The 144,179-nt window shown below is 45.6% G+C and overlaps 2 protein-coding genes across 2 annotated transcripts; one reads left to right on the top strand and one right to left on the bottom strand.

Annotated features, from left to right (window-relative positions):
• Positions 1-20,611: 20,611 nt before the first annotated feature.
• Positions 20,612-20,989, bottom strand: LOC144500878 (histone H2B 1.2-like). The gene has a single exon (XM_078224352.1). It carries the CDS (start codon positions 20,987-20,989, stop codon positions 20,612-20,614), a length of 378 nt encoding a protein of 125 aa, XP_078080478.1.
• A 25,791-nt stretch (positions 20,990-46,780) lies between these two features.
• kcnk18 (potassium channel, subfamily K, member 18) lies at positions 46,781-116,248 on the top strand. The gene is made up of 4 exons (XM_078224327.1): positions 46,781-46,997; positions 47,252-47,407; positions 103,711-104,495; positions 116,195-116,248. The coding sequence occupies exons 1-4, from the start codon at positions 46,781-46,783 to the stop codon at positions 116,246-116,248; spliced, it is 1,212 nt and encodes a 403-aa protein (XP_078080453.1).
• Positions 116,249-144,179: the final 27,931 nt, after the last annotated feature.

The following is a 144,179-nucleotide window of genomic DNA, read 5'->3' as shown; positions in this document are numbered from 1 at the left end:
ACTGCTGCCTCACAGCATCAGGGACGCAGGTTCGATTCCGGCCTTGGATGGAGTTTGCAAGTTCCCCCTGTGTCTGTGTGGGTTTCTTCCAAGTGTTCCAATTTTCTCGCACAGTCCAAAGATGTGCAGCTTAGGTGGATTAGCCATGCAAAATAACTCCTTAGTGTTCAAAGATGTGTAGGTTAGGGAGATCAGCAGAGCAAATTCATGTCAGGTTATGGGAATAAGGCAGGAAGCTGGGCCTGGGTAAGATGTTCTGGTGGAGAGTTGGCACAGACTCGATGGGCCAAATAGCTTCCTTCTGCACTGTAGGAATTCTATGATTAATTAGGCTAAAAATGTAAGTTGATTGACTAATAAAATGGCTCTTCCCCCAGTTAAAAAACTTCTTGATATGCTCATTCTCAGTAAGTATCAATTGACCACTTGACTGCGATACAAAAAGGCAGCTCGCACATTGGAACATTTCTTTGGGCCAGAAAATGAAGGGAAAAGTCTGGGGAGGAGACGGATATTTCTCTCAATGAAAATCTCTCTTTTGCAGATCTTTGTAAATTGGATTACAGTTTATCAAGAATATATAACCAAGAGTGAGATTAAGGATCTCAGTGAGATTAAGGATTAAGAATATATAACCGGTAAGATTAAGGATCTGAAAGAGATTAGTATTAGTAAAAAAAAGTAGCGCTGCAGGAATTAATGGGCCTGAAAGTTGATCAGTCCCCTGGAGCCGATGGTCTACATCCCAGAGTGTTGGAAGAGGTGGCTGTGGAGATAATGGATGCATCGGTGGTCATCTTTCAAAATGATAGATTCTGGAACGGTGCCTGCAAATGTGACCCTATTTATGTAAGAAAGGAGACAGAGAATAGAGAACAACAAGCCTGTTAGAGCTGTAATAAGGAAAATGCTAGGATCTATGCTAAAGGATGTGATAACTGCACACTCAGAAAATAATGGTGAGATTGCGAAAGGATTTATGAAAGGGAAATCATATTTGACCAACATGTTGGAGCTTTTTGATGATGTTACTAGCGGAATACACAAGGGAGAACCACTACAAGCGGTGTATTTAGATTTTCAGAAGGCTCTCGATCCCACACTGGAGGTCAGAAAGTAAAATTTGAGCTCATGGGATTGGGGAAAATATACTAGCATGGATTTAGGATAGGTTAACAAGACAGAAAGCAGAGAGAAGGGATAAACAAATCATTCTCAGGTTGACAGGCTGTGACTTGTGGGATATGGCAAGGATCAGTGCTTGGGTCTCAAGCTATTCACAATCTGTGGGCCATAACTTCCCCAAGAGTGGCAATCAGTGGCAGATGGCCACCCCATGCTGGCTTACCTGCATTAAAGTTCTTAAGTGCCTGTCCTACTCAAACTTCCTGACTCAGGGCAAGGCAGTGGGTCCTTGGCTCCTGTTTAAAGCGTAAAAAAGTGGAGCAAAAGGAGAACATGCCCACATTTTTACAGCACTAGGTGCTGTAAAGCAGGTGAGTTTAAATGTCCCATTGAAACCAACAGGTCAGGAAGAAGCTAAGTGTCTAAGGAAAGTTAATGAGATGCAGAGGATGGGGATTGGGACATGGGTGTGGAGTCGGACATGGGGGGGAAGCTGGAGTTAGCCATAGTTTGAGGCTGGGTCAGGTCAATGGAAAGGGTTGGGATGGTGGAGGGGTGGGGGTCAGGTCAGGTCAGGTCGAGTTGGGTTGAAGTAGGGGGGATGGAGGTCGGGTCAGGTCATTTTGGGTCAGGTTGAGGTAGGGGAGGGGTGGTGGGGGGGGTGTTGGGTCCAGTTGGGTCGGGGCCTCAGATCGAGGTGGGTGAAGTCAAGGGGTGGGGAATAGTTTGGGGGATGTGCTACTTAGCTGGGGGGAGTGTGGGGGACTCCCTTGGGCATTCAGAAGTGTGGGGTCTGTCCTGTGTGGGGCTCTGTCTGGGTGTTTAAAATGGTTGCATTGAATTTAGAAGTGCTTTTATTTCTTCTTTTTCAGAGTAACAATTAGCATATCACTAGCAGAAACATCTGAAGTTAGTGATTTATATCGCTTTGTCGGCTGGTTCCCAGCACAGCACCATTGTTCCAGGGGAAGTTTCTGGACAATTAAATTTTATTTGGGAACCTCCAAGTCGGCTTCCCCAGTACATCTTTGGGGTACCTCCTCCCAGATCTAACACCGGGAGACAGGAAGTGATGGCCCTATATTCATGATTTTGATGTGGGGACCAAATGTAATACTTCCAAGTTTGCTGATGCACAGAAATTGGTGGGAATGTGAGTTGTGAGGAGGATGCAAAGAGGCTTCAAGGAGATTTGGACAGGCTAAGTGAGTGGGCAAGAACATGGCAGATTGGATATGATGTTGAAAAATGTGAAGTTATCCACTTTGGTAGGAAAAACAGAAATGCACAGTATTTCTTAAATGAGGAGAGATTGGGAAATGTTGATATCCAAAGAGACCTGGATGTTCTCGTTCATAAATTGTGAAAGCTAACATGCAAATGCAACAAGCAATTAGGAAAGCAAATGGTACATTGGCCTTTATTGCAAAGAGATTTGAATGCAAGAGTAAGGAAGCTTTTCTGTGGTTGCATAAATCCTTGGTGTGACCACACCTCAAGCATTATTTGCAGTTTTGACCTTTTTACTTAAGGAAGGATATACAAGCCATAGAGGGAGTGCAGCGAAGGTTCATCAGACTGATTCCTGGGATGGCAGGACTGCCCTATGAGGAAAGATTGAGGAGAATTGAGGAGTATTCTTTAGCGTGTAGAAGAATGAGAGGTGATCTCATTCAAATGTACAAAATTCTTACAGGGCTCAACAGGGTAGGTGCAGGAAGGATATCTCCCTTGGTTAGGGGGAATGTCTAGAACCAGGGGATACAGTCTCACAATAAGGTGCAGGCCAATTAGGGCCAATGAGATGAGGAGGAGTTTCTTGAGTCCAAGGATGGTGAATTGTTGGAATTTTTTACCCCAGAGGGCTGTGGAGGCTCAGTTGTTGAGTATGTCAATAGGTTACAAGATGAAGGCATGTAGAATTGCCGGCAACAATGCACCCCTCCCCGATGAGCTCAATGCATTCTATGCCCGGTTTGAGCAAGAGGTCAGCGAGACCCTCCGCTCCGGGAGCCTCGGCTGAGCCCATATCCGAGGTCACCATCGCAGACGTCAGGTCAGCCTTCTTGAAAATCAACCCACGGAAACTAAAGTACATTCTATGGTAGAGAATTCCACACATTCATCACTCTCTGGGTGAAGAAATTTCTCCTCACCTCAGTTCCAAAGGTTTACCCCTTATCGTCAAACTATGACCCTAGTTCTGGACTCCCCCATCATTGAGACCATGCTTTCTGAATCTACCCTGTCTAACCCTGTTAGAATTTTATAAGTTTCCATGAGGTCTCCTCTCGCTCTCCAAAACTCCAGCGAATATAATCCTAAGAAGTATAAGTTGCATAGTGCAAAATACTGTACCACCAGCAAAGTGTGATTGTCAGACATAAAGAATTAGTCTGCAGCAGTTAAATCCTAAGGGTTGTTACATGCTTTTAGCAAGCATTACTGCTTACCGTTGCGGCAATTAGGTCATATAATACGATTAACATATTTGTTAATGTGAGATAAGATGTCTCCTGATTCATTGCAGAGTATATGGCCACTCCAATCTGAGGTTGCAACACTATCCTTGCTTGTGGTACAGCAGCCAATATACATAACCTCTGAGATCTTACCAGAGACATTTGTTGATTGTCTCTCCCAGCCGTATTTTTATATAAAATGGGAAAGGGGAGCAGGGTCTTGCTAAGATAAGACCTTCCATTCATGTCAAGACTTAATTAATGTCCCATTATTTCATATGAGGTAATAATTAGCTCTTGCACAAATTGCCTGGAATTACTCCAATGGAAATTACAATCATAAAAGCTCAAATTTAAAAGATCAAATATGGCATTAGAGAAGGGATTACAAATTGGCCCAATGAAATCATTATTCTAGCAACTTCATAAAACATTTATGGTTATTTCTACAAATCATTGAATACTGGATAAGGGAGCTGAATGGGATGTTATTATTACCGCAAAGTATCTAATATTCAGCACACAATGGAAAGCAATTCCAATAACCAAACTAACAGTTGAAATACAATTACGCTATGATAATGGGCTGTAAAAGCTGGGTTGGTTTGTGCTGAATCAAATACTCTAAACATTGGTTCCGAGTTTATATATTTGAGGTGATTATCTCTGTAAGAGCAACACAGCATAAAAAGGTGACCTGGCTTGAGTGACCAATTGGGACTCAGAGTGAGTAATTACACCAGGGGGTGGAGTCCTCCCTTAGGCAGGAGACATGTAGGGTACTAAGTGCAGCTATGTGCCTGTTGTACCTCTGTGCAGTTCTTCTTATTAATAAATCCTTTTGTGTTTCTAATGAAGCCTGTGAAAGTGCATCATGACACTGTTGAAGGGATCAGTCAGGAATGTTTGTTCTCATTGTTTAATTGGAGACTACGGAACAGATTTAATGCCTGGCAAGTTTAACTGTGCACACACCCGCTCCTCCAACCTTGGTTGCTCAAAAGTCTCCCTAATAAGTTTTTTTTTTTAACTGGTCGGTGCAACATCGTGGGCCGAAGGGCCTGTTCTGCGCTGTAATGTTCTATGTTCTATGTTTTAAACAGATTACTAAACCAATTTTGAAAGCCACTTGTTTTAAATTTCCGGTATTTGGGGATATTGTTCTCGATGAACAAAGTAAAATGTTAAGAGGGTAAACTTAAATTCAATACTTGTCTCTTTAAACAATAATACCACAGTCATATGAGGTTTGACTGGTCATAATCCAACAGGTTTATTTGAAATCACAAGCTTTTGGAGCGCTGCTCCTTCATCAGGTGAAGTAGACAGAAGCACGCAGGCACAGAATACATAGGCGGAGTGACACTCAGCCTGACATTCACAGGTAATCAAGAGTGTGAAAAGATAAGTACAGCAATGTAGGCCGGCTGAATAACAAGTCTTTACAGGTAATCTAGAGTGCTAATAGATAAATGCAAGCAGTTAAGTATAATCAGTATATGTAAAGTGTCGACAGGCTGTATACCAAGTGAAGGGATGACCTAAGAACCGATAGTTTAAGGCAGAGAGATAATTACAAATAATCAAAGAGTAAGATAGTGCTAAACACAGTGCAAACAAACTTAGGCAAAGAGATCATCACACAGAATCAACATGGGCATGGTGTCAAAACAGGACAGTTAGGAACAGTATAGTGGGGTTACATGTAGCATGACATGAACCTGAGAACTCGGTTAAGGCCATCCTCACGAATGCGGAACTTAGTTTCTGCTCGGTGAAAACCTCTCATCTTGTCCACCCCAGTCCAACACTGGCATCTCTACATCATGGCCACAGTCATAATGGCAGCAGTCTGGGCCTACATGGCTTCAAGCATGGATCAAATGTCCGAAGTTCCCTTTTATTCTGTTATTGTAGGTGATTGGCTTTTTGCATTGTATGGTTCCTTTGACATTGATGCGAGTGCATGTGCCCACCATGATTGAATAGCTGGTGGTGCATGCAAGCTGTGAGATGTGACTACTGCAGCTTGTAGTGGTGTTGCTGTAGTTTGAATTGTGGGTGACATAGATTGTTAGAATGTATGTTGAATGGACTAATGTGTGTAGTGCTTGTGATGCATTTGGTACGTTTCAATATGTGCAACATTGTGCTTGTGCCCACTACAATTGAATAGCTGGCAGTATATGCAAACTGAGATATGTGAGTGTGAAGCTGACAGTAGTGCTAGTGAAGGTTGAGTGGCGGGTGACAAAGATGGTTGGTATGTGTGTTGAATGGAGTCATGTGTGTAGGGCTAGTTGGTAGAACTTGGAATGCAAAGCATTCACTGAACTTGACCACTTGTCAATGGACACATTGCAGCACTGCATCAATATTCCCAACGACGGACTGTTAGCATTGATTGTTGTTTCACCATATGTTCGGAGACTCAATTGTATGAGTGGCTGAGTGACCTTGAGATGTAGTAAACTGGTCTACATTTCTTTACATGAAATAATACAAACAAATAAAATAGGAACAGAAGTAGGCCATTCATTCCCTTGAGCTTGCTCCGCCATTTGGTAAGGTCAAAACAGATCTGTTTGTATTTCAAGTTCTACATTCCCATCTACCCTGATAACTATTGATTCCCTTGCCAACAAGAATTTATCTACCTCCTCCTTAAAAAAATTCTCCACCTCCACTGCTTTCTGAGGCAGAAAATTCCAAAGTTGTGCAATCCTCGGAGAGAAAAACATTTTCCTCATCTGCATCCTAAAAAGGTAGCCATAATTTTAAAACAGTGACTTCTTAGTTCTGGACTCACCCACAAGAGGAAACATCTTTTCCACGTCCACTTTATCAAGTCCATTCAGGATCTTATATACTTCAACCAAATCCCCTCTCACTCTTCTAAACTCCAGTGGAAACAAGTCCAGTCTGTCTAATCGTCCTTCATAAGACAACCTAGTCATTTCCAGTATCAATCTAGTAAACCACCTCCAATGCATTTACATCCTTCCTTAAATAAGGAGACCAAAACTGCACACAGTATTCGAGACGTGGTCTTACCAATGCCCTGTATAACTGAGGCATAACATCCTTACTTTTATGTTCAATTCCTCTCGTAATAAAGGGTGGCATTCCATTAGTCTTCTTAATTTCTTGTTGTACATGCATACGACTTTTTGCGACTCATGTACTAGAACACCTGCACATCGGAATTCTGCAGTTGTTCTCCATTTATGTAATATTCTATATTAATTGTTCATTGTAAGTGTGCCACATTTACCTTGTTATAAGTGCTATGCACATTCAGATTCAGGGCCTTTAGTTTTGTCATCTTTGTAACATCTAGTCTTGACTATTGGTATATTCTTAGATTTTCTCTCTCTGTCCTTTCCTGCTATTCAATGACCCTGCTATTCTATGGTCTCCTGCATTGAATCTACCCTTTGATTTGTTACATCTACCCAAGTTTGATCCCTCAAGCCTATGTTTTGTTTAAAGTCTTCTCTACTTTTTTAGTTATCAGATTGAAAAGAATGCTTGTCCCAGCACGGTTCAGAAGTAGACCATCCCAATGGTACAGCCCCACATTCCCCAATACTGGTGCCAGTGCCCCACAAACCAGAACACTAGTTTTTGAGCCACACATTAATTTCTCTAATCTTATTTGACCTATACAAATTTGCGCGTAGCTCGGGTAATAATCCAGAGTGACTTTTGAGATTCTGCTTCTTAATTTGGTATCGAACTCCTTACACTGACAATGCAGACCCTTTTTCCCTGTCCTGCCTATGTCGTTGATACCTACATGTACCATGGCAACTGGATCTTCCCCCTCCCATTGCAAGTTATTTTCCAGCCCTGAGCAGATGTGCTGAATCCTGGCACTGGGCAGGCAACAGAGGCCTTTGCCTCTCGCTCTTTGTTGCAGTATTTATCCCCCTCAGTATACTGCCCTCTCCTACTACTACATTCCTGTTTGTTTCCTCCACATGAACAGCTTCCTGTGCCGTGGCCAGTCTGCTCCTCCACCTTGCAGACCTCACCTTCATCCACACAGGCTGTGAGCACCTCAAACCTTTTAGACAATTTCAAGGTCTGCGGCTCCTCCGCTACTGTCTGCTTGATCACTTTACCTGCCTCAGTCACATCCTCCTGTCTCCATTTCACATCTCTCACCGCTGACCAAAACAGACAACCCTATTCTGAGAGATGTGACCATCTTCTGGAACAAAGTGTCCGGGTACCTTTCCCCCTCCCTCGTGTTGTGCAGGATCTGCAGTTCAGCTTCCAGATCAATAATCCTGATCAGAATTCCTCCAGCTGCTCACACTTTCTGCACACGTGTTTGTCCTGGGTCACCTTGGGCACCCACACTCCACAGCTGCAACATAACACCTGCCCTGCCATTGTTACTTATGTCATTTAGTTAACTTAATTTAATTGCACACTTAACTTACTTAGAAAAATTCCTGTGTATAATACATCTCTTTCCCCCATGCACCGAATTCCCATGTGAAGCTAATTCACTACTCATAATGCCCAATTCTTCCAATCGCTTTAATTCAGTATCTACTTTCTCTTGTCAGCATCTACTGATCCCACCCTAAAGAATTAAGGGGTTGCCTCTGGGTCCACATAGATCTTTGCTTGCCTAATTCATCCTTGAAAATGCTCTCACATTTCTTCATCAGTTCGAGCAGTCCTCCTTCCCGCACTTGGAAAACGTCAGGCCAATTAAACTTGATTCTTTAAGCCAATCGCGGCTGAGAAGGTTTGGTCCTTCACCTGTGACTATGATCTCTGAGAGTTAGGCAGACTGTTACTCATAGCCTACAGGTACCATTGCAGTGCCCACTATTTTTATCGCTTCTCCAGTAAAAGTTGTTAACGTGGTCGCAGTGCTCCTCAAATTCAACAGTTGAATTCCTTCTTTCAAGTACCGATATGTATGCTCACCTATCACAGTAGCTGATGGCCCTGTATCAACTTCCATCTTAAGAGACTTCCCATTTATCCAGATAATCAGGGCTATCTTGCCCACTTATGTGTTAAACAGTGAGTGAATATTTCAATTGTTGGTGCTAGACTCTTACACATTGTATACTGGTGATGCATTACTTGATCAGCTACTCAGTAGACTTCACTTGGCTCTGCATCTGTGCCTTAAATGGCCTCTCCTCTGACAAAAAAACACTCAGCCGCCTTATTCCTACAGGATTCCGGGGTAGTGGTTATCTCCACATCGGTAACATTCCGCTTCAAACTTTGCTGATTGACTGTTTCTTCTAAATCTTCTTGTCTTATTTGTGGCTGAACTCATTTCCTGTCTTGCGGCTACTTCTTTGGTTTTGGCGCCACTGCTGACTGCAGTTCCTTCCCTAATTGGTGAACGGTGCCATTCTGGGCGCTCTGTAACTCTTGTGCACCTTTTTCAGTGCTTTCCATTGCCTGCACTATCTTGTTTAAAATATACATTGACCTCTGCAAGTAATCTCCATTGAATCGCCTCATTATTTACCCCGCAGACTTATCTATCCCATAACATATGGTTCAAGGTGTCTCCAAAATCACAATACACTGATATCGGTTTTAAATTAATGACAGAAGTCACAATTGTTTCACCTGGGGCTCTCTCCCTTGAATTAAACTTGAATCTCTAGAGTATGACTGATAATTTAGGCTAGAAATGTGACTTCACCAATTGCATGAGCTCACTGAATGATTTGGAATCGGCCATGCTTGGGGCTCTGAGAATGCGAATCAGATTATAAGTCTGGGTTCCACATGTACTCAGGAGAATTGCCTTGCACTTTGCCTCTTCCCCTATCTTGTTTGCTTAGAATTAATACCCAAGGCATTCCACGTATTGTGTCCAGTCCTTTACGGAGGAGTCAAATAGATCTATCTGTCTAAAGAGGGCCATCCTAGTAAGTACTCTTCTTTGGAAGGCACAGCGGCACAGTGGTTAGCACTGCTGCCTCACAACGCCAGGGCCCGGGTTCGATTCCGGCCTTGGGTCACTGACTGTGCAGAGTCTGCATGTTCTCCCCATGCCTGTGTGGGTTTCCTCCGGGTGCTCCGGTTTTCCCCCCACAGTCCAAAGATGTGCAGGTTAGGTTGATTGGCCATGGCTTAATTGACCCTTAGTGTCAAGGGGATTAGCAGGGTAAATACATGGGATTATGGGGATAGGGTCTGGGTGGGAATGTGGTCGGTGCAGACTCGATGGGCCGAATGGCCTCCTTCTGTACTGTAGGGATTCTATAATTTTCTTAACTTCACTGTAAACTAGATGCTCACAGTCTTGAGGGTTTTTTTAACCTCTGTCACTGATGCGCGATTAAATCACTCGGGAGGTTAGATTGTACCCGGGAAATAAAAGCTTTTATTACTAACAAGAATGGAGCACACTATATACAATACAATCCCAGACTAAAGGGTCATCAGGCAGTGCAGTGACCTTTATACTTCTCCAGGTAGGCGGAGCCAACTGGAGTGTACCACAGAACAATATCAACAGGTAGAACAGCCCAACCCTAACCCCAACAGTGACAACAGTAACATATCTACAAATACCCATAGTGCTGACCATCTATGGTTCAGTACTCATAGTGGTAACCAACTATGGTTCACCACATTCACCCCTCCTTTAAAACAAAGGCCGGCGGGGCAAAAAAAAACAGAACAACTGTTCATATATATTCATAAGTTCAGTCATATTGGAGGACCGCACCGTCTCTGCGACCTCCTCAACACTGGCGGTAACGCCGGCTCTGGTGACCGTGGTGACCTTCTCTCCAGTGACTCCTCCAGTTCCTCATGGACGGGTGGACTACGAGGTGGCGACAATCTACTGGACTCGAGCACGCCTCGAGGTGGCGACAATCTCCTGGACTCAGGCAAGCTGTACACGGGAGTAAGAGGATTAAGTGGTGGTCCCGATACTGCCCGCGCCGTGTCAGGAGGGGAGATAAAGGTCAAGGGGTCCCTAACTAGGGGTGTGGGAGCGACTGGGGTTTCCAAGTCCCCTGCAGGCGCCAGATCTCTAATAGAGACCGTGTCCTCTCGCCCGTCAGGATATGCCACATAGGCATATTGAGGGTTGGCGTGGAGGAGATGGACCTGTTCAACCAAAGGGTCGGACTTGCGGGTCCTAACATGCCGCCGCAGGAGGACAGGTCCTGAGTACATCAACCAAGACGGTAATGAAGTCCCAGAGGAAGACTTCCTAGGGAAGGTAAACATCCGCTCATTGCGTTGATTGCCGTACACAGGAGGGAGCGGATGGAATGGAGCACATCAGAGAGTACCTCTTGCCAACGGGAGACTGGAAGACCTTTAGACCTCAACGCCAGTAAGACAGCCTTCCAGACTGTAGCATTTTCTCGTTCAACCTGTCCGTTACCCCTAGGGTTGTAACTCGTAGTTCTACTTGAGGCAATCCCTTTTGAGAGCAGGTATTGCCTCAAGTCGTCACTCATAAATGACGAGCCCCTATCACTGTGGATATAGCTGGGGTAACCGAACAGGGTGAAAAGATCCCATAATGCTTTGATAACCGTGGCAGCGTCATATCTGAACAGGGGATGGCAAAAGGGAATCGTGAGTACTCGTCAATCACGTTGAGCAAGTACACGTTCCGATCTGTCGAAGGGAGGGGGCCCTTGAAGTCCACACTCAGTCTTTCAAAAGGGCGAGTGGCCTTAATGAGGTGTGCCCTGTCAGGTCGGTAGAAGTGCGGTTTGCATTCAGCACATACCTGGCAGTTTCGGGTTATGGACCTGACATCATCCACTGAGTGGGGTAGATTCCGGGCCTTTACGAAATGGAAGAGCCAAGTGATCCCCGGATGGTAGAGATCATTGTGGAGGGCCTGTAATCGATTCTCCTGCACACTTGCACAAGTTCCATGCGACAGGGCGTCTGAGGGCTCACTGAGCTTCCCTGGACAGTACATGATATCATAGTTGTAGGTGGAGAGTTCGATTCTCCACCTCAAGATTTTATCATTTTTGATCTTACCCCGTAACATGTTGTTGAACATGAACGCCACGGACCGCTGGTCCGTGAGCAGGGTGAATCGTTTTCCCGCCAAGTAATGGCGCCAATGCCGAACGGCCTCCACAATGGTCTGGGCCTCTTTTTCCACCGCGGAGTGCCGAATTTCAGGGCCTTGGAGGGTGCGAGAGAAAAAGGCGATGGGCCTGCCCGCCTGGTTAAGTGTGGCGGCCAGGGCGAAATCAGATGCATCACTCTCCACCTGAAAGGGGATGGACTCATCAACAGCGTGCATCGTGGCTTTCGCGATGTCGGCTTTTATCCCTTCAAAGGCTAAGCGAGCCTCTGCTGCTAGGGGAAAAGAGGTAGACTTGATGAGCGGACGGGCTTTGTCCGCATAATTGGGAACCCACTGTGCATAGTATGAAAAGAAACCTAAGCATCTTCTCAGTGCTTTGATACTAGTGGGCAGGGGAAGTTCAAGGAGGGGACGCATACGGTCTGGATCAGGGCCAAGGACGCTGTTTTCCACCACGTATCCGAGAATTGCTAGGCGGCGCTTGCGAAATACGCACTTCTCCCTGTTGTAGGTCAGATTCAGGCGAGACGCAGTGCGTAAAAATCTAAGGAGGTTGGCATCGTGGTCCTGCTGGTCATGGCCGCAGATAGTGACGTTATCCAGGTACGGGAAGGTAGCCCGCATCCTGTTCTGGTCCACCATTCGGTCCATTGCACACTGGAAGACCGAGACCCCATTTGTGAAGCCAAAGGGAACCCTTAAAAAGTGGTAAAGACGACCATCTGCCTCAAAGGCCGTGTATTTTCGGTCCTCTGGGCGAATGGGGAGCTGGTGGTAAGCTGACTTCAAGTCAATGGTGGAGAACACCCGGTACTGCGCAATCTGGTTGACCATGTCAGATATGCGCGGGAGAGGATACGCATCCAGCTGCGTGTATCTATTAATGGTCTGACTATAGTCTATGACCATCCGGGGTTTGTTTCCAGTTTTAACCACCACGACTTGCGCTCTCCATGGACTAGTGCTAGGTTGAATGATCCCTTCCCTGAGGAGCCGCTGAGCTTCAGATCGAATAAAGATCTGATCCTCAGCGCTGTAACGCCTGCTCTTGGTTGCGATGGGCTTGCAGCCTGGCACAAGATTCTTGAATAAGGTGGGGTGATTCTGAGTGTCGAGAGGCTACACGTGGAGCACGCTGGGCAATTTGGAGGCTGCTGTGCTCCCACTGAAAGTGGAGGGAGTGGCCCATCGTACTGCAGGGTTACACTCCTCAGGTGGACCATAAAGTCTAGTCCCAGGAGTATCGGAGCGCAAAGGTGCGGTAACACGAGGAGCCTGAAGTTCTCGTAAACTGTGCCCCGCACCGTTAGGTTGACCACGCAGCTCCCTAGCACAGTAACAGACCGGGACCTCGACGCCATCGAAATTGTCTGTCTGACAGTCCGTACTCGGGGACCGCACCGTTTCACGGTGTCAGGGTGAATGAAACTCTCCGTGCTCCCGCTGTCAAACAAACAATGAATTTGGCGTCCATTTACCTCTATGCCCACCATGGACTTGTCGAGTCTGTGAGGCTTGGCCTGGTCCAGGATGATTGACGCCACCGTTGGGTCTTGGGTGCAACTGCAGGCAGCTGAGATGGTTGATGATGATGACCCCTGCTGGTCGTCTGCGGTCGGTGCCGACCAAAATGGCTGCGTCCATGGATCGCACGTGGTCGGTGGCGCTAAAAGTGGCGGCCCCTGCAGGTCGTACGTATCTTGCGTCTTCGTCGTCAGGAATGGCGGCGCTCTGGAATCCCACGTGGTGGAAGACCTCGAAGAAGCTGGAGACAAGGAGACAGGCTCTGGAGAATCACACGCCGCACTGCTATGCTTGGAGGGTGGTTTGGTCCTGCAGACTTTGGCATAATGCCCTTTCTTTCCACACGCGGAGCAAAATACCGTTCTAGCTGGACATCGCTGCCGAGGGTGTTTCACCAATCCACAGAAGTAACACCGCGGGCCTCCTGGAGCTGCCGCCGTCGTCAGGTCCGAGGTTGAATGCACAATCGCGCAGTTTTTCGGAGCCGCTGGGTAAAGTTGAGTCGGTGGCTGTACTTGCCACGATGTTCCCACGTGGTCGGTGGGGTACGTTTCTAGACTTCTGGAGGCCATTTCCATAGTGTCAGCCAATTCTACCGTCTTAGCGAGGTCTAGGTTACCTTGCTCTAGCAGCCGAAGGCGAATATACGATGAGCCGATTCCCGCCACAAACGCATCTCGGATCAAGTCGTTTGTGTACTGGGCCGCCGACACTGACTTGCAGTTGCAGGCTCTGGCTAGCTGCTGAAGTTCGCGCAGGTACTGTCCTGTCGTTTCACCGGGCTGCCGCCGTCGAGTGGCTAGAAGGTGTCGAGCATGGATCTCGTTTGGCGGTTTGTTGTACAGTTTCTTAAGTAGTTCGATGGCCCCTTTGTAGTCTTGGGCATCGCGGATTGATGAGTATACGGTGTCGCTTACCCTCGCGTGGAGGACCCGCAGTCTATCGGCGTCGTTTTGAATGGCTGTTGAGGCATCGATGTAGTCTTGAAAACACTTTAACCAATGGTCGAAAGTGTTCGACGCTCCTGCCGCACATGGATCTAAAGTAAGCCGATCGGGTTTCAACATTTGCTCCATGGTTTTTTTTTTAACCAAAATTTTGTTAGTAATAAAATTGATGTGCGATTAAATCACTCGGGAGGCTAGATTGTACCCGGGAAATAAAGGCTTTTATTACTAACAAGAATGGAGCACACTATATACAGTACAATCCCAGACTAAAGGGTCACCAGGCAGTGCAGTGACCTTTATACTTCTCCAGGTAGGCGGAGCCAACTGGAGTTTACCACAGAACAATATCAAAAGGTAGAACAGCCCAACCCTAACCCCAACAGTGACAACAGTAACATATCTACAAATACCCATAGTGCTGACCATCTATGGTTCAGTACTCATAGTGGTAACCAACTATGGTTCACCACAGTCACCAAAGTAAAGATGCTCATTCAGCAGGTTAGGGAAAACACAACTTGTTTATTTACAGGTTAAAACTATACAGAGGCCGACAACCTCGTGCCTGCAATCAGTTCCCGAAATGACTCTGAGTACAGAAGCTGGCATTTAATCAGGGTGATCCCCATCCTGCCGAGTGATTGGTTCCCTGGGTCATGTGACCCTTACTCTGCGGATTGATCCTTAAAGGGACATACCAATGCCAGCATCTTAAAAAAAGGGTTAGAGTTCTTCATCCAGATGTAGAGCAGGCTGTTAAAAAAAATGGCATTTTGTGAATCAGATAGAACATTGAACATAGAATATTACAGCGCAGTACAGGCCCTTCGGCCCTCGATGTTGCGCCGAGCGGTGAAACCAATCTAAAGCCCCTCTAATCTACACTATTCCAATATCATCCATATGTTTATCCAATAATAATAGTTTAATATTTATTGTCATCGTTGACAATATTTGAGTGAATCATAAGCAACTAGAAAATAAAATACAAGTTTTGCCTGGTACTTCAAGATTTGGCTCTTGCTACATGAGATGTGGCCACCCCTGGTCTAAGTAGCCAAATGATTCATCACATTTAATACCATTATTTAATTTAACATTAACAATGTTAAACTGTGTGATGTTAGGATCAGATATTCCCTACATTTAGATGCAGCTAATGGTAAATGCCATTATCATCCATTTGCTGATGCCTTCTTGTTTAATGTGAATAATTATTTTCAATTTGAGAAAAAAATAGGAAATTACTTTCCGTTATTCAGCTTTTTAAGATGAAAGTGACAAAAAGAAACACAGAGTTTCAAAAGGGGTCATCACCATTTCACAAGAGTGGCTGAAAATGACCCATTCATAACACTGAAGTTTTTGATTGCCTTGTCGTCTTTTCTAAAGTTAGGCACCCAAAATTGGGCCTAATACATGTGTGGCCTAACTAATGATACGTGAAACATTAGCGTTACCTCTTTGCTTTTGTGCTCAATGCTTTTAATTGTAAAAACAAGGCCCCCATTTGCTTTCTTTCAACATTTTACCAGTTTGATATCCCACTTTCAGAGATTAGTCTGTCCTGAGCATATGTTCCAAAAGCCTTCTTGCTGTGCGAATATAGGATGTCTCTTTATCTCTTTACCTCTTGCACCAAGGTCTTCAGTGCATTATCATACATTGTTGTTGCTCACTCTAATGCATGATCAGTCATTTCTCAGAGCATCAGATTCAGTTTTCAAATGACCCCTGTTATGGTTCAGGTCAGAAACTACACTGTTTTATGGAGCCCGCCTGAATCAATAAGTTTTGCGCCTTGAATTCGGCTAGGATAAGCATGATGTGTTTCACCTCAGGTATGATTGAGATGACCCACTGAGGAAGCTTGTATCAAACAAAGATTATTTAAGAATATTGTTAACATGTATGGAACGAAAACTAGCAACAACTGTTACCAATTACAAACAAAAACAAAAGAGCCAAGGAGGCTTAAGGGTGATCTTATAGAGATCTATAAAATAATGAAAGGCATAGATAAGGTCAACATCTTTTCCCAATGGTAGGGGAGTCTAAAACTAGAGAGCATAGGTTTAGATGAGAGGGGAGAGATACAAAAGGGTCCACAGGGGCAATTTATTTCACTCAGAGGGTGATGAGTGTTTGAAACGAGCTGCCAGAGGTAGTAGTAGATGTGGGTAAAATTTTGTCTTTTGAAAAACATTTAGATAGTTACAAGGGTAAGATTGGTATCGAGGGATATGGACCAAATGCAGGCAATTAGGACTAGCTTAGTGGTAAAAACTGGGCAGCATGGACAAGTTGGGCCAAAGGGCCTATTCCCATGCTGTAAACCTCTATGACTCTAACCATGATAATGTATAACTCTTAACAAATATAAGATGTTCCAATCAAAACCAAACTTCCATAGTCAAAACCCTTTAAAACAACACAGCAGAGTCTAATGCTCATGTGATACTGGAATTGAGTCGTTTGGATGAATTCTGCAGTTCTGTTGATAGACTCAGAGCAGGTTGAAGTCAGAACAGCTTCCCGGACCATGGGGACTCTCTGGTCAAGCCACCAACAGCAGATTTTCTACTCCAGGAAGGCTGTCAGCTAAACCAGCAGAACCTCCCAAAACCAGGGCGAGAGAGAGACAGAGACATTGCTTTCAGTCTGATGTCCACTCCCTTCTAAAACTCAAACCTGCAGCTCCTGAAAATGAAAGTGCCCCTGTCACCTGACTTGCAGTCATTCTTCCTCCTGACAATGCAGGGGCATAAACATCCCAGTAAAAGTAAACAATGCCCCTCCCCCAACCATTTAAGCAGCAATAAAAGGGCATCTCCAGACAAGCCGGCAACCATGACATCAGATAAGGCTGTGAGCATGATTTAAAAGGAAACATCTCTTAAAGGTACACTAGTGTTATACCCCTGCCACTTCTTGCCCTTACCCCCCTCACCACCACCCCCCCCCCCCCCCCCCCCCGACCCACCCCCTCCCCTTAAGTGATACAGGCTGTCTTTAAGCACCGCTAACTACTCGCAATATTGGGTACCCAGCAGCCAATGAATACTGCAGGTAGAGATGGTTGCAGAAGCATTCATGGATAATCGCAGCAGGAGGTAAATTATGGGGCAGGGTTGTACCACAGTCCCAAAGTTTCTTTTTGGGAATTAACCTATTTAACATTCCCAAAGTCTCTCTGCTCCTCCACTTTTAAAGTTTCACTTGGAGGATGAAGTGGAGTAGTGGTATTGTCACTGGACTAGTCATCCAGAGACTCAGGGCAATGCTCTGGGTGCCTGGGTTCAAATCCCACAGCAGATGGTGGAATTTGAATTCAATAAAAATCTGGAATTAAAAGTCGAATGATGATGAAACCATTGTTGATAGTCAGAAAAATCCACCTGATTAACGTCCCTTAGGGAAGAAATCTGCCATCCTTACCTGATCTGGCCTACTAGGGGAGTTTTACAGTAACTTCATTGCAGTGTTAATGTAAGCCTACTTAGAATCATAGAATCCCTACAGTACAGAAGAAGGCCATTCGGCCCATCGAGTCTGCACCAACAACAATCCCACCCAGGCCCTTTTCCCATAACCCCATTTATGCTGCTAATCCCCCTGACACTAGGGTCAATTGATCATGGCCAATCAACCTAACCCTGTAATCCGAAGTGTGTGAGGAAACCAGAGCACCCGGCGGAAACCCATGCAGACATGGGGAGAAAGTGCAAACTTCACACAGACAGTGATCGAGACTGGAATTGAACCAGGGCCCCTGGCATTGTGAGGCAGCAGTGCTAACCACTGTGCTACCGCGCTGCTTTTGTCACAAATACTTATACTTAAACTTACAGATCCACAACAATGTGGCTGACTCCTGAATGGCCTCTGAAATGGTCTAGGAAGCCATTTGGTTGTATCAAACTGCTACAAAGTTTAAAAGGAATGAAACCAGAAAGACTACCTGGGATTGACCTAGGCACTGGAAACAACAATGGCAAACCTAGCCCTGTGAACCCTGAAACGTCCTCCTTACTAACATCTGGAGGCTTGTGTTAAAATTGAGAGAGCTATCTCACAGACTAGCCAAGCAACAGCCTGACATAGTCATACTCACAGTATCATTCATGACAGATATTATCCCAGACACCACCATCATCATTCCTTGGTATGACCTTTCCCACTGAAATGACAGACTCATCAGAGGTGGCAGAACAATAGTATATAGTCAGGGCGGAGTTTCTATGGGAGTCCTCAACATCGACTCTGGACCCCATGAAGTCCCCAGGTCAAACTTGTGCAAGGAAATCTCCTGTTGATCACCATATACCATTTCCCTCTCAGCTGATGAATCAGTACTCCTCCATGTTGAATGCCACTTGGAGGAAGCGCTAAGGGTGGCAAGGGCACAGAATGTACTCTGGGTGGGGGACTTCAATGTTCATCACTAAAAGTGTCTCAGTAGCACCTGTGCAGGATGAGTTGTCCGAGTCCTAAAGAATATAGCTGTTATACTGGGTCTGCGGCAGGTGGTGAGGGAACAAATAAGAAGGGAAAACATACTTGACCTCATCCTCGCCAACATGCCTACTGCAGATGCAGCTGTCCATTACAGTATCAGTAGGATTGACCGTCATACAGACCTTGTGGAGACAAAGTCCCATCGTTACACTGAGAATATCCTCTATCGTGTTATGTGGCACTTCCAGCAAGCTAAATGGGATAGATTACAAACAGATCTAGGAACTCAAGACTGAGCATCCAGGAGGTGCTGTGGGCCATCAGCAGCAGCAGGATTGTATTCAACCATAATCAGTAACCTAAAGCCCTGGCATAATCCCACTCAACCATTACCACCAAGCCAGGGGATCAACCCTTGCTTTACCATTGCTGAAACCCCACTATCAATATCCTGGGGGTTACCATTGGCCAGAAGCTGAACTGGACTAGACATAGAAATACTGTTGCTGCAAGAGTAGGTCAGAGGCTAGGAATCCTGCGGAGAGTAACTGGCTTCCTGACTCCCAAAGACTGTCCACCATCTACAAGGCACAAGTCAGGGGTGTGATGGCATATTCTCAACTTGCCTAGATGGGTGCAGCTCCAACAACACTCAAGAAGTTTGACACCATCCAGAACAAAGCAGACCGTTTGATTGGCGCCACAATATTCATTACCCCCATCAGTGACTCACAGTGGCAGCAGTGTCTACCATCAAGAAGATACCTTGCAGGTCTTCTTAGGCAGCACCTTCCAAATCCAAAACCACTGCCATCGAGATGGACAAGGGCAACTGAAACATGGGAACACCACCAAGCCACTCACCATCCTGACACGGATATATATTGTCATTTCTTCACTGCTGCTTGGTCAAAATCCTAGAACACCCTCCCTAACGGCACTGTGGGTGTACCTACACCACATGGACTGCAGCGGTTCAAGAAGGCAGCTCACCACCACCTTCTCAAGGGCAATTAGAAATGGGCAATAAATGCTGGTCTAGCTAACGATGCCCACACCCCATGAATGAATTTTTAAAAATTAGTATGGATATCCTCTGATTTTCTTCCTCCTGAATTTGTCAGCTCACGGTGATGTGTGTTGCATTTCAGCATTCTGAAGGATCCAGTGTAACACGTGGCATACATACATGCTCATTGGGGCAGCACTGCTGCCTCACAGCACCAGGGACCTGGATTCAATTCTGGCCTCGGAAGACTGTCTGTGTGAAGTTTGCACATTCTGCCCGTGTCTATGTGGGTTTCCTCCGGTGCTCCGGTTTCCTCCCACAGTCCAAAGATGTGAGGGTGAGGTTGATTGACCATGCTAAATTGCCTCTAGTGTCAGGGGGATTAGCAGGGTAAATATGTTACAGGAATAGGGCCTGGGTAGTTAGCACTGCTGTCCCTGGTGCTGAGAGGCAACAGTGCTAACCTTGTGGTCGGTGCAGACTTGATGGGCCGACTAGCCTATGATAGAATCATAGAATCCCTACACTGCAGAAGGAGGCCATTTGGCCCAATGAGACTGCACCAATCACAATCCCACCCAGGCCACATCCCCATAACCCCATGCATTTACCCTAGCTGGTCTCCTTGACACTTAGGGGCAATTTAGCATGGCCAATCACCTAACCTGCACATCTTTGGACTGTGGGAGGAAACCAGATCACCTGGAGGAAACTCACGCGGACACGGGGAGAATGTGCAAACTCCACACAGACAGTGACCCGAGGCCAGGGATTGAACCCAAGTCCCTGGCACTGTGAGGCAGCAGTGCTAACCACTGTGCCACCGTGCTGCCTCCGTGCTGGATTCTATGACTTCGTTCCATACCAGGAGCACGCCATGCCAAATTGTTCAGGGTCCCCAATGTTATCCAGGACACATGCCTGAAACCAGCATTGGACCCTTCTCTGTACAGCAGTTCAACAACTTTGATGATCATTCTTCATGGTGAATTTTTCAGTGCATTGTGCAGTTTCACTTGAAGCTGGTGTATTTGGTCACCACCTTTCTCCCCTCTGACATGATGTGCTTGGCCAGTTCCCCGGGCAGCAGCAGGCGCACGGCGGTCCGTATCTCCCAGGAGCTGATGGTTTGCCATCTGTTGTAATGGACTAGGCAGGAAGCCCCGTCTGCGATGTGCCCGAAGATGTTATTGACGAATGAGTTCATGATGCTCATGGCCTTGGAGGGGATGCTGGTGTCAGGATGAACTTTTTTCATCACCTTGTAGATGTAGATGGAGTAACTCTCCTTCCTGGACCTCCTCCTCTTCTTGCCGTTCTTCATTGGTGGCTTCTTCTGGGCTTTCTTGGTGCCCTTCTTGGAAGCTTGTACTTTATTTTCTTCAGGCATGCTGCATGCAGACTGCAGACACAGAATAGGTGGTGCTTGCCAAATAATCAGATTGATTGAATTCAATATTGTAACTTGCCATAGTGGGATTTGAATTGAAAATCTCTGGGTTGCAAGTCCTATGCCATAACCATTACACTGCCAGGCAGCAGAACAACTCAATGTGCATTACACCCTGGACCATGTTATGAATTGAAAAAGAGTGAAAGTTTACTGAGCAGATATGAAGCTATTATCTCAGGAGCCTTTGAGGAATGGCTGAACGCGAAAATAAAAATGAAAATAATCTTGAAACTTTCTGTGATTTTGTATTGATGTGGATTCGAAGGTCCTTAAGAACATCTCCAAAAATTGCTGTAGAATTCAAATTAAATAAATCGGAACAATGGACATTGATCATGTAAAGCATTGTGTTCTTCATAATGGAATACAGTTTCCAGTCTAGAATAACCTTTCAAATGATTCATTTCTACATTAATCAGATGCTGGAGTGTTATTTGATATTTTTTACTGATCATTAACTGATACATAAGGAATGAAAGTATTCTGAATTGCAATTATGTTCACTCCCAAAATTAATCAGTATATGGGAGGTTGTCTCTTAAAACCATTGACATTTGAAAGTTTTTACACACATTAAGTTAAAATACTGTTCCTCGTATTTGCAGTTACATGCCATATTTTTATTCTGAGCTTGGATTACAATGCTGCAATCATTGTTTTAGCTTGTAAAGGGAATTTTATGTTATATCTTTTTATGCTGCATCGAATATGGGTGTGATTAATGCTCCATGTTCCTTTGTTTATTTATTCGTGTCACAAGTAGGCTTACATTAACACTGCAATGACGTTACGGTGAAAATCCCCTAGTCTCCACACTCCAGCGCCTGTTCGGGTACACTGAAGGTCTGAATGGGAATGGAGGGATACAAACGATTGGTCTAGTTGGACCAAGGAGCGGCACAGGCTTGGTGGGACGAAGGGCCTGTTTCCTGTGCTGTACTGTTCTTTGTTCTTTGTTCTTTGTCAATGTAGCATAGCCAATGCACCTAACCAGCGCGTCTTTCGCACTGTCGGAGGAAACCAGAGCTCTCGGAAGAAACCCATGCAGACAAGGGGAGAACGTGCAGATTCTGCACAGACAAGGCGGGAATCGAACCCAGGTCCCTGGAGCTGTGAAGCAGCAGTGCTAACCACTGTGCTATCGTGCCGCCCATGAGAATGGGCAGCACGTGGTCACATGAGAATGTGATGATGCAGCTACAAAAGAGGTCACATGGTGGGAGTGCGGGAGTTTTCCCGGAAGTGAGGGCAGAGCACAAGTATGGTATGTAGCTATTGAGCTCAACAATAAACTAGTTTTGTTGGAAGTCCTTGATGTCAGTAATTTAAAGAACACATAATGTTCTACATGGTGTCAGAAGTTGGCAATATGGCACAAGGACTTGACTGCATTGGCCCATTCGTCTTTGATGAAAATATTGTGGATATTTGGGAAAAGCTCCAGATGGAGTGGCCTATTTACTGCAGTGCTGCATTCTCTGACAAGTCAAAAAGGTACAGACTTATACCCTGTTAAACCTCGCGGGCCCCAAGGTCATCAAAAAATTCAAGTTGTTTGTTTTCCAGAAGAGGAGAAGAAAGAAGATCCTGAAATAATCTTGAAACAGTTTGAGAACCTCTGTCTTCCAATAAAAGACGTAATCATTGATAGACATGGATTCAATGAACCAAAAAGCAGATGGGTGAATACAATCTTACACAACCACCCTAAAAATATTGGCAAAGAAATGTGCATTCTGAACTCTCACTGAAGACCTAATCAGGGATCGAGTAGTTTTTGGAATATGTAGCAATTTAGTCTACAAGCCAACAGCCTTGAGAAAATAACTTAAGGGCCAGGATTTTACCACCTCGCTGGTCCTGAAACCGTAATATCCCACCCGAGGTCAACAGACGTTTCCATATTCCGCCCCTCGCCCGCTCCGATTCCCGTGGCGGCGGGGTGGTAAAATTCCGGCCAATGTTACAAGGAGCCATCAACAAGTGTATGTTAAACAATTAGAGAAACAAAGCAGAGATTTTAATTGGGAAATTGAGGTATTCGCAGTACCAACTGCAGTGGCCAGCATCCACTGAACAGTGTTGTTCAGCATATGGGAAAAAGATGCAACAAATGTGAGAAATGGAACCACTTTGCTCGTCGTTGCAGATCCAAATCACAGCAACCATCAGCAACATAGCAGCAGCTCGATACTCCAGGGGTAGGGGAGTCAGGAAGGTGAATCAACCAAAGCAGTGAAGCTACCCAGCCTCCAGTAATGCTCTATTGTGGCAGTGTTGACAACGTTACAGGAAAGGGTGAGATCTTCACCACCCTCAACATAATTAGCAGTAACGCAAGTTTTAAAGTCAAGACTGACAACAGGAGCAAATGATAATGTACTATCCAGCCAAAGATTAAGGGAAATAGATCCATATGCAGCACCCCTGATCCCAGCACCCAGACGTACCGTGTGGCTTGTGGCAGACAGATAATCCACACCAAATGTGTAGCAGCCCTCCACTGCACACAGGGAAATTTAACATTTCATACAGTTGACTAGAATGTAAAGCCAATAATAGGGTTTTGGGATAACATTATATTGGGGCTCATTCAACTTGGTCCAGAAGTGCATGCTCTACAACTCCAAACCCCAGAGATGACAACGTGTAGAAACCTCTTCATCTGCGACATCATTTGTAATCTATCAGTTGCATGCCACATGAGACTAGATGATTCACTACCATCAAGTCTGCAATCCGAGAAGAGTACCATGAAGCAGAAAGCAGTTAATGAGCTGCATCGGATGATAACACTAGGTGTCATAAACCCTATAGATGAGGCCACAGAATAGGGTTTGTCAATGGTGGTCTCAGTACTAAGAAAGATTGTATGGTCAGGATACGCATTGACCGAGTGCACTTGAGCAAAGCACTGCTCAGATCACATTACCCAAGAAGACAGTGGAATATGTGATTGCAGACATGCCAAATGTCAAGCTGTTCAGAATTCTCAATGTGAAACAGGTTTTGGGCAGACCCCATTAGATGAGGAATCTTCGAAACTAACCATATTCGTGTCCCGTTAAGTAGACATCAGTTTCTTTGTTTGCCCTATAGGGTCTCTTTGGGCAGTTAAGTTTTCCAGCGGTGCTTGGAGCAACTCTTTGTAGGCCAACCTTGTGAGATCATTGTTGATGACATCCATGTTTGGGATTGTACTATGCAAGAATGTGATGCTCGTTTTTCTCTTGTCCTTGGCAGAATCAGAACCATCCAATAAAGTTTAACCCAGTGAAATGCAGATTTGGGGAACAACCAGCTTGCTTATGTGGGCCATCTACTCACAGCCATTGAATCACAATCTCTTAGAGGTTTACAGCATAAAAAGAGGCCCTTTGGCACCGGCCATCAAGCCCTATCTATTCTAATCCCATTTTCCAGCACTTGATCTGTAGCTTTCTATGCTATGACATTTCAATTGCTCATCTAAATGCTTCTTAAATGTGGTGAGGGTTCCTGCCTCTACCATCCTTTCAGGCAGTGAGCTCCAGATTCCCACCACCATTCGCTGAAAAGGTTTGTCCTCAAACCCCCTCTAAATTTCCTGCTCCTTATCTTAGATCTATACCACCTGGTTATTGATCCCTCTGCTAAGGGGAAAAGTTTCTTTCCATCCACCCTATCTATGTCCCTCATAATTTTGTACACCTCAATCAGATCCATCCTCGGCTTTCTCTGCTCTAAGGAGAACAACCCCAGCCAATCTTCATAGTTGAAACACTCCAGCCCAGGCACCATCCTGGTGACTTTCCTCTGCACCCTTTCTAGTACAATCATGTCCTTCCTGTAGTGTAGGACCAGAATTGCACACAGTTCTCTAGCTGTGGCCCAACAATACAATTCCATCATAACCTCCCTATTCTTATATTCTATGCCTTGGCTAATAAAGGCAAGTATCTCATATGCTTTCTTAACCACCTTAGCTCCTATTCTGCTGCCTTCAGGAATCTTTGGAGATGCACACCAAAGTCCCTCTTGTCTTCTGTACTTCCTAGCATCCTACTGTTCATTGTGTATTTCTGTGCTTTATTCGTCCTCCCAAAATGCACAATCTCACACTTTTCAGGGTTAAATTCCAGTTGCCACTGTTCTTCCCATCTGACAAGCCCGTCTATATTGTCCTGTAATCTCAGGCTTTCCTCCTCATTTTTTACCACACCACTAATTTTCGTGTCATCTGCGAACTTACTGATCATACACCACACATTCACATGTAGATCATTAATGTACACTGCAAATAGCAAGGGAACCAGCACTGATCCCTGAGTACATCACTGGATACATGTTTCCAGTCACAAAAAAGCAATCTTCGACCATCATCCTCTGCCTCCTGCCACTCAGCCAATTTTGGAACCAATTTGCCAACTATATTTGCCCTACTATACTCCTATGACGGTGTGGCCAAATTCCCCTCCAATTTGACTTTCAAGTTTGCTGACGACACCACCGTAGTGGGTCGGATCTCAACCAATGACGAGACAGGAATGAGATAGAGAATCTGGTGAACTGGTGCAGCAACAATAATCTCTCCCTCAATGTCAACAAAACGAAGGAGATTGTCATCAACTTCAGGAAGCATAAAGGAGAACATGCCCCATCTACATCAATGGGGACGAAGTAGAAAGGGTCGAGAGCTTCAAGTTTTTAGGTGTTCAGATCACCAACAAACTGTCCTAGTTCCCCCAAGCCGACAATATAGTTAAGAAAGTCCACTAATGCCTCTACTTTCTCAGAAGATTAAGGAAATTTGGCATGTCAGATACGACTCTCACCAACATTTACAGATGCACCATAGAAAGCCTTCTTTCTGGTTGTATCACATCTTGGTATGGCTCCTGCTCTGCCCAAGACCACAAGGAACTACAAAAGGTCATGAATGTAGCCCAATCCATCACGCAAACAAGCCTCCCGTCCATTGACTCTGTCTACACTTCCCACTGCCTCGGTAAAGCAGCCAGCAAATGAAGGACCCCACGCAACCCGGACATTCTCTCTTCCAGCTTCTTCCATCAGGAAAAAGATACAGAAGTCTGAGGTCATGTACCAACCGACTCAAGAACAGCTTCTTCCCTGCTGCTTTCAGAATTCTGAATGGACCTACCTTGCATTAAGTTGATCTTTCTCTGCACCCTAGCTATGACTGTAACATTACATTCTGCACGCTCTCATTTCCTTCTCCATGAACGGTATGCTTTGTCTGTATAGCACGCAAGAAACAATACTTTTCACTATATGTTAATACATGTGACAATAATAAATCAAATCAAATCAAATCAAAATCAAATCAAAAATCAAATTGCCCTGGATCCCACGGGTCCTTACCTTCATGATCTCTCTCCCATGTGGGACCTTGTCAAAAGCCTTACTCAAGTCCATGTAGACTACATCAGCTGCACCACCCTCATTTACAAGTAGTTGCTCCCAGTCTGTTATGGCCATATGTTGTCTTATCATATTGAAATTGGCCATCCTCCAATTCAGAACTTTTATTTCCAGTCCATCTTTGTCCTTTTCCATAACTACCTTAAATCTTACCAGGCAAAGAACAGGAGTGAATCTGACAGTTGGATGGGTGCACAGACATGGGGCTTCGAAGGATAAGCTTGCATGACGGGCCGTGTGGAAAAGTAATTTTCTTTAAGCTCAAGAACTAGAACATGGATCAAAAGGGCAACTGTGAAATACTAGAGGGAAATAGGTGGTTGGCACAGTGGCACAGCGATTCGCACAGCTGCCTCACAGTGCTGGGTACCCAGGTTCAACCCTGGCCTCGGGTGACTATCTGCGTGGAGTTTGACGTTCTCCCTGTGACTGCGTGGGCTTCCTTCCACAGTCCAAAGATGTGCAGGTTAGGTTAATTAGCCATGTTAAATTGCCCCTTAGTGTCAGAGGGCTGGCAGGGCAAATATAGGGGGTTGTAGGGATTGGGGCTGGGTGCGATTGTTGTTGGTGCAGGCTTGATGGGCAGAATGGCCTCCTTCTGCACTGTAGGGATTCTATGATTCTGTGAATAACTGAAGGTGGAGGGTGGTGCCTTGTTACTGATCATTTCATGAAGTAGCCAGCCGCTGCTGCCATTTAAGATCATTTTCTATCTCCCTTTGTTAGTAAGGTGTGCAGCAGGGAAGGAGGATGTCATTCACAGCCACTGCCACTGCCTCACACATTACATGGGCAGCTCTATGAGCTATTTTATCCCTCAGCCACCTTGATAATTATATCCCCCTTTGGTTGAATCTCATTTAAAGTGACCTCCCCATAACTTTCAGAAATATTTATTGTCCTTCTTTCAAATTATTTTGCAGGTGTTAAGCGTTTAGGCGGCATGGTGGCACAGCAGACAGCACGCTGGCACAGTGGTTTGCAGTGCTGCCTCGGGAGCCAGGGACCTGGGTTCAATTCTGGCCTTGGGTAACTGGGTGTGTAGAGTTTGACATTATCCCCATATCTGTGTGCGTTTCCTCCGGATGCTCCAGTTTCCTCCCACAGTCCAAAGGTGGATCGGCCATGATTAATTGCCCTTTAGTGTCCCAAGATGTGTAGGTTAAGGGGATTAGTGGGAGTAAATATATGGACTTACAGGGATAGGGTCGAGGTAAAATGCTCTTTTGGAGAGTCAGTGCAGTCACAATGGGCCGAATGGCCTGCTTCTGCACTGTTGGGATTCAATATTCTACTCAATTGATATTAATAGTTTAAATGAATGTAGGTCTTTATTTCCAGCAGTTACACTGTTACTTTGCAATGAACAGTATTAGAATGCTGCTCCTGTGCAGAATGAGGTCCAGGAGTTTCAGAACTTCAGTCTTTAACACTCAGGCCAGAATTCTACCACCTCGTTTTGGGGGGGCGACACTCGCAAAACTGCATTCTCCGTTGGCCTCGGGTAGGATCTTACGAGCCTCGGGTGGGCGAGGCCGTTAAATTCCAGCATCAACGTCTGCAATACACCTTACCACAAGTCTTTGGCACTAAACAGTGTGCCAATTATGATCGGTATTCAAAAAGCATAGCTGTATCACAGCATCAGACAGCTGACTAACATAAGGTGACAGGCTTTAAACTAATATCCATTCACAATTTTATCGCTGTATTCTAGTTAAAAAAAATGGTGGTAAAACCTAAAATGCTATTCCAATCTTCAAGAGAGGACAAAGTGTTTTGGAAGTGAGAAACAGAAGAAAATCAAAGCAAGTAACATTAGCCAAAATAAACATCTTGAAGGAAAATGCTGGGCAATTAAGGAAAAGGGCAAGCACTGATTAAAGAGCAAAGATGGGATTGAATCATTGGCCTGGCTTTTAATGTTCAGAGGTGCTGGCAGCAGAGAGGTAACAAGAACATGTAGGAAACCCGTAAATGCATCTGTCAGTGGCTTTCTAATGCAATCACAGCAATAACACATAATTTCCTGCTTTCCTGACCACTTAGTGCCAGCGGCTGTGATTTCAACACAAGTATTTAAAGGGAAACTCCAAGCACACAATATGAAGGAGTATGGACTTAGAAGCCAAGGGAAAGAAATATCACAGAATCATAGAATCCTACAGTGCAGAAGGAGGCCATTCGGCCCATCGAGTCTGCACCAACCACAATCCCACCCAGCCCTATCCCCATAACCCTATGTATGTACCCTAGCTAATCCCCCTGACACTAAGGGGCAATTTAGCATGGCCAATCAACCTAACTCACGCATCTTTGGACTGTGGGAGGAAACCCACCCAGACACAGGGAGAACATACAAACTTCACACAGACATTGATCCAAGCCAGGAATCGAACCCAGGTTCCTGGTGATGTGAGGCAGCAGTGCTAACCACTGTGCCATGGTGCCGCCCCAGATAGTAGGAGAATGGAACCATAAGGTGGTAGCCTGGGCCTCCGTTCTGTGATGCTACCGCCATTCACCCTTGCCCCAGGTGTGCTGTTGGGAGCTGTGAAGATCTAGAGGGATGTACTATCCCCCAGTGATGGGAGGAAAAAGCAGGCTGTGGGCACCAAGAGGGTGTGGTTGACGGTAGAAGGTATGGTCAGCAGCATGAGGTCCCATGGATGGAAATAAGAAAACGCTTCAATGGCCTGTGACAGAGACAGTTGGCCTTTCACCTGGTTGCTCACATTTTTTTCTATTCATTTGTGGGACATGGGCGTCGCTGGCCCATCCTTAGTTTGCCCTTGGAGAGTAGTTGAGAATCAACCACATTGATATGGCTCTGGAGTCACGTGTGGGCTAGACCAGGTAAGGATGGCAGAATTCCTTCCCTTAAAGGACATTAGTGAACCAGATGGGTTTTTCTGACAATCGACAATGGTTTCATGGTCATCAATAGACTCTTAATTCCAGATTTTTAAAATTGAATTCAGATTCCACTACCTGCCATGGCGGGATTCAAACCTCGTCCCCAGAACATTAGCTGGGTTTCTGGAATAATATTTTTGCAATAATACCACTAGGCCACCGCCTCTTCACATCTCACAAATGAACATGAGCAGGTGGTGAAGACACTAACAGCGCAGTGACGGCAATGGAGAGTCCATGTTGGAGGCTGTGGGACACTCTCAACTCTGCTCAGCTGAATGCAGATGTTGAACCTTGGGGAAATGTTGATGAACAGGTGAAACAGCAGCAGCAGACTAAGTGTGATGTGCTGGCAGATTTTTCCAGCTGCATTACTCACAGAGAGGGATTGAAAGAATCAGTCTCATGCATCAAGGGAAAGTTCATTGAATGTATTGGAGAATGTTTCTTGAAGCAATATAGAATGGAATACTACAGAGCAGAAGGAGGCCATTCAGTCCATCGGGACTGCACCGACAACAATCCCACCCAGGCCCTATCCCCACAACCCCATGCATTTATCCTAGCTAGTTCCCTGACACTAAAGAACAATTTAGCATGGCCAATCCATGTAACCAGCACATCTTTGGACTGTGGGAGGAAACCACAGCACCCAGAGAAAACCCACGCAGACACGGACAGAATGTGCAAACTCCACACAGACAGTGACCCAAGCCAGGAATTGAAACCAGGTCCCTGGCGCTATGAAGGCAGCAGTGCTAGCCACTGTGCAACCATGCCACCCAGTATGTTGTGGAACTGACATACTGGGCGGATATGTTGTGGAACCAACCAGGGATCAGGCTTTCCCAGATTTGGCAATGTATAATGAGCAGGGATAAATTATGATCTCTTAGTTAAGGATCCTCTAGGGAAGGGTGATCATAACATGGTAGAATTCAAAATTTGGCTTGAGGGGAAGAAATTGGAGCCCCACACTTACGTTCTGGAGTTAAACAAAGGTAATTATGTAGAGATGAGGACAGATATGGCCCTACTGGATTGGGCAGGAAGGCTAAAAGGTAGGACAGTTGATGAACAATATCAGTTGTTTAAGGAGATATTCAATTCCTCCCAACTAAAATATATGCCAGAGAGGAAGAAAGATTGTAAGGGAAAAAAAAACATCCAAGGCTAAGCAAGGAAGTCAGACACCATAAAGACAAAAACTAAGGCATACCATATTGCAGAGGCCAGTGGAAGGCTGGAAGATTGGGTAACTTTTAAAGATCAACAAAGGGCTACTAAAAAAGTAATAAAAATAGCAAAGGTAAATAATGAAAGAAAACTAACACAAAATATAAAAAAAGGATAGCAAAAACTTCTATAAGTACATAAAAGGAAAGTGAGTGGCTAAAGTGAATGTTGGTCCCTAGGAGGATGAGACTGGGAGGTTAGTATTAGAGACCACAGAAATGGTGGAGATGCTATATCAATATTTTACCTCAGTTTTCACAGTGGAGGACACTAGTACCATCTCAATAGTAACAGGTAATGCAGAGGAAATAGAAAGAGAGGAACTCAGAATAATCATCATCAATAAAGAAATAGTACTCAACAAACAATTGGGACTGGAGGCAGACAAGTTCCCAGGGCTTAATGACCTACATCTTAGAATCTGAAAAGAAGTGGCAGTGGAGATAATGGATCAATTGGTTATAATATTCCAAAATCCCCTGGATGCAGGGAAGGTTCCAGTGGATTGGAAAAATGCTAATGCAACATCCTTATTGAAAAAGGGAGGGAGGCAAAAAGTAGGAAACTATGGCCCAGTTAGTTTCTACAACAACATTCAACAACATGTGTTGGTAAATTTGATTTTGATTTGATTTGATATATTATTGTCACATGTATTAACATACAGTGAAAAGTATTGTCTCTTGTGCGCTATACAAAGCAAACCATTCATAGAGAAGGAAACGAGAGAGTGCAGAATGTAATGTTACAGTCATAGCTAGGATGTAGAGAAAGATCAACTTAATGCAAGGTAAGTCCATTCAAAAGTCTGACAGCAGCAGGGAAGAAGCTGTTCTTGAGTCGGTTGGTACGTGACCTCAGACTTTTGTATCTTTTTCCTGAAGGAAGAAGGTGGAAGAGAGAATGTCCAGGGTGGCGAGGGGTCCTTAATTATGCTAGCTGCTTTGCCGAGGCAAAGGGAAGTGTAGACAGAGTCAATGGATGGGAGGCTGGTTTGCGTGGTGGATTGGGCTACATTCACAACCTTTTGTAGTTCCTTGCAGTCTTGGGCAGAACAGGAGCCGTACCAAGCTGTGATACAACCATAATTCAATATAGAATATGATTCCAACAATCATATTCTATGATTCGCAGAAAGAATGCTTTCTATGGTGCATTTGTAAATTTGGTGAGATTGTTGGAATCCATTATTAAGGAAGTAATAACAGGACATTTGGAAAGTCAAAACACAGTCCATCAGCGTCAACATGGTTTCATGATGGATAAATTATGTTTGACCAATGTTAGGGTCCCGGACCAAAACCCTAAAGTATATAATTAAGCCAGACTAGACCCCAAAAACTTTCTATTTTGGCATAAATGTGAGGATGGGATGCTTGACTCCAGGAGCAATTCAACTGACAAATTAGGGAACTTTTGTCCAAACAAGCTTTATCCATAACACAGTTCAAGTATAACTCCACCAAAATGAAGCAGTTTAACTCTTAACAGTGGAACAATGTGTGCCAGGTCTGCCCTCAGCTGAGCTGATCCGATCTCTGCTGTGTGGTAGTGGGTCCCTCAGGCAGGCTATTGCTGGTCAGCTCCTGCTGCTCCTGGTGGCCATTCTGAGCCTCAATTGAGGCCCAAAGGAACACATCAAAAAGACACCCATGCCGATGTTATAGATCAAAGCTCCTAAGTGCACCTCGGGCCTCCAAACAACCAAAATATGTGAAGTATCCTCGATTGTGTATGAAGTAACCTCTCCGCACATGTACTGTGAACAAATTCTTTCACAGAAGCAGAAGGGGTGGCACGGTAGCACAGTGGTTAGCACTGCTGCTTCACAGCTTCAGGGACATGGGTTCGAATCCCAGCTCGGGTCACTGTCTGTGTGGAGTTTGTACATTCTCCCTGTGTCTGCGTGGGTTTCCTCCGGGTGCTCCGGTTTCCTCCCACAGTCCAAAGATGTGCAGACTAGGTTGATTGGCCATTCTAAATTGCCCCTTAGTGTCCCGGGATGCATAGGTTAGAGGGATTAGTGGGTGGATATGGAGATAGGGCCTGGGTGGGATTGTGGTTGGTGCAGACTTGATGGGCCGAATGGCCTCTTTCTGCGCTGTAGGATTCTATGATTCTATGATAAGAAAGCAGTTGTGAATACGCAGTGCTTTCATGGTATCAGCCTCCTTAACCACCAGTGAATTCTCACTTTGCTTTCAGTGGTGGCTTTCACGAAGCCTGGGAAATCCAGAAGCTAGAGTTAAACACTGACATTAATATCTGTATTATCGACCCATTAACATTTTAAAATTGACAACCCACTTTTCCCAAGCTTGTACATAACTGAGCTCTTAGCAGTCAAATGCAGTCTTTGGTGGGCTTGTCATATGAGGAACGGTTGAGGACTCTGGGTCTGTGCTCGTTGGAGTTTAGGAGGATGAGGGGGGATCTTATTGAAACTTACAGGATACTGCAAGGCCTGGATAGAGTGGATGTGGTGAGGATGCTTGCACTGGTAGGAAAAACTAGAACCAGAGGGCACAACCTCAGGCTAAAGGGACGATCCTTTAAAACAGAGATGAGGAGGAATTTCTTCAGCAAGAAAGTGGGGAATCTGTGGAACTCTTTGCCGCAGAAGGCTATGGAGGCCAGGTCATTGAGTGTCTTTAAGATAGAAATAGATAGGTTCTTGATTAATAAGGCGACCAGGGGTTATGGGGAAAAGGCAGGAGAATGGGGATGAGAAAAATATCAGCCATGATTGAATGGCAGAGAAGACTCGATGGGCCGAGTGGCCTAATTCTGCTCCTATGTCTTATGATCTTATGGTGCAAGTTTTCTGACATGCTCACATTTTTCCTGGTTCCACTCCCCCATCTGCACTCACATTCTCACCCACATTACAATAGCCCCATGAAACTTGAATGAATCCGTTTACGCCCTTGTGCTTTTAAAAGAACTATCCAATTACTCCCACTTACCTGCTTTTTGTCTATTTCTCTGTAATTTTCTTTTTCCTTTCCAAGTATATGGGGCAATTTCCCCCCCAAAAAATTAAGTGCCCAATGGGCAGGAAAATGGGAGATTATCCCACCCATTTTCTGGGCGCACTTAGTCAGGTGAATTTCTGGCACTCTGTGCATCACAGAGTCCACTGGAGGATTCACAGGGGTAAAGGGGGGCCCTCATCCCGTCCGGGAGGCTAGCATCAGTGTGCTGACCAGACCACTGCGCATGCACCAGTCTCCCAGTAGGAAGATCGGTGCGTGCGCACTGGCGCCCCCCCCCCCCCCCCCATTGCCGGCCTCCCGATGGCTTCCCCGGCCTCAATTGCCTCTGCCCCCAGCAGCGAGGCCATCACGCCTGGTCCCCGTCACTGTCCTGGGCTCGCTAATGACATGGAAATGTCAATTTCAATGTGGTAATCAGCCTCGCGCTGTTTCCTGGCATGAGGCTGATTATGCCATAAAAAAAGGCCTGGGAAAGTCAAGATTCACGAAGGCAGCACGGTGGCACAGTGGTTAGCACTGCTGCCTCACAGCACCAGGTTCGATTCCAACCTTGGGTGATTGTCTGTGTAGAGTTTGCACGTTCTCCCCATGTCTGTGTGGGTTTCCTCTGAGTTCTCTGGTTTCCTCCTACAGTCCAAAGATGTGCAGGTTAGGTAGATTGGCCATGCTAAATTGCCCCTTAGTGTCAGGGGATTAACAGGCCTCCTTCTGCAGTGTAAGGATTCTATGGGCCCTATTTTACCATTTGGAGTCTAAGTGCTGAATCCGGACGTCAAATAGATCCGCACCTGGAATCCTCTTTCCAGCGCGCCCATATGTGTTTTCCCGGCTCCGGTCCGATTCGCGCTGTGGGCGGGGCTTAGCACTGGCAGACCGATCGGAACTCTGAACTGTGCATGCGCAGTTCGAAAAAAGTCTGACAGAGCGCGCCCAGGTGTGAAAGAAAAAAAAAGCAGAGAGCGGCTCTCTGACAATCATCCTCTGGTCGGGGGATGGTGGGGGGACCCAGATCATCCTCTGGTTGGGGGGGGTGGGTCCGCTGCCAGTCTGCGGCTGATCGGTGGGGGGGAGGGAGCAGGGGGTCCGCCGCCACTCTGCGGGCAATCCCTCCACCCCACTGGAGGAATGAATCCCTCCTGCCGGAGTGGACGTGCGGCCATACCATCCCACAAAACCTTCTGGATGAAGCGATTCCTCAGTGGATCCGCATGAAAACTGGCTACAAGATCAGTACAAGTCCAAGAGGAGACACTGGAGAAGGACCAAGCTGGGCCTGTAAAGGGATACTCCATCACTGGTACACTACCAGCCACAGATTACTCTTCCCTGCAGGGGCAAGAGAGCGGGAGAGATGGCATATGGCAAAAAACCATATCCATGTCCATGCCATATCCTTGTCTATGTCCATAACCATGTCCAGCCAACTTCAATGTGTTCTGAAGTAATAATGCATGAGAAATGAAGACCAGATTGTGGATGTTTTCTGGCATTAGTGTGGGCCAAATGGAATTCAGGAGTCTGCAGTGGCATCTCCAGGATTTTATTCTTGTAGTGACAAAAATCCTAATAAACCTGATAATCTCTCCCTCAATGTCAACAAAACGAAGGAGAATGTAGCGACTTCAGGAAACATAAAGGAGAACATGCCCCTGTCTACATCAATGGGGACAAAGTAGAAAGGCTCGAGAGCTTCAAGTTTTTAGGTGTCCAGATCACCAACAACCTGTCCTGGTCCCCCCATGCCGACACTGTAGTTAAGAAAGCCCACCAACGCCTCTACTTTCTCAGAAGACTAAGGAAATTTGGCATGTCAGCTACGACTCTCACCAACTTTTACAGATGCACCTTAGAAAGCATTCTTTCTGGTTGTATCACAGCTTGGTATGGCTCCTGTTCTGCCCAAGACCGCAAGGAACTACAAAAGGTTGTGAATGTAGCCCAATCCACCACACAAACCAGCCTCCCATCCAGTGACTCTGTCTACACTTCCCTTTGCCTCGGCAAAGCAGCCAACATAATTAAGGACCCCACGCCAGCCCAGACATTCTCTCTTCTACCTTCTTCCTTCAGGAAAAAGATACAAAAGTCTGAGGTCACGTACCAACCGACTCAAGAACAGCTTCTTCCCTGCTGCTGTCAGACTTTTGAATGGACTTACCTTGCACTAAGTTGGTCTATCTCTACACCCCAGCTATGACTGTAGCACTACATTCTGCACTGTCTCGTTTCCTTCTCTATGAACGGTATGTTTTGTCTGTAATGGCGCAAGAAACAATACTTTTTACTGTATGTTAATACATGTGACAATAATAAATCAAATCAAATCAAATCAAATGGCTCTGCTTGGATGGAGCTTTAGGAATCGAACATGAATGGAATGGAATCAGAGCAAGTCAGAATGCAAGGCAGAATAAAAACATCAGCAAATAATACTCGCGGAATCTCAAGTAAAATTACACATTCCAACTATCGAAAAACTGACAAATGCTGTGAAGTTTACTGGAGTACACACCATCTGGCTGGCCTGAAAATCTTTTGTAATAATAACTTAAAACCATTTCCTAATAGACACTCCAGGCTGTATACTGAAGTGGATTTTGCACAAGGGAGATTATAAATGACAATGTTTAGCATTCAGCAATTAGCCCGCTATTAAAGCTATGACATAGTTAAACTGAAAGCATTAGCTACAATCCATTTTCGAAGCTCCAAACTTGATAAGGATATTGAAACCTGTCTAATCCGCTGCCAAATGTGTTTGTCAAACCGAATTATGCTGCATTTCCCCGGAAATAACAAGTAAATCATGTCAGAACGTTCGCAGTGATTTTGTTCAAAGAGACAGCTAGATGGACTTTATTGCTATTGATGTCTGTCCTGGATTTATAAATGTTTTTCACACCGTCACTATCTGCTCCTAAAATTACAGAGCTGCTGAAAAATGTGTTTGCTTCTTATAACGAGAAACTGTCCCTGATGAAGCGAGTCAGTTTATATCCGAGGAATCTGATGCATCTTTCAACTAATTTGGGCTGATTACCCTGACCCATTCCCCACCACTCCTCACATGTTTGAATAGCAGAGCAGGCTAGAATGGGCTGAATGGCCTAATTCTGCCTCTATATGTTATGGTCACCAACACACCCAAACACTGGACAGGCAGATCTCATACGAAGTGAGCTGCACCTGTCAAAACACACCTCAAGTAATCATAGAATCATAGAATCCCTACAATGCAGAAGAAGGCCATTCGGCCCATTGAGTCTGCACTGACCACAATCCCACCCAGGCCTTATTCCCATAACCCCATGCATTTACCCTAGTTAGTCCCCCTGACATGAAGGGGCAATTTAGCATGGTCAGTCCACCTAACCCGCACATCTTTGGACTGTGGGAGGAAACTGGAGCACCTGGAGGAAACCCACGCAGACACGGGGAGAATGTGCAAACTCTGCACAGACAGTGGCCCAAGTCAGGAATTGAACCCAGGTCCCTGGTGCTGTGAGGCAGCAGTGCTAACCGCTATGCCACCATGCAACCAAGAACACATTATTTTGGTGGTTCGTTTACTGACACACGAAAGACAGGTTCAGGCACAATGCTGAATTCATGGCTGAGATATTTGACTTCTGCCCATAATGGGGACGCAGCATCGACAGAGTGGCTCCTCTGGAACTCATTTGGGCTGGTGTGAGACCCAAGCAAGTGCGAGAATTAAAATAACAAACCCACGATCCACAACAAATATACCTTCTCTTAATGAATTAAAATCCCATGAGAAAGATGGTCCATCAGTGACTAACAAGATACCCGAGTATTAGATTAGAGGACGAGGTATGCAATGATGCCAAAATAAGTCGTGAGGTTGAGGATTGAGGGAGATTTTAGTCCACCGAGTCTGTACTGACTGCACCTTACCCAGGTGCATTACCGTGCATTTACCAAGGCTAATCCATCTAACTTATACATCTTTGGACACTAAGGGGCAATTTACCATAGCCAATCCACCTAACCCCATGGAATGTGGGAGGAAACCAGAGCACCTGGAGGAAACCCACGCAAACACGGGGAGAATGTGCAAACTCCATGCAGTCACCCAAGGCCAGAATTGAACCTAGGTCTCTGGCGCTGTGAGGCAGCAGTGCTAACCACTGTGCCACCATGCTGTCTGTGAGGAAATCCAAATCTAGGGGCCAGAAATATAAAGTAGTCACCAATAAACCAAAAGGGGAATTTGAGAGAAGGTTCAGGCAGTATTTTACCAGCACTCATGGGGCAGGCTAGAAGGTGAAGGGCTGGTAATTTACACTGGGGAAGTGTGTTGGGAAAGCTGTCCAATGTGGTCCTGCTGTCATGGCATGTTCGCCAGTAAGAAGTCTCACAACACCAGGTTAAAGTCCAACAGGTTTATTTGGTAGCAAATACCATAAGCTTTCGGACATCATGTTCGCCAGTGGCAGGATTGGATGCAGCGTGGCTCCTCGTCCAAGGAGGTGGGCCGACAATGTGCCTAATGAAGACCATGTTAAGGGCCATTTTATGGGGCTGCCAGCGTTTTGCCGAATGGCCAGGTGACCACCCTCATTCCATGAGGAGGCCACAAACTTAACGGAGTGGCATTCCTGCAGCCACCCAAGGCAACTATCAGAGCTGGAGGTGCTATGACTCACAAAGCCTTGAGGCAGTCTCTGTGGTCCCAGAGTGGAGGGACGTCCTCTCTGACCCTTGATTCCCGAATCTTTCAATTTATTCAGCATTATCTCTCAGAGGCTGACAGTCTCCTGCTTGCATCAGCAGCATCTCTCCAGGAGACTCTGCTGATCCTTCAGAGATACTGGTCCTCTGATTGGTCCGACAGCACCACCTGCTGTTGGAATTGGATGGTGGGCTTGCAGGTGGATGATAAGGAGGATTGCTGAGCAGGTGCTACAGTCAGCAAGTGCAGATTCAGGACCCACCATGTGCCGTGACATTGGGGTCCCAATGCCCACTGTCAATATTTGGCCTCCTTTCTCCAAAGAGAAAGACTGCAACTTGCTACCACAGGGAGCAGTGTAGGCGAATAGCATAGATACACATGAGGGAGAAAGGAGCTGAAAGGTCTTGCAGATTGGATTAACATAGAACATAGAAACAATACAGAACAAACAGGCCCTTCGGCCCACAAGTTGCGCTGGTCATGTCCCTACCTACCTCGGCTTATATGTAGGCTTACCTATAACCCTCCATCCTATTAAGTCCCATGTACTCATCCAGAAGTCTCTTAAAAGACCCTATCGAGTTTGCCTCCACCACTACTGACGGCAGCCGATTCCACTCACCCACCACCCTCTGAGTGAAAATCTTACCCCTGACATCTCCTCTGTACCTACTCCCCAGCACCTTAAACCTGTGTCCTCTCGTAGCAGCCATTTCAGCCCTGGGAAAAAGCCTCCGAGAATCCACCCGATCTATGCCTCTCAACATCTTGTACACCTCTATCAGGTCACCTCTCATCCTTCGTCTCTCCAAGGAGAAAAGACCGAGCTCCCTCAGCCTATCCTCATAAGGCATGCCAACCAATCCAGGCAACATCCTTGTAAATCTTCTCTGCACCCTTTCAATCATTTCCACATCCCTCCTGTAATGAGGCGACCAGAACTGAGCACAGATTAGATGAAGAGGGATGGGAAGAGTCTTGTGTGGATCATAAATGATAAATTAAGTCAATTGGCCTGTTTCTTTGCTGTTGACACGAGGCGATTCAATATCATTTCATAGAATCATAGAATCCCTACAGTGCAGAAGGAAGCTATTTGGCCCGTCGAGCCTGCACTGACAACAATCCCACCCAGGCCCTATCCCAGTAACCCCACATATTTACCCTGTTAGTTCCTCTGACACTAAGGGCGATTTAGCATGGCAAATCAAGCTAACCTGCACATCTTTGGACTGGGGGAGAAAACCAGAGCACCCGGAGGAAACCCACACAGACACAGGGAAAACGTGCAAACACCACACAGACAGTCACCCGAGGCCGGAATTGAACCCGGGTCCCTGGTGCTAACCACTGTGCCACCGTGCCGCCCCAATATGTGTTCAGGAAGTTTGGGAAGTTAAGGTAGATTGTAAGAATGTATGTTCCTAGCATATTATGTGGATTTGTTAAACATCATTCCAGATTTCTGTTAAACTGAAGGCCCATCTGCCTGTTGAAGTTGACATAAAAGATCCCATGGTACCATTTAGAAAAAGAGCAGGGAGTTCTGATAATCTCGTCATTGGCAGCACAACAAAGCTTCCCGAAACAAATTAACTCATTGTTTCTCTCACTGATTGTGGTTTATTTGTACCAGTGTTTTTCTGTATAACAACAGTGGCTACACTTCATAAATAATTCATTTAATTTTCCAAGCACTTTGAGATATCCTGAGATGATATTGTTCTGTACAAAATAAAGTTTGTTCGTTCTCCATTCGAAGGTAACCACTTTTGTCTCTAAATATGCACTATATACAGTTCGGGCAAGACTCTCCACTGTCCTGGCAGCAGTTTTTACTGTGTATTACTCATGCACCGCATGTAGGAAGATTAAGGTTGAGCAATTTGGCACAAAATACTCTTAACTGGCCTTTAAAAAAAACCTGAATGTGCAAAACACCAATTTAAAGCTAGACCTTTTGCAATGATTTGGTAGCAACCCCGCTAGGACTGAAATAAGGCAAGTGCTTCACTGATGCCGATAGACAAATTTCTTCATGTTAATGGTTAGTTCTGCATGGGATAAAATCACAAGTCAGAATGTCTGCATTTTAATGCTCGTAGCTGTGAAAGTTCTTCATTATACTTTAATTTACAGGAAATATGTGGTCAGGGCTATCAGGCAATAGCCTCTGAAATGCTAAAGTGGAGTAGAAAGTGGGCATGGAAAAGCCGTGCATTAGTACTCATAAAAGAAACATGAAGCTGATAGTGCAGCACTGCACTTTGGGCACTGTTATATTCAAACTTTTTGCTTCTTAGACAAGGCAAAATGTGACAGCTCCACAAGATGTTTTTGCGCACTGTGCTGGCTAAATGGCTGTACTCCAACGGTAAGATTCCAATTGCTCAAATTTAACAATTTCATTTCATTACAAAGGATTACAACCGCATTCAGGGTAGCTTCAGGACTTTTGGAATAGAATTAAAGCCTTGCATTCCAAGCAAGGGCAAATTGAATCAAACTTAGAAAAATATGTGTTCTGTTTCTCCTTCAGGGCTACAATTATCAAGCAGCATTTAAGCAGTAGCATTGTCAAGTAGTAGATACAAGGGATGGTCCTTTGCAAAAAAAAACTTTAGAGTACGGCTCCATTACATTCATCTATAGTTTAATAGAATCATAGCTCCCAAGATTTATTGGAGGTGCATTCGGAGAGGGGGTGGGGAGGAGGGGGTGGGGAGGAGTTCTGGACTGGAAATTCGGAAGTATGGGTTTCTCCGATAACCCGGAGATGATGAGTGGGAAAGCCCAAGGCCAAAGCTGAGGAGCAGAGAGCAGGTCGGGAGACAGGGAGAGATTGGTAGGATGGGTTGTCATTCTTCTGGTTGTCTCTTGTGGGAAATGCAGTCAAATTGGATTAAAATAAAAAATCTTCTTAAAATAGAGGCAAAGGATTGCTCTAAAGCTGTCATGGATCAACCTGCCTTCTGAGAGGTCACTCATTCCTCTACCCCATCACCTCCTGAGAGAGGTTTGGTCACCTGCCATCTCTGCTAAAACCAGAAATTTTGGGTTGGTGTCAGGTTTATAGATCATAGATCATAAAATCCTACTGTGCAAAAGGAGACCATTCGGCCCATCCAGTCTGCACCGACCACAATCCCACCCAGGCCCTATCCCCATGACCCTATGCATTTACCCTAGCTAGTCCCCTGACACTAAGGGGCAATTTATCATGGCCAATCCACCTAACCCGCACATCTTTGGAGTGTGGGAGGAAACTGGAGCACCCGGAGGAAACCCACACAGACACGGGGAGAACATGCAAACGCCACACAGATAGTGACCCAAACCGGAATTGAACCGGGTCCCTGGCACTGTGAGGCAACAGTGCTGCCCATTGTGCCACCATGCTGCCCACAGGTTTGAAATTTTAAAAATATTAACTTCATACCCACCCATTCTTGGGTGTTAAAGTTACCCCCAGAGAGGGATAAATTGGATAGCCCTCAAAAACTGGCAATGGGATGGTGGTGTGCAATTAACCAGCACCCGTTAAATGCAATGCAGATGGCATGCCAACTTCATGCTGCCTGTTCATCTCCATCGTATCTGCAGCTATCCTGCAGCAAGCACGCTGTTCATTGGTTGCATGCATCAGCAGGGGTCCAATACTGTGAGTGATTAGCATCACTTAAAGCTATCCAGCTGCAAGGATAGGTCAAATGCATGTCAGCTGGAGGTGGGGTGGACGAAGTTGCAAGAAGGTTTCACTGCACAGGACTTAGCTAAGGACTTTGATGGGACATCCTGCAAAGGAATGCTGTTGGGTATGCATAACAAAATGTTCTGTGTATTGAAGGGCCTGCATGAGAACCTGTGGTCTATTCCAAGAAACATGGATGAATCTAGCACTAATTTGGCACTGGGTTTTGCGCAGAGTTTACTGCCCATACTGTCCAACATGGCTAATTCCTTTTGCACAGTTATGGACCCAACTATGATGCAGTATGTTGGGTGCTGGCTGTCTCACAAGCAGCAGCCACCCAAAGTCTGAGTTCTGCAGTGGAAGTTTGAGGTCATGTAAGGTCAACTTGCTGCCATGAAAACTCGGACTGCTGCCATCGTACCTGTGGAGCACAGTGTGCAAAGTGACCTGCAGGGCATCACGACAATCCAACAATCCGCCCTCCAAGAGGTTACAGGGATTGTTAAAGCATTGCTGGGCTGGCAGTGGCCAGGGATCTACTATCAGGGAGATCCTGCCCATGCCCTTGCTGTTGGCTAGCCAGCCCAGCTGCCACACAGGCAGCAATGGTGCAGTCTGCAGACTACCTAGGGCCAGAGCTGCTCAAAGTATCCCCCAAGGTCATCTGCAGTCTATCCTTCTGGAAGTCAGCTGTTGTCCACCAGTCATACTGAAGGCACTGGGATAGCATTGAGTGGGAGCACGGAGACAGGCTAAAACACAATGACAGGCACTATGAGAATGCACAGTACTGATTTGCTAACTTTTGCATGCAATATAGCACAAGTTACTTTATCAATTTGGCTCGGAATGTTTATTTTTTGTTGGCTTTTGTTTTGGCATTGTGGCTAAGAAGATGCTGTGATGCTCTGTGACTGAGAGATGATAAGATGTAAAGATGGTCCATGGATGAGGAATTGGGGTGTGGTTACTGGTATTGAACTTGGATGCATTCTTTGCAGCAGCCCAGGCAGAAAGGGACCAATTAGTTTGCCTTTGTCTTTCTCCTCCCCATCCTTTTTAAAGTTTAAAGTTTATTTATTTGTGTCACAAATAGGCTTAAACTAACACTGCAATGAAGTTACTGTGAAAATCCCCTAGACGCCACACTCTGGCACCTGTTCGGGCGCACCGAGGGAGAATTTAGCCAGCACATCTTTCGGACTGTGGGAGCAAACCAGAGCACCTGGAGGTAACCAACGCAGACACGGGGAGAACATACAAACTCCGCACAGACAGTGACCCAAGCTGGGAATTAAACCTGGGTCCCTCGCACAGTGAGGTAGCAGTGCTAACGACTGTGCCACCATTCCTGTTCCTCAGCTGCTCACCGTATAGCTGATAGTAAATGTTGTCCTCTCATGGTGGAAATGTTGTTTAAGGTGCAGCATGCAACACACCACACACCTCCAGAGTTGTCCTGGCACAAACAGTACTGTTTCAGCACTACAGTTGTCTGTCCTATCACAACACGGCTTTTATTGCATGCACACCGTGCAGGTTGTGCACTGGGTATCCCATGTCACCAAAAGCCAGCTTTTGGTTCATCGTGGTGACTGCAATGTAGGTGGCACATCGTCACAGAATAAAAGCGTCATGACTGTTGGTCGGATACTGGGCACTGGCCTTCATGCTTTGTTGCACTTGGTCACACATCATATACTGAGGTAATGGAATCAATTTTGGTTCTGGTATAGGGCAGAATTAATAAGCCACACCCACAATGCAATGTGTGTTCAGTCAATGGCAGCCCACACTATGGGATAACCTGTAATCCAAATGAAACTGAATGTTGTTTTAATCCAGGTCAGAAAATCCCAGATATTTTATGGAATCAGCCTAGATCACAAGTTTTGCATTTTGAATTTGGCGCGGGTAAGCATAAAATGTTTCACTCCAGGTATGATTCAAATGACCCACGAGGGAGCTTCTATCAAACAAAGTTTATTTCAGAATACAGTTAACATTTAATAAGACAATTAGCAATAACTTTTGAAAATTTCAAACAAGAAAAAAAAACAACCATGATATTCATAGTCATGGTCATAGAATCCCTACAGTGCAGAAGGAAGCCAATTGGCCCATTGAATCTGCACCTACCACAATCCCACCCAGGCCCTATTCCCGTAATCCCCCAGATATTTACCCTGCTAATCCCCCTGACACTAGGGTTAATTTAGTATGGCCAATTCACCTAATCCACACATCTTTGGACTGTGGGGGGAAACCGGAGTACCCGGAGGAAAACCAAGCAGACACAGGAAGAATGTACAAACTCCACACTGACAGCGACCCGAGACTGGAATTGAACCCGGTCCCTGGCGCTGTGAGGCAGCAGCACTAACCATGGTGCCATTGTGCCGCCCCCTATTGTATAAACCTTAACAGCTATGAATACTGTTCCAGCACAAGCACCCCTACCATCAAACACCCCTGTTCCAGGCTTAACACAGAAAGTAAGTAGGGTCACGTGATGCTGGATCTTGCAGCTTTGCAACACCAGCTGTGAATTAATCCTTTGGATGGAGAATTGAAATTCTGACTTCCCCATCCTGGAGCTCCCAGCACACCTTGATAGAGATCAAGCTTAATAGAGATAGGCCTCTAGCTTTTACCCAGCAAATGACTTCAAGAGACAGAGGCACCCCTTGCCTCTAGTTACTAACTAGCCAGCCACCAAAGGCTGAATTTCCAATACCAGGGAGAAACACAGAAATATGGCTTGGACACTGCAGTCCTAACAGCTTCTAACTAGCCAAACTGAAAGTGAATATTTAGATTCCTCTGTGAAGGAACTATTTGATCTTGACCTGTCAATCAGCCTTCTCCTGACCATTCAAAAGGGCCGTAAAACTTGTAAAACTCCAGGACATTGCATTAGGCCCAAATTAGAAATAAACAAAAAGATCCATTTTATGCCTTCAACAGACCTCATGGCAACAATACAAAAAAAAGGCCTGTTAAAATAAACTGCAGAGAAGCATGATTAAAATACATTTCTTAAAGGCACAGTAGTGTCACAATGCCCTCTGCTTACCTGTCTCTGGTGAACTTCTGCAACAGAGGATGTAAGATGTTGCAATATCTCTAGACCGAGTCAGGCAGAACCTGACAGATAAAGGTACATGGCCATGGCCATCTTCACGGCCATTGGCAATGTGTCCTTGTCCTGCTTTAAAATTGCGGTAATGGCCATGGCAGGTGAATTCAGTGAGGACATTACAGATGGGCAGATGGCTCACATATTGTTCCTCGCTCAAGTTCATCAAAGAGAATTGCTTCCTGAACATCTTATGCTGATATGGCCTCCTACTGAGGGCAATTCCCCCTCCCCTTCTCCTCCGCCTCCCTCTTCCAGCAGTTTGTTTTGTTCTGCGGCAGGACCTCAAGTTCATTTTCCAACACGAACTGTATTCCGACTACCACATTCACTGGGAGCAATCCATTTGCAAAGAAGCCTTCAAGTCAGCAAAAAGTCCTTCAACGTCTGCCATGCCACTCCCTATAGATTTTGTAACTGGAAACAACCATGGAAGGCGCCAAAAATATGTAGAGTCATAACAATAGCCTGAAGAAATCAAACAGCAACTACCTGTGACTGCATAAACAAAATCTGTGGAGCCTAGAAACTTGGGAGAAAAACAGAAATTGTTGGAAGTACTCAACAGGTCTGGCAGTACCGTGGAGTGAGAACCAGAGTGAACATTTCATCAGTAGTTGGTGATTCATCAAAATAACATGGATGGGCACGTGCTTCCTGCTGCTGACCATGTGTTTAGCTATGAATATTTAAGAGAGGCTGTTAGCTGGAGATTTGAGCTCCAAAAATGGCAGTGCAGCACACTCAAGGATCTCATGCTCTGACTGCCCTGCATACTTCTGGCCAACAATCAACTGAGCGCACATTAACATCTGCACTAACAGGCATCTGGCATGTTTCACCATCGAAATGTGCATATGTGCCACGCATGGTATTTTGGAGCATGAAGAGCACTCATAGCATCCATGAAACAGGCACCAATGAGCTCAAGTCCTCGCCCATAGTTGTTTACAGCATTGAAAGGGACGGCCATGCTCTTTGTGCCTGTGTCAGGTCTTTGAGTGATTTATCAAGTCTCACTTTCCCCATAGCCCTGCAATCTTCAAACCTTCAAGCATTGTTGTAATTCTGTAAGGAATTAGGTCAAACAAAAACGTGATGATTTAAGTTAGACCCAGCCTTCAAATAATTAAACTAATCCAATAGGAAATCTATTTTAATAACTGCACAGCTGAGAGAGAATATTACAGTAATGGCAGCTACCTTTTTCCCATGTACTCATCCAACATTTGAAAACTGAAATGTGTCATTTGGACAATGAATAATGCTATTCATAAACAGATTACATAAAGTTTTGAACGCAACATTCTACATACAATACCAGGTAGCTTTACTCTCATCTGGAAGCTGGTATATCAGATAGAGTTTCTGCAAATATTTCTTTTCACCAATCCACATTAAAGCTGCAAGAATCAATATTAATTTCTACTAAATGTTGCTGTTAAGACTGTTCGTTTCTCCCTTGGGGAGTTGAAAGCCCAGCTAATTTGCCTTAAGTCCTTCATGACCATACACACACTCGGTGGTTATTTTAAGTGATGCACTCTGTCTCGGGGTAATGCGTTTAAAAGACAGAGGCACTGCTGCAGCTGACAGTTCCATTACATTTCCTCCTGCAAGTAAGATGTCTGCTCCGGAGCAAAATCCTGCTTCAAAGTGCAAATTCCGGAGTCTCAGATTCCTGAATGCCATTCTTCCTCATTTATTTCTGGTCTTTCTCCTGGTAATGTATGCCGTTTTCGGAGCATTTCTGTTCGAGCAACTGGAGAGGACCAATGAATCAGCCAAGGACTATGATAACTTTCTGAATGAGCTGTGGGAAATTGCCAACAAAACTCAAGGTATGCTGAATTTTATCTTAGATTAACTATTTTTTAATTGTTCAGGTAATTGTTAAAGTTTCTATAAGTAATATCCACTATGAATCGTTCCTTAAAATTCAAATCTATCCTAAATAAAGTATTATAATTGCATGAGTTTATTATTAGCAATATCATCCTCCCCACCTTTAAAAATCAATGTTTAAAAATCAAAATAGACCTTTTATTATCTTTGCTGGTTCCACCAGGACATTAATGAATATCATTATGTGTAGGGAATGAAACTGAAGCTGGAAAAAAGTACTTTAAAGCTGAAATAAGGATAAAGCTGATGGATTTCCAAAGTTATTGGTCCAACCTTCAAGAAAATAAAACGCAGTGGAACTTCCTCGGTTCTTTGTTTTTCTGCTGCACTGTGTTCACAACTGTGGGTAAGTCACCTGCCTCTAAAATGGAAAGACAAATGAACTTGCAACTTTCACATTGCGGTCAAGTTTTGAACTTGATTCCGTTTTAATTTTTCAAGTGGGTCAGCGTTACCCCAGTTTCCTCGCTGACTTCGTGTGTTGATTTCCAGCTGATGGCCCTTGGCCACGTCTTAATTCAAACAACCAATTTGAAATATGCCACTTGCCCCAGGCTGGTATCTATAATTAGTTTGCTGTTTAAATAGTTCTCTTTTCTTCCTTTCCGCATGGTCACCGTTTCGCACTTGAGGGACTGTGCTGATATCGGACCCGAGGGGGAGGGGGGGAGAAAAACAACTGGGCATCTTTGTTAAGGACCAGCACAGAGATTATATCAACATTCTGATATATGTTTATACACGTGAACACAATTAAATATTTGAAGAGTATCCAAGGGATACTCAGTGATTTTAAGAGAATAGGGTCAGTATGGAAGGGTATTGAATGCGGAGGGATTAGGGTGATATACAAACTCTTAAATCGGAAATAATGGATAAACAATAGCAATTTTGATTTCAGTTGATTTATTATTGTCACATGTATTGGGATACAGTGAAAATTATTGTTTCTTGTGCGCTACATAGCCAAAAATTACAATTCATAGAGTACAAAGGGGAAGGGATAGTTTTTTTTAAAGTTTGTAACATTAATTTATTTATTAGTATGTGAGTACATTGGCCTTTATAAATCAAAGTATTGAGTATAAGAGTTGGAATGATATGGTGAGGTTGTATAAGACATTGGTGAGGCCGAATTTAGAGTATTGTGTGCAGTTTTGGTCACCTAATTACAGGAAGGGTATTAATAAGGTTGAAAGAGTGCAGAGAAGGTTCACAAGGATGTTGCCGGGACTTGAGAAACTGAGTTACAGAGAAAGGTTGAATAGGTTAGGACTTTATTCCCTGGAGTGTAGAAGAATGAGGGGAGATTTGATGGAGGTGTATAAAATTATGATGGGTATAGATAGAGTGAATGCAAGCAGGCTTTTTCCGCTGAGACTAAGGGAGAAAAAAACTAGAGGACATGGGTTAAGGGTGAAGGGGGAAAAGTTTAAAGGGAATATTAGGGGAGCTTCTTCACACAGAGAGTGGTGGGAGTGTGGAATGAGCTGCCAGATGAAGTGGTGAATGCGGGCTCACTTTTAACATTTAAGAAAAACTTGGACAGGTGCATGGATGAGAGGGGTGTGGAGGGATATGGTCCAGGTGCACGTCAGTTGGACTAGGCAGAAAAATGGTTTGGCACAGCCAAGAAGGGCCAAAAGACCTGTTTCTGTGCTGTAATGTTCTATGGTTCTATGGTTCTAACACTGCAATGAAGTTGCTGTGAAAATTCTCTAGTCACCACATTCCGGCGCCTGTTCAGGTACACTGAGGGAGAATTTTTGCATGGCCAATGTACCTAACCAGCACATCTTTTGGACTGTGGGAGGAAACCGGAACACCCAGAGGAAACCCACACAGACACAGGGAGAACATACAGACTCCGCACTGACAGTGACCCAAGCTGGGGATCAAATCCGGGTCCCTGGTGCTGTGAGGCAGCAATGCTAGTCACTGTGCCACCATGCAGATAGGGTGCAGAATATAGTGTTATTGATAGGGTAAAGAGAAAGATTTTGTTACATATTCTAATCAATCCTATTTATTCTTAGCTCAATCCATCAGTAACCACAGGCAGGAAATTTCTGTTGGCAGTGATGTTGTGCAAACGTTTAGAATGCTAGTACCAAGTTAATCTTTCTGCTATATTAATGAAGGGAGTGAGCAACAAAGTGAAGCGAGGAGTTTGATACAGATGTTTAGAAGATCAATTTGCTGACAGTGATTTCTATACTGAATTTGAATTGCCTTATCCAAGCTGTCCTGGTGGCTTATTTGCTAAATGCACAATGTATTGTTATATATGTAACCATACAGCTCAATAGTTCCCAGAGTCAGTGATGGATATTGCTGAGTTTGTTCAGGTGGCTTAGACAGGCGTAGGTAACCCCAGACAGCAGACAGTAAACATCAGTTAGGATTCCTGCTCCTGATGGCTGCCTGGTGATCCTTGCTGAAAAGAGTGCCTGGATCCTGGAAGGTGATAGGATTAACACAAGCTGCAATTGAATACTCTGCTGACATTCACCACCTAAGCTCACAATATGAAGAACAGTTATTTGAATCAGCGACTGAAGGCCTTCGATACAAATGCAATTCCACCCAAACAAGAACAAGGCCAGAATTTTACCGCCTCGCCCGCCCCAGCATCGGAGAATGGCATTCTCCGTTGGCCTCGGGCGGGATCTTACGAGCTTCAGGCGGATGAGCCTGTAAAATTCTGGTAAAAGTGTCTGCAGAAAATGAAGGAGAATTCTGCATGGTATTTAAAACACTTTGTCAAAACCACTTTGCAGGAAAGATTTCTGAAGTACACTGATCCAGTCCAGTGATCCTCGCACCAGTAAAGTGTATCAGAGTATAAAGGATGTGTCATCCATGATTTTCAATTCATTAAAACCAAGGGTGAAGCTTTGCACCAGAAACGCTCATTTGAAGAAACATTCCTCACTTGTTCACAATCATATAGAATTTGTTCTGCCGGAAGAATGGGCAATAAAGTGTTTTTATATACATACTTGTCAGTCATATGCATGTGTATGCATGTATGTGGGGGTGTATCTGTGTGAGTATGTGTCAGCGTATTTGTGTGTGAGTGTGTGTGTGTGCATGCGAGTGTGTGTCAGTGTGTGTGGTTGTGTGTGTTAATGCGCATGCCAGTCAGTGTGTGTGTCAATGTGTATGACAGTTAGTGTTTGTGTGTGTCAGTGTGTGTGTCTGTCAATGTGTGTCAGTGTTTGTGTGTGTCAGTGTGTGTGTGTCTGTCAGTGTGTGTCAGTGTTTGTGTGTGTCAGTGTGTGTGTGTGTCAGTGTGTGTGTGTGTGTGTGTGTGTCAGTGTGTGTCAGTGTTTGTGTGTGTCTGTCAGTGTGTGTCAGTGTTTGTGTGTGTCAGTGTGTGTGTGTGTCTGTCAGTGTGTGTCAGTGTTTGTGTGTGTCAGTGTGTGTGTGTCTGTCAATGTGTGTCAGTGTTTGTGTGTGTCTGTCAGTGTGTGTCAGTGTTTGTGTGTGTCAGTGTGTGTGTGTGTCTGTCAGTGTGTGTCAGTGTTTGTGTGTGTCTGTCAGTGTGTGTCAGTGTTTGTGTGTGTCAGTGTGTGTGTGTCTGTCAATGTGTGTCAGTGTTTGTGTGTGTCAGTGTGTGTGTGTCTGTCAATGTGTGTCAGTGTTTGTGTGTGTCAGCGTGTGTGTCAGTGTTCGTGTGTGTGTTTTTTAAATCATTCATGGGGCACGGGTGTCGCTGGCTGGCCAGCATTTATTGCCCATTCCTAGTTACCTGAGGGCAGTTGAGAGTCAACCACATCACTGTGACTCTGGAGTCACATGTAGGTCAGACCAGGTAAGGACGGCAGATTTCCCTCCCCAAAGGACATTAGTGAACCAGATGTCAATTCTGACAATCGACAATGGTTACATGATCACATCACTCGATTCTTAATTCCAGATTTTTAAAAATTGATTTCAAATTTCACCAACTGCTGTGGTGGCATTAGCTGAGTTTCTGGATTAATAGCCTAGTGATAATACCACCAGGCCATCACGTCCCGTTCAACACTTGTCAGTGTTTGTGTGTCTGTGTGCATGTGTGGGTGTGTGTGTCTGTGTGCGTGTGTGTGAGAGAGTCTGTGTGTGTGTATGTGTGTGTGTGAGAGAGAGTCTGTGTGTGTGTGTGTGAGAGAGTCTGTGTGTGTGTGTGTGAGAGAGAGTCTGTGTGTGCGTGTGAGAGAGAGTGTGTGTGTGCGTGTGAGAGAGAGTCTGTGTGTGCGTGTGAGTCAGTGTGTGATTCAGTGAGTCAGTGTGTGATTCAGTGTATGTGTGTGTGAGAGAGTCTGTGTGTGTTTGAGAGAGAGAGTCTGTGGGCCCGATTTCACCATTTGGAGTCTAAGGGCCGGATCCGGGCGTAATACAGATCCGAGCCCGGAATCCTCTTTGCAGCGCGCCCATACGCTTTTTGCCGGTTCCGGTCCGATCCGCGCAGTGGGTGGGGCTTAGCGCTGCCGGAACGATCGGAGCTCTGAACTGTGCATGCGCAGTTTGAAAAAAAATCTGAAGCAGCGTGCCCGGGTGGGAAAGAAAAAAAAGCAGAGAGAGCGGCTCTCTGACACATGGAAGAGTTGGCAATAATTATACCTGCTCTTGTTAGAGAAAATATTGTTCTAACAATCTGATAACGCTATTAAACTCAAAGCTTTTGTCGAAAGATTACACTTGCATCTATTTCAACTGTCTACTTTTGTCTCAGTAATGAATGTGAGCTGCTTGGGTTATTTTGGGCTGATTGTGTCTACTTGCAGGGCTCAAGTGAAAAGTAAAATGTGCATTTCTGAGAATCTTCAACCACACAAAACAAAGTACATCCATTTCATTTTGAGTGTCTGTTCATTCCTGTTGTCACAGAGACGTCTCCCCATCAACATATTGTAAAATTAATATATAACAAACCCAGTACTTGCAGCATATATCCTGAAGCAACAGTTCTTTAGAAGAAATTTCTAGTCCCAGGAATATCTCGGATATACTTAAACAGTGTCAGAAGTTTAATATTTTAGATCAAATGAATGTAATGGTAGTTTATGCAGAAAAATTAGTTTATTAACTTTCTAAAGTGTAACAATATTTGGAAAAGAGATGCTTTTTACTGTTAAAGGATAGGAATTAAAACATTCAAATGTTTCAATTCCTATCCTTTAACAGTAAAGATAATGAATGGTTTACGTCCTCCCCCCCGCAACCCAAGATCCATCCTCCCCCCATCCTCCCCCCCAACCAGAGATCCATCCTCCCCCCCTCCTCCCCCCCAACCAGAGATCCATCCTCCCCCGCTCCTCCCCCCCAACCAGAGATCCATCCTCCCCCCTCCTCCCCCCCAACCAGAGATCCATCCTCCCCCCTCAACCAGAGATCCATCCTCCCCCCCTCCTCCCCCCCACAACCAGAGATCCATCCTCCCCCCCCCTCCTCCCCCCATCCAGAGATCCATCCTCCCCCCCTCCTCCCCCCTCAACCAGAGATCCATCCTCCACCCCCTCCCCCCACACACTCGCAGAGCCGCCACCGACCCGGGACGGCGGATTGGCTGCGACTACAAGACACCCGTAAGTACCAGAGAGCTTTCGGACGCCATGCACCTACCTCCTCGCCAACCGTCACTGAGGAAGCGCCGGCTTCCGACTTTTATTTAGCAGGTCGCTAAAAGCGCGGATCCGGATTGGGCCGCGCGGTGGTAAAGTGGGATTTGGCGGTAGAGTTGGGCAGGCAGTTCATTAAATCGATTTAAATGCTTGCTCATGCATTTAAATCGTCGGGCCGTCCGATTTAGGCGCGGACCGGATCTGCGCCCGAATCAGGTGTCGGTAAAGCTGCGTTCTGCTCGGATTCGGGTGCACAAAGCGTTAAAGGCCCGACGCCCGAATTTACCGCGATTTCGCGCCCGAAAATGGGTGTGTGTGAGAGATAGAGTCTGTGTGTGTGTGTGACTCAAGGTGTGTGTGTGTGTGTCAGTGTGTGGATCTGTGTGTGTGTGTGAGAGAGAGAGTCTGTGTGTGTGTGTGTGAGAGAGTTTGTGTGTGTCAGTGTGTGAGTGATTCAGTGTGTGTGGGTGTGAGAGAGTCTGTGTATGTGTGTGAGTCACTGTGTGTGTGTTTGTGTTACTGTGTGTGTATGTGTGTGTGGGTCAGTGTGTGTGTGAGAGAGTCAGTGTGTGTGAGTCAATCAGTGTGTGTCAGTAAATGTGAGTTAATGTGTGTGTGTGTGTGAGTCAGTGTGTGTGTCAATGTCTATGTGTGAGTCAGTGTGTGCGGATCAGTGTGTGCAAGAGTCAGTGTGTGCGAGAGTCAGTGTGTGCGAGAGTCAGTGTGCGAGAGTCACTGTGCGAGAGTCAGTGTGCGAGAGTCAGTGTGCGAGAGTCAGTGTGCGAGAGTCACTGTGCGAGAGTCAGTGTGCGAGAGTCAGTGTGTGCAAGAGTCAGTGTGTGCGAGAGTCAGTGTGCGAGAGTCAGTGTGCGAGAGTCAGTGTGCGAGAGTCAGTGTGCGAGAGTCAGTGTGCGAGAGTCAGTGTGCGAGAGTCAGTGTGTGAGAGTCAGTGTGTGAGAGTCACTGTGCGAGAGTCAGTGTGCGAGAGTCAGTGTGCGAGAGTCAGTGTGCGAGAGTCAGTGTGTGAGAGTCAGTGTGTGAGAGTCAGTGTGTGTGAGGGTCACTGTTTGAGGGTCACTGTGTGAGAGTCACTGTGTGAGAGTCACTGTGTGAGAGTCACTGTGTGAGAGTCACTGTCTGTGAGAGTCACTGTCTGTGAGAGTCAATGTGTGCGAGAGTCAGTGTGCGAGAGTCAGTGTGCGAGAGTCACTGTGCGAGAGAGTCAGTGTGTGCGAGAGTCAGTGTGTGCGAGAGTCAGTGTGTGAGGGTCAGTGTGTGAGAGTCAGTGTGTGAGAGTCACTGTGTGAGAGTCACTGTGTGAGAGTGTTAGCGCGAGTGGGCGAACACGACCACTTCGGACTCAGAGTCAGGTTCAACAGCGGTACAGCTTTATTAACGTCGACGGAGGTGCAATCAGGACATACAAACAGCACTGTCCCGAAAGCACTCTGAAAGCCTGCCGCAATGGGCTACAGTTATACTCGAACTTTGATACTTTGTATGATTCAAATGTCAATGTTTTGTTTACAGTATTTGACTCTGACCATTCTGTGGTTGATGTGTTAAGTCTGGTGATTGCCCAGTCTAGGGAGGTGATAATTGTTTGAGATCTCCGGGGTTTCTTATACAATAGGTGTTTAATTGGATATCAGGAAGTCTTCCAAGTCTCGGAGGCCTTCTGAAGTGTTTGATAAGGGCTTCCTGATATCCTTGGAGCCAATTTAATTAAATGGAAGGTTATGCTAATGTGAGTTCCTGACTCCCTTTGTCTGCCTTGTTTCTGCATTTTAAAAAACCTGCTTGTCTGTTCACACTTTGTGCCAGGGTGCTGCTTTGTCCTGTTCCATTTATTTGATTTTACTCTAAGAAATATTTAATCTAAGGAATCACAGAAATTTGTGTCCGCTTACAGTTCCCCCCTGTCGGTCGGGAGTGGACTTGTTCCACCTCCCTCAGACCGATTTTCAAATTTGTGTCCGGTGCTCCCTGCCTCTGCATGCTGCAGTCGTACAGTTTGGGGGAGCCCCGGGAGCATGTCAAATTAAGTGTATGCGGGAGTAATCCTCCCGATTTGTTAACTGTCCGACCACGCCAATTGTCCTAACTAAGTTTTTACGTGATTTCGTTTTCTTCCGCTCGCGGTATGTGTCGCATGTCGCTACTCCCCAGAAAAGTGCGAAGATGAGTTGGATGACAACCAGTGTATGTGAAATGATTCGGATCCAGGGGTGAATGTTTACGTTTAGACCCCAGTCCCACACCTTCTGTGCCCATATTTGGCTTTGCAATGCCGTTTCGGTCTCCTGCTCCAAGGTTTTGATATGTGATTGTAGCTGATGGTATAATCGGGCGGAGTGTCCTACTTTGAGTTGGAGCTCCCTTAGAACTTCAGTCAGGTGTGGGATGGGGGCTTGCTCAGGTTCCTGATAGCCTTTTAAGTTATCCTTTAGAGGGTCTGTGGCATTAAAAGTTACTGTCTGTCTATTTCGGATATTGGTGATGTGAGCCTGACCTATAGTGACTGGTCTGCGCGGGGTGAAACAGAAGTTTGGGTTGGGGATTGGGCATGTTAGTCCATTGTATATAAATGATGTGCGTGTGGTGGCCACACAGTATCTACCCCATCCCCCGTATCCTGCCCGGGCAAAGTGTGGATCTATGGGTGTAATTTCTAGCGTGCAGTCCTGTGTCCGGTTAAACCCACATTCTGCTGCCTCTCCTTGTCTCAGTTGGTGGGGACAGATGGTGATCTCTCCCTGCTGTTTGCACCCTGCGAGAGAGACACTGGACATTACACCATGCCTGGAGATGGCCGTGGTTTCGGTTATGTGGTAGCGAAGGGAGGTATTGCCCCTAACAACACCAATGTTTTCAATCTGGAAGATAGGGAACGGCCCGGCGCCCTGTGTGACTGTTGAAACCAACAGAACCATTCCTATCCCGGTGACCTCACTAACTTCGCAGTCGGGGATCACTGGATACACCCGTGTCATCCCTTTCAGGGTCCAGTCATCCAGCATCCCCTTCTGATCTGTGAGTTGCGCTAGCTGGGCGCTCTCGATCCAGTCGGGCACCTCCCCGCTGTGTCCCTGGTCCAGATTGTGTCGTACTTGTGCTACCATCCACTGACCATACGCATGGCATAGCTGTCCCTGTTGTACTCGGGCAGTGCCCTCCCTCTCCCTGCCTATGAGGCGGTTAATGGTCCGGGCGTGCGCTTCTCGTACTGCAATCCCATCTAATTGGATGTGGGCGCCCGCTTCCCCTAGAAAGGTTTGCTCAGCCTGTTGGTCTAGTGATCGCCGTAAGATGTTCTTCATCACCCCCTTTAGTTGATCAATTTTGTTGTTAAGGCCCTGGATATCAATGGAGTTAACCACTGTGGATCCTGTGTTTAACCCCGTGAATATGTCATTGACAATGTCCCTTTTATTCCTGTATGTGTTTGTGTTTCCCCTGTAATATGGAGCCCCCATTGAGTCAATGGCCCGTTTTATGGTCTCCCTCCCCAACATTCGGTACATGTCTTGTGTCTGCTCCGAGCAATACTCTGGCACCTGAATTCCTGAAATATCAATCAGGACAGTTACGACCTCATGTTTCACATTTTCATATACAATCTCCCCCTCGTTCCACAACACCAGTCCTCCCTCCGGTCCCCTGCTTTGCAAGGGGCAGGGTAAGATTTCGGGTGTTGTAGTCGTGGGGGCCCACGTTGGAAGCGGCGCGAAGCATACATACAGTGAGATTGTGGGAGCCTCAACAAGTCCGTAATAGCCGCAAATGTCCATGTCTGGTTTTAAAATGTCCTGTGGTGTTGTAATCAATGGGTTGTCGGGGAGGGCGCAGATGGTCCCGAAAGTGCAGCCGTCTCTGTTCCGAAGGTCCCGTCGTTGAATGCAGGTTTGGAATCTTTCTAAGGTGCAAGCGAAGCAGATCTCGTTGATACCCGGGTAAATTTGTAGCCATGCATTAAAATAGGTTCTACTGTCCATAGGGTCCAGTTCAGCTGGCAAACATAGTGCCTCGGATGTGTTGAAGATTACCCCATGGAATCGCGGGTAGATGGGGTGTTCTTTGGGTGCAATACCCGTCAGGAAGGTCGCCGTGAGGATCATCCTCCAAATGGTCCACATGGTCCTGGAGAGGGGGTTGGGGGAGGGTATATAGAACCTGGTGGCCACCAGACGTTAGATTAACATAGAACATAGAACTATACAGCACAGAACAGGCCCTTCGGCCCACGATGTTGTGCCGAGCTTTATCTGAAACCAAGATCAAGCTATCCCACTCCCTATCATCCCGGTGTGCTCCATGTGCCTATCCAATAACCGCTTAAATGTTCCTAAAGTGTCTGACTCCACTATCACTGCAGGCAGTCCATTCCACACCCCAACCACTCTCTGCGTAAAGAACCTACCTCTGATATCCTTCCTGTATCTCCCACCACGAACCCTATAGTTATGCCCCCTTGTAATAGCTCCATCCACCCGAGGAAATAGTCTTTGAACGTTCACTCTATCTATCCCCTTCATCATTTTATAAACCTCTATTAAGTCTCCCCTCAGCCTCCTCCGCTCCAGCGAGAACAGCCCTAGCTCCCTCAACCTTTCCTCATAAGACCTACCCTCCAAACCAGGCAGCATCCTGGTAAATCTCCTCTGCACTCTTTCCAGCGCTTCCACATCCTTCTTATAGTGAGGTGACCAGAACTGCACACAATATTCCAAATGTGGTCTCACCAAGGTCCTGTACAGTTGCAGCAGAACCCCCTGGCTCTTAAACTCCAACCTCCTGTTAATAAAAGCTAACACACTATAGGCCTTCTTCACAGCTCTATCCACTTGAGTGGCAACCTTTAGAGATCTGTGGATATGAACCCCAAGATCTCTCTGTTCCTCCACAGTCTTCAGAACCCTGTAATCCACATTTAAATTAGTCCTACCAAAATGAATCACCTCACATTTATCAGGGTTAAACTCCATTTGCCATTTTTCAGCCCAGCTTTGCATCCTATCTATGTCTCTTTGCAGCCTACAACAGCCCTCCACCTCATCCACTACTCCACCAATCTTGGTGTCATCAGCAAATTTACTGATCCACCCTTCAGCCCCCTCCTCTCAGTCATTAATAAAACTCACAAAGAGCGGAGGACCAATCACTGATCCCTGCGGCACTCCGCTAGCAACCTGCCTCCAATCCAAAAATTTTTCATCCACCACCACCCTCTGTCTTCGATCAGACAGCCAGTTACCTATCTAATCGGCCAACTTTCCCTCTATCCCACACCTCCTCACTTTCATCATAAGCCGACCATGGGGGACCTTATCAAACGCCTTACTAAAATCCATGTATATGACATCAACTGCCCTACCTTCATCAACACACTTAGTTACCTCCTCAAAAAATTCTATCAAATTTGTGAGGCACGACTTGCCCTTCACGAATCCGTGCTGACTATCCCGGATTCATCCGCATCTTTCTAAATGGTCGTAAATCCCATCTCTAAGGACCTTTTCCATCAATTCACCAACCACCGAAGTAAGACTAACCGGTCTATAATTACCAGGGTCATTTCTATTCCCTTTCTTAAACAGAGGAACAACATTCGCCATTCTCCAGTCCTCTGGCACCATCCCCGTAAGAAGTTTAACAACACCAGGTTAAAGTCCAACAGGTTTATTTGGTAGCAAAAGCCACACAAGCTTTCGGAGCTCTAAGCCCCTTCTTCAGGTGAGTGGGAATTCTGTTCACAAACAGAGCATATAAAGACACAAACTCAATTTACATGAATAATGGTTGGAATGCGAATACTTACAACTAATCAAGTCTTTAAGAAACAAAACAATGTGAGTGGAGAGAGCATCAAGACAGGCTAAAAAGATGTGTATTGTCTCCAGACAAGACAGCCAGTGAAACTCTGCAGGTCCACGCAACTGTGGGGGTTACAAATAGTGTGACATGAACCCAATATCCCGGTTGAGGCCGTCCTCGTGTGTGCGGAACTTGGCTATCAGTTTCTGCTCAGCGACTCTGCGCTGTCGTGTGTCGCGAAGGCCGCCTTGGAGAACGCTTACCCGAATATCAGAGGCCGAATGCCCGTGACCGTGGACAGCGAGGACCCAAAGATCAAAGCCAAAGGCTCTGCAATCTCATCCCTTGCCTCCCAAAGAATCCTAGGATACATTTCATCAGGCCCAGGGGACTTATTGACCTTCAGTTTATTCAAAACTGCCAGGACATCCTCCCTCCGAACATCTATTTCCTCCAGCCTATTAGCCTGTAACACCTTCTCTTCCTCAAAAACATGGCCCCTCTCCTTGGTGAACACTGAAGAAAAGTATTCATTCATCACCTCGCCTATCTCTACTGACTCCATACACAAGTTCCCACTACTGTCCTTGACTGGCCCTAACCTCACCCTGGTCATTCTTTTATTCTTCACATAAGAGTAAAAAGCCTTGGGGTTTTCCTTGATCCGACCCGCCAAGGACTTCTCGTGTCCCCTCCTAGCTCTCCTAAGCCCCTTTTTCAGCTCATTCCTTGCTAACTTGTAACCCTCAATCGAGCCATCTGAACCTTGTTTCCTCATCCCTACATAAGCTTCCCTCTTCCTTTTCACAAGACATTCCACCTCTTTCGTGAACCATGGTTCCCTCACTCGGCCATTTCCTCCCTGCCTGACAGGGACATACCTATCAAGGACACCCAGTATTTGTTCCTTGAAAAAGTTCCACTTTTCATTAGTTCCTTTCTCTGACAGTTTCTGTTCCCAACTTATGCCCCCTAATTCTTGCCTAATCGCATCATAATTACCTCTCCCCCAATTGTAAACCTTGCCCTGCCGTACGGCCCTATCCCTCTCCATTGCAATAACAAAAGACACCGAATTGTGGTCACTATCTCCAAAGTGCTCTCCCACAGCCAAATCTAACACTTGGCCTGGTTCATTTCCCAGTACCAAATCCAATGTGGCCTCACCTCTTGTCGGCCTATCCATATATTGTGTCAGGAAACCCTCCTGCACACACTGCACAAAAACTGCCCCATCCGAACTATTTGACCTACAAAGGTTCCAATCAATATTTGGAAAGTTAAAGTCCCCCATGACAACTACCCTGTGACCCCCACACATATCCATAATCTGCTTAGCAATTTCTTCCTCCACATCTCTATTACAATTTGGGGGCCTAGAGTAAACTCCTAACAACGTGACCGCTCCTTTCCTATTTCTAACCTCAGCCCATATTACCTCAGTGTGCAGATCCCCCTCGAAGTGCCTTTCCGCAGCCGTTAAACTATCCTTGATTAACAATGCCACTCCTCCACCTCTTTTACCAGCTTCCCTACATTTAGTGAAACATCTATACCCCGGAACGTCCAACAACCATTCCTGTCCTTGTTCTACCCACGTCTCCGTAATGGCCACAACATCGTAGTCCCAAGTACCAATCCATGCCCCAAGTTCATCTACCTTGTTCCGGATGCTCCTTGCATTGAAGTAGACACACTTCAACCCACCTTCCTGTCTACCGGTACCCACCCTTGACCCTGATACCTTCCCCAATACCTCACCACCCTCACTGACTTCTGGACTACAACTCCTTTTCCCACTCCCCTGACAAATTAGTTTAAACCCCCCTGAAGAGCCGTAACAAATTTCCCTCCTAGGATATTGGTGCCCCTCTGGTTCAGGTGCACCCCGTCCTGTTTGTACAGGTCCCACCTTCCCCAGAATGTGTTCCAATTATCCACGTATCTGAAACCCTCCCTCCTACACCGTCCCTGCAACCACATGTTTAACTGCACTCTCTCCCTGTTCCTCAACTCGCTATCAAATTGATATCAAATGTCTAACTTAATCTATTTATCTATTCATGTTTATATTCCTATATACATATATACATCCGTGCCACGGTTGGCGCACGACTCCTTTGTACCAAAAATAAAAGTTGTTATTCTGACCTCCGCTGTATGGACAAAGATGGTTAGGGGCCAATACGTGGAGTGGTCAGAGCATCCCTGTCTTTACAGTCAGTCTGTCCTGTCTCTTTCCCGTGGTGGTAGGATTTTAATTGTGACCAATGTTTCCAGCGGCCCTTTCCCTTAACATCGACACAGGCACATGTGTCGCTGGTAAGGATAATCTCGTGGGGTCCGATCCATTTTGGTGCAAACCCGGGTCGTTCTGGGGCAACCAGAGTCAGTCAGTCTGATGGCTACAGGTTCAGCCACCTGAGCGGAGGTATCCCCACTCAGGGTGTCCCTTGCTATCAGTGTCCCTTCCTGATCTACCACTGCCCAGCCTGTGTGGTACTGTCCCCCCACTTGTCTTCGGGACCCATCCACATATAACGTTAAATCGGGGTTGTCCAGGGGCTGATCATTAATCCCATCCTCTGCGTCTGTGTCTGGATTAATTGGACAGTGGTGCGGGCTGCCTTCTGGAAGGAATCCCTCTGCAGGGTTTCTTCCGGTATCTCGCACAATTTTAATGGACTGATCCCGGGGAAGGAGCACTGCCTCCCACTTGGCCCTCCGAGAGTCCGAGACAGTTCAGAGTTGACCCCGGTATTCAGTAGCTCAACTATAGTGTGTTTTGTGTGCAAAATGATCTGCCCTAACATAGTGATGGGTTCACACACCCTGACTGCCCATGCGGCACAGTCCAGGGCTGCCACACCTTTGTGCAGTCCTTTGGCTACCGGGGACTGTCGGGCGGAGTAGTTTGCTACGGGTCGCATGGTGCCCCCACATTCTTGGGTCACCACGGAGCTGTAAAATCCCTCCTCCGAATTGTAAAAGAGGTGGAAGGGCTTGGTTATGTTGGGCAGGCACAAGGCTGGGGCTGCTAGTAGTTCTGATTTTAGGTGGGTGTCTGCTGCCTCCTGCTCAAGTCCCCATTCAATTGTTTCTGCTCCTGGTCTCCCCCCTTTTACCAGTCGCTGGATTGGTTCCGCCAGGGATGCAAATTGGTCAATAAAATTTTGACAATAGTCAAAGAGTTCTACAACCCTACGGACCCCTCTAACTGTATTAGGACGGGGCATATTGACAATTGCTGTTTTTCGGTCAGTGGGGAGAGTCTTCTTTCCCTGGCTTATGTTGTGTCCCAAGTACCGGACTTCAGATTTGGCGAGTTGCGCCTTGGTTGGGTTGATTTTAAATCCTGCTGTCTGTAAACCACGCAGGATTACCGATAGGGCTCCTAGACGTCCCGTGGGGTTGGTGGAAGCGATCAGAATGTCGTCCACATATTGAAGGAAGGTGCTCTTATAGGGGGACAGGTCACAATTTTCGAGGGCTCTGCTCATAACCCGGTGGAATATGTTGGGGCTGTTGTGGAATCCCTGGGGGAGATGAGTCCAGGTGTTTTGCTTACCTCCACAGGTAAAGGCGAACCTCTCCTGGGAGTCTGGGTGGAGTGGGATTGACCAGAATCCGTTTGCTATATCTAGCATGGAGGATATACAATGTTCAGGTCGCAATCCGTTAAAGATAGTGGCCGGGCTCACAACAACAGGGTGTTCCTTTGGGGTTACCCTATTCAGGGCGGTATAATCTATGGTCAGCCGGTAGCTTCCGTCTGGCTTACGGACGGGCCACATCGGGGAATTGGTGTGTGATGTCGTGGGTCTCAGGATGCCCTGGGCAACCAAAGCCTGGACGGTTGTCTTGGTCGCCTGCAACGCTTCGGGTTTTATGGGGTATTGGGTGTGGGGAGTGTGAACCGGTCCTTGTATCTGTAGGGGAGGGATCCTTACGAGGTCGCAGTCCTGCTTGCCCGCCGCCCAGACTCGGGGTAATGATTGGCACAGGACCCCCACTAATCCTTCCTTCCCCCAGTCTCGGGTCGTGTGGGTAAGGGCTCCCATACTTATGGCTGCTACGTTTTTATTGGGGACCCAGTATCCCTGAATCCCGCTTTTATGTTCCTTTCTTGCAGTCCACAGCAGGCGCTTATTAAAAGCGTCCACCGCTGCTCCCAATTCTCCTAGGAGATCTATCCCCAAGATTGTTCCCTCTTGGTTTGGGCCCACCCAGAAGTGTACAGGGAGTAGGATTCCTTCTATCTCAAGTAGGACTGCTTCGCTTTGGTATGCTGTAGTCCTATCTCCCCCTACTCCTACCACTACGATGGAACGGTGGGTGGTGGGCAGTGCCATGTTAGTGAGGGATATCGAAGCCCCCGTATCTATTAATACTTTGCATCGCCGACTCCCTAATGATGCATTAACCCAAATACGCGGGTCCGTTCCCAGGGTGGGGGCCGATGCCACTCATGCAGACTTCTGTGCCGCTAGAGTTTGTATAATGTCCAGCAACTGCTGGTGGCTGAGGTGTGCGGTATTGGAGACAACTTCGTTTTCCCTTATATCCGGGGCGCTTGCCGGGGTTTGATCATATTTCGGGGGCGCTCCCTCTCTCCTTGGGAACCGTCTGCTTCTGCAGGCTGATTCATTATGTCCAAATTTGCCGCAATTGCAGCATGTGTGGGAGGGATGGGGCACCTGAGCTTGGCAATCGTTTTTATAATGGCCAGGTTCCCCACACCTGTAGCAGCTCCCTCTGTCAGTTCCCAGGGCGGATACCCCTACCCTGGCGCTTTGAATCTTCCTTTGTTGGTTATCCACAGTAACGGCCCAGTTCTCTAGTTCGTGAAAGGTGTTAAAATTTACCAACCCGGTTTTCAGAACTGCTTGGTGCGCCGAGCTCAGTCCATCTCTATATAACTGGAGGAACGCGGGGTTCTGCCTATCTGCATCGGGCATTCCCCCATGGGCCATGAAGGCATCAAGTTTCCGTCGCCCATATTCCTGGGCCCCTTCCTCCTTCCCCTGCGCTGCCCCTACTATTGCGCCCCAGCTCACGGGGACCTGCCCCATGGTCTGGACGATATCATTTTTAAAGTCTGCCAGAGCCCGATCCTGCTCTCGGTGACTCTCATCCAGGTTTGCACACCAGGACCCATTCTGGTGCTCTGCCTGAAGCCGGGCCCAATAACTCTCGGGCATCTTGGCTCTTACCAGCCCTGCTATGTCCCGGTTATGTAGGTTATGACACAGTTGCATTTCCTTAATCTTCTGCCAGAAGATCGCATTACTGTGCCTGGGCTGGAGGGTCGGGGGTTTCTCTAATAATTTCATTGTGTCTCCTGGTGAGAGTGACACATAGATCATTTTAATCTGGGTCTGCCGCCCTCGCCCATCTCTCCCTTGTCCCCCAGGAACGCATTCGATCTTTAAGGGAGCCGCCATAGCGTCCTGGGGCGGGGGGTCGGTGGTCAACGGGAGGTTCCCCCCTGTCGGGCACAGTGAGCCTGTTTCATCCATTAAGCATTCCCAATCGGGACACTCCTCGCTTGGAAATTCATGTGAGAAGTCGGACAGTGGTGGCAGCACGGGGTTAGCAGCCATCACAGTGGCGCGCTTTCGCTGTGTGGACTGTTCTTGCTTGTCCTGAACATATTTATGAACTCGCCCTGCTAGAGTGATGTGGGCTTTTAATATCAGGATCCAAGCCTTATCATCTTTATTCCTCTTTTCTTTCGCCCTCCATTCCCGTTGGTTTTCAAGTGGGTCTTGGGGTTTCCACCCTGCTTTGATCATGCTTTTAATTAGTGTCTTATTTTTGTCTGCTAGATAGCGGGTGAGGGACCCTTCTGGTCCCCATTCGAAGGTGGTATCATTGCTATCCACGTCGGGTCTCTTAACTAGGACCAGTGGTATACTAATCCTGGCTCTGGTGCTTCTCACGGATACTTGTGTGGGTATCTCTGAGGTTACTGGTTTGGTGTTCCCACTGTCAGTGTGTTTAAACTTTCAGCAGCAACACGCAGAGCCCGTCCTGCGTGTAGCGGGGTGATTACCGCGCACAGAGGCAGGTGAGCTCTGACCACGACTACAGGGGCCGGGGCCACCCTTTCCTTGCCAACTCCTATCGCTAAGTCAATCGTCAGAGGCTCGCCGTTTTCCCTATCTCCTCGGGATCACCCTGACCTGGATGTGGACAGGCGTGGAATTGACCGCAGATAGGAGTTCCCCCGGCTTATAGCCGTTCTTTTGCGCTACCAGAGATCTCCTACTTGTAGTGGTCGAGCCTTTTGGCTAAGGTCAAGTGTAGTATGGTCGGCAGCCCATGGTCGGCCGCCCTTGGTTGAGGTCATTGGGTTACACTGAAGCTTCATATGTTTCATATGAAGCAATTTTGTAAAGCGGCATCTCAGCCTTTTGGCTAAGGTGCAAATGAGCTCAAGTCTTGGAGGAGGAACCTCCCCCTTCTCCAATCAGCTTGGCTCATGTAGATCAGGCCCAGGACAGGGTGGTTTGGTCGCTCGCCCTGTCTTGTCAGCCTGGATCTGAAATGTCTCAACTTGTTGAGACTCTGAATTGGATTTGATTGGATTGAATTGGAAAAGTATATTAAAAAAAACTTGTAGTGTCGAGGCACTCACAGAGGGTCCAGACCTAGTAGCGCCCGGACATGTAGCAGACTCCTCACGGATTCTGCCCCCAGTGGCCCGAATCTTTCGCGCCTGCAGAGGTCCTACCCGACTTGCAGCGCCCGGACTTGTACCGAACTCCGAGAGCTCGATCACAGTGGCTCAAACCTAGACGTCCTCCCGGCATCTACTATCCTCAAACTCTGCCCTGTCAGGTACCTATACGTCAGTTAGTTTATGGTCGGGTTCACCGTCAGGGGTACACGGAATGTAATGGCAACACAATCAATCACGGTTCGCGACCCCACTCGCCCACCCAAAAAGAAACTTAAACACTACTTTACCGCTGTACAGCTATCGAACGGACTCTGATCACAGGTTCAGATCGCGGCAGCCATGAAACACCGCTCTGACACTGGGAATGCTATGGATTTAAATGAGTAAAGATACTCACCCAGTGCCCAGAGACGATGTTCCAGCGACGGTCACGATCTCGGACGAGCCCCCAATTGTTAGCGCGAGTGGGCGAACACGACCACTTCGGACTCAGAGTCAGGTTCAACAGCGGTACAGCTTTATTAACGTCGACGGAGGTGCAATCAGGACATACAAACAGCACTGTCCCGAAAGCACTCTGAAGGCCTGCCGCAATGGGCTACAGTTATACTCGAACTTTGATACTTTGTATGATTCAAATGTCAATGTTTTGTTTACAGTATTTGACTCTGACCATTCTGTGGTTGATGTGTTAAGTCTGGTGATTGCCCAGTCTAGGGAGGTGATAATTGTTTGAGATCTCCGGGGTTTCTTATACAATAGGTGTTTAATTGGATATCAGGAAGTCTTCCAAGTCTCGGGGGCTTCTGAAGTGTTTGATAAGGGCTTCCTGATATCCTTGGAGCCAATTTAATTAAATGGAAGGTTATGCTAATGTGAGTTCCTGACTCCCTTTGTCTGCCTTGTTTCTGCATTTTAAAAGACCTGCTTGTCTGTTCACATTTTGTGCCTGGGTGCTGCTTTGTCCTGTTTCATTTATTTGATTTTATTCTAAGAAATATTTAATCTAAGGAATCACAGAAATTTGTGTCCGCTTACAAGAGTCACTGTCTGTGAGAGTCACTGTGTGAGAGTCACTGTGTGAGAGTCACTGTCTGTGAGAGTCAGTGTGTGCGAGAGTCAGTGTGTGCGAGAGTCAGTGTGTGAGAGTCACTGTGTGAGAGTCACTGTGTGAGAGTCACTGTGTGAGTGTCAGTGTGTGAGAGTCACTGTGTGAGAATCACTGTGTGAGAGTCAGTGTGTGAGAGTCAGTGTTTGAGAGTCAGTGTGTGAGAGTCAGTGTTTGAGAGTCACTGTGTGAGTGTCAGTGTGTGAGAGTTACTGTGCGAGAGTCAGTGTGCGAGAGTCAGTGTGCGAGAGTCAGTGTGCGAGAGTCAGTGTGCGAGAGTCAGTGTGCGAGAGTCAGTGTGTGAGAGTCAGTGTGTGAGAGTCAGTGTGTGAGAGTCAGTGTGTGAGAGTCAGTGTGTGCAAGGGTCAGTGTGTGCGAGAGTCAGTGTGTGAGAGTCAGTGTGTGAGAGTCAGTGTGTGAGAGTCAGTGTGTGAGAGTCAGTGTGTGAGAGTCAGTGTGTGAGAGTCAGTGTGTGAGAGTCAGTGTGTGAGAGTCAGTTTGTGAGAGTCAGTTTGTGAGAGTCACTGTGTGCGAGAGTGAGTGTGCGAGAGTGAGTGTGCGAGAGTGAGTGTGCGAGAGTGAGTGTGCGAGAGTGAGTGTGCGAGAGTGAGTGTGCGAGAGTGAGTGTGCGAGAGTCAGTGTGTGAGAGTCAGTGCGTGTGAGAGTCAGTGCGTGCGAGGGTCAGTGTGTGTGAGAGTCACTGTGTGAGAGTCAGTGTGTGTGAGAGTCACTGTGCGAGAGTCGGTGTGTGAGAGTCAGTGTGCGCGAGGGTCAGTGTGTGTGAGAGTCAGTGTGTGTGAGGGTCAGTGTGTGTGAGGGTCAGTGTGTGAGAGTCAGTGTGTGAGAGTCAGTGTGTGCGAGATTCAGTGTGTGTGAGAGTCAGTGTGTGTGAGAGTCAGTGTGTGTGAGGGTCAGTGTGTGTGAGAGTCAGTGTGTGAGAGTCACTTTGCGAGAGTCAGTGTGTGAGAGTCACTGTGTGAGATGTAGTGAACCACTGTAACTACATGTGCATGCCTGGACACACCCATGCTGCACCTGGCCTGAGACTCCTCCCTTTCCACCTGAGACTCCTCCCTTTCCACCAGAGCGAGGTATAAAGGTGATGGTTCCTCCTCCTCGCCTCAGTCTGGGCCAGGTCAGCTACTAGGGTGTGCTCCTGTCCTTTGTGAATAAATGCCTGTTAATTTCACTCACTCACTGGAGGTTTCGTATCGTGATTGATAGTGCATCCATTTTATTCACAAAGAGAAACAAAAACAGCATGGAGCAACTTCTAAAGCCCGATACTTTAAACTTGGATCCGCAAGCTGTGGGAGCCGCCAACAGCTTCAATCACTGGCTGAAGTGCTTCGAAGCCTTCCTCGGAGCCTCCACTGCCGTCCGGTCTGACACAGACAACATGCACGTGCTGAACGCCCGGGTAAGCGACGCAGTTTATGCCACCATCTGTGACGCAGAGACGTACGTGGACGCGCTAGAGCTCCTAAAGAGCCAATACAGCCAACAAACAAATGAAGTCTACGTCAGCACCTTCTGGCTACCCGAAAACAGCAGCCAGGAGAATCGAACGCACAGTTTCTCCGCGAACTACGTGCGCTCGGCAGGGTCTGTAACTGCAAGGCTGTATGCACTGCGCAGTATACGGAGAACTTAATCCGCGATGCCTACGTTACGGGCATCGCATCCAACTATATTCGGCAGCGCTTGCTAGAACAAGGTGGGCTAGATCTGTGACACTCGCTGAATCCCTAGAAGTGGTATCCCGTAACCTCGAGGCGTACGCGCCCAATCACGCGACATCGTGGGCCTCACGGCCACTACCACCCCAATACCTAGGAGGGCCTCAGACTTATGCCACACAGCGCCTCACCAACGGCTCGACTGCTGCGGCTGTTACAAGCCCAAAGTGCTATTTTTGCGGTCCAGGGAAGCACCCCCGACAACGCTGCCCAGCAAGGGAGGTGTTCTGCTCTGGGTGCGGAAAGAAAGGCCACTACGCGAAAGTCTGCAGGGCAAAGTTGGCCTCAAAACCAAACAGCGCAGCATGCGACCCGAGGGAACAGAAAACCCGAACGCCATCAGCCGCCTGTGAGTCAAGGGAGCCGCCATGTTGGACACCATCGACCACGTGTGAGTCAAGGGCGCTGCCATTTTTGACGCCATTGGCCACGTGTGAGTCAAGGGAGCCGCCATGTTGGACACCATCGACCACGTGTGAGTCAAGGGCGCTGCCATCTTGGACGCTGTCGGCCGCATGCGAGACAAGGGAGCAGCCATTTTGGACGCCGGTCGATGATTCTCCGGGACCCACGGTGGCAGCGGTCCAGCTGGACCAGTCTCGTCCGCATCAGCTTGCCAGGTCCATGATGGACATCCAGGTAAACGGCCGTGTGGGAAATTGTTTGTTTGACTGCGGGAGTACGGAGAGCTTCATCCACCCTGATACTGTGCGCCGCTACACCCTTTCGGTGCGGCCAGTCAAGCAAACCATTTCCTTGGCCTCAAAGTCCCGCTCGGTGGATGTCCTCGGGTATTGTGTGGTGACCCTTACGGTTCGGGGGACCAAGTATGCAAATTTTAAGCTCCTGGTGCTGCCACACCTCTGCGCTCCTGTACTCCTGGGGCTCGATTTCATGACCCATCTTAGGAGTGTCACGTTGCAGTACAACGGGCTCTTCCCCCGATCTCCGTCTGCAACCCACAGTTCCTAGACTACCCATCGCGCACCACTTGTGGCCTTTCAACCCTCCAAGTGACCCCTCCACCGCTATTCGAACACCTCACCCCCGAGTGTAAGCCCATTGCCACTAAGAGCAGACGGTACAGTGCGGGGGACAGGACCTTCATTAGGTCCGAGGTCCAGCGGCTCCTGAAGGAAGGGATCATTGAGACTAGCACCAGCCCCTGGAGAGCGCAAGTGGTAGTGGTCAAAACTGGGGAGAAACACCGGATGGTCATCGATTACAGCCAGACCATCCACCGGTACACGCAGCTGGATGCGTACCCCCTTCCGCGCATATCCGACATGGTCAATCGGATTGCACAATACCGGGTGTTCTCCACGATTGACCTCAAATCGGCCTACCACCAGCTCCCCATCCGCCCGGAGGACCGCAAATATACGGCTTTCGAGGCGGATGGCCGCCCCTACCACTTTCTTAGGGTTCCCTTCGGAGTCACCAATGGGGTCTCGGTCTTCCAGCGCGAAATGGACTGAATGGTGGAACAGAACGGGCTGCGGGCCGCCTTCCCGTACCTGGATAACGTCACCATCTGCGGCCATGATCAGCAGGACCACGACGCCAACCTTAATAAATTCCTTGGTACGGCCGCTCTCCTAAATCTGACCTACAATAAGGAGAAGTGTGTTTTCCGCACTCACCGCCTCGCCATCCTGGGGTATGTAGTGGAGAACGGGGTCATCGGCCCCGATCCTGACCGCATGCGCCCCCTCATGGAACTTCCCCTTCCCACCACTCTTAAAGCACTGAGGAGATGCCTGGGCTTCTTCTCATACTACGCCCAGTGGGTCCCTAATTACGCGGAAAAGGCCCGTCCACTTATCAAATTCACCCTTTTTCCCCTGTCGGGAGAGGCCCGCTCGGCCTTCGACCGCATCAAAGCGGACATCGCGAAGGCCACGATCCACGCTGTGGACGAGTCAATCCCCTTCCAGGTGGACAGTGATGCGTCTGACTTCGCCCTGGCCGCCACCCTTAACCAGGCGGGCAGACCCGTAGCGTTCTTCTCACGAACCCTTCAGGGCTCGGAAATTCGGTACTCTTCTGTCGAGAAGGAGGCTCAGGCCATCGTCGAAGCGGTGCGACACTGGCGCCACTACTTAGCTGGCCGACGGTTCACCTTGCTCACGGACCAGCGTTTGGTGGCTTTCATGTTCAACAACGCACAGAGGGGCAAGATTAAGAATGATAAGATACTGAGGTGGAGGATTGAGCTCTCCACCTACAATTATGATATCTTATATCGGCCCGGGAAGCTCATTGAGCCCCCGGACGCTCTGTCTCGCAGAACATGTGCCAGCGCACAGGTGAACCAATTACAGACTCTCCACGATGACCTCTGTCACCCGGGGGTCACCAGGCTCTGCCATTTTATTAAGGCCCGTAACCTGCCCTATTCTGTCGAGGACGTCCGGTCTATGACCAGACACTGCCCGGTCTGCGCAGAGTGTAAGCCGCACTTCTATCGGCCGGACAGGGCACACCTCATAAAAGCCACCCGCCCCTTTGAACGCCTCAGCGTCGATTTCAAAGGGCCCCTTCCTTCTTCTGACCACAACATCTATTTCCTCAACGTTATAGATGAGTACTCCCGATTCCCTTTTGCCATTCCCTGCTCGGACATGACCTCAACCACGGTCATCAAGGCCCTGCACGGCCTCTTCATCCTGTTCGGTTTCCCTAACTACATCCACAGCGACCGGGGATCCTCATTCATGAGTGATGAGCTGCGTCAGTACCAGCTCTCTAAGGGCATAGCCACGAGTAGGACTTCCAGCTATAACCACAGGGTAACGGGCAGGTAGAGAGAGAGAACGCGACAGTCTAGAAGGCCATTTTACTAGCGCTACGGTCTAAAGGCCTCCCAGTCTTCCGCTGGCAAGAAGTCCTCCCCGATGCACTGCATTCAATTAGGTTCCTGCTGTGTACGGCCACCAATGCCACCCCCCATGAGCGGATGTTTGCTTTCCCTGGGAAGTCCTCCTCGGGAATCGCATTACCATCGTGGCTGGCGTACCAAGGCCCCGTTCTGCTCCGGAGGCATGTACGACCCCATAAGTCGGACCCACTGGTTGAAAAGGTCCTGCTCCTCCACGCCAACCCCCAATATGCCTATGTGGCGTTCCCCGATGGGCGGGAGGACACGGTCTCTATCCGGGACCTGGTGCCTGCGGGTGCCCAGGAGCCCACTATGACCCCCCACCCCATATCCCTAGACCCCTCCGTTCAGGTAGCACCAGGTCCACTTACATCTTTGCCCCTTGTGCGCAGCTCGCCTGAGCCCCCCGGAGTCACCACGCAGGACCAGACCAGAAGGGATGACGGTGGACTCGAGCGGTTCCACCCTGCCATCGGAAACAACACCTCAACCGGTACTACAGCAGTCACAGCGACTGATCAAGCCGGCCGACAGGCTGAACCGGTGAAGGGACGATGCCTTACCTCAGTTTTACGACTCTTATGTATATATATATCTTCATACCTCGGTCCATATTGATCCACCCACCCCCGCCGGACTCTTTTTCTAAAGGAGGGGTGAATGTGGTGAACCACTGTTACTACATGTGTATGCCTGGACACACCCATGCTGCACCTGGCCCGGGACTCCTCCCTTTCCACCTGAGACTCCTCCCTTTCCACCAGAGCGAGGTATAAAGGTGATGGTTCCCCCTCCTCGCCTCAGTCTGGGCCAGGTCAGCTACTAGCGTGTGCTCCTGTTCTTTGTGAATAAAAGCCTGTTAATTTCACTCACTCACTGGAGTCTTCATGTTGTGACTGATAGTGCATCATGAGAGTCAGTGTGTGTGAGAGTCAGTGTGTGTGAGAGTCAGTGGGTGTGAGAGTCAGTGTGTGTGTGAGTCAGTGTATGCGAGAGTCAGTGTGTGCGAGAGTCAGTGTGTGAGAGTCACTGTGTGAGAGTCAGTGTGTGAGAGTCACTGTGTGTGAGAGTCACTGTGTGTGAGAGTCAGTGTGTGAGAGTCACTGTGTGTGAGTCAGTGTGTGAGAGTCAGTGTATGAGAGTCATTGTGTGTGAGTCAGTGTGTGAGAGTCAGTGTATGAGAGTCACTGTGTGTGAGAGTCAGTGTGTGAGAGTCACTGTGTGTGAGTCAGTGTGTGAGAGTCAGTGTATGAGAGTCAGTGTGTGAGAGTCACTGTGCGAGAGTCACTGTGCGAGAGTCAGTGTGTGCGAGAGTCAGTGTGTGCGAGAGTCAGTATGTGAGAGTCAGTGTGTGAGAGTCAGTGTGTGTGAGAGTCAGTGTGTGATAGAGTCAGTGTGTGAGAGTCAGTGTTTGTGAGAGTCAGTGTGTGCGAGAGTCAGTGTGTGCGAGAGTCAGTGTGTGCGAGAGTCAGTGTGTGTGAGAGTCAGTGTGTGTGAGAGTCAGTGTGTGTGAGAGTCAGTGTGTGTGAGAGTCACTGTGTGAGAGTCAGTGTGTGTGTGAGTCAGTGTGTGCGAGAGTCAGTGTGTGTGCGAGTCAGTGTGTGAGAGTCAGTGTGTGAGAGTCAGTGTGCGAGAGTCAGTGTGTGAGAGTCACTGTGCGAGAGTCAGTGTGTGAGAGTCAGTGTGTGAGAGATTCAGTGTGTGTGAGAGTCAGTGTGTGCGAAAGTCAGTGTGTGAGAGAGTCAGTATGTGCGGGACTCAGTGTGTGAGAGTCAGTGTGTGCGAGAGTCAGTGTGTGTGAGAGTCAGTGTGTGTGAGAGTCAGTGTGTGAGAGAGTCAGTGTGTGAGAGTCAGTGTGTGTGAGAGTCAGTGTGTGAGAGAGTCAGTGTGTGAGAGAGTCAGTGTGTGAGAGTCAGTGTGTGTGAGAGTCAGTGTGTGTGAGAGTCAGTATGTGCGGGACTCAGTGTGTGAGAGTCAGTGTGTGCGAGAGTCAGTGTGTGTGAGAGTCAGTGTGTGTGAGAGTCAGTGTGTGAGAGAGTCAGTGTGTGAGAGAGTCAGTGTGTGAGAGTCAGTGTGTGTGAGAGTCAGTGTGTGAGAGAGTCAGTGTGTGAGAGAGTCAGTGTGTGAGAGTCAGTGTGTGAGAGAGTCAGTGTGTGAGAGTCAGTGTGTAAGAGAGTCAGTGTGTGAGAGTCAGTGTGTGTGAGAGTCAGTGTGTGTGAGAGTCAGTGTGTGTGAGAGTCAGTGTGTGCGAGAGTCAGTGTGTGCGAGAGTCAGTGTGTGCGAGACTCAGTGTGGGTGAGAGTCAGTGTGGGTGAGAGTCAGTGTGTGCGAGAGTCAGTGTGTGAGAGTCAGTGTGTGAGAGAGTCAGTGTGTGAGAGTCAGTGTGTGAGTCAGTGTGTGTGAGAGTCAGTGTGTGAGAGTCAGTGTGTGAGAGTCAGAGTGTGAGAGTCAGTGTGTGTGAGAGTCAGTATGTGTGAGAGTCAGTGTGTGAGAGTCAGTGTGTGTGAGAGTCAGTGTGTGAGAGAGTCAGTGTGTGAGAGTCAGTGTGTGTGAGAGTCAGTGTGTGAGAGAGTCAGTGTGTGAGAGAGTCAGTGTGTGAGAGAGTCAGTGTGTGTGAGTCAGTGTGTGAGAGAGTCAGTGTGTGAGAGAGTCAGTGTGTGTGAGAGTCAGTGTGTGAGAGAGTCAGTGTGTGGGAGAGTCAGTGTGTGTGAGAGTCAGTGTGTGAGAGAGTCAGTGTGTGAGAGAGTCAGTGTGTGAGAGTCAGTGTGTGTGAGAGTCAGTGTGTGTGAGAGTCAGTGTGTGAGAGTCAGTGTGTGAGAGAGTCAGTGTGTGAGAGTCAGTGTGTGAGAGTCAGTGTGTGTGAGAGTCAGTGTGTGAGAGTCAGTGTGTGAGAGAGTCAGTGTGTGTGAGAGTCAGTGTGTGAGAGTCAGTGTGTGTGAGAGTCAGTGTGTGTGAGAGTCAGTGTGTGAGAGTCAGTGTGTGAGAGTCAGTGTGTGTGAGAGTCAGTGTGTGAGAGTCAGTGTGTGAGAGTCAGTGTGTGAGAGTCAGTGTGTGAGAGTCAGTGTGTGAGAGTCAGTGTGTGAGAGAGTCAGTGTGTGAGAGTCAGTGTGTGTGAGAGTCAGTGTGTGAGAGAGTCAGTGTGTGAGAGAGTCAGTGTGTGAGAGTCAGTGTGTGTGAGAGTCAGTGTGTGTGAGAGTCAGTATGTGCGGGACTCAGTGTGTGAGAGTCAGTGTGTGCGAGAGTCAGTGTGTGTGAGAGTCAGTGTGTGTGAGAGTCAGTGTGTGAGAGAGTCAGTGTGTGAGAGAGTCAGTGTGTGAGAGTCAGTGTGTGTGAGAGTCAGTGTGTGAGAGTCAGTGTGTGTGAGAGTCAGTGTGTGAGAGAGTCAGTGTGTGAGAGAGTCAGTGTGTGAGAGAGTCAGTGTGTGAGAGTCAGTGTGTGAGAGAGTCAGTGTGTGAGAGTCAGTGTGTAAGAGAGTCAGTGTGTGAGAGTCAGTGTGTGTGAGAGTCAGTGTGTGTGAGAGTCAGTGTGTGTGAGAGTCAGTGTGTGTGAGAGTCAGTGTGTGCGAGAGTCAGTGTGTGCGAGAGTCAGTGTGTGCGAGACTCAGTGTGGGTGAGAGTCAGTGTGGGTGAGAGTCAGTGTGTGAGAGAGTCAGTGTGTGAGAGTCAGTGTGTGAGAGAGTCAGTGTGTGAGAGTCAGTGTGTGAGAGTCAGTGTGTGAGAGTCACTGTGCGAGAGTCAGTGTGTGAGAGACAGTGTGTGAGAGTCAGTGTGTGTGAGAGTCAGTGTGTGTGAGAGTCAGTGTGTGAGAGTCAGTGTGTGCGAGAGTCAGTGTGTGAGAGTCAGTGTGTGAGAGAGTCAGTGTGTGAGAGTCAGTGTGTGAGTCAGTGTGTGTGAGAGTCAGTGTGTGAGAGTCAGTGTGTGAGAGTCAGAGTGTGAGAGTCAGTGTGTGTGAGAGTCAGTGTGTGTGAGAGTCAGTGTGTGAGAGTCAGTGTGTGTGAGAGTCAGTGTGTGAGAGAGTCAGTGTGTGAGAGTCAGTGTGTGTGAGAGTCAGTGTGTGAGAGAGTCAGTGTGTGAGAGAGTCAGTGTGTGAGAGAGTCAGTGTGTGTGAGTCAGTGTGTGAGAGAGTCAGTGTGTGAGAGAGTCAGTGTGTGTGAGAGTCAGTGTGTGAGAGAGTCAGTGTGTGTGAGAGTCAGTGTGTGTGAGAGTCAGTGTGTGTGAGAGTCAGTGTGTGAGAGAGTCAGTGTGTGAGAGAGTCAGTGTGTGAGAGTCAGTGTGTGTGAGAGTCAGTGTGTGTGAGAGTCAGTGTGTGAGAGTCAGTGTGTGAGAGAGTCAGTGTGTGAGAGTCAGTGTGTGAGGGTCAGTGTGTGTGAGAGTCAGTGTGTGAGAGTCAGTGTGTGAGAGAGTCAGTGTGTGTGAGAGTCAGTGTGTGAGAGTCAGTGTGTGTGAGAGTCAGTGTGTGTGAGAGTCAGTGTGTGAGAGTCAGTGTGTGAGAGTCAGTGTGTGTGAGAGTCAGTGTGTGAGAGTCAGTGTGTGAGAGTCAGTGTGTGAGAGTCAGTGTGTGAGAGTCAGTGTGTGAGAGTCAGTGTGTGAGAGAGTCAGTGTGTGAGAGTCAGTGTGTGTGAGAGTCAGTGTGTGAGAGTCAGTGTGTGAGAGTCAGTGTGTGTGAGAGTCAGTGTGTGTGAGAGTCAGTGTGTGTGAGACAGTGTGTGAGAGAGTCAGTGTGTGTGAGAGTCAGTGTGTGTGAGAGTCAGGGTGTGTGAGAGTCAGTGTGTGAGAGCCAGTGTGTGTGAGAGTCAGTGTGTGTGAGAGTCAGTGTGTGTGAGAGTCAGTGTGTGTGAGAGTCAGTGTGTGTGAGAGTCAGTGTGTATGAGAGTCACTGTGTGAGAGTCAGTGTGTGTGAGAGTCAGTGTGTGAGAGTCAGTGTGTGAGAGTCAGTGTGTGAGAGTCAGTGTGTGCGAGAGTCAGTGTGTGTGAGAGTCAGTGTGTGAGAGTCAGTGTGTGTGAGAGTCAGTGTGTGAGAGTCAGTGTGTGAGAGTCAGTGTGTGAGAGTCAGTGTGTGTGAGAGTCAGTGTGTGAGAGAGTCAGTGTGTGAGAGAGTCAGTGTGTGTGAGAGTCAGTGTGTGAGAGAGTCAGTGTGTGAGAGAGTCAGTGTGTGTGAGAGTCAGTGTGTGAGAGAGTCAGTGTGTGAGAGAGTCAGTGTGTGTGAGAGTCAGTGTGTGTGAGAGTCAGTGTGTGTGAGAGTCAGTGTGTGAGAGAGTCAGTGTGTGTGAGAGTCAGTGTGTGTGAGAGTCAGTGTGTGTGAGAGTCAGTGTGTGTGAGAGTCAGTGTGTGTGAGAGTCAGTGTGTGAGAGTCAGTGTGTGAGAGTCAGTGTGTGTGAGAGTCAGTGTGTGTGAGAGTCAGTGTGTGTGAGAGTCAGTGTGTGAGAGCCAGTGTGTGTGAGAGTCAGTGTGTGAGAGTCAGTGTGTGAGAGTCAGTGTGTGTGACAGTCAGTGTGTGAGTCAGTGTGTGAGAGAGTCAGTGTGTGAGAGTCAGTGTGTGAGAGAGTCAGTGTGTGTGAGAGTCAGTGTGTGAGAGTCAGTGTGTGTGAGAGTCAGTGTGTGAGAGTCAGTGTGTGAGAGTCAGTGTGTGAGAGTCAGTGTGTGTGAGAGTCAGTGTGTGAGAGTCAGTGTGTGAGAGAGTCAGTGTGTGAGAGTCAGTGTGTGTGAGAGTCAGTGTGTGTGAGAGTCAGTGTGTGTGAGAGTCAGTGTGTGAGAGTCAGTGTGTGAGAGAGTCAGTGTGTGTGAGAGTCAGTGTGTGAGAGTCAGTGGGCCCGATTTTACCATTTTGATTCCAAGTGCCGAATCTGGGCGTAGTACAGATCCGAGCTTGAAATACGCTTTCAGCCGGCTCCTGTCCGATCCGTGCTATGGGCGGGGCTTAGCGCTGCCGGATGATCTTAGCTCTGAACTGCGCATGCGCCCGGGTCAGGAAAGAAAAAGCTGAAAGCGGAGAGAGCAGCTCTGTGACAGAAAACAATAGCTAGCTGTCTCAGGTCACTGATATAAACCTTTGATCAGACAAATGAATCTCGCAGGCATTTCTCATAGAGAGGAGATTGCTTATCGATCTATATCAAAAAATCCATGCTAATCCTAGGCAGTGGAGAGTATTTTCAAGCAGAGTTAATAATTTTGTTGCTGTCCTGTCTAGTGCAATTCAATGAACCCGGAGCTCTAATCAGTCTGGGGTCTTCCAGTCAAATGTATCTCTGGGGGGGGCAGGGGTGAGGGGGGGGTGGTAGCGGTGGGAGGTGGGTCAGAGCATCCTCTGGGGAGGGGGAGGAGGGAGGCGGGTCAGAGCATCCTCTGGAGGGGGGAGGAGGAGGAGGCGGGGGCCGAGAGAGCTGATCGTTGTCTGGTGGGGGGGGGGAGGCCCGATCGCTCACTGGTGGGGAGGGTGTCGGTAAAGCTGCTCGGAATCGGGTGCAGATCGCGTTAAAGGCCCGACGCCCGACTTTACCGCGATTTCGCACCCGAAAACTGGCGCCATGTTTTGGTAAAATCAGGCACAGTGTGTGTGTGAGTCAGTGTGAGTCAGTGTGTGTGTGAGTCAGTGTGTGTGTGAGTCAGGGTGTGTGTGTCAGTGTGAGTCAGTGTGTGTGAGTCACTGTGAGTCAGTGTGTGTGAGTCAGTGTGTGTGGGTCAGTGTGAGTCAGTGTGTGTGAGTCAGTGTGTGTGAGTCAGTGTGTGTGAGTCAGTGTGAGTCAGTGTGTGTGTGAGTCAGTGTGAGTCAGTGTGTGTGAGTCAGTGTGAGTCAGTGTGTGTGAGTCAGTGTGTGTGAGTCAGTGTGAGTCAGTGTGTGTGAGTCAGTGTGTGTGAGTCAATGTGTGTGAGTCAGTGTGAGTCAGTGTGTGTGTGAGTCAGTGTGTGTGAGTCAGTGTGTGTCAGTGTGAGTCAGTGTGTGTGAGTCAGTGTGTGTGAGTCAGTGTGAGTCAGTGTGTGTGAGTCAGTGTGAGTCAGTGTGTGTGAGTCAGTGTGTGTGAGTCAGTGTGTGTGTGAGTCAGTGTGAGTCAGTGTGTGTGTGAGTCAGTGTGTGTGAGTCAGTGTGTGTGAGTCAGTGTGTGTGTGTCAGTGTGTGTGAGTCAGTGTGTGTGTGTGAGTCAGTGTGTGTGAGTCAGTGTGTGTGAGTCAGTGTGTGTGAGTCAGTGTGTGTGTGTCAGTGTGTGTGAGTCAGTGTGTGTGTGTGAGTCAGTGTGTGTGAGTCAGTGTGTGTGAGTCAGTGTGTGTGAGTCAGTGTGAGTCAGTGTGTGTGAGTCAGTGTGAGTCAGTGTGTGTGAGTCAATGTGAGTCAGTGTGTGTGTGTCAGTGTGTGTGAGTCAGTGTGTGTGTGAGTCAGTGTGAGTCAGTGTGTGTGAGTCAGTGTGAGTCAGTGTGTGTGTCAGTGTGTGTGAGTCAGTGTGAGTCAGTGTGTGTGTGAGTCAATGTGTGTGTGAGTCAGTGTGTGTGTGAGTCAGTGTGTGTGTGAGTCAGTGTGTGTGTGAGTCAATGTGTGTGTGAGTCAGTGTGTGTGAGAGTCAGTGTGTGAGAGTCAGTGTGTGTGAGAGTCAGTGTGTGTGAGTCAGTGTGTGTGTCAGTGTGAGTCAGTGTGTGTGTGAGTCAATGTGTGTGTGAGTCAGTGTGTGTGTGAGTCAGTGTGTGTGAGTCAGTGTGTGTCAGTGTGTGTGAGTCAGTGTGTGTCAGTGTGTGTGAGTCAGTGTGAGTCAGTGTGTGTGAGTCAGTGTGTGTGAGTCAATGTGTGTAGGAGTCAGTGTGTGTCAGTGTGTGTGTGAGTCAGTGTGTGGGAGTTGCAATTCTCGTTGCATTGTGATTTCTTACAAAAAAAATCAGAGGATTAAAATCGTTTTTATGCCTATTCTAACTATATTCATGGGAACACTGCAGCTATAAAATCAACGACAAATGTGAATGCAGACTAATTTTGAAAGCTGGATTACAAACAAGCATAATAAATACACACTGCTGTTGACTGACATGTAGCTGGTCGCACATCTAAATGACCGCTATTGTCCAGGCAAAACCATTAAAACAGGACCCACCTCCAATACTATCCAAGTGGCAGGCCTGCACATTCCACCAGCTGACTGCCTCAGAGTTAAAATTCACTGTTATGTGTTCAGATTCTAGAACAGGACTCAAATCCATAATGTTGTGACAGAGTGACATGAGTGCCGCCAACATAACAGAGCAGACCCCTGTGCCAGAAATTGTTGGTTTGCACTCAAATAAAAATAAACTGATTTGATTTGATTTATTATTGTCAATGTATTAGTATACAGTGCAAAGTATTGTTTTTTGTGCACTATACAGACAAAGCATACCATTCAAAGAGAAGGAAAGGAGAGAGTGCAGAATGTACTGTTACAGTCATAGCTAGGGTGCAGAGAAAGGGCAAGTTAATATGAGGTAGGTCCATACAAAAGGCAGCACGGACTAAGGTGTTCTTGAGTCGGTTGGTATGTGACCTCAGCCTTTTGTATCTTTTTCCCGAAAAAAGAATATAAAACTGTCATGATCGCCCATAAAACAAATAAAAATGGAAGACGGAAATATCTTAAAACTGATCAAATAAGAAAATAGTTTGATATCTAAACTCAGAAAAAGAAAAGCATGAATATGTTATCCTTAAGCTCTGCGAAAACCCTCCAGCTCCAGTGTACCCTGGGATCAATCAGCTTGTTCGTTTTAAGTTACTTCCAGTGGTTCATAGTTAGCCAGCCAGTGGCCTTTATGTAGATGACTTGATTTAGGAGCAAGGCTATAACTAAATAGAACAGTCGTCTGTGACAAAAATGTAATAATTTTACAGGAGTTCCTTGCTGATTGTCTTCTCCTGTAAATTTATTGATTTGGAGGTGTAAGGAATGGTGAAAAAGGGCAATTTGAACAAAAGCACATTTGCAACGGCAGCAATAGTATAAACTAATATGGCACAGGTGGGTAAAATAGTAACCATGATGTTAGAATGTTCTTAGCTGATGTATAGATTTTCATTTATTTTGTACACATATATAAGGATAAAACTTCTCCTGTTTCATAGTTTCCCTGATCCTACATCCCTCAAGGTGTATCTCATTCCTATAGAAATACATGCTGTCACTTAAATTTTTAAAGTTTATTTATTCGTCACAAGTAGGCTGACATTCACACTGCAATGAAGTTACTGTGAAAATCCCCTACTGATCAATTACTGATCAACTCATCAACTACTGATGAAGTGAATGAACACATGATTCCCAGTATAACTACGTGTTATATAAAAAGCAGTCTACTAGGTAGAGCATTTTATTTTTATATGAATTTTTAAAATGTTTCTATACTCTTGGGGTGAAAGGGATCAAGGGATATTTGGGGGGGGGGGGGGGGGGGGGGAGCCGGGATCAGGATACTGAATTTGATGATTAAAATGAATGACAGAGCAGGCTCGAATGGCCAAATGGTCCACTCCTGCTTCTATTTTCTGTGTTTTTATGTGTCTAAAAAGCAATGGCTGTAAACTCATCAAACTTTATTTTGATTTTTATGATGTAGATTATGATATCCTCAAGAGTTTCAATCTTAAGTTTATTGTTTTTTGTTTAAGTTACATGGGTTGGTGTGATGATTGCCACCCTCACAAACTTGCTAAACAGAAAGTTCTGACCAACTGGTGACTTGTCTTTGAAGGAGTAGAAAATAGCTGAGCGGGTTCCAAAATAATGCAGCTGGTGAGGAAGATTCACAACTTGGTCAACCTTCTGTGGCAGCCTTAGTAACTTGACACTTGAACTAGAGAGACATGTCGGATCCCAGGGCACCACTGATGAGTGATCCGCCAGCCTGGTTTACTCATGGAATCTGAAGAGAAGGTTTATCACTGGGATTCCTCCCACCTTTACACAATCCTGTAAACTGAAAAGTGGTGGGAAACTTCCTAATGCCATGCACTGGAAACAATGCAGTATTAGCTGATTAACCTCAAGCACACTTGGGGTGTTGGTTTTGTCAAATTGTATGGAAGTTCCTTGGACCTATGTATGTATGTATGGTGTGTTTCTACAGAGGGAGAAGTTATTCAACAAGCAGAAAACTTACACGCATGTTTTTTCAGTGACTTATTATGCACAACTTTGTCTTAAAATCCTCATGCAATATTTTACTAGAGGAACTTACACATTTAAAATCACAAAGAGAGAAAATTCAGATTAATATATTAAAGTTAAAGTTTTAAAGTTTATTTATTTGTCACAAGTAGGTTTACATTAACACTGCAATGAAGTTACTGTGAAAATCCCCTAGTCGCCACACTCCGGCGCCTGTGCGGGTACGCTGAGGGAGAATTTAGCATGGGAAATGCACCTAACCAGCACGTCTTTCAGACTGTGGGAGGAAACCGGAGCATCCGGAGGAAACCCACGCAGACATGGGGAGAATGTGCAAACTCAGCACAGACAATGACCCAAGCTGGGAATCAGAACCCGGGTCCCTGGCACTGTGAGGCAGCAGGGCTAACCACTGTGCCACCATTAAGCGATTGTATCTATGATTCCGTTGCGTAATGGAAGGTTATAATCAAAATGTGCCGAAGCATAACAAGTTCAGCATAGCGGGATCAATATATACTATATGTTTCTTTATTTAACTCTGAGCTGTTTGGAAAATTGTCTGTGTCACTCATTCTTATGTTACTAAATGTATCTAACTACGTTTTGACCAAGGAACTTAAAACATCCTGCAGCTGTTAGCTATTGTCCAACAATAAAGCTTTAATTAGTTCAGACAATGTCACTCTTACTGGAACGCTAAATATTCTAACAAAACCTATGCATTTCAGTCATTTGTAATAGGCATTTTAGGTGCAATATTTAATGGTGTTGTTCAGATACAACAGATCAGTTGGTAAAGGCCATATGAAACATATTCCACATAGGCAAATGCTGTTCATATTTGGCCTCAATGCCTCCAGGCTAGAAAGAGAAAACAAAATCAGTCAGGATTTGCTCTCATGATCACTAACCATTGGCCCCTGCTAAAGTTGCAGACAAGATTAGCCTTGGTTTTGATGCTCTTCGAAACATAGAATCATAGAAAAATTACAGCATAGAAGGAGGCCATTGGGCCCATCTTGTCCATGCCAGCCAAGGACACACAGGTGCCCTTTCCAATCCCACTTTCCTGCACCCGGCCCATAGCCCTGTAGCTTACAGCACTTAAGGTGCGGGTCCAGGTACTTTGAGTTTAGGGTTTTTCATTCCACCAACTCAGGCAGCGAATTCCAGACACGCACCACCCTCTGCATTAAAAAGTTCTTCCTCATGTCCCCTCTCGATCTACTGCCACTTATCTTGAATCTATGTCCCCTGGTTCTAGAATTCTCCACCAAGGGAAACAATTTTATCCTGTCAACTCTATCTCTTCCTCTCATGATTTTATACACTTCCATCAAACCACCCCTCAGCATTCTTTGTTCCAAGGAAAATACTCCAACCTATCCATTCTCTTCTCATAGCTACACCTGGCAACATTCTTGTAAACCTCCTCTGCACTCTCTGCAGTGCAATTACGTCCTTCCTATAATTTAATGACCAGAACTGCACACAATACTCCAGTTGTGGCCTCACCAGTGTTTTATAAAATTCCTGCATTATGGGGCGAATTCTCCCATTCCGCCTGCCACGGGAATCATAGTGGGCAAGGGGCGGACCATGGAAACATCTGTTGACTTCGGGTATGATGTTCCAGTTTCTGGGCGAGTGTGGCCGGAACATCCTGCCCTATATCCTTACTTTTATATTCCACACTTCTGCCAATGAAGGAGAGCATTCCATGTGCCTTCTTTACAACCTTGTCTACTTGAACTGCTGCTTTTAGGGACCTGTGTACTTGTACACTAAGATCTCTCACTTCGCCTATCCTTCTTAGTGTATTTCCATTTATTGTGTATTCCCTATACTGTTTGACCTCCCTAAATGCATTACCTGTCACTTCTCTATGTTAAAATCCATCTGCTACTTTACCACCCACTCCACCAACCCATCAATATCATCCTGAGTTTATTATGTGATGGTTTTTATAATAATAAGCAAAACATGGAGTGATCAAAATTGGGAATGATAGGTGAGCCATATGTAATTTGTCAGCAGGATGTGCAATTTGGGAAACCAGGACAAATTTTTGAGTAATGCAATGTGTTTGTAAAACCACGTATTTTATCACCATCATTTCTCGGCTTTGAGACCCAAGTAACTTGTAAAAGCAGAAGAAAGCATAGGAGTGCTGAGTTGGCTCATCAAGCCTGCTCCTCCCCTGAGCCATATTCAATATAAATATCCTCTGATTGCCAAAGTCATAAAGCAAATGCCATGAATATTTATCTGTTCCACGTCTCCATTATAAATGCATCATGCATCCATCTGGTTGATCAGGTCATCACACCACTGTGGGTTCCATACTGTACGGACATCTTTAGTTGAGCATATTCCGATTTTCATTTGAAACAATTAGCTGAAAAAAGGACCTTACCGAATAGTAACAATAACCACCACCTTAGTTGTCGTTGCATCATTATTTTCAGGACAGGGAACAATGTTATTAATTATGTGCAGACCTCACACTTGCTCCATTTTTATCCCATTTTTCCCATTTGTCTCTTTACTTTTTGTATCCCGCTTTTAATAATTGTCTTGTTCTATTATAGTCCCATTCTTCCTATTGATGGATTGATTCTACTTTAAATATTCCTCGTCTCCAGTGTTGCCCTGTTTTTCGACTGGATTTAGAACCTCTCAAGTTATCGAACAGTAGGCTTTCCACAAAATGGCATAGCGGTCATGTTACCAGGCTAGTAATCAAATGACGTAAGTTCAAATCCCACCACTGAAGCTACAAAATGTAAACACAAATAATTTTTCATTTCATGAAAAACTTACAACAGTAAAGGTGACTGTGTAATTACAGGACTGTTGTAAAAATCCATTTGATTCACTAATGCCCTTCAACGGAAGCAATTATGCTGTTCTCACCCAGTCTGGCCTATATGCGATTCTAGACTCACAGCAACGTTGGTTCTGCAGTGGTCTAACAAGCCCACCCAGTTGTATTTAAGAAGACAGCACATTGCCATCTTCTCAAAGGTAATTCCGAATGTGCAATAAATAGTGACTTGACCAGTGACAACCACATCCTGTGAATGAATAACAAAAGAGCTGGATGACAAAAGTAAGTTTAAAAATGTGTATGATAGAGGCATTGTCGCATTTTAAGTATTTCAGTATAAACGAAACAAACAAGATGAATACTGAAGTGTTTTTCTCGAACATAATTTAGTAATGGGATCAGTCCGAATAAGTTAGTTGACCATCGGACAAACATTTCCAAATCAGTCAGGGGAACAATGGTTAACAAAATTGCTACATTCTTCAAAAATTATTTTTTTCATGGGGTCAGCTGATATCACACCATTCAAAACATTTGTTCAGGGGTTGCAATCTCCAACTGAAATGCTCCCGCAGGACTGCCAGGTGTAGGTACGAACTCAGTGCTGCTGAGATAGTGACATTATATATATTATTTGTTTATTAATTGTTACAGACTATGGGTGTTGCTGGCTGGCCAGAATTTATTGTCCATCCCTAACTGCCCTGGTCCATTTCAGAGGGCGCTTGAGAGTCAACCACATTGCTCTGGGTCTGGAGTCACATGTCAGCCAGACCATGTAAGGGCAGCAGATTTCCTTCCCTAAAGGACATTAGTGAACAAGATGGGTTTTTATGACAATCGTCAATGGTTTCGTGGTCATCATTAAACTTTTAATTTCAGATATTTTTGTGAATTCAAATTTCACCGTCTGCTGTGGTAAGATTCGAACCCAGTGCTGTGTGGATGATCTATCTCAGCCTCTTCTGGAGGTCCTTAGCATGCTTGGTCCTTAGCATCACAGATGTCAGTCTTCAGCCAATACAACTCACACCTCTTGATATCAAGAAATGGCTGAAGGTACTGGATAGTGCTAAGGCTATGGGCAATTCCGGCAATAGTACTGAAAATATGTGCTCCAGAACTAGCTGCACCCCTAGTCAAGCTGTTCTAATACAGCTGCAACACTGGCACCTACTCAGCAATGTTGAAAATTGGCCAGTTATGTCCTGTACACAAGAAACAAGACTAACCCAACCAGGCCAATTACTGTCCCATCAGTCTACTCTCAATCACAAGTGATGGAAGAGATCATTGAGAGTATAATCAAGCAGCATTTATTTAGTAATAACCTGCTCACTGGCACTTAGTTTGAGTTCCGCCAGGGTCATTCAGCTCCTAACCTCATTCCAGATTCAGTCCAAACATAGACAAAAAAGCTGAACTCTAAAGGTGAGGTGAGAGTGGCTGCTCTTGACATTAATGCAGCTTTTGACTGAGTGTAGCATTAAACTAGCAAAACAGAAGTCAATTGGAATAAGGTAGAAAATTCTCCACTGTTTGAAGTCATACCTGACACAAAGAAATATGGTTGTGGTTGATGAAGACAATCCCAGCTCCAGGACACCTCTGCAGGTGTTCCTCAGGATATTGTTGTAGGCCCAACCATATTTAGCTGCTTCATCAACATTCTTCCTTCCAACATAAGATCAGAAATGGGGATGTTCAGTGATGATTGCACAATGTTCAGCACCATTTGTGAATCCTCAGATACTGAAGCAGGGCATGTCCAAATACAGCAAAACCTGGACAATATCCAGGCTTGGGCTAACAGGTGTCAATTAACTTCCATGCAACATAAATGCCAGGCAATGACCATCTCCAACAAGAGAGGATCAAACCATCTCCCCTTGATATTCGATGGCATGACCATTGTTGAACCTCCCATTATCAACCCCATAGGGATTATCATTGACCAAAAAATGGACTGGACTAGCCACTTAAACACTGTGGCTACAAGAGAAGGTCAGAGGCTGGGGATTCTGTGGAGACTAACTCACTTCCTGATTCCTCAAAGCCTATCCATCATCTACAAAGCACAAGTCAGGAATGTGATGGAATAGCCTCCACATGCCTGGATGAGTGCAAGTTCCAACAACCGTCAAGAAGCTTGACACCTTATAAAAAGAAGCAGGCCACTTGATTGGCACCCCATCCGCCACCTTCAACATTCACTCACTCCACCACTGGCATTCTGCATTATCATTCCTTCACTGTCGCTGGATCAAAATTCTTGAACTCCCTTCCTAACAGCACTGTGGGTGAACTTGACTGCACACACTGCAGCACTTCAAGAATGCAGTTCACTTTTTCAAGGGCAATTAGGGATGGACAATAAATACTGGCATAGGCAGTGCATTTCACACCTCATGCAAGGATTGTTAAAAATCCTCTCAAGCAGTGGTTGTAAAATGGGGAAGTATTGGATCAATCTCACATTATACACAACGCATGAAATTTCATTTCATTGACTGCAATGCAACTGAATATCAGACACTGTACAACAAGCAGCTGATCCAATACGTTTGGAGAGATTGGGTAAACTGGGGTTGTTCTCCCTGAAAAGACGGAGAATGAGGGGAGATCTAATAGAGGTGTACAAGATTATGAAGGGGATAGATAGGGTGAACGGTGGGAAGCTTTTTCCCAGATCAGAAGTGACGTTCACGAGGGGTCACGGGCTCAAGGTGAGAGGGGCGAAGTATAACTCAGATATTAGAGGGATGTTTTTTACACAGAGGGTGGTGGGGGCCTGGAATGCGCTGCCAAGTAGGGTGGTGGAGGCAGGCACGCTGACATCGTTTAAGACTTACCTGGATAGTCACATGAGCAGCCTGGGAATGGAGGGATACAAACGATTGGTCTAGTTGGACCAAGGAGCGGCACAGGCTTGGAGGGCCGAAGGGCCTGTTTCCTGTGCTGTACTGTTCTTTGTTCTTTGTTCATTTCACACCACTATCTGAAACACATTCTACCCTAAAAATTCTGATATGAACTCACTAAGTTCTGCCATTGCAACTAGGAAAAAAGAAACAAACTATCAGTTTGGCGATCCTGGCAAAATGCTGGCTCATTTCATAGAATCCCCTACAGTGCAGAAGGAGGCCATTCGGTCCATCAAGTCTGCACTGACCACAATCCCACTAAGTCTCTATCCCCATAATCCTCATTTACCCTGCTAATCCCCTTGATACTAGAATCAATTTATCATGGTCAATCAACCTAACCCACACATCTTTGGACTGTCGGAGGAAGTTGGAGCACCTGAGGAAACCCAGGCAGACACGGGGAGAAAGTGCAAACTCCACACAGACAGTGACCCAAGGCTGGAATTGAACCTGGGTCTCTGATGGTGTGAGGCAGCAGTGCTAATCAGTGCGCCACCCTGCCGCCCTGAGTCACACCCAGAGTCACCAGGTTGGGCCAACCCCTCAACTGAGCAGCCTACAGACACAGGCAAAAACTTGCCCAGTAAACTTGGCTTTTGTACATTTGGCTAGGGAAAGCAAAATCCTGTTCGAGAGTTATACAGCCTGCACTAAAAAGAATAAATGGTGATGAGTTAGAAAATACGCTGAAATACTCACAATGAAGACACGGAGCCAACATTTTGACTCTGAACAGTTTCTTGTGTAGGACATGTCCCAAAAGAGGGTGACTTTATTGGAAGTTATAGGCCGACCTTCTCAGTAAATCATTAAGAAAGATCAGTGGCCAAATCAATGCAGTCACCCAGCTCCCTCATATCTGGTTACAAGAAGAGGTATGCAATCAGGACAAAGATGAAAGTAATTGTACCTTCATTTCTTGTGAAGTCCATCAATCATGGCACAAACCCTAGTCAGGAATTCAAGTTCCCGCTCTTCCAATTTTCACACTACCCCCAGATGCTACTAAGGAGGACTTTGCAGGTTCAACAGGACTGGGTGTGCTGTTGTTGTTTCCGATGGTTTGGTCGAAGCTGGATGGTCCATTTGGTTTCATCCCTTTCCAGCTTTGTAGCAGTTTGATAAAACTGACTGGCTTGTTGTTCTATTTCACAGAGTCAAGTACATTGCTGTGGGTCTGGACTCACATGTATTGTTCACAACTATTGCCTTATTTCATATTAACTAATGCGTACATTTCCTTGAATGAAGATGATTTCATGGATCAGCAAGCTGCATTGAGGGCTTCAGGCTGAGGTTGTTCTTCATTGTTATGGGCTTTCTCAGAATGGAAGGGCTGCTGACAATAGACCTGATCTCCTGATAGCTGCTGGCCCTTCATTTGCCTCAAAAAAGGCTTGAACGGTAGATGTCTTCCTGGTTAACAGCCAGCTTTGTGAACAAAAGGGTTTCTGCAGTTATCATTATTTCAGTGCAAAATCCTACTCCTTCCTGGAAGTGCTGGGTTTGACGGAGAGTTTTGGTGCTTGCATGGCCACCCTCTGTAGTTAAGGAAATCGGAAAACCCCCTCCATGTGAGGCATCCTTTGCACAGGAGAGGTGATCAAGATGCAAATACAGCGACAGTCACTCTCCAGATACATGTGAGCACGTCAGCCTGGCTAATCTCTCTGACAAAAGACCCCAATGACTGCAGGCCAAGTACATCCAGTTTGGGCAAGACAACCACAGTGGGCACTGTCTGAATGTGAAACCCTGTTAAAGCTCCAAGTGGTAATTTTCTATTAAACACATCACATGGGCAGCACAGTGGTACAGTGGCTAGCACTGCTGCCTCACAGCGCAAGGGACCCAGGTTCAATTCCGGCCTCGGTGACTGTCTATATGGAGTCTGCACATTCTCCCCGTATCTGCGTGGTTTCTTCTGGGTATTCCAGTTTCCTCCCACTGTCCAAAGATGTGCGGTTAGGTTGATTAGCCATGCTAAATTGCCCCTTAGCGTCAGGGGGACGAGCAGGATAAATATGTGGACTTACAGGGATAGAGACTGGGTGGGATTGTTATCGGTGCAGACTCAATGGGCTGAATGGCCTCCTTCTGCGGTGTAGATATGGCATGGTAAAATGAAGGATGAGGAGGAACATTCTGCTACTTATGTCAGGTATTCAATTGTGAGGTATGAGGTTGGTTAGACATCCAGTAAAGTTCATTGCAAGGTTCTCCTGAAAAATTAATCTGAATGAGCACTTGGCATGCCATAACATTCAAGGCTATGGGCCAAGTGCTGGCAAGTGGGATAAGGAGGGCAGGTCAGGACCTTTCATGCATCGGTGCGGACTCAATGGGCCTGATTCTGTGATTCTGTCTACTGTCACCCAGCTGACATTTCAATTTCCCCTTCAGTCATTACAACCTGCCTGACTGACTGAGACTGATCATTTGATGGCGTGGACCCATGCTGTTAGGTCATTGAAATTCAGTAAAGACCTTAAGAACATTCAAAAAGAGATTCTCAACTCTTAAACTTGGGTTGGCTTTAAGAACAGGGCCAAAATAAAAAAACTCACAATGCACCAGTCTGCCATTCTTGAATCACTTGAGCCAAACCCACAATTTCACTGAGTGTAGCCTTCGTAGAGGAGAAGGCAGAAGCAACCACTATGCTTTAAAAATAGGTTCTTCAAATATTATCGCATGAAAACTTAATACATCATATGAAATTCTTTTGCCAATTATTCGAATGGAGGTGTAAACATTAATTTTAGATTAATATCTCCTTCAAAATAGCAGACAAGGGAAATTAACATACATGTCTTTGTAATAATATCTCAACAATCTAATACTTGCAATCTTTTGGGTGTGCCTATTAAAATGAAAAAGGTCTCATAGCTTCATATGAAATAACAAACTTTTCTACGACATAATTATCCCACATTGGTTTCATTATAGAGATGAATGTTTACAATAAATAATAATGTTGCAAATCAATATTTCAGGCAATATTGGAGAGGGTTAAATTAGCTCAAGAATCAATGGGTGCAGGATTGCCCAGCAGTTTCATAAAGCATTTAAATATGTCCAAAGATGTGCAGGTTAGGTGGATTGGCCATGCTAAATTGCCTCTTAGTCTCCCAAGATGTATAGCTTAGGGGGATTAGTGGGGTAAATATGTGGGGTTATGGGGATAGAATGGGGGTGGGCCTGGGTAAGATGTTCTGTTGGAGAGTCGATGCAGACTCGATGGGCTGAATCCTTCTCTACTGTAGGGGTTCTATGATTCAATGATTTAGCACTGTTGTGGGAAAAGTACCACTAGGTCAGGCTTGAAGGTTTCAAGAATACAGTTTTATTTTAACGAAGCTTCATGGAGAAAAGGCACTAACAAGCAGCAAAACCTTCTCTCAATGAGACAATAGGAGCAGTCCACCTTTATACCCTTTACACAATAGATGGACCGGCATCTAGCCATTATCACATCATTGTAATCAAGTAGGTGATCGATCGTTAACACATCGCTATAGACAAATACAGACAGATACAGACATGAACATGTTAACATCGCATTGTCTTAGGAATGGATACATTTCCTACGTCAGTGGCTATCAATGGTTTTTAGTTTCGGCCTATTCATAGTAATTTACAGTAATTGGTTTTCCTGCAGTTATGTATTCCCGATCCCACCTGTAGTTAATCTCGTTATCTTCCCCTATTGTCCTTATCTTTAAGCCCTGGCTGGCTTCCTGTAGGATTTGATTCCTGCATGTTTAACTTTGGGATAGCTGTCTGTCCTTTATGTTTTAATCTCAGGTGGCTGACTGTACTGAAAGTCAGTGCCCGTTTAATGTCTCTTTCCCAGGTGACTTTTTGTGTGCCAGGCAACCATCTTATGGTATGCCCATCTGTATATTTTTCCTCCTCCAAGCACACTCTTTAGAAGTCACTAATGTCTTCAAAGGCAACAAACTGGATTGAACTCCTTTATTTGGTGAAATTTTCAATTTTTTAAACTACGTGTGGTGGTGGGCAGGTCCTGTGGTGAATTTCCCACTGCACGGTATAGTGGGAAATCACAGCTGGTGTCCCGCTTGGCAGCTAATTAATTATGCACAGGCGAGTATCTCTCTGAGCAACATGGCGAGTCAGGAACAGATTCATCCAGCCTGCCATCACCTAATGTGGCCGAAGGTCAGGGCGCCGTATTTATAGGCCACCCAAATACATATTCACTCTCTCCAGCTTAGCTCCAGTTGACAGCATCCAAGAAGAAAGCTGCCTCAGTGTTCAGTAATGACCTCCTTGTGGCTCTCATCAATGGAGTCCGCCAACCACAGGGATGTCGTCAACCCCAGGGATAGTTTCAGGAATCCCACTAGCCTCACCTTGCCAGTCTGGGAGATGATTGCAAAGGGGGGTCAGCTCATCAGGAGTCTGTCTGAGAAACGACATACATTACCGGAAGAGGGTGAACACTCACGTCTACTCCAACAGGGCAAGTCAATCTTCTCCTCACTCCAGTCTCACACTCTCATAATGGCATCATGTATTCAAAGAGTTACACTGCTCAGGAATCTCACACAGTATGGGGGCGGGGGGGTGGGGGGGGGGCGGGGGCGGTAGCGGTTACTTCACCACTGATTGTCTCATGGATACTTCATCGTTACCAGCATTTCATCTATCATGCTGCACTAACTCCATCCTCAACCCTTACTGGGAAGGGCTCAGCACACACTGCCAGCATGCGAGCTTCCCAACCTCTCCTCCATCTCTTCTCATCACATTCCATGCATTTGTCTTCATCAGGCCAATATTGGCCACAACAAGAGGGAGAGACCCCAGACTGCAGGACAGCTGACATCCTGGATTTGTCCATACTCGAGGAGAATGCTGCCAATTTGATGGATGATGGCAGAGGTTGCTCCTGTGGGGAAGGTGAGATCAGCCTCTCACTGCAAACCAATACGGATGAGCCTTCTATGAGTTGATCACATCCTGGCATTCTCAGGGAGGGCCATGCAATGTTGTATTCAGTCCGTTCATGAGCTAAATCAAAAGCCCTTCCTTGCAAACACTAGCAGGTCCAGACAGACCTGCAGAACCAACACAAGCCCCAGACCCAGGCCATGAAGAAGCTGAGCAGCCATTAGAGGAAGACCTCTCACTGCATTCACCCACACTCTCCACCAGCTTAGGGACACACACTCCGGTGCGCCCTAAGATTAGGTCCAGAGTACGTTCTGGGGAGCACCTCATGGACACATCTCCACAGCATGTAAAGGAAGTGTGAGCCCTGGTGCATGGCACTCAAAGAACAAAGAACAATACAGCACTGGAACAGGCCCTTCGGCCCTCCAAGCCCGCGCCGCTCCCTGGTCCAAACTAGACCATTCTTTTGTATCCCTCCATTCCCACTCAGTTCATGTGGCTATCTAGATAAGTCTTAAACGTTCCCAGTGTGTCCGCCTCCACCATCTTGCCCGGCAGCGCATTCCAGGCCCCCACCACCCTCTGTGTAAAATACATCCTTCTGATATCCGTGTTAAGCCTCCCCTGCCTCACCTTGAACCGATGACCCCTCGTGAACGTCACCACCGACCTGGGAAAAAGCTTCCCACCGTTCACCCTATCTATGCCTTTCATAATTTTATACACCTCTATTAGGTCACCCCTCATCCTCCGTCTTTCCAGTGAGATCAACCCCAGTTTACCCAATCTCTCCTCATAACTAAGCCCTTCCATACCAGGCAACATCCTGGTAAACCTCCTCTGCACTCTCTCTAAAGCCTCCACGTCCTTCTGGTAGTGTGGCGACCAGAACTGGACGCAGTATTCCAACTGCGGCCGAACCAACGTTCTATACAACTGCAACATCAGACCCCAACTTTTATACTCTATGCCCCGTCCTATAAAGGCAAGCATGCCATATGCCTTCTTCACTACCTTCTCCACCTGAGATGTCACCTTCAAGGATCTGTGGACTTCCACACCCAGGTCCCTCTGCGTATCTACACCCTTTATGGTTCTGCCATTTATCGTATAGCTCCCCCCTATGTTAGTTCTACCAAAATGCATCACTTCGCATTTATCTGGATTGAACTCCATCTGCCATTTCTTTGCCCAAATTTCCAGCCTATCTATATCCTTCTGTAGCCTCTGACAATGTTCCTCACTATCTGCAAGTCCAGCCATTTTTGTGTCATCCGCAAACTTACTGATCACCCCAGTTACACCTTCTTCCAGATCGTTTATATAAATCACAAACAGCAGAGGTCCCAATACAGAGCCCTGCGGAACACCACTAGTCACAGACATCCAGCCGGAAAAAGACCCTTCCACTACCGCCCTCTGTCTTCTGTAACCAAGCCAGTTCTCCACCCATCTAGCCACCTCCCCCTTTATCCCATGAGATCCAACCTTTTGCACCGAACTACCATGAGGGACCTTGTCAAACGTTTACTAAAGTCCATATAGACGACATCCACGGCCCTTCCATTGTCAACCATTCTAGTCACTTCTTCAAAAAACTCCACCAGGTTAGTGAGGCATGACCTCCCTCTCACAAAACCATGCTGACTATCGTGAATGAGTTTATTCCTTTCTAAATGCGCATACATCCTATCTCTAAGAATCCTCTCCAACAACTTCCCTACCACGGACGTCAAGCTCACCGGCTTATAATTTCCCGGGTTATCCTTCCTACCCTTCTTAAATAACGGGACCACATTAGCTATCCTCCAATCCTCTGGGACCTCACCTGTGTCCAGTGACGAGTCAAAGATTTGCGTCAGAGGCCCAGCGATTTCATCTCTCGTCTCCCTGAGTAGCCTGGGATAGATTCCATCAGGCCCTGGGGATTTGTCAATCTTTATATTCCCTAAAAAACCTAACACTTCCTCCCTTGTAATGGAGATTTTCTCTAACGGGTCAACACTCCCCTCCGAGACACTCCCAGTCAACACATCCCTCTCCTTTGTGATTACCGACGCAAAGTATTCATTTAGGATCTCCCCTACTTCTTTGGGCTCTAAGCATAATTCCCCACTTTTGTCCCTGAGAGGTCTGATTTTTTTCCCTGACAACCCTTTTGCTCCTAACGTATGAATAAAATGCCTTGGGATTCTCCTTAATCCTGTCTGCCAAGGACATTTCGTGACCCCTTTTTTCCCTTCTAATTCCGCGTTTCAGTTCTTTCCTACTTTCTTTGTACTCCTCCAGAGCTCCCTCCGTTTTTAGCTGCCTGGACCTAACGTACGCCACTCTTTTCTTTATGACCAATCGCTCAATTTCCCTGGTAATCTACGGTTCTCGAATCCTACCCTTCCTATCCTTCTTTTTACAGGCACATGCCTACCCTGCAGCCCTAACAACTGTTCCTTAAAAGTCTCCCACATGCCAGATGTGGATTTACCCTCAAACAGCCTCTCCCAATGAACAGCTGCCAAATTCTGCCTAATCCCACTAAAGTTAGCCTTCCCCCAATCCAACAACTTACCCTTGGGACACCACATATCCTTTTCCATCACTATCCTAAAGCTAACAGAATTGGAGTCACTATTTGCCGCATGTTCCCCTACCAAAACTTTGAAGACCTGACCGGGCTCATTCCCCAGTACCAGGTCCAGTATAGCCCCTTCTCTAGTCGGGCTATCTACATATTGTTCCAAAGAACCTTCCTGTACACATTTTACAAATGCCTCCCCATTCAGACTCCCAGCCCTACGCGATTTCCAGTCTATACCAGGGAAATTGAAGTCTCCCACTACAACAACCCTATTTTTCCTGCACCTATCCATTATCTCCTGACATATCCGTTCTTCCACTTCCCTTGGGCTGTTGGGGGGCCTGTCGTATACCCCCAACATAGTGACTGCGCCCTTCCTGTTTCTGAGCTCCACCCACAGTGACTCGTTACACGACCCCTCTGAATTGTCCTCCCTCTGCACCGCTGTAATATGCTCTCTAACTAATACTGCTACTCCCCCACCTCTTTTGGCCCCTCCTCTGTCTCGCCTAAAACACTTGTACCCCGGAATATTCAGCTGCCAGTCCTGTCCCTCTTTCAACCAAGTCTCTGTCACCGCAACCACATCCAAATTCCTCGTAAGCATTAAGGCCCTAAGTTCGTCTGTCTTACCTGCTACACTCCTTGCATTGAAGTAGATGCACTCCAGACCTCCAGGCCCAGTGAGGTCATCCTCCCCCAGAGTGCTGTTCTTCTTTGCCAGCCTTGTCCTGCCCCCAAGCTCGTCCCCAATCTCTACACTTGTAGACCTAATTTTCTGATCCCCACCCCCCACTCAGGGCACAGCTCGAAATTAGGTGCTCGCTGAGTGTGAGTCTGATGCTGTGCCATGGCCGTGTCACACATGCTGGAGATACAACAGCAGGCAGTGAAAAATCAGGCAGTCAACAGCCCAACACAATAGACTTCTCCACCCATCACGGGCATTCAGCCTTGGATCTTCAGGTAAGTGTTCTCCAAGGCGGCCTTCACGACACACGACAGCGCAGAGTCGCTGAGCAGAAACTGATAGCCAAGTTCCGCACACATGAGGACGGCCTAAACCGGGATGTTGGATTTATGTCACATTATCAGTAACCCCCACAGCTTGCCTCCTGGGCTTGCAGAATTTCACTAGCTGTTCTGTCTGGAGACAATACACATCTCTTTAACCTGTGTTTAATGTTCCCTCCACCCACATTGTCTACCTTTAAGACCTGGCTGGCTTTAGGGATTCGCATTCTAATCAGTATTCTGCAACTTGATTTTGTGTCTGTTTGCCCTGTTTGAGAGCACATTTCCACTCCATCTGACGAAGGAGCAGAGCTCCGAAAGCTTATGGTATTTGCTACCAAATAAACCTGTTGGACTTTAACCTGGTGTTGTGAGACTTCTTACTGAGTTCTAACATTAACATTGGTATGTCTTCCCTGGATGGTACCATCATCTACCCCAAAGTATTTCCTTTTAGCAGGACAATGTATATGTATTGGGCTGTCTACAACTGCCAATTTCGTTGTTGGGATTCACATCCTGTGAAATACCTTTTGGAATGGTGATGGCTTCTAACCCACTGGCACATTCATGATAATGCACCTAGCTGGAATGGTAGGGTTAGAAAAATTAAGAAGGTTTAAAGTCACTTCAGGGTGAGAGGTGTTCAATCACTGTTACCTTTGTAAATGCATTTGCGGTTCATGGTGGTCTCGTCGTTTGAAAGTGTCGTGCATATTTTATCTCTTACTTTGTGAGTTCACATTATGTGATGCTAACACGTGATCGTTACTCTACCCTTGTGTTATGTCAGGGAGATATGTCAGAGTCTTTACTGCAAATGTATGTGAAATGCATTAGTAAACATTTTCTTTATAAGGGGCTTGGAAAGGTGGATGTAATTGTCTCTCCAGAAGGCTGCCTTCATTGGCAATGCCAAAGCATAGGACCTGCAGGCAAGATGGTGATTTCAACCATGCGTGCATCTCAATGTTTGCAAAATGTTTCTCATTAAAGTGGCAACGACCGCATCAAATTATTTGATGCAGTGTTTGCTCTGTTGTGGCAACTTGCATTTTCCAGAGCACACAGACACAGGACTTCCGCTGATCTTTCCAAAGAGGACGACACATGGGCGTCAAGAACCATCATGAGCTGTTAGCCCTTATCCCCAAGCAGCCAGCCCTGGAATCATTGAGGCCCTTCAAATATGTGAGGCACCTAGGAGTGACTTTGGATATATGAGTCACGAGAACTCCCGGAGTGCCCGGCGCAAGGTACACCATGTGCTCCGGGATGAATCAATACCAGTTGAACATTCAGGAAGTGGAACCCTTTCTTGTTAATGAGCATCAAGGGCTGCTGCCATGGGGCTCTCAATGTCACATGTGAGCAATCGATTGCACCCTGTACTCTAGGACAGCCTGAGATGGCTGCAAACCCCATAAACCCAGCTGCATGGCTACTTTCATCGAGTATGAAGTTCACATAATGACGAATCTTACTGTAGAGGACATCCGTCTCCTTGATACATTTATGTGCTCAGGGCTACAAGATTCTACACAGGTCTCCTGCGGATCCCTGGAACTATCCAATAACTGAGTGTGGTGGTGACCTTCAAGACCACTTACAGGAAATGGACTCCCAGTCTGCAGGGCATTAATATATAATGATATTATATATATAATATAAACAGATTGGTGAGTGGGCAAGAGCAATCTGGAATGAAATCTGGCAATTTGTGAAGCTAATCACAATAAAAAGAAACAGAACAGTTTTCAATTGTGAAACTGGGAAATTATTACATTCAGAGGGACTTGGGTGTCCCTGTACATGAATCATAGAAAACTAACTTGAACGTATAGCAAGGAGGGCAAATGGTATGTAAGCTTTTGTTACAAAGAGATTGGAATATAGGAATAAAGAGTTCTTGCTGCAATTATGCATTAACAAGGCCACACTTGAGTACTTTGCGCACTTGTTGTCTCTTTAACTGAGGAAGACATACTTGCATCAGAGGGAGTGCAATGAACATTTACGAGGCTGGCTCCTGGGGTGAGGGGATTATCCTATGAGAAGATATTGAGTAGTCTAGGCCTAGCTTCCATGGAGTTTAGAAGAATGAATCTGATCTCATTGAAAAATATAAAATCCTTAAGGAGCTTGGCAGGGTCGATGCTGAGGGAATCTAGAACATTGGGCCACAAGCCTTAGAAAAAGGGGTTGGCCATTTAAGACTGAGATTTTTTTTACTTCAAGTGTTGTGAATCTTTGGAGTTCTGCACCCTAGGCCTTTGTGAATTCATAATCATTGAGTATATTCAGGATAGAAGTTGATAGATTTTTGGATACCAAGAGAATTAAAAGATAAGGGGATAGTATGGGAAGATTGGACATCCTATTTCTCACTACATGAATACTGACACATTTCCTTCTTTGGTGCAGGACAAGTTCGCACACAATACCAGGCACAGGGAGAGGGCTACTCTTCATCCATGTGCTGTCCCCATTTGAAAAACAGTTTAAGGACATTGGCGGCAGGAGTCATAGCAGGAGATGGAAACTGGCAAATCTGGTGGATAAATCCTGTTGGGTTTTGAAGCATCTTATTCTCCTTTCTCACTCACTCAGCTTTAACCTTTCCACATTCTGCATGACAAATTGCTGCTGTCTTCAGCAGCTATGAATCTGTCTCTGCCTCATTACACACAGTCCTCAGGGAGCAGATGAAAAGGGCAGCGCTACCCAGAAGGAAGCATCACTAAATGTTAAGCTTCCAGATGTTAGCTCAGAGACTGGCAATGCTTATAGCTCAGAGTAGGCTGCAGGTTGTCTGCACATGCAAGTACACCTAGCACTGATGTATAGGAGCAAGAAGAGGGAATGGAACTTCCCAACATCAAATCTCATAGGAGAACCAGCATAGCCGAGCAAAACAGTCACTCTGGGTTTACACCAGGGTAGTTTGTAGATGGACATCAATCCTGTAACCATTTATCAAATTAAGAATGGATTCTTGTGAAGTAAAATGATCTGTTTTGCTATGTTCTGCACATCAATGGTCAGCCGGAACCATTGTTACTGCATGTCCTTTATTGTACTGCTGTCCGGACTGGTGCCTGAGTTCCTTGCAAGAACCATTAGGCAGTTGCTGAGGCGGTAGCTCTTGTCCCCCAGTAGCCAGTTTGCAGTTGACACAGAGTGGATATTGAGGATGGGCAAAGTAAAAAAGCATCATGTCTATGTTCAGAGATCAGGCATAGTCCTGGGTGACTCACCGCCTCTGCTCAAAAACAGGTTGCAGGTTGAGCAAACATAAACCCTGCCGACTGAGACGCAGGATGATTTGTGATGGAGGTCACGAAGGGTGATGAGAATTCAGCCAACAGCGCCCTGCACTGGCAGGAATTCTGAAATGTGCAAAAATCCCGGTGCACTTTCTTAATGCTTGTTGGGGAAGGTAATGAACTACTGCCACAAACATTGCATCCGTGACCTGCTGGACCACAATCTTCAGAGCAAACTGACTGCTGTTGCCCTCAGACACAATATGAAAATATGCAGAGATGGACAAATTGAAAGCCATAGTAGTTTGAAGCACCACATGCAGTGTCATACCTGGTGTTGTCCAATTCTCACTCCAACAGGTAGGGCAAGTCTGTAATGTCTCCTTGTCAAAAACAGCCATCTTACTGTGAGGTTCAGATGTGATATTCCATTCCTGAAACCCAGCTCTTGTAATGCTTCCTGAGCCTTTGTCCCCTTTACACTTTTTTAAAATTTGGCTACCTTTGTAACTGCTGCCCTTCTCTTGCTTTTTTAATTCATTCATGGAATTTGGGCATCACTGGCTAGGTCAGTATTCATTACCCATCCCTAATTATCTTTGGCGAGGTGGTAGGGAGCTGCCATCTTGAACCGGTACAACCACAAAGTTGTCAGGGAGTGAGTTCCACGATTTTGATCCAATGACAGTGAAGGTATGACGTTATAGTTCTAAGTCGGGATGGTGTTTGGTTTAGAGGGTTACTTGCAGGTGGTAGTGTTCCCATGTGTCTGCTGCTCTTCTCCTTCTAGGTAGTGGAGGTCACGGGTTCGGAAAGTGTTGTTTTTGGAGTCTTAACGTTAACCCCAGTAGCATTCCTATGTTCAGCAACTGAGAACAAATAGGTTCTATGAAACAACACTCACGAACTCACTGCAAACTCACTCTGCAAAGCTATTTCACAAACACTTGCCAAAACCTGACCCAACATGCCGAACAAGAAACCGACCATGGAGGTAAGAATGCCTGAAAATGTGATTTGTAAAAGCTGCTTGCCAATTTCTCATGGCATGATTTGCTGTGCGGTTCAAGGAAGTGATGTTATAGGTAGCTTGAAGACCAACTTAACAAAAGATTCAAACACAGGACATTTCCATCAAATTAAAATTATACCAACTTCTGTCGAATGCTGGAGACATCAGATAAATGTTAGAACCAATAATGGTGGTACAAGCAATTCTGGCAAATTTCTGGAAGGGAATAATGCACTATATGATTTAACTTTGTGACGCACATTTTTTACCTGAGAAACATGTGAAACGAAGACCAATTTCTACCCTCACAGTACCATTTGATCAGCTGGGTAATGAGATGACTCCATATTAACCCTTTATTCAGAAATATATGCCACTCTATCAATTCTATTAATTATTAATATTTTAAGTTTAGGCACTGTTCTGGGGGTTGTTAGATCACATTTATCTTGACCCTTAAAGAGCCAGCAGATCTCAGGGAATGTCTGTCAGGGCAAATTGAGCCTGCTTTTCCCCCTGGTGTTGTGTTATGTGCCTGCATGCCACTGCAATGTAAAGGTGTTCAGCAAAGCAAAGGGTAACATGGGATTAGAGAATAGCACCACCCACAGTATGATGTATAGAGCCACATGGCAACAGTATAAAGAGAAAACTCTAGAACCAGCTTACCTACTTGGCAGCAGCACCATGCAAGAAAGTAACCTGAAATATGTAAATAGTTAAAGATTACCAACAAAAGGTTCATGTTTAAACATACAAGTCTCAAGATTCCATCATTGAGACATCTAAAGAACTCATATTACAACCCTTGGGAGCCATGAGTAACACCATGTCCCAGTGTTACATTTCTGACTTCAAAAAGTTGTGGAGCTCCCACGAGACTTTTGGTTTCCCAGAGTGAGGACCAGGCTGGAGCTGATCCACCACTTCCTAAAGCAGAGCAACATATAATGGTGGCATGTGGGTCATGAGGCATGTTGGTTAGAGGACCTGCCATGTACATGGTTCTTAGCCCCCTAGCCATCATCCCCCCTCACCCCTCTCATCCCCTCACCCAACCTCTTTGTCCCCTTCATGTCCTGTCATATCCACCATGCCCCCTTATATGCATATCCCCCTCATATTTACTCCATAACCCCAAGCCCCTCCATTCACATGCTGCTTCCATAACCTTTCCATTACCCCATGTTACTTCAATGCACCTTCCATTGACCCGAATCTCCTTCCATGCTCGGCATGCATCGGCCAATATCCACATATCCTCTACCAATATCCACAATGTATAGAACCAATGAATGATTGACAAGATGACAAGAGTTTTAAATGTTCCTGAAATTTATAGAATACATAGAGGCTTTCAAAATCTTCTTGGAAAAAAACTGCTCATCTTAAAATCTCATAAGAGTGTCAATCAATGACAGCCATTCCTGGTATCAATGAATAAAGCTTTAACCCTCTTAACATCTTTTAATTTTCTAAATAAACAAAGAGGCATTGAAAAAATGCATCAAAGAAAGAATAACTATATTATTTCTTCATAAAATTGTCAATCAAACAAAGCTAGTACTCCCCTTTGGACTATGTAAACAATCCCTGCTGAGCTAAGTCCATTGTGCTCAGCCAAGCATTCATAATGAGGACATTAGTTCAAACTGCTTTTGTTGATACAGTTGCCACCTGTTCTCATTATGAATGCTTGGTTGGGCTCCAAGACTGATGAACGGACAGCCCTGTAGGCTTTGTTGACACAGTTTGAAGGGTAATGCAAGTGGGCTTCACTCCAGGCATCGATTAACATGGATAGCTGGTGCCAATATCTTCTGAGAGCTTATTTGAAGGGCCTCCTGGCTGCCTGAATAGATAGATTGCACCTCTCCTTGTGTTGCTTTTCAAGACCTCGGGTACAGCATCAGAAAAGCATGGAACCTGCTCTCTCCCATGTTTTGCCATTACTGAACATTTCCCAGATCAGAATCAGCAACGTACCTCCCTTTAAGAGATGAAGGCTGGATATAGCTGGTGTTATCTCCTCACGATTTGGGGCTCCCTCCTGAGGTATGCAGATTCTCATGCAGCTCACGTTGGCTGCAGGCTACAATCTTGCTCAATGACAGGCAGCACAAACTTGAAGTGCTGTCTGCATCTGAAGTGACAGGTGTAGATTAAGATACAGAAAGTAATTAGAAAAGCTAATTGAATGCTGTCATTTATTATGAGGGAAGTTGATTCCAAAGGTTGGGAGGTTATGCTTCAGTTGCACAGGGCACTGGTGAGACCACATCTGGAGTGTTGTATACAGTATTGATCTCCTTATTTGAGGAAAGATGTAAATGCATTAGAGGCAGTTCATAGAAGGTTTTCTAGACTAATACAAGCAATGGACAGAATGTCTTATGAGGAAAAGTTGGAGAGGTTAGGTTTGTGTTCACTAGAGTTTAAAAGAATAAGAGGCGACTTGATTGAAACCTTCAAGATTCTGAGGGGTGTCAACAAGGTGGATGTGGAATGGATGTTTCATCTTGTCGGATATCTAGAACTAGGGGTCGCTACTTAAAAATGAGGGGTCACTTACTTAAGATGGAGATTAGGAGAATTTTTCTCTCTCAGAGAGTCCCTGGAACTCTCTCCCTCAAAAGAAATGGAAGCAGAATCTTTGAATATTTTTAAGGCAGAGCAAATAGTTTCTTGATCAACAAAGGGATGAAAGACTTTCAGGGTAAGAGGAAATGTGGAGTTGAGATTACAATCAGATCAGCCCTGATCTCATTGAATTGCGGAACAGGCTTAAATGGCCTACTCTTGCTCCTAATTTGTATATCCTTATGTTCATACTGGTTTTCCCGATCCCATCATTGACAATGGCTATTTTTGCCAAGATGTGGAGATGCCGGCGTTGGACTGGGGTAAGCACAGTAAGAAGTCTCACAACACCAGGTTAAAGTCCAACAGGTTTATAGCAAATAAACCTGTTGGACTTTAACCTGGTGTTGTGAGACTTCTTACTATTTTTGCCAAGGCAGGGGGGGTTTGGGACTGGCAGGGCTTCCCACCCCACAAGGTGGGTAACTAATTAAGTTTGTTAAATACGTGATAAACAGAGTTAAAGGACGCTTGCCGACTGTAGATTTTCCAGTTGACCTCCAGTTTCTCAACATGACAGGGTTACATGGAGTGTATACCTAGTGTCCTGCAGCTCCAGGTGGGCCTACAGGTCCTCCCTGCTGGCCGGGGTGTGTGCACAGCCACATGTCATCCAGTAGAGGGACACACCCTACAATGGAGACCTTTTTTTTTGTATTTAAAATTTTAAGAGTTGCTGAGGGGAGAGCATCTCTGTTAAAACATTTTCTCAGTCACTTGCCCTCTATTGCCGCTTGCTGCTTCTCTCAAACTGCAAGGCCTCTGATTGGTCCTCCAACATTGAGAACCTCCCCTCCACTCTTAATTGGACATGGAATATGTCTCCATGAAATTCCAAAAGAGTGACTTTCCCAATTCTGAGTCTCAGGGGCAGGCCCGGGACCCAGAAACAGTCCCAACTCCAGTTTTCCGTCCCAATATGAAAATCTAGCCCAATATTTTAGATCATAGACTTTCATCAGAACTGGAAGGGAAGGGGGCAGTGATAGATCTAATGAAAGATCATTGACCACCACTTTTCATATTGATGACCAGATGGGCACACAAAGACAGGGGTGTCTGAAGTGGTTACTATAATGTAACTTCAAGCAATAAATCTGCTTTAGCCAATATCAAGTACTCAACTCCAAAATTGAAGCTCATTTTCACTAATAATCTATGAAGATACCACAGCGCCACTTAATTTGCATGTCAATTTGATAGTCTTTGTTGCTTTCATAATAGACCCAAACTTTCAAACTGAGGTAACCTCACTGCATACTCTTTCTAAAGGCCTTTCCGATTATTCTCGAAACAGCAGCCAAAAGAAATTGGCATTGATGTTCCGCACAGCACTTCCATCAGTTCAGTGTCCAAATATATCCCTAACCAATTATAATTGGAAGGACGATGTCTTACAGGCCATCAGATTCCAGAAAACACTTAAGTAGAAAATAGTACAAGTATTGCCGTCTATAGCAACTATTGTGCATTATTCTTACTGCTGTGCTTTCTTTTCAATTTTAGGTTATGGTCATATCTCTCCTTTAACAGTGGGAGGAAAAATTGCCTGCATGTTCTACGCCACATTTGGCATTCCCATTATGCTCTTAGTCATCACGGATGTTGGGGACAAGCTGGCTGCTTTACTTTCCAAAGTTTACAATCACATAAGGAAGCGGACAAAAAATAATAGTACTCCACCACCCTCAGCCACCCCCTCAAGATGGTCTTCCTTTAAACAGAGCTTCTCAAAATCAGAAACGAAACCTATAATCCGGCCCATCTCCTTTAAAAATGGCTCACATGTAATGATCACACCACTAAGCATCAAAAGTGTATTGAACACTCAGTCGTCAGTTAAGAAGAAATCTGAACTGTTGAGAAAAACGGAAATATTCGAAAAACTAATTGTTCAGGAAAACTTTAACCAGAAGCCTTTCCAACTTGGCAGGAGAGATCGAAGTAGGTCATGCCCTCAGCTGGATCTAAAGCCAGATGAAGCTAACCATTTTTTTCCTTGCCTGGGACGAGAACTGGAAAAATTCGACGTTCCAATTATCATTATCATTGGTGTTATTATTGCATACCTTCTTTTTGGTGCAGGTATACTTTCCATTTGGGAAAAATGGAAATATCTTGATTCCTTTTATTTCTATTTCATCACAATTACCACCATTGGCTTTGGAGACTTTGTCCCTGAACATCCTAATTTTTTCATGGTAATGTCTATTTTAATTATTACAGGTATGGCAATCATGTCTATGGCTTTTAAGTTAACCCAGAACAGAATAGCTTGTTGCTACCAAGAAGTAAGTACATGGATGAATGGTGGAAAGAAGAAGAAATTTAAAGTGTTTTGAAGTCCAGAGCAACTGATTATTTTGCACTGTGGTGAGAGATAATAAAATTTAGTTCCATTCATTATTTTGAATTGCTTATACAGTTAAACAATGATTGATTAAACATGTACAATTTAAGGTAGGAGCATTGAACAAATATGTATCAGCAAGATATACCAGAAAAATGTATCAATGTGTACATTAAGTTAAAACAGTATTTAAGATTATGGAGTTAAACAAAGTTTCATCCTATTAATGTGCATTAGCAAAGAAACTTCAGTGAAATGAAATTTCCTTATAAATAAATTGATATTACAAACATTATTTTATTATAATTGTTATTTTTATTCGTTTATCAAGTTTGCACTTTCTTGTCGAAGGCTATGAATTATGTTTTGTAATATAATGCATTATGTGAAATAATCTTGTATGTTGTAATTTTACGGAGGTATCCAGAGGAACAAGTAAATTCTTTATCTTTGAAAGAAATCAATTCATGGGGTAAGGGTGCCATTCCAATAGCAATGGCCCAAAATTGATTGTCAATCTTATTTCTCTTCAGAAGGTGGTGGTAAGCTGCTTTCTTGAACTGGTACATTCTGTGTGAGGTGAAGGTGTTCCCATGGAGTAGCTTCTGGCAGGTTCAGGGGAGGGAGGATGCTGAGTTCCTCTGAGAAGGACAGTCTGGCACTTCCAATAATCTGCTCAACAAATGCTGTTACTTTAAATGCTCCAATTTTGGGTGAGGCACACCTGGTGAGATCTGGGATACCTGCGGTAATACGATGCTGAGTATTCTTAAAGACAAAGACATTTGAGACTCTTGATCTAGGGAGACTCCCTTTACATAACGTCCTTTTAAAGGTAGTAGAGGCTCCAAGAAACACTGCCCTAACATTGGGACCCAGAATACCCAACTCCTTGTCAAGTTTGTAGTGACTCTTCCAAGGCCCCATTGAGTGTTTATTGGAATCCTTATATCTTGTGAGGAAGTTAAAGAACCCACCAGCAAGCTGAAATAAAACAAAGATGCTTCATTTCTGCAACCTTATCACTGAGAACATATCCTACAATGAACCAGCCTATCTACTTATCAGTACAGACGGTGAATGATATACTATAACTGTATTTTGTCTATACAGGCAATGTAGTAAATCGCTGAAGCAGTAGGAACAACATATTCTGTGGGAGAATTCACAAGTGGGCGAGTCTGAATCATTAATGAATTGACCTAAAAGATCAGCACACAGTGTAAATTTTACAGGTGTTAAACAAGTTCTTAAGCTTCCAATAAAGAAGGATGGGGGATCACCCTTGCTGTGTCCTGGAGGTCTACCACTGCGTATTGGTAAAGGCCAAACATTCAGCATGCTGCACCCATAACTGAGACAGGCATTAAACACTTGGCATATGCAAATAAGTGGCCAAACCAGCCACTGAAAGGTTTGCTTTGCGCTGAGGCAGTCAGCAGCAGTTGCTCTCAGGAAAACCAGGTCCGCATGCCGCCTTAAAGTGACCACCTGGCCACACCCAAGAAGGTCTAAAGATGTGCAGGTTAGGATGATTGGCCATGTAAAATTGCCCCTTAGTGTCAGGGGGACTAGCAGGGTGAATACGTGGGGTTAGAGGGATAGGGCCTGAGTGAGATTGTTGTCGGTGCAGGCTCGATGGGCTGAATGGCCTCCTGCTGCACTGTAGGTATTCTATGATTCTATGTTAGTTTTAAACATATCTTACCTGAATGTGGAGCCAACAGGAGCAGGGGAGTTCCTCCAACCCTACATTCAAAGAATGTGACTTGCTGCCACTTCAGCAACTGGCTTCTTTTACAGATAACATATAACATGTGAATGGAGAATTTCAACATGTTTCACATGTAATAACAAAGGTAATAACAAGACATACCACACATACTGCACAACGTTGTGCTTCACAGGTATGAATGGAACTAAACTGGAAATTACATCAAATTGCACGGAATATACAGAAGAGAAACAGGCCCATCGTGGCAGTCACTCTCTACGAAAGCCTTCTCTCATCCTTCCATATCTAAGTACCAGCATAACACTTGATTTCTTTCTCCTCTGTGTCTTTACCCAGCTTCCTCTTAAATACATCTGTACTATTCACCTCAACTACTGCCTGTGGTGATGAGTTCCATATTGGCAGCACTCTCTGGGTAAATATGTCTCTTCCCAACTCCACATTTAATTTCTTTTTATTTATTAGTGTCACAAGTAGGCTTACATTAACACTGCAATGAAGTTACCGTGAAAATCCCCGAGCCGCCACACTCCTGCACCTGATCGGGTACGCTGAGGGAGAATTTAGCATGGCCAATCTACCTAACTAGCAAGTCTTTGGGACTGTGAGAGGAAACTGGAGCACCCAGAGGAAACCCATGCAGACATGGGAAGAACATGTAGACTCCACACAGACAGCGGCCCAAGTCGGGAATTGAACTCGGGTCCCTGGCGATGTGAGGCAGCAGTGCTAACCACTGTGCCACAGTACTGTACCATCAAAACTGACATTGATCTCTAATTTTGTTCCTACCCACGAATGGAAATATATTCTCTATGCCTGCTCCCTTTCATAATTGTGAAATGAGAAGAGAAAATGTTGAAAATACACATCAGGTCCATCAGCATGAGGAAAACATTGGGTCAAGAGACATGACATAAGATAAATGCATCATGCTTTGGAGGAACAGATAACTTTGGACCTATGGTGACCACATTTTGCATGATTGCCATTTTGTCATCTTATATCTTGGTCTGACATAGACTATGGGATAGAAACCGATTGCCAAGGTTAATAAAAAACTTCAGTATCATTGCATTTTGTGACAATAGATAAGTAGAAAGTGAACTAGATGGGCTTTGATCTTTATCATCAAGCAATTCCCATGCCAGTGTTTTAAGTGTCAGCTCTGGGGCAGCACTGTGGCACAGTGGTTAGTACTGCTCCCCCACAGTGCCAGGGACCAGGATGCGATTCCAGCCCTGGGTGACTGTGTAGAGTTTGCACGTGTCTGTGTGGGTTTTCTACGGATGCTCCGGTTTCCTCCCACATTCCAAAGATGTGCGGGTTAGGTGGATTGGGCATGCTAAATTCCCCTTAATGCCAGGGGATTATTTATTTATTAGTGTCACAAGCAGGCTTACATTAACACTGCAATGAAGTTGCTGTGAAAATCCCTGAGTTGCCACACTCCAGCGCCTGTTCGGGTACACTGAGGCAGAATTTAGCATGGTCAATCCATCTAACCAGCACAATTTTCAGACTGTGGGAGGAAACCGGAGCTCTCTCAGTGTTTCAACCGGAGCAAGGTGGTGAGGAGCGAGTTGAGGCTAGACTAAATAGGGTAAGAGATCGACTTTTAATACTTACTTTTTCGCGGGGTTTCCTTGTTAGTAACTTTAACCAGAAAACTGGAAGTAGGCCGGGCGCGGGGTGATGTGGGAGGAAAATTTGTATTTCTTTTTAAAGCGCGCGGGAGGTCTAAAAGGGAGGCCGCACTATACAGCGGGCAGCGTCGGGAGTGGGTAGTGGAGTGACTGGGAAGCAGAGTGAGAGCTGTAAGGGCTTTGGCTCACAGGGCTTCGGGGAAAAGGGCGAAGCAGGGTAGGTTTTTTCTTTTCCAATCCTATAAAGGAAAAGGGTAGCTATGAGTGATAGGCCAGTTTGTTGTTTTATGTGTGGGATGTGGGAGTTCCTGGAAACACCTAGCCGCCCGGAAGTTCACATTTGCGCCAGGTCCATGGAACCGCAGCTCCTGAGGGACCGTGTCAGGGAACTGGAGCAGCGGCTTGATGACCTTAGTCTAGTCAGGGAGAATGAGAGACAAATAGACATGAGTTATAGGCAAGTAGTTACACCGGGGCCTCAGGGGGAAGACACGTGGGTCACAGTTAGGAGGAGTAAAGGTCATAAGGGTAACGTACCAGAGAGTACTCCAGTGGCTGTCTCTCATAATAGGAAGGGCTTGGCGACAGGTGTGAGAGGGGAGGGGAGTGAGCAATTAGTGGAGGGGTCACCTGTGGTTGTCCCCCTCCAAAACAAGTATATTGTTTTGGATAGTGTGGAGGAGGATGACTCTCCAGGGGTAAGCCACAGTGACCAGGTCACTGGCACACAGTCAGGCTCTGTGGCCCGGAAAGGAAAGAGAGGGATTAGGAGAGCAATAGTGGTGGGGGACACGTCCGTTAGAGGCACGGACAGGCGATTCTGTGGGTGCGAACAGGACTCCAGGATGGTAGTCTGCCTACCTGGTGCTGATGTCTCCGAGCGGATAGGAGGCATATTAAAAGGGGAGGATAAAGAAATGGATGTCATTGCACACATTGGTGCAAATGACATAGGTAGGAATAGCAGGGGGATCCTACGAGAGCACTTCAGGGAGTTGGGAAATAGGCTAAAAAGTAGGGCCTCCAGGGTGGCAATCTCTGGGCTGCTCCCAATGCCTAGGGCCAGTGAGGCTAGGAATAGGGAGATAGTACAATTGAATGCTTGGCTAAAGGACTGGTCCAGGACAGAGGGCTTCATATTCCTGGATCACTGGGAAGTTTTCAAGAGAGGATGGCACCTGTACAAGAAGGACGGGTCACAACTAAATTGGAAGGGCATGAATATCCTGGCTGGGAGTTTTGCTAGTGCAGTTCAGGTGGGTTTAGACTAATATGACAGGGGGGTGGGGATCAAAAAATTATGTCTACAAGTGTAGAGGCTGGGGACGAGCTTGGAACCAGGACAAGGCTGGCAAAGAAGAAGAGCACTCTCTGGGCCTGGAGGTCTGGAGTGCATCTACTTCAATGCAAGGAGCGTAGCAGGTAAGACAGACGAACTTAGGGCCTTAATGCTTACGAGGAATTTGGATGTGGTTGCGGTGACAGAGACTTGGTTGAAAGAGGGACAGGACTGGCAGCTGAATATTCCGGGGTACAAGTGTTTTAGGCGAGACAGAGGAGGGGCCAAAAGAGGTGGGGGAGTAGCAGTATTAGTTAGAGAGCATATTACAGCGGTGCAGAGGGAGGACAATTCAGAAGGGTCGTGTAACGAGTCACTGTGGGTGGAGCTCAGAAACAGGAAGGGCGCAGTCACTATGTTGGGGGTATACTACAGGCTCCCCAAGGGAAGTGGAAGAACGGATATGTCAGGAGATAATGGATAGGTGCAGGAAAAATAGAGTTGTTGTAGTGGGAGACTTCAATTTCCCTGGTATAGACTGGAAATCGCGTAGGGCTGGGAGTCTGAATGGGGAGGAATTTGTAAAATGCGAACAGGAAGGTTCTTTGGAACAATATGTAGATAGCCCAACTAGCGAGGGGGCTATACTGGACCTAGTACTGGGGAATGAGCCCGGTCAGGTCTTCAAAGTTTTGGTAGGGGAACATGTGGCAAATAGTGACCACAATTCTGTTAGCTTTAGGATAGTGATGGAAAAGGATGTGTGGTGTCCCAAGGGTAAGGTGTTGGATTGGGGGAAGGCTAACTTTAGTGGGATTAGGCAGAATTTGGCAGCTGTTGATTGGGAGAGGCTGTTTGAAGGTAAATCCACATCTGGCATGTGGGAGTCTTTTAAGGAACAGTTGTTAGGGCTGCAGGATAGGCATGTGCCTGTAAAAAGAAGGATAGGAAGGGTAGGATTCGAGAACCGTGGATAACCAGGGAAATTGAGGGATTGGTCAAAAAGAAAAGAGAGGCATTAGTTAGGTCCAGGCAGCTAAAAATGGAGGGAACTCTGGAGGAATACAAAGAAAGTAGGAAAGAACTGAAACGAGGAATTAGAAGGGCAAAAAGGGGTCACAAAATGTCCTTGACAGACAGGATTAAGGAGAATCCCAAGGCATTTTATTCATACGTTAGGAACAAGAGGGTTGTCAGGGAAAAAATCGGCCCTCTCAGGGACAAAAGTGGGGAATTATGCTTGGAGCCCAAAGAAGTAGGGGAGATCCTAAATGAATACTTTGCGTCGGTATTCACAAAGGAGAGGGATGTGTTGACTGGGAGTGTCTCGGAGGGGAGTGTTGAACCGTTAGAGAAAATCTCCATTACAAGGGAGGAAGTGTTAGGTTTTTTAGGGAATATAAAGACTGACAAATCCCCAGGGATGATGGAATCTATCCAAGGCTGCTCAGGGAGACGAGAGATGAAATCGCTGGGCCTCTGACGCAAATCTTTGTCTCGTCACTGGACACAGGTGAGGTCCCAGAGGATTGGAGGATAGCTAATGTGGTCCCATTATTTAAGAAGGGTAGGAAGGATAACCCAGGAAATTATAGGCCGGTGAGCTTGATGTCCGTGGTAGGGAAGTTGTTGGAGAGGATTCTTAGAGATAGGATGTATGCGCATTTAGAAAGGAATAAACTCATTAACGATAGTCAGCATGGCTTTGTGAGAGGGAGGTCATGCCTCACTAACCTGTTGGAGGTTTTTGAAGAAGTGACTAGAATGGTTGACAAGGGAAGGGCCGTGGATGTCATCTATATGGACTTTCGTAAAGCGTTTGACAAAGTCCCTCATGGTAGGTTGGTGCAAAAGGTTGGATTTCATGGGATAAAGGGGGAGGTGGCTAGATGGGTGGAGAACTGGCTTGGTCATAGAAGACAGAGGGTGGTAATGGAAGGGTCTTTTTCCGGCTGGATGCCTGTGACTAGTGGTGTTCCGCAGGGCTCTGTATTGGGACCTCTGCTGTTTGTGATTTATATAAACGATCTGGAAGAAGGTGTACCTGGGGTGATCAGTAAGTTTGCGGACGACACGAAAATGGCTGGACTTGCAGATAGTGAGGAACATTGTCAGAGGCTACAGAAGGATATAGATAGGCTGGAAATTTGGGCAAAGAAATGGCAGATGGAGTTCAATCCAGATAAATGCGAAGTGATGCATTTTGGTAGAACTAACATAGGGGGGGGAGCTATACGATAAATGGCAGAACCATAAAGGGTGTAGATACGCAGAGGGACCTGGGTGTGGAAGTCCACAGATCCTTGAAGGTGACGTCACAGGTGGAGAAGGTAGTGAATAAGGCATATGGCATGCTTGCCTTTATAGGACGGGGCATAGAGTATAAAAGTTGGGGTCTGATGTTGCAGTTGTATAGAATGTTTGTTCGGCCGCATTTGGAATACTGCGTCCAGTTCTGGTCGCCACACTACCAGAAGGACGTGGAGGCTTTAGAGAGAGTGCAGAGGAGGTTTACCAGGATGTTGCCTGGTGTGGAGGGGCTTATGAGGAGAGATTGGATAAACTGGCGTTCTTCTCACTGGAAAGACGGAGGATGAGGGGTGACCTAATAGAGGTGTATAAAATTATGAAAGGCATAGATAGGGTGAACGGTGGGAAGCTTTTTCCCAGGTCGGTGGTGACGTTCACGAGGGGTCTTAGGTTCAAGGTGAGGGGGGGAGGTTTAACACAGATATCAGAAGGACGTATTTTGCACAGAGGGTGGGGGGGGGCCTGGAATGCGCTGCCGGGCAAGGTGGTGGAGGCGGACACACTGGGAACGTTTAAGACTTATCTAGATAGCCACATGAACGGAGTGGGAATGGAGGGATACAAAAGAATGGTCTAGTTTGGACCAGGGAGATGCCCGGGCTTGGAGGGACGAAGGGCCTGTTCCTGTGCTGTATTGTTCTTTGTTCTTTGTTCACCCGGAGGAAACCCACGCAGACATGGAGAGAACGTGTAGACTCCACACATACAGTTATCCAAGCCAGGAATCGAACTCGTGCAAGTAGGGTAAATATGTGGGTTCACGGGGATAGGATCTGGGTGGGATTGTTGTCGGTGCAGGCTTGATGGGCTGAATAGCCTCCTTCTGCACTGTAGGGATTCTATGATTCTTCACTTAACTGGAAACTTTACAAATATTTTGCCACAACTTTCCTGATCTATTGAGGACCTGTGATGAAAAGGTATCGCTTTGAGCTAATAACACAAAAATCTCTTTAACAAAGCATTGAGTATCCAATTTTTCTGCTTTTGACGGTCATCTGGTTACATCCCATAGAACTGCTGAGCGATTTACAAAGTTTCAATTAATATTTCTTGGTAGTCAGGCTTAGAATAACCAGCAATATAGTTGCAGTATTGAGAAGAGATCATGCCAAACCTCTCGCAAACAGGAGGAATGAGGAAAGTACAAAATATAAGCACAAAAATAAACTGAGGGGCCATCATTGTCTTCCACCTGGAACAGGCAGACACTTAGCAGAGTCGCTGGACTGCCAGCCCATTGGTGCCAGCATGGGACTTGAGACGTGTTAAATCATGTGCCATCATCTTCAACAGGAGAGAATCTAATCATCACTACTTGACGTTTAAATCACATTCCTGTCGCAAAATCTTAGGAGCTCATAATTAACCAGAAATTTAACTAGACTTGTCACAGACCTATGACAGCTGCAAAAGCAGATCAGAGTTTGGGTGTGTTACTCACCTCCCAACTTCTCAAAACGTTTCTACTATCCACAATGCACAAGTCAGGAGTGTAATGAATATCCACAAAATGCATGGCCGAGTGCAACTCCACCAACTTTCAAAGAGCCCGATGCCACTCAAGACAATTAATTGGCATCCCATCCAACCCCTTAAACACTCACTCCATCCACCACTGGCACATAGTGACTGCAAAGTATGCACCATCTGCACAATGTACTGTCGCAACTCAGCGCGCCTTGGTTGGCAACATCTGGCAAATCTGGCACCTCTATCACCTAGAAGAACAAGAGTAGTAGGTGCATGGGAACACCACTACCTGCAAATTACGCTCTGACTTGCGCACCATCCCAACTGAGAAATATGTTGCCATTCTTCATCATCACTGGGTCAAAATCCAGGAACTCCTGTGCAAACAGCACAGTGGGTGTACCCACACTTCATAGAACGCAATGGTTTACAAAGAACAAAGAACAAAGAACAATACAGCACAGGAACAGGCCCTTCGGCCCTCCAAGCCCGCGCCGCTCCCCGGTCCAGGATTGAATCCTGAATCCAGGATCCCCGCCCAATTTTCCAGCCTATCTACATACTAATATCCTATCCACCGAGCTGTCCCTCACAGCTACGATGCTTTGTTCATCACAACCTATTAACTCACCCCCACCCCCCCATTCCAGACCATGTGATCTCCAGGGAGAGGCGAAAACCCAGAGTGAAAACCCCAGGGCCAATATGGGGAAGAAAAATCTGGGAAATTCCTCTCCGACCCCCTGAGGCGATCGAAACGAGTCCAGGAGATCACACTGGCCCTGATCAGAAAATGCTTCCCAACCCTATTCATTTCCACTTCTGCTTTACGAACACCATCTGAATTCCCTGCCCCCGAGACAGGTTCCCAACTATCCGCAGTCTCGCTCTGTACTGGCACCAGCAAGATGATCATAGAATGAAGCCTTGAAACGAGAAACAAAGAACAATTAGCCCGCGCCGCTCCCTGGTCCAAACTAGACCACTCTTTTGTATCCCTCCATTCCCACTCCGTTCATATAGCTGTCTAGATAAGTCTTAAACGTTCCCAGTGTGTCCGCCTCCACCACCTTGCCCGGCAACACATTCCAGGCCCCCACGACCCTCTGTGTAAAATATGTCCTTCTGATATCTGTGTTAAACCTCCCCCCCTTCACCTTGAACCTATGCCCCCTCGTGAACGTCACCACCGACCCGGGGAAAAGCTTCCCTCCGTTCACCCTATCTATGGCTTTCATAATTTTATACATCTCTATTAAGTCTCCCCTCATCCTCCGTCTTTCCAAGGAGAACAACCCCAGTTTCCCCAATCTCTCCTCATAACCAAGCCCCTCCATACCAGGCAACATCCTGGTAAACCTCCTCTGTACTCTCTCCAAAGCCTCCACGTCCTTCTGGTAGTGTGGCGACCAGAACTGGACGCAGTATTCCAAATGCGGCCGAACCAACGTTCTATACATCTGCAACATCAGACCCCAACTTTTATACTCTATGCCCCGTCCTATAAAGGCAAGCATGCCATATGCCTTCTTCACCACCTTCTCCACCTGTGACGTCACCTTCAAAGATCTGTGGACTTGCACACCCAGGTCCCTCTGCGTCTCTACACCCTTTATGGTTCTTCCATTTATCGTGTAGCTCCTCCCTACATTATTCCCACCAAAATGCATCACTTCGCATTTATCAGGATTGAACTCCATCTGCCATTTCTTTGCCCAAATTTCCAGCCTATCTATATCCTTCTGTAGCCTCTGACAATGTTCCTCACTATCTGCAAGTCCTGCCAGTTTTGTGTCGTCCGCAAACTTACTGATCACCCCAGTTACTCCTTCTTCCAGATCATTTATATAAATCACAAACAGCAGAGGTCCCAATACAGAGCCCTGCGGAACACCACTAGTCACAGGCCTCCAGCCGGAAAAAGACCCTTCCACTACCACCCTCTGTCTTCTATGACCAAGCCAGTTCTCCACCCATCTAGCCACCTCCCCCTTTATCCCATGAGATCCAACCTTTTTCACTAGCCTACCATGAGGGACTTTGTCAAACGCTTTACTAAAGTCCATATAGACAACATCCACGGCCCTTCCTTCGTCAACCATTCTGGTCACTTCTTCAAAAAACACCACCAGGTTAGTGAGGCATGACCTCCCTCTCACAAAACCATGCTGACTATCGTTAATGAGTTTATTCCTTTCTAAATGCGCATACATCCTATCTCTAAGAATCTTCTCCAACAACTTCCCCACCACAGACGTCAAGCTCACCGGCCTATAATTACCCGGGTTATCCTTCCTACCCTTCTTAAATAACGGGACCACATTAGCTATCCTCCAATCCTCTGGGACCTCACCTGCGTCCAGTGACGAGACAAAGATTTGCGTCAGAGGCCCAATGATTTCATCTCTCGTCTCCCTGAGCAGCCTTGGATAGATTCCATCAGGCCCTGGGGATTTGTCAGTCTTTATATTCTCTAACAAAACTAACACTTCCTCCTTTGTAATGGAGATTTTCTACAACGGTTCAACACTCCCCTCCGAGACACTCCCAGTCAACACATCCCTCTCCTTTGTGAATACCGACGCAAAGTATTCATTTAGGATCTCCCCTACTTCTTTGGGCTCCAAGCATAATTCCCCACTTTTGTCCCTGAGAGGTCCGATTTTTTCCCTGACAACCCTTTTGTTCCTAACGTATGAATAAAATGCCTTGGGATTCTCCTTAATCCTGTCTGCCAAGAACATTTCGTGACCCCTTTTTGCTCTTCTAATTCCCCGTTTGAGTACTTTCCTACTTTCTTTGTACTCCTCCAGAGCTCCCTCCGTTTTTAGCTGCTTGGACCTAACATACGCCTCTCTTTTCTTTTTGACCAGAAGGTTCACCACCACCTTCTCAAGGGTAATTAAGGGTGGGCAGTAAATGCTGGCCTCAAATCCAAGAACCAATTCAACGAAAATGGAAATCCAACCAGCTTGCTGGTTCTCTGCAGGCAGAGACCAGTTAGGGGAACTATTCAACAGGTCAGGTTTGGGGGAAGAGGCAAACATGCAGGAAGACCTCAAATGGTCTGGCCATGGGCTGGAAGTTTCTTGCGGGATCACCAAAAGAGAAAGTTGAACTTCTGGGGCTTCTTTCCTGAGAAATCTCCAGCAGTCACTTGAAATTGAATTTTCAAAGCAGCGTCTCACTTGTTTCAGGTGGTGGTGCTGATCACCTGTTTACAGGCCCTGGTGAAGATTGCAATGGTCTGACCTTGACCAGCAGTGTCAATGAATCTCCCCATTTGTCAGCGGCTGGTCACCCATTCTTCAGTAGCAGTTCCACAGTTAAAAACCACTTTGTGGATGGATGTTAAGGAGTTGTGGACTCGAGGCTATAGTTTGGATGGCCCTAACTTCAGATGATGAAAAAGATCATATGATTTTTATTCATCTGTATCATAATTATCATAATAAGCAGGAGAGTGGTTAGCACTGCTGCCACATAGCGCCAGGACTTGGGTTCGATTCCCGGTTTGGGCCATTGTCTTTGAGGAGTCTGCACATTCTCCCCGTGTTTCCTCCCACAGTCTGAAGGATGTGCTGGTTAGGTGCATTGGCCATGCTAAATTCTCCCTCAGTGTACCTGAACAGGTGCCGGAGCATGGCAAAGAGTGGATTTTCACAGTAAATTCATTGCTGTGTTAATGTAAGCCTACTTGTGACACCACTAAATAAAATTTAAATTGCAAACAAGCTGCAACAGAATTTCCACACTCTCAGCCTTTTATAAAATGTCAATCTGCTTCCAGCAGGTGGCAGCCAAGTGTACATCCCATGAAAATGCTGAGTTGCAGAGTGAGGTGAGGTGTGATTCTCTCCTGGAATTTACCACACTGTTGTACACTCCAATCTCCATCAGGCTGCTGTGAGGTACACTGCAGAGGAGGGATCCATTGTAGAAAGGTGAAATTTAAATTCAGGCAGCGAGGGAAGCATGCTGTACCTGTTGTGGGATGGCTCAAGAATGGCATTTGCCCGGGAATAAGTGGCGAAGTAAGGTTCTCAGTCAAAGAATGCTCACAAAGAATGTGCAATAAAGGTCGAAAACAAATTTTATAATCGAACGCATGAGAGCAAAATCTTCTGAAGTATTCACTCCTTGGGGTCAAATTGGGCGGTGCAAGAGACCATAAGACGTCGGTGCAGAATTAGGCCATTCGGCCCATCAGATCTGCTCCACCATTCAATGAGAGCTCAACATATTTGTGCAGTATTGCTTTGCACTATTTTAAAGGAAGCCTTAACCCATTTATTTTGAACACCTGCTGGTGGGTAAAGGAGTATTACATAACCATAATTATTGGAGAGGATTCTTTGAGACAGGGGTTATTCCCACTTGGAAATAAGTGGATGTATTAGTGAGAGGCAACATGGTTTTGTGAAGGGGAGGTCGTGTCTCACGAACTTGATCGAGTTTTTCGAGGAAGTGACAAAGATGATTGATGAGGGTAGGGCAGTGGATGTTGTCTACATGGACTTCAGTAAGGCCTTTGACAAGGTCCCTCATGGCAGACTGGTGCAGAAAGTGAAGTCGCATGGGATCAGAGGTGAGCTGGCAAGGTGGATACAAAACTGGCTCGGTCAAAGAAGACAGAGGGTCGCAGTGGAAGGGTGCGTTTCTGAATGGAGGGCTGTGACAAGTGGTGTTCCTCAGGGATCAGTGCTGGGACCTTTGCTGTTTGCAATATATATAAATGATTTGGAGGAAAATGTAACTGGATTGATTAGTAAGTTTGCGGACGACACAAAGGTTGGTGGATTTGCGGATAGCAATGAGGACCATCAGAGGATACAGCAAGATATAGATCAGTTGGAGACTTGGGCGGAGAGATGGCAGGTGGAGTTTAATCCGGACAAATGTGAGGTAATGCATTTTGGAAGGTCTAATACAGATAGGAAATATACAGTAAATGGCAGAACCCTTAGGAGTATTGATAGACAAAGGGATCTGGGTGTACAGGTACACAGGTCACTGAAAGTGGCAACGCAGGTGGAGAAGGTAGTCAAGAAGGCATATGGCATGCCTTCATCGGCTGGGGTATTGAGTTTAAAAATTGGCAAGTCATGTTGCCGCTTTATAGAACCTTAGTTAGGCCGCACTTGGAATATAGTGTTCAATTCTGATCGCCACACTACCAGAAGGATGTGGAGGCTTTGGAGAGGTACAGAAAAGATTTACCAGGATGTTGCCTGGTATGGAGGGCATTAGCTATGAGGAGAGGTTGGAGAAACATGGTTTGTTCTCACTGGAACGACGGAGGTTGAGGGGCGACCTGATAGAAGTCTACAAGATTATGAGAGGCATGGACAGAGTGGATAGTCAGAAGCTTTTTCCCAGGGTGGAAGAGTCAATTACTAGGGGGCATAGGTTTAAGGTGCGAGGGGCAAGGTTTAAAAGAGATGTACGAGGCAGATATTTTACACAGAGAGTGGTGGGTGCCTGGAACTCGTTGCCGGGGGAAGTAGTGGATGCAGATACATAGTGACTTTTAAGGGGCGTCTTGACAAGTACATGAATGAGATGGGAATAGAGGGATATGGTTCCCGGAAGGGTAGGGGATTTCAGTTAAGTCGGGCAGCATGGTCGGTGCAGGCTTGGAGGGCTGAAGGGCCTGTTCCTGTGCTGTAATTTTCTTTGTTCTTTGTTCTTTATAACCAGTTAACTGAAAGATCTTACACATGCATAGCATCTCTCACCAACTCAAGATGACCCAAAGCACTTTAAGGTCAATGAAGTATTTTGGAAGAATGGACACTGTTGTGTAGGAACCATGGTAACTAATTTGCATCCAGCAAAGTTCCACAAGAAACAAGGCAATGATCAGATGCTCAGTGATGTTGGTTGAAGGATAAATATTGGGCAGGACACAGAGGAAGATTGACTGGATGAGAGAGCTGCTTTAGCAGGTGCCATAGACACTGGCAGTTCACTCCAATTATTACAATGAGCCCCCAGGCCCCATTTCAGGTGAGACTTACGTCTTCCAGTTCAGGCACGTCTGTTTGTGTGACATTGGTTGTACATCTGAAAATAGACCATATAAATATCTACCCCCTCATGTCGTTGGTTAGCTCAGTTGGCTGGACAGCTAGTTTGTGATGCAGAGTGACGCCAACAGCGCGGGTTCAATTTCTGCACTGTCAGCGGTTATTCACGAAGGCCATGCCTGCTCAACCTTGCCCCTTGCCTGAGGAGTGGTGATCCTCAGATTAAATCATCACCAGTTAACTCTCCCACTCAAAGGGGAGAGCGGCCTATGGTCATCAGGGACTATGGCGACTTTCCCTTTATCTTACACCTGTCTACCAGTTGTGAAATTCCCACTCTGCAACCATCTCTACTTCTCCTAAAAGGATTGACACGGATTTTGCTACCTAACAATAAGTAATAATACAACTGCAAATCTGATGTAAAATAAGGGCAGAATGCACAACTCTGAACTATGGTCTGAATTATTTCTGTGCCCTGGTCCGATTATTTCCAAACCTGTTTCCAATCTTCACCTGTGGAATGCTGTCAGCCTTGATTCCCAGTGTTGCGTTCTTCTGCAAACATAACAATCATACAACAAGACTTGGTTGAACAATAATGTGGGGGTTCTTTATTTGAAGATAAGATTATAGACATACAATGGTAACTAGGAGGCTATATAGAATGAGTCTGATCTGTAGGACTGCTGCTCTGTCCTGTCTGCATTGTACATGGAATAATAGATTACACCCTCTGGGTAGTATCGGGCAGCAGTTTAGGGTACCCCCTCAAAGGTACATCACAACACCTGACATGCAATATCACAGAAGATCATGTATACATATTAAGCAGCATGGCTGATAATAGTGAGAGTGCTTCATTTGTCAAAGTCAAATGATGTCCTTACTAAAAGGATATATTCATAACATCAACACTGTAAGATTACTAGAATTTAATGCCAGATAGATTCCAGGAAAATGATGCTGTTACATACATTAATAGTTCATACTTGGGGATTATTGAATTTAGATGATCCATGATAAGGTTATACTCATTGGAGGAATTAAAGTGAGCTGAAGTTCCTGCATTTAACATTGTTTTTGAGTGGTCTTTAGCTGGTTGAGTCTTTGCGTGTACAGGGAGCCTTACAAAATCACTGTTAAAAACATCTCTGTGCATTCAGCTCTGCACTCGTTAAATGGGCTGCACAAAGTACAAAGATGGCAACAACATGAGGAGAAATAGATCTGAGTCAGTGGATTCAACTGGTTACTTCAGGTCAGGTGAGTAATGCTGAATTATTGTGATCACAGGAACCTGTGCGACCAAACATCTGGGTGCAACATGATGAAGATCCTCCCTCAAGAAGCACAATTGGCAGAAAAAAAACGGCATCAGCCATGGGTGCAGGGGTAACAGCCTCCAATATTAGCTGGCTGGAGCCCAGTAAGCTGACTCTGTACACTTGTTCTGGCTGAGAAAGAGCTGCTTTCAGTTAACTGGGCTACGTCATGTCAGTCCTTCTATGCCTGGACTAGCTGACACTCATCATCATGCAGTAGAACTCACTGACGCCTGGCATGACATTACTAAATGTGGTTATGGACTGTCCATTCTATGGATCTCCGTTGTCCAAGAACAACTGCTCGCTTGCTGAAAGATCCCAACTTCCAAGCCCCACTGTGCATCAACTGCAATTACATCACAACTGGTGAGAAACCAAGTGAGTATGAGACCACCACCAAGTGGAACTCATATCACTTTGTAGAATTTGATCTGACCAGCTTCATTCCAAGTTCTGATACACAATTTATGTTAAGGTGAGGTTGAAATGTCAGTCTGCTGATGCAAACTGTAGCACATGAAGCTTATTAAAAATCTTCAAAGCAGAGATTTAAGTGAATGATATCACAGGCTGGACATTAGCCACTTTATTGGTAAATTGGTTACTTAGTTGTTTCCTTCAATACAATAAATTATAGTATGCAAAATTCGTAATGGTTCATCATATTATTACAGTATTTTTATTTGAACAAAGGACTAAGTGAGGAATTATCATAATGTCCGATCACATTGCTGCTCTGTTTCTCTATGTTGAAGACTTCATGAGATGACAAATTGGGTTTGGATGCTGAAGGCCACTCAGCCCATTAATCTCATCTTTCCATGAATCCCAATTCTGTCATCTATCAATTTAGTGTTTTTTTTTAACTTGCAATACACCCCAGAACTTGCAACAGAGGAAAGGAGAAACATGAAGATGTATTTCCCTGCAGGGACAAATGCTGCTTGGTCATGGTCATGAAGACTTGTAAGGAGGCAACCTAAGAGGAGAGAAAAAAATCCATTTAAGCAAAAGAGAAGAAAAATACTTCTTGAATGTTTTGTGAAAATAGATCAAAATGCAGCAAAAATCTTTGACGTCTGTCTCACTTTCTGTTGACCAATGCAGTAGTAAGGGTTTGGTACATAAAAGGTTAATGTGGGACTGAGTACATTGCTGCACACACAATGATGTAATGAGAACACATGACTCACAGCCAGATTCAGTCTAGTGTTGGACAGGGCTATGTGTAGAAGTAAGCATGGAGATAGCTCCTCGCTTGGACCTTTATTGTGCCTATATATATAGTTTCTGGTAGTTAATAAATGCTTACTGTTGAATTAGATAAGACTACACATATGTTATATATTTACAAAACGGTGCAGGTTACTGTAAGAGCTGGTCCCATGATTTGACGGTGATGTCATTAGGGTGTGTGCTTAGGCTGCAGTTTTACTTTCAGTTGTGTATTTGATGCAGTGCAGAGAACAGCTCTTCAATAAAATATGTTGTGTGTTGTTTGAATCTATGTGTGCAAACCATATTCTTTTCCTTCTTTGTAAAATCCACACCCCTTAATGTAGTTAGAACGTTACAGAATATCTTAGTAAGACTTACTGAACTATGCCCAACACCTTACAACAATAACCACAATAACCTCAATATTAATATCCCCACAATGTGTGGGAGAGGGTCGTGAGGAGTGTGTTTTTTTTTGTAGAAACCTAAATATGGCAATGCAACCCCAGCATGGAGAGGCCCTGCACTAATATATTTAAATTGTGCTTCCACAGTGCAATTGAGAAACTGATTCAATATTCACTGCTGTGGGAGTTTGCCAGGAGTCAGGAAACCCATTCAGTGAAAGGGAGACCCACACTGTTGGCTCCACAAGGTAAATCTCTTTTATAGAACTTCTTGTGGCCCAGAGAAAGCAGAAGTCTAACTCCATACAAGAATCATAGAAGCCCTACAGTGCAGAAAGAGGTCATTTGGCCCATCGAGCCTGCACCGACCACAATCCCACCCCGGCCTTACCCCCTTATCCCGACATACTTACCTGCTAATCCCTCTAACCTACACATCTCAGGACACTAAGGGGCAATTTTAGTATGGCCAATCAACCTAACCCGCACATCTTTGGACTGTGGGAGGAAACCGGAGCACCCGGAGGAAACCCAAGCAGACACGAGGCGAATGTGCAAACTCCACACAGTGACCCAAGCTGGGAATCGAACCCAGGTCCCTGGAGCTGTGAAGCAGCAGTGCTAACCACTGTGCTACCGTGCCGCCCCAACTCCAGGCCCCTGAAGGATACCTTCCACCTCCGGCCTCTCGATTGACAAACCCTCACCACTGCTCTACTCCACACCTAACATCACAGCCTCTCTCTAGCCACTCGCCACCATCCCAAACAGCCACAAACATCAGCTTTTAGTTTAAAAGAGTGATATGAGGTGCTGCTCTTGAGTTCAGCAGAACATCTGTGTCTCCAGCTTTGCCATGTTCTTCAGCCATTCTAGACCTCTCTCTAGGTTTCTTAAATATCTTTCTTTACCAGGTGGGAGTATTTGAAGTACCATATACTAACAATGAACGGAAGCAAAATAGCACAGGATTTACGCAAACGGTGAAGCTAATGTCTGACAACTGGAAATTGTAGCTAGCATATAGGAAATGCCAATATATTTCAAAGTATCAACGAGGTTATTAGTTAGCAATTTACATGGAAAACTGTTCTCTAGCCAGCACTGTCAGGTGAACTTGCCTCGGCTGTGTAATACTGTCCTGTGTTTTGATGTGTGAGATTGGTCCATGCAGGATTCTTAAGGTGCATTAAAGCAATCACGCAGAATCACTGCAACCAAGAACCACAATGTCTTTATTCCTGTGCAGCAGCCGACAGATGACGCATGGATTAAAGACAGAGCAATTAGTTCCATTAACTCTGAACACAAACAGCCATATTATTTCAACATCATCTTCAATTTGTTAGTACTTAAAAATAAAATGAAGGTTGAGCTGTTCTTTACCAGCTGTGAGATTGTGCTTGTAGTTTTTCACAAACTAGAGCAATGTATGATTCGGTGTTGATGGAACGCGATAAACAATTGTAATGTGGCTGTATTATTGATATGCGAGATAGAGATAGCACATGTCCAAGAGACATGAAAAATGAAAATATACCAGCAAATGGCACACAGCCACTTATGTGACAGATGGTGCAGGCATTGTTTGGCAAATAACTTATCCTTATAATCAAATCTCTTCTCAAGCATTTTCCTCCAGAGGCGAAACAGTTTTCGAGTGTAACTCAGAAGGGAAAGGGCAGGAAGCTGGGCAAGGATTTATGGAGTGCTATGTACAGTTGGCAGACCCCCAAGTTGTGCACCTGTCCAAATCATAATATCAGCTACAATGAAGCTCTGTTCACATGTGGCTGGATGTGTGGGCAATTCTTCACTCTGTAGGTTGTTCATTTTTTAATATTGGAAGCATAGAGAGGACCATGTGATTTCATATTGTATTACAATATGTTTCACAAGGTTTAATGGACAGCTTTGACTACTCCCGCTCTCCCACTATTGAAAACTAAAAGCAGATGAGGCAACCCCTGATAGAGGATATTTCACACGCAATTTATTTGCATGTGTGCAATAGTGGCAGCATAACTACTGTCTCAATCAATCAGTGTAGCTTTGATAGAAAAGGCTAGGAGGGTCAGATAGCAGCTCATTGTACCACCTCCACAGAGAATGTAAAAACTGTAACGACTGCAAACAGGGGAGGTGATGGCCTGGTGGCATTATCGCTGGACTATTAATCCAGAAACTCAGCTAATGTTCTGGGGGCCCGGGTTCGAATCCCACAATGGCAGATTGAATTTGAATTCAATTTTAAAAATCTAGAATTAAGAATCTACTGATGACTATGAAAGCATTGTCTATTGTTGGAAAAACCCATCCGGTTCACTAACGTCCTTTAGGGAAGGAAATCTGCCTTCTTTACCCGGTCTGGCCTGCATGTGACTCCAGAGCCGCAGCAATGTGGTTGACTCTCAACTGCCCTTGGGCAACTAGGAATGGGTAACAAATGCTGACCAGCCAATGATGCCCATGTCCCACGAATAAATAAAAATAAACCAAGTACCACAACCACAGAGAATGTAAAAACTGTAGTGACTAATGTACAGACATAACTATCAGGAGGGAATGGATAGGCAATGTTCTCTCTACTCTTCAAAAAGAAAGCTGGGGAATGATCACATCACAGTGTTTAAAAGGCTTTGATAAGGTAGACAGAAAAATAGTTAGCGGAATTTTCCTGATCTTCAGGTCCCGCCAATGTCGATGGCATTTTGAATGGCTCGCCCATCTTACCACCAGGGAACCTGTCACGGGAGTTTGCCTTCGGTGGGACAGGAAGATCCTGCCAGCGGGAAGTGTTGGAAAATCCTTCCCATTGTTTACACTTGTGGGGAAGGGCAAAATTAAAGGCTATCGGCAGAAGATCATCAGCAAGGAACCAAGAAAGATTGCAGAAGTAACTTCTTTACCCAGAATCTAGAATTTGCAAATTGTTGAGGTGTACAGTATAGATCTATTTAAGGAGAAGCCAGATAGATATGAGAGAGAAAGCAATTGAAGGTTATGCTAATAGAATTAGGTAGGAACAGTGGATGGTGGCTTGAGGGCAGCAAAAGCACTGGTTTAAAAAGTTTATTAATTAGTGTCGTAAGTAAGTTTACATCAACACTGCAATGAAGTTACTGTGAAAATCCTCTAATCGCCACACCCCATTGGGTACACTGAGGGAGAATTTAGCATGGCCAATGCACCTAACTAGCACGACTTTTGGACTGTGGGAGGAAACTGGAGCACCCGGAGGAAATCCATGCAGACACGTGAAGGACGTGCAGACTCCGCACAGACAGTGACTGAAGTCGGGAATCGAACCTGGATCCATGGCACTGTGAGACAGGAGTGCTAACCACTGTGCCACCATGACACCGAATGGTTGGGCCGAATGGCCTGTTTCTGTGCTGTCTGTTCCACATAATTCAATCTAGTTTGGAAATAACACACAGGGAAAGACCAAATGATCTATCAAACCTGTCCCATTCCTGCATTTAGTTGTATCGTTTTCTTCTCATTTGAGTCCCTAAGACTGACTCAAATCTGTGTGTCATCCACAAATTTGATGATAGCTTCCCCAACACTTTTGCTCAGATCATTGATAAAGATATTGAAGAGTGTAGGAGCTTTTTCTGGAACCTAAGTCTTATGCTGGCTTTCATGTGAGAGATTTCTCTTTATTAATTGCAGCTCAGCAAAACACAAAGACTCAGGGAAATAATATTCTGGTTAAGACATATCTTTATTGCCCAGGCCTGGTCAGTGACACTGGAGGGTGATTTTGGATCAGTTACAAATCACACTAAATTACTTGGAAATCGGATTACAATTATACTTTTTCCAGAAATAATTTACTCGCCTACTCTGTTCCACCATACAGGATGAGTCATTTACCTTGGCCAATGACATTCCACCTTCTGGCAACATGAGAATACATAGGTCCGTAAAGTCTGGAAGTTTCCGCCCACTGTCTCCTGGCAACCCACTACGCAAATCTGGAAAGTTCAAAAGCTTCCTTTCTCATTGTCCTATGATGCGTACGATACAATTCTTATCTGGTGTAATGTAAGACCTATTCATTTGCTCATCTGAAACTCATCTGAAAACAATTCTACTGTCTGGAGTCCATACTGATGAAGACTGCGCTCTGTGGCTGTATTGTTCTGGAAGAATGTGGTTCATCTTACTCAGCTTTATCCCAGTATGCCTTGGGGCAGTCTGTAGCTGGCCAAGGTGTACATGTTAAAAGCAGAATATATAAAAACACATGTTTAAATTCTCTAACAATGATTATATATGTCTCTATGCAAACAGTACCTTTGTAAGATATACTCCAGGCTCTTATGACTTCTCTATACTATATTCACTCTGATTGTTTGTCGTTTTTAGTCCCAAACTCCCTCATACAAAGAGCTATAGCTCCAACACAAATAAATACGGTTTACTTTTGAAGCCAAATTATGTGCAATAGAAGTGGATTATCCAAACCGTTTGAATTAAACAATGCACACAAGACAACAAAGAAGCAATCTAGTTCTAAAAAGATTTGAGTTTTCAAGTCATTTGCATTGAGCAACTTTGATTGACGAGTAGGCCATCCTGAGGGGAGAAAACAAATAATGACAGATTAAAATACAGGGAAGGAAGGAAGTAAACATCATGGAAGAGATGTCCTTCCGGGGACCATATCCCTCTATTCCCATCCTATTCATGTATTTGTCAAGACGCCTCTTAAAAGTCACTACTGTATCCGCTTCCACTACCTCCCCCGGCAACAAGTTCCAAGCACCCACCATCCTCTGTGTAAAAAATCTGCTTCGTACATCTCCTTTAAACCTTGCCACTCGCACCTTAAACCTGTGTCCCCTAGTAATTGACACTAATGGCAATTTAGCATGGCCAATCTACCTAACCCGCACAGCTTGCGACTGTGGGAGAAAACCAGAGCACCCAGAGGAAACCCAAGGGGGGAATGTGCAAACTCCACACAGACAGTGACCCAAGCCAGGAATCGAACCGGGTCCCTGGCACTGTGAGGCAGCAGTGCTGACCATTGTGCCACTGTGCTACACCTCACCCCTTCCTGACAGCCTACTCCTCTACTGATTACCTTCTCCTGCAGTGATCAATCCCCGCATCCTGGTTGCCTCACCCGCTCCAATTTGTATCCCTCTTTCCAAATCTCCTCCCTTCTCTCCCAATCGCATACTCCTCTGTCCTGGTCAACACCTCCTCCCCTGACTCAATCACCTTTCATCACCCCGCATCATCGATAGCTCCTTTCCTGGACATCTTCTTATTCTTACAATTGCCTTGTCCCCTCCTGGGATCTTGAGGACCACTGCCAGAGATGCAGTAGTCTGAAATTTAACTCTGAATCCTATCCAGTTAAAATACCACTCACCTATCACCACATCCTTGCCAATCTTTACTGGCTCCTATGTCATACTCCACCGATTTCAAAACCATTGTCTACGACTCTAACAATGGCCTCACCCTACTTTGGGTTTGCTGTCTCCTTTATTTTACTTAGAGCCCCCATTCTTCTGAACCAATTCAATTCTACTGCCCTCCACTCCAACCATCAACTTGCAGCAAGTCTCAAATATGAGACTATGAGGTCTCATATTTTGAGGTTCCCCTCTGAGCCACCTTTTTGAACCTCTGTGGTCTATGTAGTGTAGTTACACTCAGAGTGTTGTGAATGGAGTTCAAGAATATTGACCCAGCAATAGTAAAGGAATGGCGATATAGTTCCAGTTCAGGACAGAATGTGGCTTGGAGGGAAACCTGTAGGTGATGGATTTCCAGGCAGCTGCTACTCTTGTCTTTCTAGGTGGAAGAATTGAGAGTTTGGAAGGTGCCATTGAAAGATCCTTGTTGAGTTGCTGCAGTGCATCTTGTAGATGGTACACACAGCTCCCAGGTGTGTCATTGGTGGAGGGATGAATGTTTAAGATGGTGAATGTGGTGCCAATCAAGCGGGCTGGTTTGTTCTGGATGGTATCACGACTCCTGAGTGTTGTTGGAGCTGCAATCATTGAGGCAATTGAACAATATTCCGTCATAGATCTTTCAAAGAACTGGCACAGGTACGATGGGATGAATGGTGTTGAGGGATCCTGTGTATGGTTTGCTTCTTTAATGCAAATACTTCATTTTAAGATATTTCTGCCTATGTAACTAACTCTGTGAAGCTTAAAAAATTAACTTGACTACATTTTAAAACTCAGAAGGCATGCTGGGTTAGCTAGAAATTGACTGCATTTTTGAAAAGTACAATGCCAACAAAATCTTTTATAAGCCAAACAAAGGTTTTCATAGGCAACATCTGCAAGGCCTGTTTCTCCAAGTTAGGGGCAGCATGTGCAAAACCATTTCAATAATCGAGATAACGAATGACATATATTGTAGTTTCAGTTCTGCGTTTGCAGTTCAGTTCAGCTTTGTTTTTGGGTTCCGTGTTCGAGATCAGTACAGGGGGCAGTCAAAGCTAGTTTCTCTCCAGCTTTTCCCTTTCTTTTCGCTTTTGTAATGATTTAACTTTCGGTTCTGTTCAATAAAAGAAATTAATTTAAACTCTGTATCAGTGCTGTCTTCATCTATTCAAAGGAATGAATGGACCCTACAAATGGCCTATTTCTGTATAGTGAGGTTTCACGATTCTATTGCCGAAATCTGCTGTCATTTGTGCTGGTGGGATCTTACAGTCCTGCCAATGGCTCACCACCAGTTTGATTTCTTTCATTTCTATTGAACATGATACCTGACCCTCAGCCAAACAGTCTTTCCTCCCCGTGTTCAATATTTTTAATACCTGGTAAAGACAAATGTTCAAAGAAAATTTAAAAAACACAATCTTTTTAACGTCGTGAGGATTTCTCTCCAGGATTGCAAACAGCAGTGTCCTGGAGATTGGTCTTCAATTCACAGAGATTCCAGGCTGATCCTGGCTGGTTCAAAACCAGCTGGCTGCCAGGTGAAGAGGTCTGCCCCTGAGCACTCAATAATATACTTCATTTTTCAGAGCAGATAATTTACCCTATCTCAATCACTTGTTTGAACTTTCTAACCAGTGAATATAGGTTAGGTACCTATCGGTTAGTGTAGTCTGGCATGTCCCTCAAAGACTCAAGGGATCTGCGACAGGCTGAGGATGAAGTTGTCATGCACACACCCTGGAAAACGGGCACGCGCATGCATGACCCACATCTGGTTGTCGCACACCAGCTGGACATTGAGGGAGTAGAACCCCTTCCTGTTGATGAAGGAGACTCCCTGCTGTCATGGGGTGTGGAGAGTGGCATGGGTGCAGTTTATCATCCTCTGTACCTGTGGCAGATCAGCTCTCTGCTCAAATCCCATATCCCTCTTATCCTGCTGGGATTAGTCCAAGTCGAAACACTTGCATGCAGTGGATTTGTTACCTCATAGGTGCACTTATGAGTGGATGCCTGTGAGATACCACCAGGTTCCCAGTGGAGCTCTGGAAGAACCTCTTGGCGAAGAAGTTCAGGGCTGCTGTGATCTTGACGGCCATAGGTGGCCTCCACCGCAACATGGCGCCAAGTCCGCAAGGGGATAACATGGGTGCCGCACCATCTCCTTAGTTAGGCGGGTCTTCGTCAGCGCATGATGTTGGACAGCTCCAGGAAGGACACATAAGTCCGGTAGACCCTTGGCCTTCTTCAGCTCTTTCATGCATCTTGCATGGGCTGTCTGGCCTCTGGCCCTGATCCTGTCCTGCAGCCTCCTGGGCTTGTCCTGCAGGGTCTCCCCTCAGAGCCACCACCTGTTGTTGCTGGAGTCTGTGCTCCTCCAGTGCTGTATAAGATAGTCAACCCAAATGGCACCATCCTAATATTGCTCAGAATTCTGCAAGGGATGAGCGAGAGAGAGAGAGAGAATCAGGTTGCTAATGCAGCTGCTGCCCATCATTATCTCCGCTAACCCATCGCCATTCCTGATCTGGAAAGTTCAAAGTTTATTTATTAGTCACAAGTAAGGCTTACATTAACACTGCAATGAAGTTACTGTCAAATTCCCCTAGCTGCCACAATCTGGCACCTAACCAGCACGTCTTTCAGACTGTGGGAGGAAACCCAGAGGAGCACCCAGAGGAAACCCATGCAGACACGGGGAGAACGTGCAAACTCCGCACAGATAGTGACCCAAGCCGGGAATCGAACATGGGTCCCTGGCGCTGTGAGGCAGCAGTGCTAACCATTGTGCCACATTGGCACCCCAAAGCAGCTGGTCCCAGAGAATCATCGGCAGCGATCACACGCTCACAGCTCTGGTGCCCTCCCATCTCCAAAGCGGGGCTGCCCCTCACAAATGCCCTCACCCACTTAGATTCACCTTGGGCCTTCAGTCTGAGTTCCCCTCCCATAAGTTTGCTACCGCTAGAAGTTCTTTCAGAAGGGTAATGTGTTCTCTCATCACGAATGGACGGGTTTGTTCGCCTCGGGGTGGGGGGTGCTGGTGGATCCTGAGTGGCAGATGCACGAGACTGGCAATGAAGCAACCACTTTGCCTCTTGATCCCATGCCACCAAGCTTAGAGACCAGAAAGCTGAGGCTTAATGCCATTCCTTGACTTTGAGACTGTGGGGAGCTAATGTTGCTAAGGGTTAATTCTTTGTAGCCAATTAGTGTCAGCACTATGAGTCTCGGGAATGCAGCAGGACACAATTGCTTTCTCCTTCTGAGAGGGGCAGAGCTAACAGGCACCCTGCTTAATCAGGCTGGATAATTCAGAGAGCTCATTGCTGTCATCCATCCATACTTAAGGCCCCTGGATAGCTGATCCATAAGTTGACTGCATACTCACACAACACTGAAAGCAGACTTGCACAGCACTTAGAGCAAAGTTACACATAACAGACAGCAAACTCCAAGCCCACCAACCCAGGTAAAGCCTTCTGCCTCCTACAGCTGATGTCTTTCTCTCATCCTACCAGCCCCCTACCAACAACCCACCCCCAACCCTCCCTGAGCTGCTCATTGGCCTTTGTCCCCCTGGACTCCCTGGTGCTCAGTGGATTCAGTGGTGCTCACCTTCATCCTCCCTCTTGGAGGTCATAGTTCCTAGTTCCTGCTTTTAAAAAGGAGTAGTGATTTGCATCAGCGTGACATCATTGCTGATGGGTGGAAAGATTCAACGAGGGCTGAAGAGGCAAAGTTAGGCCCATTAAGTACATACTAATGCATTCAAATTTATTCTAATGAGATTCATGCCCTACCTGGGCATGAACGTGATTGTGTCATCAGAGGAGGGTGCGGCGGGGGTGGGTGGCTGGGAAGATCGCATTCTCAGATCTCACATAAATTCTGTTTTTGGCCTCTCACGTTATTTACCGGCTATGGCGGGATATGCGCTTGTAGATAGGACCCACTAAAACATGCCCCTAAGCTCTGAATTCCCTCCCTCAAAAGCTGCTCTGCTTCAATGACTGCTCACCTCTCGATGGTTCAATCTCTTCTCCTGAAACTGCGTTGCATGGATTTCAGAAAGTTGCACTCCTACCTCTAATTATTGGCACAATGCCAACTGTTTTGCAAATGGCTAGCTTTGCTAAGCTGGTGCTGCCCCTGGGTTTCTCTGAACTCGTCTCCCAGCTGCACCAAGCTATTTATGTCTCCCATGGCTTCCCCTGAGCCTTAACCACATCAAATATCTCCCAGTTCTTCTCTGTGAGCTACTGACCATATGAGATCAAAACTGCAATCAACAGCTTTTCCAGTGACACTTGGGAGTTCTGCAAACTCTAGCTGCCAGGAAGCAGAAACAGCAGTGCCCTCTCTGTTATGGTCCCTTGCCTTGCTGTAGAACACTCAGATAAATTGCAACCAGACAACCTTCTTAAGCTCCACCCATCTCCATGACAATGTAGCCTTTCGGGGTTTACAGAATGCTTTTGAACTAAGTTAGCTTTAACTTCCAAAGCAAAGCATCTTTGTGGATTATAATCCTTTGCAACCAGTGTAGACATCACATCTGCAGCTCTCCACCTAAGTAAACCCATCTGCTGTTTTAGCATCTTACTTTTCCAGCTTTTCACCCCTTAAGTCAACATAGCCCAATCTTTTAGACTCCAATCTACTTTATAGTTGCATTTATCCCATTTTCTGCAGTAAAACATTAATCTTCCCAGAACTAAACATTAGCTCTAAAATATTAACATGAACCATGAGCTAAATACACATCATACTAGCATGTCCAGGGCAATGATTTCCCCTCTTACTCTGCACAGTCACATAAAGAGTACCTAAAATGTGACCCTGGTCTTTTTGTTGCCTAAATACTCCCCTTTGCAGCACCAATTTATGTGTATGCATTCAACTTTCACCATTATGCAAATGATATGTTAGCTCCATCTCGGCATTAGGTCCGATTTACCTTTGCTTAGAATTTAAAAATGTTATTAATTGCTTACTCTTCTATGCACAAATTTTAAAATCCCTGTCATTGATTAATCTACTTAACTGCTCCCTACTTCTGATTTAGGCCCCTGTGTTCCTGCACATTCTTTTTCAATCCTGGACTCCTTTGCATTCCTCTTTCTACCTTCAGTTGCTCAATGTTTAGCTGCGATGCCATTCTCGCACCCTTTATCTTGTTACCACCCTCCGTTCCTTTAAAAGCCCCCTCAGAACCTACCTCTTTGATATGCCCTTAAGTTTTTCCTCACCATTCGGTGTGTGGTTATTTTCAACTCATTGGAATGCTTTATTACGTAAAAGGAGTTACACAAGTGTAAGCTGTTGGTGTTACTATACAGCTGCTTAATTCTATTACATTCCTGCTTAACTATATACAAGATGCGATGTACTTGAAAATGCTGCAACTATAAATCAATTACAAGACAAAGATTAGAATGCTTTCAATTATTTTTATAGACTTTTATGGGGTTGTACTTGTGCATTTTGTTTAAACGGGATGTGCAGGAACATACATTGAGTCTGTTTGGTCAAATTGTGTGTTTACTGATACTGTAGAGTTACGTGCTTTATGTTGAATGTTTTGCTAGCAGAAAGGGAGGTCAATGAGTTGCAGTTTTTTATATACCTGCAGTGGGTGTGGGGTTTGCTGCTATCTTTCACTGGTTTGTGCAGCTAATGAATTTCTAAATCTAGCCATTGATCACTTGTCTCATTTTGTTGAAAAGACAGCAGTTTGTTGAAACATAGGAATTAAATGTAGGGAATACATTCTGGAAAAGGAAGCACAACATGAGCCCAAGTGATTAGAAATTCATGTGCACAACTGAATTTCTGATATGTTTCCAACAAGCCAGGCTTCCTGCCAGTGTGTAAAATCAGAACATCACTTTAATAAGCACTCTGTATTATGCCATCTTCTACCCCCTTGTTGTTTAGTGTAGAGAATGGTGGCAGATCTGGTGCAATGAAAACATGAAGAAATTTCTATTTCTGAAGGAAAGAAGAGCCAACTAAAACTGATGTTCCTCCAGAAACAGTTGTGCAGCCAATTGTAGCCAATGGTGACTCATATACCCTTACCTGTACATGGCAGTGGTGTGATTTCTCCATGAAGTTTTTTTATTGTCACAAGTAGTCGTATATTAACACGGCAATGAAGTTACTATGAAAAATCCCCTAGTCGCCACACTCTGGTACCTGTTTTGGGTACACTGAGGGAGAATTTAGCACGGCCAATGCACCTAACCAGCATGTCCTTTGGACTGTGGGAGGAAATCGGAGCACCCAGAGGAGACCCATGCAGACACGGGGAGAACGTGCAAACTCCACACACACAGTGACCCAAGATGGGTATCAAACCCAGGTCCATGGCACTGTGAAGCATCGATGCTAACCACTGTGCCACCGTGCCACATTTGCATTGAAATGGTGTATCATGGGGTATCATGCTGTATCATGGGATCACTAAGTCTTGACCAAGTTGATGGTTTAAATTTTATAGGTATTTTCAGTAATGAAAACATAGAGTGGACATGGTAGGGAATGGAACCTTTTGGTCAGGCCAGGAAGCTAATGACTGGCCTATAGGTCAATCCAAATTAAGCTATGTAATATGACCTTTGGGTCAGGAGAGAACAAATCGATGAATGATCCATGAGTTATAGTGTAATAAACCGATTATCTGGCATCGGTGGGCCAAGATGTGCAGGCGACTGGGCAAAGCGTCAGGATGTGTAAGCAAAGTGTGCGTTGTGCAATGAACTGTGGGGATCGTGTTTGTTAAAGGTCAGATCATTCGGTGACTATTTTCTAAACTCATAATTGCAGACATACTGAACAGGGCGTAGAAAGTAAGAAGGTCAGTGCGGGACGAGAGCAGAGATAGAGCTTATACTGCAATAGAGAGGGCGAGAGAGATAAGTGAGACGTCAATAAAAAGCGAGAGAAGTGAGACTTCAATAAAACACGCGAAAGAGGAGGCGAGACTTGAATAAAAAGTGTGAGATAGAGGTGATATTTGAAGAAAGGGTGCTAAAAAGAGGTAGTTGGAAACGTTAATAAAAAGCGCGCGCGAGAGGGAGAGATTCAGTAAAAAAATGTGAGACATGAGGCTTCATTAATAAATGTGAGAAATGGAGGCCATATTTGAATAAAATGGTGTCAAAGAGAGATAGAGGTGAGACTTCAATAAAAAGGCGCGAGAGGGATAGAGTGGAAACTTCAATAAAAAGCTCGCGAAAGAGAAGGTGGTGAAACTTCAACGAAACGCAAGAGGGAATGAGAGGAGGGACTTCAGTAAAGAGCTCGGACATTCACTCAAAAGACTCAGCGGGACTGAAAACTGTTGATTCCATTGTCCAAAAAAGGGCGAGAGTTAAAACTTCAATAAAAAGCGAGACATAAAGAGATGAGACTTCAATAAAAGGTGAGTGATAAAGGCGAGGCTGCAATAAAAATTGAGAGATAGAATTGATATTTAAATATAAAGCACGAAAGAAATAAAGGTGAGACTTGAATAAAAAGTGAGAGAGGTGAGACGTCAATCCAAATTGTGAAAGAGGTGATATTTGAATAAAAGCGTGAAAGAGACAGTCGTGAGACTTCATTAAAATTGTGAGAGAAATAGAAATGATATTTGAAGAAAAGGAGCAAAAGAGCTAGAGGTGAGACTTGGAAAAAAGTGACAGAGATACTTGAATAAAAAGCGCGATTGATAGACGTGAGACTTCAAAGAAAAGGGAGATCCGGAGGTGACAGTTCACTATAAATGCGAGAGGGAGAGATAGAGATGAGACTTCATTAAAAGGTGTGAGAGAGATAAACAGAGGAGACGTGAATAAAAAGGGTGAGAGACACAAAGGTGACACTTCAGCAAAAGTGTGTGTGTGAGGGAGAGAGCTGAGACTTCATTAAACACAGAGAGATAGATGCCATATTTGAATAAAAAGGTGGGAAAGATAGAGATGAGACTTCACTAAAAATTGTGAGAAATAGAGGTGAGGGTTCAATAAAAACTGAGAGAAAGAGATAGTGGTGAGATTTAATTAAAATTTCTGAGAGATAGAGGCGATATTTGAACAGAAAGGTGCGAGAGAGGTGAGACTTCCATGTGAGAGGTAGAGTGAGACTTCAATCAAAAGCTCGCGAGAGAGGCGTGACGACTAAAAAGTGAGAGAGGGAGATGGAGGTGAGACATCAGTAGAAGGTGTGAGAGGGATAGAGGTCAGACTTCACTAAAAAGTGCGAGAATAATAAGTGCGAGAGAGGGATAGAGGTGCGATTTGAATAAAAAGCGCGCGAAAGACAAGAGGGAGTGAGAGAAGGGACTTCAGTAAAGAGCTCGGACATTCACTCAAAAGACTCAGCGGAACTGAAAACTGCTGATTCCATTGTCCAAATAAGAAAGGCGAGAGAGATGAAACTTCAGTAAAAAGCGCGCGAGTGAGATAGAGGTGAGAGTTCAACAAAAAGTGTGTGAGAAAGAGATAGACAGAGGAGACTTGAACAAAAAGGGTGAGAGAGACATAAAGGTGAGACTTCAGTAAAGGTTTGAGAGAGGGAGAGGTGAGACTTGAACAAAAAGTGAAGTTGGTAGAGATGAGACTTGAATTAAAAATGTGAGAGAGTTGAAACTTCTTCAAACACAGATGTATTGTAGGCCATATCTGAATAAAAAAGTGGGAGAGAGATAGAGGTGAGACTTCATTAAAAACCGCAGGAAAGAGTTTGAGGTGAGACTTGAGTAAAACTTGAGAGAGATTTAGAGATGAGGTTTCAATAAAAATAGAGGTGAGATTTAATTAAAATATGAGAGGTAGAGGCGATATTTGAATAAAAAGATGCGAAAGAGAGGTGAGACTTCCATGTGAGAGGTAGAGTGAGCCTTCAATCAAAAGCTCACGAGGTGAGACTTGACTAAAACGTGAGAGAAGGTGATGGAGGTGAGACATCAGTGGAAGGTATCAGAGGGATAGAGGTCAGACTTCACTAAAAAGGGCGAGAATAAAAAGTGCGAGAGAGAGTGATAGAGGTGCGATTTGAATAAAAAGCGCGCGAAACAGGGTGGTGAGACTTCAATAAAACACAAGAGGGAGTGAGAGGAGAGACTTCAGTAAAGAGCTCGGACATTCACTCAAAAGATTCAGCGGGACTGAAAACTTGATTCTATAGTCCAATTAAAAAAGGTGAGAGAAAGATGAAACTTCAATAAAAAGTTAGAAACAAGGATAAGACGTCAATAAAAAGTAAGTGAGAGATGTGAGACTTCAATATAAAGTGAGAGCGGAATATAGGTGAGACTTCAATAAGTGTGAGAGATATAGAGGTGAGGCTTGGAAGAAAGAGTGAGGGATACTTGAATAAAAAGCGCGAGAGATGGAGGTGAGAGTTCAGTAAAAAGTGAGATACAGAGGGGAAAACTTTACTATAAATGTGAGAGAGGGAGATAGAGGTGAGACATCATTACAAATGTAAGAGAGGTGAGACTTGAAAAAAAAAGGTGAGACTTCCATGTGAGAGATAGAGTGAGACTTCAAACAAATCTCGCAGGAGAGGTGAGACTTCAACGAAAAGGGCGAGGGAGATACAGGTGAGACTTAAATAAAAAAGAGAGATAGGTGTGAGACTTCATTAATAATGTGAGAAACAGAGGTGATATTTAAAGAAAAGGCGCGAAAGTGATAGAGGCGAGACTTCAAAAAGCACGCGGGAGTGAGGTGAGACTTCATTAAAAAGTGTGTGAGAGATTGATAGACAGAGGAGAGACTTGAATAAAAAGGGTGAGAGGCATAGAGGCGAGACTTCATTAAAAATTGAGACAGAGGCGATATTTAAATAAAAAGTTGCGAAAGAGAGTTAGCGGTGAGACTTCAATAAAACGCTCGGAGTGCGGTGAGACTTGACTAAAAAGTGAGAGAAGTGACGCATCAATAAAAAGGTGCGAGAGGGAGACTCATTTTAAAAGTCTGAGAGAGAGGGATAGAAGTGCCATTTGAATAGAAAAACGCGCGAAAGAGATGGTGGCGAGACTTAAATAAAACGCAAGGGGGAGTGAGAGGAGAGACTTCAGTAAAGAGCTCGGACATTCACTCAAAAGACCCAGCCGGACTGGAAACTGTTGATTCCATTGTCCAAATAAAAAAGTGAGAGAGAGATGAAACTTCAGTAAAAAGCGCGCGAGTGAGATAGAGGTGAGAGTTCAATAACAAGTGTGTGTGAGAGAGATAGTCAGAGGAGACTTGAATAAAAAGGGTGAGAGAGACATAAAGGTGAGACTTCAGTAAACGTGTGAGAGAGGGAAGTGAGACTTCAACAAAAAGTGAAATAGATGGTAGAGGTGAGACTTGAATTAAAAGTGTGTGTGAGAGAGTTGAGACTTCTTTAACACAGAGATAGGGGCCATATTTGAATCAAAAGGTGGGAAAGAGATAGAAGTGAGACTTCATGAAAAAACGCGCAAAAGAGCTTGAGGTGAAACGTGAATAAAAAGTGAGAGATTTAGAGGTGAGATTGAATTAAAAATAGAGAGGTGAGATTTAATTAAATTTGTGAGATAGAGGCGGTATTTGAATAGAACGTTGTGAAAGGGAGGTGAGACTTCCATGTGAGAGGTAGAGTGAGACTTGAATAAAAAGCTCGCGAGAGAGGTGAGACTTGACTAAAAAGTGAGAGAGGTGACACATCAATAAAAAGGTGCGAGAGGGAGACTTATTTAAAAAGTGCGAGAGAAATAGAGGTACGATTTGAATTAAAAAGCGCGCGGAAGGTGAGGCTTCGATAAAACGCAAGAGGGAGTAAGGAGGGACCTAAGAGTTCGGACATTCACTCAAAAGACCCAGCGGGACCGAAAAGTGTTGATTCCATGGTCCAAATAATAAAGGACGAGAGAGGATGAAACTTCAGTAAAAAGCGCGCGAGTGAGATAGAGGTGAGACTTCAATAAAAAGTGTGTGCGAGAGAGATAGACAGAGGAGACTTGAACAAAAAGGGTGAGAGAGACATAAAGGTGAGACTTCAGTAAACGTGAGAGGGAGGTGAGACTTAAACAAAAAGTGAGAAGGTAGAGGTGAGACTTGAATTAAACGTTTGAGAGAGAGCTGAGACTTCTTTAACACAGAGATAGAGGCAATGTTTGAATAAAAACGTGGGAGAGAGATAGAGGTGAGACTTCATGAACAAACGCGCAAAAGAGCTTGAGGTGAAACTTGAATAAGAAGTGTGAGAGATTTAGAGGTGAGACTGAATTAAAAATAGTTAGAGGTGAGATTTAATTAAAAATTGTGAGAGATAGAGGCGGTATTTGAATAGAAAGGTGTGAAAGAGGGAGGTAAGACTTCCATGTGAGAGGTATAGTGAGACGTCAATAAAAAGCTCTCGAGAGAGGTGAGACTTGACTAAAAAGTGTGAGAGAGATGGAGGTGAGACATCAATAGAAGGTGTGAGAGGGATAGAGGTCAAACTTAACTAAAAAGGGCGAGAATAAAAAGTGCGAGAGGGATAGAGGTGCGATTTGAATAAAAAGCGCGCGAAAGGTGAGGCTTCAATAAAAAGCGCGCGAAACAGAGTGGTGAGACTTCAATAAAACGCAAGAGGGAGTGAGAGGAGGGACCTCAGTTAAGAGCTCGGACATTTTTGAGTGAGACATAAAGGTGAGACTTCAGTACACGTGAGAGGGAGGTGAGACTTGAACAAAAAGCGAGAAGGTAGAGGCGAGACTTGAATTAAACGTTTGAGAGAGAGCTGAGACTTCTTTAACACAGAGATAGGCAATGTTTGAATAAAAAGGTGGGAAAGAGATAGAGGTGAGACTTCATGAACAAACGCGCAAAAGAGCTTGAGGTGAAACTTGAATAAGAAGTGTGAGAGATTTAGAGGTGAGACTGAATTAAAAATAGATAGAGGTGAGATTTAATTAGAAATTGTGAGAGAAAATTCAGCGGGACTGAAAACTGTTGATTCCGTTGTCCAAATAAAAAAGACGAGAGCGAGAGATGAAACTTCAATAAAAAGTGAGAAACATAGATAAGACGTTAATAAAAAGTAAGCGATAGAGGGGAGACTTCAAAAGAAAGAGTGAGAGAAATAGAGGTGAGACTTCAAAAGTGTGAGAGATATCGAGATGAGACTTGGAATAAAAGCGCGAGAGATGGAGGCGAGTCTTCAATAAAAAGTGAGAGATGCAGAGGTAAAACTTCACTATAAATGCGAGAGAGGGAGATAGAGGTGAGACTTCATTACAAATGTAAGAGAGGTGAGACTTCGATGTGAGAGATAGAGTGAGAGTTCAAAAAAATCGCGCGGGAGAGGTGAGAGTTGAATGAAAAGGGTGAGGGAGATACAGGTGTGACTTAAATAAAAAAGGAGAGAAAGATGTGAGACTTCATTAAATTGTGAGAAATAGAGGTGATATTTGAAGAAAAGGCGCGAAATAGAGATGTGAGACTTCAAAAAGTGCGCGCGAGAGAGGTAAGACTTCATTTAAAAAGTGTGTGAGAGATTGATAGGCAGAGGAGAGACTTTACTAAAAAGGGTGAGAGACATAGAGGCGAGACTTCAGTAGAAATTGAGATAGAGGCGATATTTAAATAAAAAGGTGCGAAAGAGAGTTAGAAGTGGGACTTCAATAAAACGCTCGCGAGAGAGGTGAGACTTGACGAAGAAGTTAGAGAAGTGACACATCAATAAAAAGGTGCGAGAGGGAGACTTATTTAAAAAGTGCGGGAGGGAGGGATAGAGATGCAATTTGAATAACAAGCGCGAGAAAGGTGAGGCGCGCGAAAGAGACTTCAATAAAACGCAAGAGGAAGTGAGAGGAGAGACTTCAGTAAAGAGCTCCGACATTCACTCAAACGACCCAGCGGGACTGAAAACTGCTGATTACATGGTCCAAATAAAAAAGGGCGAGAGAGAGAGAGATGAAACTTCAGTAAAAAGCGCGCGAGTAAAATAGGGGTGAGACTTCAGTAAAAAGTGTGTGAGAGAGATAGTCAGAGGAGACTTGAATAAAAAGGGTGGGAGAGACATAAAGGCGAGACTTCAGTAAACGTGTGAGAGAGGGTGAGACTTGAAGAGAAAGTGAAATAGATGGTAGAGGTGAGACTTGAATTAAAAGTGTTGTGAGAGCTGAGACTTTAATACAGAGGGAGATAGAGGCCATATTTGAATACAAAGGTGGGAAAGAGAGATAGAGGTGAGACTTCATAAACAAAACGCGCAAAAGAGTTTGAGGTGAAACTTGAATAAAAAGTGAGAGATTTAGAGGTGAGACTGAATTAAAAATCGATAGAAGTGAGATTTAATTAAAATTTGTGAGAGATAAAGGCGATATTTGAATAGAAAGGTATGGAAGAGAGGCGAGACTTCCATGTGAGAGGTAGAGTGAGACTTCAAGAAAAAGCTCGCGAGAGAGGTGAGACTTGACTAAAAAGTGAGAGAGAGATGGAGGTGAGACATCAGTAGAAGGTGTGAGAGGGATCGAGGTCAGGCTTCACTAAAAAGAGCGAGAATAAAACGTGCACGAGAGAGGGATAGAGGCGCGATTTGAATAAAAAGCGCGCGAAAGGTGAGGCTTTAATAAAAAGCGCGCGAAGGAGGTGGTGATGAGACTTCAATGAAACGCAAGAGGGAGTGAGAGGAGGGACTTCAGTAAAGAGCTCGGACATTCACTCAAAAGACTCAGCGGGACTGAAAACTGCTGATTCTATAGTCCAGATAAAAAAGACGAGAGCGAGAGATGAAACTTCAATAATAAGTTAGAAATAGAGATAAGACATCGAGAGGAGTACAGGTGAATCGTCAATAAAAAGTGAGAGATATAGAGGTGAGACTTGGAAAAAAGTGTGAGATCTTGAATAAAAGGCGCAAGAGATAGAAGTGAGACTTCAATAAAAAGTGAGAGATACAGAGGTAAGACTTCACTATAAGTGCGAGAGAGGGAGAGATAGAGGTGAGACCTCATTACAAATGTGAGGGAGATATAGAGGTGAGACTGGAAAAATAAAATAGAAGTGAGACTTCAAAAAAATTGCGCGGGAGAGGTGAGACTCCAATAAAAAAGTTAGATTTGAGACTTCAATAAAATTGTGAAAAATAGAGGTGATATTTGAAGAAAAGGCGCGAAAGAGATCGAGGTGAGACTTCAAAGAAGCGCGAGCAAGAGAGATGAGACAGAGAGACTTGAATAAAAAGGGTGAGAGAGACATAGAAGTAAGACTTCAGTAAAAAATGTGAGAGAGATAGAGGCGAGACTTCATCAAAATTGAGATAAAGGCGATATTTGAGTAAAAATGTGCGAAAGAGAGTTAGAGGTGAGACTTCCACGAAAAGTGAGATAGAAATGAGACTTCATTAAAAAAGCTCGCGAGAGAGGTGAGATTTGACTAAAAAGTGAGAGATAGAGGTAGAAATCATAGAATATCAATATCAATAAAAGGGGCGAGAGGGATAGAGGTGTGATTTGAATAAAAAGCTCGCGAAAGAGAGGGTGGTGAGACTTCAATAAAATGCAAGAGGGAGTGAGAGGAGGGACCTCAGTAAAGAGCTCGGACATTCACTCAAAAGACTCAGCGGGACTGAAAACTGTTGATTACATAGTCCAAAAAAGGGCGAGACAGATGAGACTTCAGAAAAAAGCGCGCGAGTAAGATAGAGGTGGGACTTCAATAAAGAGTGTGTGTGAGAGAGATAGACAGAGGAGACTTGAATAAAAAGGGTGAGAGAGACATAAAGGTGAGACTTCAGTAAACGTGAGAGAGGGAGGTGAGACTTGAGCAAAAAGTGAGATGGTAGAGATGAGACCTGAACTAAAAGTGTGGGAGAGCTGAGACTTCTTTAACACAGAGAGACATGAAGGCCATATTTGATTAAAAAGATGGGAAAGCGAGATAGAGGTGAGACTTCATTAAAAGACGCGCAAAGGTGCTTGAGGTGAGACTTGAATAAGAAGTGAGAGATTTAGAGGTGAGACTGAATTGAAAATCGATAGAGATGAGAATTAAGTAACATTTGTGAGAGAAAGAGGCGATATCTGAATAGAAAGGTGTGAAAGAGAGGTGAGACTTCCATGTGAGAGGTAGAGTGAGACTTCACTAAAAAGGGCGAGAATAAAAAGTGCGAGAGTGAGGGATAGAGGTGTAATTTGAATGAAAAGCGTGCGAAAGGTGAAGCTTCAAGAAAAAGCGCGCGAAAGAGGGTGGTGAGACTTCAATAAAACGCAAGAGGGAGTGAGAGGAGGGACTTCAGTAAAGAGCTCGGACATTCACTCAAAAAACCCAGCGGGGCTGAAAACTTGATTCCATTGTCCAAATAAAAAAGGCGAGAGAGAGATGAAACTTCAATAAAAAGTGAGAAACAGAGATAAGACGTCAATAAAAAGTAAGTGATAGAGGGGAGACTTCAATAAAAAGAGAGATGGAGGTGAGACTATCTTAAAAAGAGCTTGATGTGAGACTTCAATAAAAAGTACGAGAGGAATATAGGTGAGACTTCAATAAACAGTGTTGACGTCTCACGTCTCTTGGAAAAAGTGTGTGAGAGAGATAGAAGTGAGACTTCAATAAGGAGTGAGAGATACAGAGGTAAGACTTCACTATAAATGCGAGAGAGGGAGATAGAGGTGAGAGTTCATTACAAATGTGAGGGAGAGATAGAGGGGAGACTTGAAAACTGAAATAGAAGCGAGACTTCAAAACAAAACACGCGCGTGAGAGGTGAGACTTCAATGAAAAGAGTGAGGGAGATACAGGTGAGACTTCAATAAAAAAGATAGAGGTGAGACTTCATTAAAATTGTGAGAGAGGTGATATTTGAAGAAAAGGCGCGAAAGGCTTAGATGTGAGACAGCAAAAAAGCGCGCGCGAGTGAGATGGGACAGAGAGACTTGAATAAAAGGATGAGAGAGACAGGTAAGACTTCAATAAAAAATGTGAGAGATAGAGGCGAGACTTAATCAAAATTAAGATAGAGGCGATATTTGAACAAAAATGTGCGAGATTTAGAGGTGAGGCTTCCATGTGAGATAGAGTGAGACTTCAATAAAGAGCTCGCGAGAGAGGTGAGACATGACTAAATAGTGAAAGATTGAGGTGAGGTATCAATAAAAGGTGTAGGTGGGATAAGAAGTGAGACTAATTTAAAATGTGCGAGAGAGAGACGTGCGATTTGAATAAAAAGCGCGCGAAACAGGATGGTGAGAGGAGGGACTTCAGTAAAGAGCTCGGACATTCACTCAAAAGACCTAGCGGGACTGAAAACTGTTGATTCCATTGTCCAAAAAGGGCGAGAGAGAGATGAAACTTCAATAAAAAGCGCGCGAGTGAGATAGAAGTGAGACTTGAATTAAAAGTGTGTGAGAGAGGTGAGACTTTATTAAACGCTAAGAAAGATAGAGGTGATATTTGAATAAAAGCCGCGAAAGAAATAGAAGCGAGACTTAATAAGAAACGCGCGAAAGAGCTTGAGGGGAGAGTTGAATAAAAAGTGTCAGAGAGTTAAAGGTGAGACTTTATTAAAAATTGTGAGAGAGAGATGAGACTTCAATAAAAAGCTCGCGAAAAAAGGTGCGAAAGGGATAGAGATCAGATTTCATTAAAAAAGGCGACAATAAAAAGTGCGAGAGAGAGGATAGAGGTGCGATTTGAATAAAAAGCGCGCGAAAGAGGGTTGTGAGACTTCAATAAAACGCAACAGGGAGTGAGAGGAGGAACTTCAGTAAAGAGTTCGGACATTCCCTCAAAAGACCCAGCGTAGTTGAAAATGTTGATTCCATAGT

The sequence above is a fragment of the Mustelus asterias genome, chromosome 11 (assembly GCF_964213995.1).
Source record: "Mustelus asterias chromosome 11, sMusAst1.hap1.1, whole genome shotgun sequence".
Classification (NCBI taxonomy): Eukaryota; Metazoa; Chordata; class Chondrichthyes; order Carcharhiniformes; family Triakidae; genus Mustelus; species Mustelus asterias.
The sequence above is the reverse complement of the archived record's forward strand: the minus strand, read 5'-3'. Positions and strand labels throughout refer to the sequence as shown.

Coding starts and splice junctions, on each gene's coding strand:
- LOC144500878 (XM_078224352.1), bottom strand. CDS start 20,989: ATGCCTGAAGAAAATAAAGTACAAGCTTCCAAGAAGGGCACCAAGAAA.
- kcnk18 (XM_078224327.1), top strand. CDS start 46,781: ATGTCTGCTCCGGAGCAAAATCCTGCTTCAAAGTGCAAATTCCGGAGT. Junction 46,998..47,251: donor AATTGCCAACAAAACTCAAG/GTATGCTGAATT, acceptor CATTATGTGTAG/GGAATGAAACTGAAGCTGGA. Junction 47,408..103,710: donor CACTGTGTTCACAACTGTGG/GTAAGTCACCTG, acceptor TTTCAATTTTAG/GTTATGGTCATATCTCTCCT.